General features: G+C 54.6%; 1 protein-coding gene and 1 long non-coding RNA gene across 2 annotated transcripts; both read right to left on the bottom strand.

Annotated features, from left to right (window-relative positions):
* Window positions 1-35,984: 35,984 nt before the first annotated feature.
* On the bottom strand, window positions 35,985-109,729 carry LOC133347454 (uncharacterized). The gene is made up of 2 exons (XR_009755721.1): window positions 109,597-109,729; window positions 35,985-39,232 (listed from the first exon to the last, which is right to left on the bottom strand). It is a non-coding gene; the product is annotated as an uncharacterized LOC133347454 (long non-coding RNA).
* Window positions 109,730-121,290: 11,561 nt separating this feature from the next.
* Window positions 121,291-124,556, bottom strand: LOC133347452 (transcription factor SOX-4-like). The gene has a single exon (XM_061559706.1). The coding sequence runs from the start codon at window positions 124,208-124,210 to the stop codon at window positions 123,008-123,010; it is 1,203 nt and encodes a 400-aa protein (XP_061415690.1). The 5' UTR covers window positions 124,211-124,556; the 3' UTR covers window positions 121,291-123,007.
* Between the last annotated feature and the right edge of the window lie 19,623 nt (window positions 124,557-144,179).

Genomic DNA, 144,179 nt, shown 5'->3' with positions numbered 1-144,179 from the left:
GACGAGATGTGAGAGTAAGACAGACAGAACACAACACACTCGAAGAAGGTTATCAGACAGAGCAATGGCTATTTATTCAGAGGCCAATGAAGACCACACGAGAGAGAGAGAGACAGATCTATTTCATAAAAAAAATAACAGCACAAGAAACAGAAGATCATCGGCATTGGCGCGATGCAAAACTACAACACGCGATTTGAATTTTAAACGCATCAGTACGGAGAGTACGCACACACGCAGAGCAGCACGGTTGTGGCATTAACGAGGCACGGAGTGACGCTGGGCGCTAATGAGCTGAACAGCTGTGCCACGCACAGCGCACGGACCTCGGCGGTAGGACGAGTGAGACAGGAGCCAGGCGGCAAGTCATCACTCGTTCTACGGCATCGCAGGCATCCCGTTAAGCTCACGATGACCAAGGAAAGAGGGACATCATATATATCTATTAGAGCTATGGCGCCAGACCACGGTGAGTGGAGGTACTGGGTTGCCCGATGTGTCATTGACATGAGATTGACTCGGTGCTACAGTGAGACAATTGTTCACAATTGTGTACGCTGAGTAAATGTCTGTGTGTGTGTGTGTGGTGGCCGGGCGTGGTGCTGGTCACCCACTCCGTCGTGTGCCGTCCCGGCCTTCATGGGAGCTGCTACTCGCTAACAGCACTTACCCCAAGTCTGTCAAGGCTACACGGGGGATATTTGTCTTTATTCATTGGTTGACGCAGAACGTCACAATCCCATCGCCGACCTCGATTCTAATTCCTGACATCAAGTGCAAGTTGCATCTGAACTTGTGCTGGACGTACCCTAGGTCAACTCAACATTAAATACAAGCACCCGATTTGGTGTGTATACTTCAGCACTGGGAAGACAAAGGCAGCCGGGCGTGGTGATGGTCACTCCACCGCTTTCGTGGGCCACGACGGCCTCAATGAGGGCTCAATAGGTTCACCAGCTCACACGATGTCTGCAGATTCTACACCAGGATTCTATACCATGATTCTACACCATGATTCTACACCATGATTCTACACCAGGCATCATTCATGATGGAATTGGTGGTGAGAGGGGGAGCTGGAGGGCGGCTGGGAGGGTATTTTTAATATACATTTATATCAGATGGTGAAAGAGAATTTGCCCTGGGGAAATCCGTAGTTTTTTAAAGTGGGTATTAGTGCAACAATATCAAACCTTCCCCCAAGTTTGTGTCTCTCGTGAGCTTTTAATGAAAGCGATGCTGGAGACGAGGGGGGGTCGGCGGGGGTCACGCTGCGTGGAGGGAGGGGGACGACTCCCCGGCTCCCATCCCGCCCGGTGCCAGACTTCATATTAAAGAAGAAACACACCGCCACCCCCAAGAGACGCTTCAATTATGCACGTGGCCGTCACAGGCCCGGCTACGGCGGACCCCCCGTGTCTGTGGCGCTCCGAGCGGGGAGAGCGCTTCGCAGGATTACCCCACCGCCTCCTCCTCCTCACTCCTCCTCATCCTCACTCATCCTCACTCCTCCTCACTCCTCCTCACCCTCACTCCTCCTCACCCTCACTCCTCCACTCTCAGCTGCTGCTGCTGTGCTTGTTTTGGTGTTGTTGTGAAGGAAGCCGCTTGGCTACTTATTTCCCGCGATCTATGATGAAGTCTGTCCCTCCACTCGTCTGAGGACATTGCACGTGAAAACTACAAATTCCCCCCCCCCCCCAAATCCTTGGCAGCGCAACCCATACTACGCATCTCGCCCTAACCCTTAACCCCAACCCCATCTCGAGACAACTCGGCACAGCTCACCAGCACCAATGCCCTTCACCCGCTGTGGCTTCCGTGCAAGATTTGCAACGGCCTCCATACAGTGCCTTAACACGCGTACGCGCGCTTAGCGTGTTGCCACGTCTGACTTGATGTCCACGTTCAGTCACAAAACTGGAGGCTTCATGAGCAGAGCGGCTTACCAGCTTGTTTGTCATGATCATGATGGTTGTTGTTGTTGTTGTCGTGCAGCAGAGTTCACTAACACACACACGAGGCGCAGAGGCCGGCGACAATGCCAGGGTGTTCCGTCTTCGTGGGTCGCCGGCCTTCAACGCCAACCTCCACCGCGCACCACATTGTGTTCCGAAAAGGGCGTTCCTGTCTATTCGTGGCTATTTGTATTTTGCTCCTTTTTTCTTGCACGAAAACATGTTGACGTCTTCATATAAATTCTAGGAATAAAATCGCCGCGCGTGAACCCCGATTTAGCCCCGCGGAGTGGACTCGTGGGATTTTCGGCGGGGGACCCGTAGATTAGCGGTGCCTTGCTCGACGCATTGCCATCATCATCATCATCAGGAGCTTTTGTCTATCCACTGCTAGATGGAGCCCCCGATTCCTCTTCCCCCCTCCCTCCCTCCCTCCCTCACATCGTCGCCATCCAAGCCACTCCTGCACACGAACTCCTCTCATCGCTCCATCTCCACTGCGGTCGCCCTCTAGGGCCCGTTGAATTTGTTGTAGAAATAAAATAAATGATCGTGAAAGCCGATGCGCGTTTTGTTCGTTCACGCAATGCTCGAGATTTGCAACGACAGAACGCACAAGCGACGATACCGCAAGCAACCGAGGACGTGAAACATAATGAAGGGGACTGCATCGGCAGCAGGGCGCGAGCACAGCGACTCACCCCATTCTATAAGAACACCACCTTAGTCAAGAACGCTGTTTAATAGATTACGAACGGTACCAAATATCTAGAGATTAGACTATGGTGATGATAAGCCCAAAAACGTTGATTATGAATATGGTGATGAACCTCGTCACAAGAGAAACATCAGCGCAGGCTCCAAGACAAAAATACAAACACACTTTCTCCATTACTTGATGGTGTTGGTAGACAAAATGACCGCAGTGCAGTTCTTCTGAACTGGTGGTTTGGAAAAACGTGTAAAGGCTCAGAGCGATTGAACATTCACAGCACCTCTTTGCGCGTATCGCTCAATATAATCTCTGCAGAGACGTAAGAGAGATCGGCCTGTTATTCTCGGTGTGTTGGAGAAACAAGTCGTACAGTCCAAACTTCATACCGTGACCGGACCTGCTTGAATGGTGACACTTCGCCTGGGCGAGCACACGCGATTCGATTTCAGCCGACGTAGCACACAGAGCGATGGCGATCACCGAGCCCGTGGTGCGCATTGAAGTTCAACCCCCGGGGTAGCGCCACTGAGCTTGGCCGATAGTGAGCGCCGGATCTGGCTGCCTTCCCGCTCCCCCGTCACGGGTCCATCGCCTCTGAAGCCATAGGCGACTGCGCGGTTCGTGACTCGTTTGCAACTTCTTTACGAAGAGTAGAGAGAGTAGAGAGAGAGAGAGTAGAACGATTAGAGAGAGTAGAGAGAGTAGAGAGAGAGGAGGGCACCAGAATATGTGACTCAGTGGAACAATGTGACCCCGTGGGATTGCCGACTGACGCCCTCGTGTTTAAGTGAACGATTCACGGCGACGATTCGAGAGTTGGTGTGGTGGTGTTGGTGTGGTGGTGTTGGTGTGGTGGTGTTGTGGTGGTGTTGGTGTGGTAGTGTTGGTGTGGTGGTGTTGGTGTGGTGGTGTTGGTGGTGTTGGTGTGGTGGTGTTTGTGTTGTTGTAGTGGTGTTGTGGTGTTGTTGTGGTGGTGTGTGGTGTTGTTGTGGTGTTGTTGTGGTGTTGTTGTGGTGTTGTTGTGGTGGTGGTGTTGGTGTGGTGGTGTTGGTGTGGTGGTGTTGTTGTGGTGGTGTTGCTGTGGTGTTGTTGTGGTGGTGTTGTGGTGTTGTTGTGGTGGTGTTGTTGTGGTGTTGTTGTGGTGGTGTTGTTGTGTTGGTGTGGTGGTGTTGGTGTTGTGGTGTTGTTCTGGTGGTGTTGGTGTGGTGGTGGTGTTGGTGTGGTGGTGTTGGTGTTGTTGTGGTGGTGTTGTTGTGGTGTTGTGGTGGTGGTGTTGGTGTGGTGAATCGACTCTTGAGTAGCTGCGAGGGTTCACGTGGACGGATCACAAACACTAGCGTCGTTCGTTCCCTTGAATGTCTGGAGGTCATTAACGACCTTTAAGCGATTCTCCTGCCAGATTTTTTTCCGGTTCACAAGACGGTCCCCAAATCATAAATAATCCATTCTCGCGAGCACGATTTGGTGCGCGCGTCATGAGCGTGAGAATTAATTTCGTGTCGCTGAATTGATTCATCGTTACGAGCCGAATAAATGAGCCATCATTCCACCCCATCCCGTGCTGCCACGGAGAGCTCTAACCCTGAAGTCGTTAATTCAGATTTTTAATTCAGGTCAGTTTATGTGTTTGGATGTGGCCGTCAGTCAGTGCCAAATCCTTGTGAATACACAAATTATTTGGCGATGCTGCGCTGGCAGTGATGCACAAGCACAGATAACAACATCACCAACAAACAAACAACTCAACGCATTCATCAATAACACTGTGGCCTTAAAAGGGGCAAAGTATATCATATGTGACGTTTTCGCTAATGGCCCTTATTCACAGCACACAGAGAGGCTGGTGATGTATCGAGTACACTTGTCAATAAACTGGAATCATGGGGTTGCCCTCAATTCCAGGAGCGCGCGTTTGGCACCTTCCCCTGGAGGGTGGGCAACGTCTCTTTCGGGGCTGTGCTTGACGCTTCAGTGCGGAAGAGACTTTCAACTGACTTTCAGGAGCGCGCCTAGTGAAGTAACTGCATTGGCTGGCATCGCATGGAAAGGAGCGTAAATCACCACACTGGTGTGGCATCACCGGAGCTAACAAAATTCACCTGGGCAGTAAACCCCAACAAGGTTTTTTCGAAACAGGAGGACTTCTCCACAAATCTGGCTGTTGCCTGATGAAGCTAGTTGTAATTAGTGGCGAAACGTCGTACTCAGTTTGTAAATGTTGTGGCTTGGCACTCCAACACACCGGTTAGTGCTGTACTAGTGACGAATTGGCCACGTTCTGTTTACGTGGCAAACCCTTACTAGCTGGCCGTGTCGGGTGGTGGCGGGTTTTAACGACACATTTATATATTTACGCGATCTAACCCCCAAAAAAACTTTATTATGGATGATAATGGTCGCGAAAGCCTGCCACGTGTTAAACAACCCCCCAGGAAGCTGGCGCGTTGACTTTCAGGAAAAAAAAGGTCTAATGATTGGCCGTTGAAAAGTCCGGAGATAACCTTACTGCCGTTGTAGTAGCATCTTCTGTCTGACATTTTTCATTACCTACGATTGCTTAGAGAGTACTTTACTTGTATCGTGGCTTGGGCTTGAAGCATGACCGCATGAGCTCTATCGATGTGTCCATCTGCCCGTCTGTTTGGGAGGGAACGGTGGTGCAGCGGTTAGCGCACTGTGCCATGAACCCAACGCGCCGAGTTCGATTACCGCTTACGACCAATAAAAGTGTCAAATATTTGAACTGGTCCTGGGGCTCCCCGAGGTGGTGCTGGCCACTACCCCCTTGTGTGCTGTTCCGGCCTTAACAGATGCTCACTAACAGCAATGTCCCCAACCGTCTGTTCAAGGCTATAGAGGGGATCTTTGTAATTATCTTTAAGTGGTGCTCTCGATAACGCTTGGGACGTTGATCCAGGAGCAACAATTTCTCCATGGAGGATGCTGATGGTTTGTGTCCTACAGCTCCGGACACACAGCCCCGCCAGGCGAGTATCATCTCTGGGAGGGGGGGTGGGGTTTACGCCTACCCTCGACTAAGTTCCACTCACTCTTTCTTGCATAGCAGTTTGGGCACGAACACACGCGCACACATAGAAACTAGAATAAACATAGTTTTATTTAAACCAGTTTTATTCTAGCAGGTAAAACCCACGGAGCTACATAGCTCTTATTCAGAAGTGACCTGCCCACAAAGGGTAGCTCATCAAAGTAGCTTATCACGTGGATATGTGTCGCAGACAAATACTCCGAACGCGTGATGTTGATTCCAAATGTGGAGGGAAAAACCGGAGGGCCTGGAGAAAAAAAAAAAACCACGCGACCACGTGGAGAGAGACACGCAAACTCCACAGATACAGGCATCAGTGTCGGGGTCGAACCCACGACCTCCTGCGCACTAGGCGAGGGAGTTAACATCTCGCCACCGCGGCGCCCCACACAGAGACGTTCACTCCGGCGCATCTCTCGCGTCAGCCTCCTCCGTCGCCACAAGCGAAGCGAGGGCACGGGGCGCACGTGGAGAGAGCGAGACGCGGGCGCAGAGAGCCCCGATGCAGGCGACTCGCTGGCAATCGGCTTCACAGGAGCGTCTGCGGCTTGGTCGAATCTCGGGGTGGGGGGAGCACCAGGCAGGGCGGTGAGGTCACGTCTCGAGACCAAACCCAGAAAACGAAGGAGGCGCTTTCGTGTTTTGGTAAACAATCCGGTCTCAAAGAGAGAGAGAGCGCGCTTAAAAATTAGGTCAGTCGACCTCGCTTTGTTCCCACCGTTGTATTTATGCGAGTATTTATTTATTTATACCCCTCCCCCCTCGCCGAAAACCCACACCAAATACAACGTAATTAATAAATACATTTAAACACGCGACTATTATTTTAAACGGCCGGCCGGCCTCCGTCGAGTCGGCGTGCCTGCACACACAAACACACAACAACAACACAACAACACACACAACAACAACAACACTGCGCAGGGAGGAAGATATAATGACAGGAAGATGCAATGGCAGGAAAGAGGAAAGAGGTGGCACCCGGGAGAAGATTTCGCTGCCGTGATGGAAAAGGCCCCCCTTGGTGCCTCGGTGCACAGAGAAGTGCTCTCGTGAAAAAAGCAAAAATCGGGCAGCCGCTCCCTGAAAGCGCCCTCATTATGAGGCCTGACCGGGGTCCGGCGGTTCTTCCAGCGCCGCCTCGCTTTAAAAATAACAACAACAATACTACCACTGTATACTCTTAGTTCTTTCGGTAAAGTCACGTAGGTAAAAAATGAAATTAAAATTATTTTATTTTTTATTAATTTTTATTTCATTTTTTACCTACGTGACTTCACCAAAAGAACCAAGAGTATGAATCCTTGCAGTCACGAAAGCTTCAAATCTAATACTACCACTACTAGTAACAATACCACTACTACCTATGGCGCGCAGCTCGGCGTAAGCAATACTCTCCGCGGAGGGGATTAGGGCTCCTTGCAGCTGGCGAAACTCTCAACGTCCCTAACACCCCCCCCCCCTGCACACCCAAACACACACACCAAATACAAAGATCCCCCATGTAGCTTCAACAGACTGTTTGGGACAAGTGCTGTTAGTGCGCACCCATGGAGGTGTGGGTGGTGTGGTTAACACTACGCCCGCCCGCCGTTGTCTGCTAAAAGGTGCTCATTTATTTCGGGCTGAGTCGACCTAGGGGGGAGGCCCATGATAGGGTTCAGATATTTGCCACTGTCATTGGCCACACCAGCACACTCAAGGACACGTCACCAGACCGTGTGCCGTGAGATAGGTTCACTGCTGTGATGTTCACTGTTGTGATATTCAATGTTGTGATATTCAATGTTGTGATGTTCAATGTTGTGATGTTCAATGTTGTGATATTCACTGTTGTGATGTTCAATGTTGTGTTGTTCAATGTTGTGATATTCAATGTTGTGATGTTCAATGTTGTGATGTTCAATGTTGTGATATTCACTGTTGTGATGTTCAATGTTGTGATGTTCAATGTTGTGATATTCAATGTTGTGATGTTCAATGTTGTGATATTCAATGTTGTGATGTTCAATGTTGTGTTGTTCAATGTTGTGATGTTCAATGTTGTGATATTCAATGTTGTGATGTTCAATGTTGTGATGTTCAATGTTGTGATATTCACTGTTGTGATGTTCAATGTTGTGATGTTCAATGTTGTGATGTTCAATGTTGTGATGTTCAATGTTGTGATGTTCAATGTTGTGATATTCAATGTTGTGTTGTTCAATGTTGTGATATTCAATGTTGTGTTGTTCACTGTTGTGATGTTCAATGTTGTGATGTTCAATGTTGTGATGTTCAATGTTGTGATATTCAATGTTGTGATGTTCAATGTTGTGATGTTCAATGTTGTGATATTCAATGTTGTGATATTCAATGTTGTGATGTTCAATGTTGTGATGTTCAATGTTGTGTTGTTCACTGTTGTGATGTTCACTGTTGTGATGTTCAATGTTGTGATGTTCACTGTTGTGATATTCAATGTTGTGATGTTCAATGTTGTGTTGTTCAATGTTGTGATATTCAATGTTGTGATGTTCAATGTTGTGATGTTCAATGTTGTGATATTCACTGTTGTGATATTCAATGTTGTGATGTTCAATGTTGTGTTGTTCACTGCTGTGCTGTTCAATGTTGTGATGTTCAATGTTGTGATATTCAATGTTGTGATGTTCAATGTTGTGTTGTTCAATGTTGTGTTGTTCACTGCTGTGCTGTTCAATGTTGTGATGTTCACTGTTGTGATGTTCAATGTTGTGATGTTCACTGTTGTGATGTTCAATGTTGTGATGTTCACTGTTGTGATGTTCAATGTTGTGATGTTCACTGCTGTGCTGTTCACTTTTGTGATGTTCACTGCTGTGTTGTTCTGAACATCAACTTATTCGCGAGGTGAACAGCTTTCTTCGCCTTCGCACCTAATCTCCGGTAATAGCCCCGATCGTTGCCATCATCAACCGGCTGCAGACAAACATCACGACAAACAGTATACTTCAGTTTCATGGACTCCCCAATACAATGTCAACGATTCGTATCTCAGTTCCTGCTTGGGGAGTTCACTCTGCCCGTAATCTATCCGTCACTTGTCAACAATGGGCTGTCCTATGGAAATACTTGGCCCCGCCATTTGAACGCGGAATATCCAAAACATGTTCAGGGACCGTGAACAGATGAGTACCACCTCAACATACAAAAAAAACTAATTTGAGTATGGAAATAAGTGACTCTTGCCTGGAATGTCTTTACCGATTGATTCACCCAAGCACCGCAACATCTGCTTGCGGGCTGTGTGCCACGGACATGAGCGAACACGTGCCCGTGAGCCCGCACGGTGACCACATTGCAATGTCGCGTGCACGCGGCTCACTCACGGCCAGACGTCCCACCGAGCGAGAAGCAGCTGCCTGCCTCTCTCTGCTGCAGGGACGCCACCGCCTGCTCCGCTCCCTCCACTCCGCCGTGGTGCGAGGGTGACCCCGGTGACATCAAACGCTGCACAGGGTTTTTCCAAATGCCTTGTGAGCAAGCGTTTTCAAAAAAAAGTTTTACTTAATATAAAATTATTTAAATGAAAGGTTTTTTTTTAATTCAAAACACAAGTGGACATGCAAAGGGGAAGCAAATGTTCGGGGTCAATGAATTGGGGGTCACGAGACATCTGGAAGCACCCCGTACGGCACTTGGTGGCGCCGCTGCTGCTGCTGCTGCTGTGTTGGCAGTGATGCAACAAGAACGATCCACACACCCATCAGCACCACTGTAGCCTTGAGGAGAAATAAAATCAGTAGCAACGTTCAGCGCAAATGTCCTCCTTCATAGCACGCAAGCAGAGGACGGATAGAAGAGAGTTACTAAGGGGTGGAGACAGCGCTTAGCACCATGGGGCCTGGTGAGAATAAAAATAAAACATCTTTGAATGACCAGTTTTAAATAGTCCCATGAATAGTTGCCTAAGATTAACTTTTGAGTGACAGACAAACCCGTTAATAATCAAAAGTACTGCTCCTAAATAAATACAAATATTTATTATTAAAAGTCGAATTAGAATGTTGCTCGGCGCAGTGCATTGTGGGAATGTTTGTTTGGGTCACATTGTTCGGGTCACTGGGCACGTGACCATCGAGGCGCTGAATCGATGATTTCGCGTTGAGCTTTGGCCGCCTCATTCCAACAGTCCGACGTAACACGCGCAGGCAGGGAAATGTCACGGATAACCTTTTGCAGAGGAGTCTTGGGTAAAAAATACAAACACTTGGCGAAAGCAGACGTAAAACAGCTCTCGGATCGATGAAGTTGAATACAATTGGCACACTGTGCAAACGCATTTCACATGAAAACAAAATGTGTGCAGTTTCGGGTAAATACAGACATGAATGAGCAAACACAGCAATAAATACTCTTTGGATATATGCTGTAATAAAATATGAATAAATCTGTGTACTATATATGCAAAATATAAATATAGTATAATAAAATAGATGTGTGCATACAATTTGCATACGTTGCGAACCGTAGATTCTCACACGCGTGATGCAACGCACGCATCACGAGCACAACAATTAATTGGAATCAATCATCGCGTCGTTTACATGACAACGACGAAGACTACGACACGATTCATGGAGGGTCGCCAAACCTCCGACGAGAGAATGAGCCGCTTAAACAGCCGCACATGGCCTCTGTGTCTCCCACTTGAACAGGGCCGCGTTACGCGGGACGCATGTCGCAAGCGTGGCGACATCGTCTCTTGAACGAGCGTTGTCCAAGCCGGCAATCGGCCCCGGCAACATGGGAGGCCCTTGGCTCTGCTGACAACGGCGATCGTACCGGACATGCATTCCGCTTGTGACGGTGGTGGTGGTGACCGCTCTGTGTGTGCTCTGCGATTGACCTCGACCACGACAAATAAGGCTGTGAGTTTACCTAAAAAAACCTAACCGCGAAGGGGCTCAGGGCGAGCGTTGTTCGCTCTTGGTGTTGCGGCGGGCATGTTGACCACAACACCAAAGCGGGAATCCGTCTGCCCACATTGGCTCAATTAATGAGAGGCTCACGTGCACTATGCAACCGGTCGATGACTACAAGACAATACAAACTAGAAACACACGGCGTAATTGTGGAGAGATGACGCGTCAAGTTGTTTCAGAGTTTGGCTCTGTCTGGCGACACGGGAGATTGGTGAGAGTGCGAGTGATGGACCAAAGTCTGCACAAACCTCTTCACAAAATCGATTTGAGTGGAGCGATAATTTTCCTTGAAATGTATTCCCAACCGCAAAAGTTTCACAAGCGGGGTGAATGAAAGGGGCTTAACTGTTGCGAGTGTGCCGTTTAGTGTAAACTCAACCATTTGTGTAGAAGCAAGGCGGCACAGCTAACCCACAATTAGGGCCCAATTCACGTCCTGGCAAAATGGCCGAAACACATCGCCTTGACGATTTAGCTCATTAACCTTTTACACGTTAAGGGAAAATAAACCAATTTAGTGGAACCTATTTGGATAAACCATTCACGTACAACTTAAATAAAATATTAAATTTCCAATTAAATTCCAACACAGGAAGGTAGTTTGTCATTTAAAAAAAATATATATATATTGGTCAAAATGTATGAGCTAACCGATTTATTTTCTTGTCTTTGTGAGTGAGTCACATTTTCACCAAAAAAAAAAACCACAAGCAATAGTTGCCGGCATGGGAATTGGTCTCTAAACTTGTGTGAATGTCACAAACATCCACAGACACACGCAGCACCGCACACACGAGTTTCTCGTCAATTATAATATTGTTGACAAAGATAGCCATTCCGAAGCCTTGGGGTACTTAGTGCCCATTTTAATTTTATTCTTATGATTGTTCGGTATCTTCGTTTAAGGTGTTAGGGGGTTGGTTAGCAGCCCCTCCTGACAGAATTGAGCCCCCCATTTGCCACCTCCGGTTGATGTGAGCGCACCGAGAGGGGAGCCGACTGACCACTGCGACACAACACGCCACAGCTGTTACTCTCGAGCGCCATGGGTTGTTTTGTCAGACACAATCAAACACGAAGACACGAGCAATCACACAAGCACGACATTACGCGAGTGGCTTTACATTATATAATACACAGCGCGATTATGCTGAACGTGTGCCATTGACGAGAAATCGTGTCTGCTTGCAGCGAGCACTCTTGCTCTCTTTACAATTGTGCTCTTCACAATGCTCCCCGGAGTTTGCATCGTCGCCTGTGCCTAACCTCGTGCTCGTTTTAATTTAATTAAGACGCACATCCTCACACCGTCAACCCCGGGACCGCAGCCCCGGGAAGTGAGTGCGGACCCACCCTGCACCCCCCCCACCCCCCGGCTCGCTCTGCAGCAGCTCGTGTCAAGGTCGGGAGCTTGAACCTCGGCACGCTGGCGCGCAGCCAAACCGCACCCCACACACACACTCACACAGCCACATACACACACAGCCACACACACACACACCATGCACACACACACACAACCACACACACACACCATGCACACACACACAACCACACACACAGACACACACACACACCATGCACACACACACACACACAACCACACACACACACCATGCACACACACACACAGACATAGCCACATACACAGACAGCCACACACACACACCATGCACACACACAGCCACACACACACACACACAGCCACACACACACACCATGCACACACACAGCCACACACACACACACCATGCACACACAGCCACACACACACACCATGCACACACACACAGCCACACACACACACCATGCACACACACAACCACACACACAGACACACACACACACTATGCACACACACAGCCACACACACCATGCACACACACACACACCATGCACACAGCCACACACACACCATGCACACACACACACCATGCACACAGCCACACACACACCATGCACACACACACACCATGAACACAGCCACACACACACCACACACACACACACCATGCACACAGCCACACACACACACACACCACACACACACACCATGAACACAGCCACAGCCACACACACCACACACCATGCACACACACACCATGAACACAGCCACACACACACCACACACACCCCATGCACACACACACCATGAACACAGCCACACACACACCATGCATACACACACACCATGAACACAGCCACACACACACACACCATGCACACAGCCACACACACACACACACCACACACACACACCATGAACACAGCCACAGCCACACACACCACACACCACACACACACCATGCACACACACACACCATGAACACAGCCACACACACACACCACACACACCCCATGCACACACACACCATGAACACAGCCACACACACACACACCACACACACCCCATGCACACACACACCATGAACACAGCCACACACACACACCATGCACACGTGTGTGAGTACTGTACCCGCAACCACACACGCACAGAGATTTCGTGACCACCTCTTACAAAGACAAAGATCCCCCGTTTAGCCTTAAGTAGACAGTAGGGGCAAGTGCTGTTATCGAGTAGCACCTATGAAGGCCGGCACGGCACACGAGGGGGTGGGTGGCCAGCACCACGCACGACCGCCTTTGTCTCCCCAGTGGCGATGTTTACACACCGCACCAGGTACTCATTTGAGGCCCAGGACCGGTTCAGATAACCGTCGCTGGTGTTAGCTGTGGGCGGGAATTGAAGTCGGGTGACCAGGTTCGTTGCCCCCACACATACACACACACACATGCGCACACCCAACCACACACAGATTCACATGCCAACACACCCGCACAAAAGGACATAGCCACACACACAGACAGACTCACAAGCACAGGCATGCGTTCAAACAACCTCAAGTACACACATGCACACATACACACGTACACAACCCCACGCACACATACAAACCAAATGCACACTTGGATGCACATAAAACACAACAAACAAACGCACACACGTGCCCCACACATGCCTACACACGTGCACACGCATACACACATCCATACGCGCGGATGTATCATCATCACACACGTGCAAAGCGTCTCTCTCACGCACACGGGCAGGCACACAAAACCACGTGCACACAGGGACACACAACCACGTGCACACAGACACACACAGACACGCGCACACAGGCACACACAGACACGCGCACACAGGCACACACAGACACGCGCACACAGGCACACACAGACACGTGCACACAGGCACACACAGACACGCGCACATAGGCACACACAGACACGCGCACACAGGCACACACAGACACGTGCACACAGGCACACACAGACACGTGCACACAGGCACACACAACCACGCGCACACAGGCACACACAGACACGTGCACACAGGCACACACAACCACGTGCACACAGGCACACACAGACACGTGCACACAGACACACACAACCACATGCACACAGGCACACACAGACATGCGCACACAGGCACACACAGACACGTGCACACAGACACACACAACCACATGCACACAGGCACATACAACCACGTGCACACAGGCACACACAGACACGTGCACACAGGCACACACAACCACGCGCACACAGGCACACACAGACACGTGCACACAGGCACACACAGACACGTGCACACAGGGACACACAGACACGTGCACACAGGCACACACAGACACGTGCACACAGGCACACACAACCACATGCACACAGGCACATACAACCACGTGCACACAGGCACACACAGACACGTGCACACAGGCACACACAACCACGCGCACACAGGCACACACAGACACGTGCACACAGGCACATGCCCGTATAAGACCACTGGCACCACAACAGCACCCTCTCACTCGCACGAAGTGATCGACTGTGAGTTAAATATACTGGAGTGGTAACTGGAGACGTGAAGCGGCATTGCGAATTATATAATAGGATCCGTGACAGCAGCATTCCTGGGTTCATGAGGCAGGGATATCAATGCAGCGCATCTCGTAGGTAACGCTCATCTCCACGTGCCGAAAAGTATTTGTCCCAACAAAGATGTAGTCAAAGAGTCCCCGTGTAGCCCACTGAATGTGTTGGGGCAAGTGCGGTTTATCGCGCCCCTGTGAGGCCCGGCTCGGCACACCAAGGTGTGGTGTGGCCAGACCGCGCACGGCCGCGTGCATCTCTCCCCACGTCTGATCTTCGCACGGCGCACCAGCGGCAGTGCTCGTTTGAGGACATCGACTGACAACAGCCCCCCCCCCCCCACCTACGCCTGCCGCAATCATCTGGCGCAGCAACCGGCTCAGCTCAAAACGCCGACAGTCTTCGCTCGCCGCCAACATTGCGCCGTACGAACAAGAAGGGAACGAAGAAGTTTAGGGAGGTCCTGGGCAGTCGCGGTCGGCGTAACCCGAGCGAGGTCACCGGGTTCGTAGCGCAGTCGCATCAACCCCGGCGCGCGCGCGAGATCACGACGCGTGCGGAGTCTGCTGGCTCCCTCCCTCCCTCCCGCCCGGCTCCCTCCCTCCCTCCTGCCGCCCGGCTCCCTCCCTCCCACCCGGCTCCCTCCCTCCCTCCTGCCGCCCGGCTCCCTCCCTCCCACCCGGCTCCCTCCTGCCACCCGGCTCACTCCCTCCCACCCGGCTCCCTCCCGCCGCCCGGCTCCCTCCCGCCCGGCTCCCTCCCTCCTGCCGCCCGGCTCCCTCCCGCCGCCCGGCTCCCTCCCTCCCACCCGGCTCCCTCCCTTCCTCCTGCCGCCCGGCTCCCTCTCTCCCACCCGGCTCCCTCCTGCCACCCGGCTCACTCCCTCCCACCCGGCTCCCTCCCGCCGCCCGGCTCCCTCCCGCCCGGCTCCCTCCCTCCTGCCGCCCGGCTCCCTCCCGCCGCCCGGCTCACTCCCTCCTGCCCGGCTCCCTCCTGCCGCCCGGCTCACTCCTGCCCGGCTCCCTCCCTCCCTCCCTCCCTCCCTCCTGCCCGGCTCCCTCCCGCCCCCCGGCTCCCTCCCTCCCACCCGGCTCCCTCCCGCCGCCCGGCAGCTTCGCGCGGGAAGAGCGCGGAACGACGCCGGTGGAAGGCGCGTCGCGCAGACACGCGACACGCGGATTCCGCCCGTGCGGCACCCACCGCACTCCTGGACCGCTGCCAGGTTGCCGTGGCAACCAGACGCAGACACAACTACCCCCAATCCTCCAGCACCCCCCCTCCACCCCAAACTCCCTCCGCAACAGCCGCCAGCTCTAAACCCCCACTGCTCAGCATGATGGGACAACTCCCAGCAAGCTTTGCGACAGCCACATCCATCCCCGTGCTGCACTTGATGCCTGCTGCCCGGCGTGGCGCGCGCGTGGTGTGGGTGAGACACGTGGTGTGTGGGTGAGACACGTGGTGTGTGGGTGAGACACGTGGTGTGTGGGTGAGGTGGGTGGTGAGGGTGAGGTGGGTGGTGAGGGTGAGGTGGGTGGTGAGGGTGAGGTGGGTGGTGAGGGTGAGGTGGTGAGGGTGAGGTGGTGAGGGTGAGGTGGGTGGTGTGGGGTGAGGTGGGTGGTGAGGGTGAGGTGGGTGGTTTGGGTGAGGTGGGTGGTGTGGGGTGAGGTGGTGAGGGTGAGGTGGTGAGGGTGAGGTGGGTGGTGTGGGTGAGGTGGGTGGTGTGGGTGAGGTGGGTGGTGAGGGTGAGGTGGGTGGTGTGGGTGAGGTGGGTGGTGTGGGGTGAGGCGGGTGGTGAGGGTGAGGCCGGTGGTGAGGGTGAGGTGGGTGGTGTGGGTGAGGTGGGTGGTGAGGGTGAGGTGGTGAGGGTGAGTCGGGTGGTGAGGGTGAGGTGGGTGGTGTGGGTGAGGTGGGTGGTGAGGGTGAGGTGGGTGGTGTGGGTGAGGTGGGTGGTGTGGGGTGAGGTGGTGAGGGTGAGGTGGTGAGAGTGAGATGGGTGGTGTGGGTGAGGTGGGTGGTGTGGGTGAGGTAGGTGGTGAGGGTGAGGTGGGTGGTGTGGGTGAGGTGGGTGGTGTGGGGTGAGGTGGGTGTTGAGGGTGAGGCTGGTGGTCAGGGTGAGGCGGGTGGTGTGGGTGAGGTGGGTGGTGTGGGTGAGGTGGGTGGTGAGGGTGAGGTGGTGAGGGTGAGGTGGGTGGTGTGGGTGAGGTGGGTGGTGAGGGTGAGGTGGGTGGTGTGGGTGAGGTGGGTGGTGAGGGTGAGGTGGGTGGTGTGGGTGAGGTGGGTGGTGAGGGTGAGGTGGGTGGGGAGGGTGAGGTGGGTGGTGTGGGGTGAGGTGGTGAGGGTGAGGTGGTGAGGGTGAGGTGGGTGGTGTGGGTGAGGTGGGTGGTGTGGGTGAGGTGGGTGGTGAGGGTGAGGTGGGTGGTGTGGGGTGAGGTGGGTGGGGAGGGTGAGGCCGGTGGTGAGGGTGAGGCGGGTGGTGTGGGTGAGGCGGGTGGTGTGGGTGAGGTGGGTGGTGTGGGTGAGGTGGGTGGTGAGGGTGAGGTGGTGAGGGTGAGGTGGGTGGTGAGGGTGAGGTGGGTGGTGTGGGTGAGGTGGGTGGTGAGGGTGAGGTGGGTGGTGTGGGTGAGGTGGGTGGTGAGGGTGAGGTGGTGAGGGTGAGGTGGGTGGTGAGGGTGAGGTGGGTGGTGTGGGTGAGGTGGGTCGTGAGGGTGAGGTGGGTGGTGAGGGTGAGGTGGGTGGTGTGGGGTGAGGTGGTGAGGGTGAGGTGGTGAGGGTGAGGTGGGTGGTGTGGGTGAGGTGGGTGGTGTGGGTGAGGTGGGTGGTGAGGGTGAGGTCGGTGGTGTGGGTGAGGTGGGTGGTGAGGGTGAGGCCGGTGGTGAGGGTGAGGCGGGTGGTGTGGGTGAGGCGGGTGGTGTGGGTGAGGTGGGTGGTGTGGGTGAGGTGGGTGGTGAGGGTGAGTCGCGTGGTGAGGGTGAGTCGCGTGGTGAGGGTGAGGTGGGTGGTGAGGGTGAGGTGGGTGGTGAGGGTGAGGTGGGTGGTGAGGGTGAGGTGGGTGGTGAGGGTGAGGTGGGTGGTGAGGGTGAGGTGGGGAGGGTGAGGTGGGTGGTGAGGGTGAGGTGGGTGGTGAGGGTGAGGTGGGTGGTGTGGGTGAGGTGGGTGGTGAGGGTGAGGTGGTGAGGGTGAGGTGGGTGGTGAGGGTGAGGTGGGTGGTGAGGGTGAGGTGGGTGGTGAGGGTGAGGTGGGTGGTGAGGGTGAGGTGGGTGGTGAGGGTGAGGTGGGTGGTGGTGGGTGAGGTGGGTGGTGAGGGTGAGGTGGTGAGGGTGAGGGTGGTGAGGGTGAGGTGGGTGGTGAGGGTGAGGTGGGTGGTGAGGGTGAGGTGGGTGGTGAGGGTGAGGTGGGTGGTGAGGGTGAGGTGGGTGGTGAGGGTGAGGTGGGTGGTGTGGGTGAGGTGGGTGGTGAGGGTGAGGTGGGTGGTGAGGGTGAGGTGGGTGGTGAGGGTGAGGTGGGTGGTGAGGGTGAGGTGGGTGGTGAGGGTGAGGTGGGTGGTGAGGGTGAGGTGGGTGGTGAGGGTGAGGTGGGTGGTGAGGGTCAGGTGGGTGGTGAGGGTGAAGTGGGTGGTGATGGCACGTCCGAGGCAAGTGTAATGCGCCGTGTTGACTTCTTTAGCCATTGCCGGGGGGCCGGGGGGGCGTGGTAGGCGACGGCTGCTGGAAAGGCGCAAATCATCTCTGGCGGACTTCCCAAGCAAAACCCAGCGGCATTTATACAAACACTGTCAAGGATTATGGCAGCAAAATCCACTTTTCTGCGAAAGTCTGAAACTTTACACGAACGATTCCGCGTAAATCCTTTTTTGTCAATCCACCGCTGGATGAAGGATTCCACAAGTGGTGGTGGTGTTGGTCATGGGAGATGTTCGACCATACTTCACCACGCTGATCAGCGCAGGTTGGTGAAGTTGGCTCCGGGGAGATCGGGTCACTGGCCACTGATGTTGGCCCTGGCCGGGTACCGAACTCAGGCCTCTGAGTTCATTGTGCAGTGCGCTAACCACGATACCAGAAATCTAATATGCCTTCGATAGTAATTTATTATTATGCAATTTTGTTTTGTGTGGAAATTGCTTTTATATTTCTTGTGATTTAGTCTAGTAACAATGTTTTTTTTCTGTACAGCGCTTTGAATGGCACCATTTGCACGAAAAAGTGCTATCGAAATAAAAATGTGATTGATTCATTGATATCCATATTCTGTATATATACATAATTCAGTTTAGCTATACTATAAGGGTGTATATGTATACAAGCAACAGCATAACCAGCACAAGTAGAAATAGGTCAGCGAACATCAGGCGACGTTCCTTGAGAATGTCTAGAAGAGGCTAAACACGGCACATTGCACATTCGAGCACAGGTGCTGCAGGGAACTCTCCTGAGGGCACAGTAAACCAGAAGCATCATCCTGCACACGTGCATGACGTGCACCTCAGGAACCATACTTCCCCTCTGGGCGAAGTTTGAAAGGCGGCTCGCGAATCGGCCAATCACACGGCTCCATTGACTGTATTTGGCCACGCCCTCTTTGATGGAGAGGCCGTGGATGCTGATGATCCCATACAAGTCTGAAACCATGACGCGTTCTGTCACTGCCAGAGCTATTTGAATAGTTACACCTGCGGCTCTTTATAGATCGGGCAATTGTGTGTAGCCTGGTGGTCAAGGTCAAGAGGTCATCTTTGGCCGATACCGCCGGTGTCCCTGCACCTCCCCATCGCTCAATCACTTCCCCTGAGGCTTGCGAGCTATTGCCGATTTAATTCTGCATGGTGCCTGTGCGGTGTACATATATGTAACCTCAGATGATATATTATGAAACACGAGGACTGCTATGTCGTTCTCTTCTGTTTCCGTGCTGAACCGAGAGCTCTTCGGCTCGACGTCCGACGTTTCACTCCACGCGCTGAGAGCTTCTTCCTCGTTAATTTCCCGAAGAAGCCCCCAGCGCGTGGAGCGAAACGTCAGACACCGTGCCGCCGAACAGCACATAGGTACAGCCCGAATAAATACGACGGAGCTTTCGCGTCATAAAAAAAAAACTATCCTGGTTTTTTGTTTTACTCTCAACTCTCAGCCTGCGCACATTTTTTCCTCTCTCTCTTTCTCCAGCTGAAGGGGATTCTCATCAGCTGCAGAGGATGTTGGCTGCCTGAATAGCGATGGAATCGACTTCGCTGGCAGCTGCCGGAAAGGCGGTTCCACCGCACAAAGCGGGCTCTGTTGCGATCGGCACGGCGCTAAGGGATTGGCCGAGGGCACACCTGTACGATAATCCTCAGGTGTCTCGGCTTACCATCGTCGGCCACTCGCTCTTGGTATTCACAGGTGCCGCTGCGACCGAACATAACACAACATATAAATATAAAAGCTCGAGTGAAAAGGGACGCGGAGCCGAGTGGAGAGCGCAGAGCCAGCGCCAGCCGTGGCCAGGGAACCACAGTCAGGAATCCCCAGCCCCTCGTGCTCGGCGCGTCACTCTAAGCCGCGGCCTCCAGGGCCACTGGCTAGCGGCCTAGCTGGATCGCGGCCTCAGTGGCCCCGGGATTGGCCACTGAGGCCGCTAGCCAGTGGCCCTGGGCTGTTTCCAACACGGCCTCGGGTCTCGGCCTCGGGTCTCGGGCTCCAACAATCGGTGGGCTTGGCTCTCATGCTCTGCCACTCCCCCCCCTCCCCCCTTGCTGCTACTGTCCTCAGCTGCAGTGAATCAAATTACAATAACCTGCAGCTTTGACTTGTTTTGTACTTGTGGATCCAGGAAAGCCACACTGAGTCTTTCATGAGGGCCCTGCATTGAGTTGTTGTTTTTTAAAGATGTTTTCAGGCAATTAATAATGAGTTGTGTTTATACCACAAGTGGAAATGAAACCGCCGCACCCAGACAAAACCCATGCTTTGCGCGAGGGGGCAACACTCTATTCCCATACAGATTGAAACAGATTACGAATCATCCACTTGCTGTACCGCCTTCTCCTGGCCAGCCCGGGTACGGCACCCATTCGACGCCGAAATGAAGTTTCCCAACATCTGTGCGTGGTCCGCAGGACAAATCTACACGTGAACCACCCACACTGCAGACCTCCTTCGGCGCTCAAGCTCCGGCTGAAGACTGTCATCGTCTCCTGCGCCGCCTGTGACCACATCCACCCACTGCCTGGCGCCCTCAGTCCCATCGTCAGGGTGTGCAACTCCATGCAGTCATCTTAACCTCCCCCCCCCATTCCCTTCCCCCATGACCTCAGCCTTCACCTTCGTAAACAGAAACCCTATTATGCAATGTCGCGTAAAACGCACGTCCTTCTCATACACAGCGTCTTGAGGTCCGCTTGCATTTGGATACTTTATCAACACAAACTGCGTTCTACTGGAATGTTTTGCGATCGGAAAATGTAGTCCGCTGTTTCGGGCAATGGCCATTCTTCAGGGCAGTCTGTTACTTGTTTTAGTGGTTTGCAGGAGTTTTATATTCTCGCCTGAGCGAAGTATTCAAGAATGAAATACAACTCCTGCGTCGGGTGGCGCGGGTTCGTGCTGCACGGCTCCCCGATGAGTTGTCGTGTTGTGCCGCGCGTTGCTCGGCACCATGTCCGACGTTTCGCTCCCCGTGCCAGGAGCTTCGTAAGCAAGTGGACATCATTTCATTGAAGCAGGAACTGAATTTTTGCCGAGGGGCTTCTTCAGAGCAACACGGCAACGTCCGGTGCCAGCGATGGAATAATGAGATGCGTGTTTTTCCCGCTATCGCACGCCGAAACTAATTTCTCATCATCATCACGACCACCACCATCGTCGCCGTCACGGTTTGCCCAACCACCTCTGAGCTCAACCAGTACACGTGCCGGGGAAGATTATGCGGGCCAAGTTCTCACGTGGGAACCAAAACCCTTCCACCACTTCCCTCGCTTCAGCAACGAATTGCAAACTGCGGCTCAGGCAGTGAATCAATCAAATCACATGTGTTTATATCCAGGTGGAGAGTCAATGAGAGAGGGGGTGGTCTTGTTTGCGAGAGGTTCACGTGATAACCGCAGCCACTAGAGGCCGCTACATCAACAACAACGTGGAATAGTCAATTCCTGAATTGCGACCCCCGAATTTGTCGGATCACGAGGGGGTGAAACTATTGCACGCCGAGCAGATGGATGACCTTATGCAGCCTCATGGACCTGTATTGAACCTTTATTTCAACCCACGTGAGCGTCCCGTCCCTGGAAACTTGAGTGCCTATTTTCCAAGGGGGTGGGGGGGGGGGGTCACTAAAGCAAGGTAGGCGGCATCCACACGTTGCACATCATCGAAGCAAATTAAGCGTAGCCATGCAAAAAAAGAAATAAACGCAATTTTTACAATTTGAAAACCGGTACGTTTTCTGTTATATATATATTTAGTACAATCAACGGGACGCGTTGTTTATTTATTTACGTGTTCACCCAAATGACGCATGGGGCTAAATCAAGTGAAGTGGACGCGTGCGTGGTGCGTGGTGCGGCGTGCGGAGTGCGACACTCCGGCGGTCGCGCAAGATGCCTCGAGCCGAGCCAAGGGAGGAGACAGCTCGCAGGCAGCAGCAGCAGCAGCCACCGCCACAATCACTCCGCTTCATTATCGGGCCTCCTCCAGACTCGGGAAGGGCGCGGTGGGGTGGGCGGCAGGGGCGCTGGAGGGGGTAGGGAGAGCAACCCGGTCAAGGCTCAACTGTCAAAAGGTCAATTCGTCAGCCTTAACCCCCTTTCTCCTCCACAAATCGGCCCAACACAATGGCTGCCACAGCCGTGACCCTCTCGGGCTCGGGTCAAACGGAATTATCAACGTGGGAAAAAAATAAATATACGCCCCGGCAGTCTCTTTTTCTTTCTCCCTTTCTCTTCTTCTGCCGTCTCGCCTCTTTAGGAACTAATTCTCCGCCGGGAGGCGAGGAGGGCCGTGCTGTAATGGGTGCCTCTCTTTTTTTTACGATCAGTGGAAACAAGAAGATGCTCGGTGTAGTCGGCACTTTGCTTCGTTCATCATTTAGTAATTTTTTTTTTAATAACTTTGCTTTATGTAAACCCCCACCTCTCGCTCACTCTCTCGCTCTCTCTCGTTCTGCACGCAGCCCCTCTCGCAGTCCGACGGCCTCCGACGGGTAGCTCATAACTGCATGCAGAGCTCCCCGTCATCTGCCACCGAGCACACGGCCTCCTCCATCGCCCACTGCTCCTTGAAGGCCGGCACGGCGTGGGTCAGCCGCGCATGGCGGAACTCCAGCCACGCCTCTCTCTCTCTCCCTCTCTCCCATTTGTTTAGAAAAGAAACCGCTGCCCTAATATCCGGAATGGGGAAGTGTTGTGTGTGTGTGCAGTTATGGTGTGGAACACTTTCCAGTATGCGAGCGTTAAGAGCGATCGATGCTGGAACTGTTCAAATTTGGGGGGAGGGGGGGGACAGGTCGCAGGGTTCATCGTCTTCGCGAGCGCTGCTCAATGAGCGCTCGACGGAGCTGCGATCGCTCGCAATGAGCTCGTCGCAATGAGCTCGGCTGTCGCGTGCAAAATAACGAATCGGTTTCATTGCCTCATTATGTAACCCGATGGCCGGTCTGCAGATTACCGCTTTTTTTTGTCAACTCAAACCCCAGTTTTGCGATTTCGCAAGACCCAGCCTCCCACAACTCATTACCTATCGGGGCACATGCCTCTCTACCATTGCCGGAGTGGGGCTCTCCTGCCGCAGCGAGGGCGCGCGGCTAACAACCTCCTCAACAATCATCGCCACTCCTCGGCCCCACAACGGCAACGCGACCGCGTCCCCGCGGCCTTCGTCAGTCAAATCCACTCTGGTCAACAACAACAACAACACCGCTCCACTTACACGCAGCCGGAGCGCCGGCACACGCGCACGGCCGATCGCGCGACCGTGACACGGTCAGAGCAGAGCCGGCAAAGGGAAGACGACGGGAGGGAGACGGGGAGGGAGGGAGACGGGGAGGGAGGGGAGGGCGGGGAAGGAGGACTGGGAGGGAGACGGGGAAGGAGGACGGTGGAGGGAGACGGGGAGGGAGGCGGGAAGGGAGACGGGAGGAGAAGGGGAGGGAGACGGGGAGGGAGACGGGGAGGGAGGCGGGGAAGGAAGACGGGGGAGACGGGGAGGGAGACGGGGAGGAGGAGGGGAAGGAGACGGGGAGGGAGGGCGGGGAAGGAGACGGGAGGGAGACGGGGAGGGAGAGGGGAGGAGAAGGGGAGGGAAGACGGGGAAGGGAGTGTACGGGGAGGGAGGCGGGGAAGGAGACGGGGGAGGAAGGGCGGGGAGGGGAAGGAGACGGGGAGGGAGACGGGGACGGGGAGGGAGAGGGGAGGGAGACGGGGAGGGAGGCGGGGAAGGAGACGGGAGGGAGCGGGGCGGGAGAGGGGAGGGAGGACGGGGAGGGGAGGGAGACGGGGAGGGAGACGGGGAGGGAGACGGGGAGGGAGACGGGGAGGGAGGCGGGGAAGGAGACGGGGAGGGAGGCGGGGAAGGAGACGGGGAGGGAGGCGGGGAAGGAGACGGGGAGGGAGACGGGGAGGGAGACGGGGAGGGAGACGGGGAGGGAGGCGGGGAAGGAGACGGGGAGGGAGGCGGGGAAGAGGACGGGGAGGGAGACGGGGGGGAGACGGGGAGGGAGGACGGGGAGGGAGACGGGGAGGGAGCGGGGAAGGAGGACGGGGAGGAGACGGGGAGGGAGGACGGGGAGGGAGACGGGGAGGGAGGGAGACGGGGAGGGAGACGGGGAGGGAGAGGGAGGGAGGAGGGGGAAGGAGACGGGGGAGGGAGACGGGGAGGGAGGCGGGGAAGGAGACGGGGAGGGAGACGGGGGAGGAGACGGGGAGGGAGAGACGGGGAGGGAGACGGGGAGGGAGACGGGGAGGGAGACGGGGGGGAGGCGGGGAAGGAGGGGAGGGAGACGGGGAGGGAGACGGGGAAGGAGACGGGGAGGGAGACGGGGAAGGAGAGGGGAGGGAGGGGAGGGAGACGGGGAGGGAGACGGGGAGGGAGGCGGGGGAAGGAGACGGGGAGGGGAGAGGGGAGGGAGACGGGGAAGGAGACGGGGAGGGAGGCGGGGAAGGAGACGGGGAGGGAGAACGGGGAGGGAGACGGGGAGGGAGACGGGGAGGGAGACGGGGAGGGAGGCGGGGGGGAGACGGGGAGGGAGACGGGGAGGGAGAAGGGGAGGGAGACGGGGAGGGAGACGGGGAGGGAGACGGGGAGGGGACGGGGAGGGAGACGGGGAGGGAGACGGGGAGGGAGACGGGGAAGGAGACGGGGAGGGAGACGGGGAGGGAGACGGGAAGGAGACGGGGAGGGAGACGGGGAGGGAGACGGGGAGGGAGACGGGGAGGGAGACGGGGAGGGAGACGGGAGGAGCGGGGGAGGGAGACGGGGAGGGAGACGGGGAGGGAGACGGGGAGGGAGACGGGGAGGGAGACGGGGAAGGAGACGGGGAGGGAGACGGGGAGGGAGACGGGGAAGGAGACGGGGAGGGAGACGGGGAGGGAGACGGGGAGGGAGACGGGGAGGGAGGCGGGGAAGGAGACGGGGAGGGAGACGGGGAGGGAGACGGGGAGGGAGGCGGGGAGGGAGACGGGGAGGGAGACGGGGAGGGAGACGGGGAGGGAGACGGGGAGGGAGACGGGGAGGGAGGCGGGGAGGGAGGCGGGGAGGGAGACGGGGAGGGAGACGGGGAGGGAGACGGGGAGGGAGACGGGGAGGGAGACGGGGAGGGAGGCGGGGGAGGGGAGACGGGGAGGGAGACGGGGAGGGAGACGGGGAAGGAGACGGGGAGGGAGACGGGGAGGGAGGCGGGGAGGGAGACGGGGAGGGGGGCGGGGAGGGAGACGGGGAGGGAGACGGGGAGGGAGACGGGAGGAGGCGGGGAGGGAGACGGGGAGGGAGACGGGGAGGGAGACGGGGAGGGAGGCGGGGAGGGAGACGGGGAGGGAGGGAGGCGGGGAGGGAGACGGGGAGGGAGACGGGGAGGGAGGGAGACGGGGAGGGGGACGGGGAGGGGGACGGGGAGGGAGGGAGGCGGGGAAGGAGACGGGGAGGGAGGCGGGGAAGGAGACGGGGAGGGAGACGGGGAGGGAGGCGGGGAGGGAGACGGGGAGGGAGGGAGACGGGGAGGGAGACGGGGAGGGAGACGGGGAGGGGGACGGGGAGGGAGGGAGACGGGGAGGGAGACGGGGAGGGAGACGGGGAGGGAGACGGGGAGGGAGGGAGACGGGGAGGGAGACGGGGAGGGAGACGGGGAGGGAGGCGGGGAGGAGGCGGGGAGGGAGACGGGGAGGGAGACGGGGAGGGAGACGGGGAGGGAGACGGGGAGGGGGACGGGGAGGGAGGGAGACGGGGAAGGAGACGGGGAGGGAGACGGGGAGGGAGACGGGGAGGGAGGGAGACGGGGAGGGAGACGGGGAGGGAGACGGGGAGGGGGACGGGGAGGGAGGCGGGGAGGGGGACGGGGAGGGAGGGAGGCGGGGAAGGAGACGGGGAGGGAGGCGGGGAGGGAGGCGGGGAAGGAGACGGGGAGGGAGACGGGGAGGGAGGGAGACGGGGAGGGAGACGGGGAGGGAGACGGGGAGGGGGACGGGGAGGGAGGGAGGCGGGGAAGGAGACGGGGAGGGAGGCGGGGAGGGAGGCGGGGAAGGAGACGGGGAGGGAGACGGGGAGGGAGGGAGACGGGGAGGGAGACGGGGAGGGAGACGGGGAGGGGGACGGGGAGGGAGGGAGACGGGGAGGGAGGGAGGCGGGGAGGGAGACGGGGAGGGAGGGAGGCGGGGAGGGAGGGAGACGGGGAGGGGGTCGGGGAGGGAGGGAGACGGGGAGGGAGACGGGGAGGGGGACGGGGAGGGAGGGAGACGGGGAGGGAGGGAGGCGGGGAGGGAGACGGGGAGGGAGGCGGGGAGGGAGGGAGACGGGGAGGGAGGGAGGCGGGGAGGGAGGGAGGCGGGGAGGGAGACGGGGAGGGAGGCGGGGAGGGAGGGAGACGGGGAGGGAGGGAGGCGGGGAGGGAGGGAGGCGGGGAGGGAGACGGGGAGGGAGGCGGGGAGGGAGGGAGACGGGGAGGGAGGGAGACGGGGAGGGAGGGAGACGGGGAGGGAGGGAGGCCGGGAGGGAGGGAGACGGGGAGGGAGGGAGACGGGGAGGGAGGGAGACGGGGAGGGAGGGAGACGGGGAGGGAGGGAGGCGGGGAGGGAGACGGGGAGGGAGGGAGACGGGGAGGGAGACGGGGAGGGAGGGAGACGGGGAGGGAGGCGGGGCGGGAGGGAGACGGGGAGGGAGACGGGGAGGGAGGGAGCGGGGAGGGAGGGAGGCGGGGAGGGAGGGAGACGGGGAGGGAGGGAGACGGGGAGGGAGGGAGACGGGGAGGGAGGGAGACGGGGAGGGAGGGAGGCCGGGAGGGAGGGAGACGGGGAGGGAGGGAGACGGGGAGGGAGGGAGACGGGGAGGGAAGGAGACGGGGAGGGGAGGGAGGCGGGGAGGGAGGGAGACGGGGAGGGAGGGAGACGGGGAGGGAGGGAGGCCGGGAGGGAGGGAGACGGGGAGGGAGGCGGGGAGGGAGGGAGACGGGGAGGGAGGGAGACGGGGAGGGAGGCGGGGAGGGAGGCGGGGAGGGAGGGAGACGGGGAGGGAGGCGGGGAGGGAGACGGGGAGGGAGGGAGGCGGGGAGGGAGGGAGACGGGGAGGGAGGCGGGGAGGGAAGACGGGGAGGGAGGGAGACGGGGAGGGAGGGAGACGGGGAGGGAGACGGGGAGGGAGGGAGGCGGGGAGGGAGACGGGGAGGGAGGGAGACGGGGAGGGAGGGAGACGGGGAGGGAGGGAGACGGGGAGGGAGGCGGGAGGGAGGGAGACGGGGAGGGAGGCGGGGAGGGAGGGAGACGGGGAGGGAGGGAGGCGGGGAGGGAGACGGGGAGGGAGGGAGACGGGGAGGGAGGGAGGCGGGGAGGGAGGGAGACGGGGAGGGAGACGGGGAGGGAGGGAGACGGGGAGGGAGGGAGACGGGGAGAGAAACGAGGAGGGAGGCGGGGAGGGAGACGGGGAGGGAGGCGGGGAGGGAGACGGGGCTGACTGCTGATGAGAGTTGTCTTCATACCATTGGTCTTGAAGACTCGACACGTTGATGGCCTATCACAAATGACACACATGGAGTCGGCATACTCTATATCAGCCACGATGTAACCACGACTGGATGAAGGCAACTCGAGTCAGCGACGTCTCTCAACGATCCTGTGACGTGACAATCCATCTAGCAACGACAAGTGAGCGTCCTTTATCACTCCATTTCCCCAATGGACATCCTCTACACTTCTGCAGCACTTCTCCCCTTTGGCTGCCACTCCATCGTTGGCCTTGCCCAGACGTAATCCCTTTCAACGAAGTGTCCTGCCCAAGCCCACTTATTTCGACTGGTCATACATATATATACACAACACACGACAAGGCCACTATGAAGACACATTCGGAGCGAGGCCAGCTGTACTCATATTCACAATAGTGTGCTTATATCAGAAGTTGCCCTTTGCCCCAGCCCCTCCCCGCCAGTGCAATGTCGACATGTGTTTGCTTGAATCAGGACAATGCTTTTATGAGGTGTGCTTCTATCCCGCAACTTACAACCAATGTACTTTTTTCATTTCAAAGCCAGACAATGACTTTTTTTGTCAATTTCTCTCGGTGGGTGGGTGGGGGTTGTGATGCTGCGTGTACCCACGGCAGTGGTGAAAGGCGTCGTGGCCTCTGCGATGAGTCAACAATGCGGGCGGCAGCGGCTAGGGCGCAGGACGCCGCAAAGTCGCCGCGTTCGTGCGCGCGGCGATGCGGCTCGACGGCCTTGGGGTTCTTCAAATGTCGCCCCTCACTTTGATTTTCACTTCTTCTTCCTCTTTGGCTCCCACAAAGCCAGAGTCGAGGTCTAAAATAGATCGGCGGTTTTTTGTTTGTTTGTTTTGTTATACCTGGAAATAAACGTTTCCTGGAACTGTAACCTTCTCAATCGCGCGACACGACTTATATTTGCCGCGCCAGACGTTTCACAGCATTTGTGTTCTCTTCGTGATCAGCGGTCTTGTTGAAACGGAGAGACGGGCACTTTCCATGGGAATGTGGAATTGACGGAAACGGCTCGGGATGATCGATGGCGACGAGCACCGCCATATTTGCTCGTTTGCACGGACACTTTGCCCCGCTGATTGTTTCAAGAACGCGTCGTGAGTGTGTTTAGTCCGGTGTTATACAGAGCGATCCCGCACGTGCAATTGTAATACTGCTTTCGGCTCATCAACTGAGGTGTCCAGAATAAAGCCGTTGAGCAGTGGATTATTGAATCGATCTGTGCGGAGCTTTGGCTTGTTATTCCCTCGCACCCTCACATGCACGGCTCATTCTCTAGGCAATCCAGTCGACTCCCACGTAAAGCCAATCGCTCATTCACAGTGTCTTGACAAACGCCGCAACGCAGGACCCTCGGTCTCAGAAAAAATAATTTGTCGATAGACTCGGTGAGTATTTTTCTGAATAATGAAATTGATCTGTTATTAAAACGTTTTTAAAAGGATCGGGACAGCAGCGATAATTTTTTCCACTAAATGATGACAATTCCCACCCGCGCCGCCGCTACATTCTCTACGTCTCTCGTTCCTTTAGTTTCATTAAGCTGCGCGATTTAACATCTCGTGCTGGCTAATCGCTGTTGGCACCTCCACGTGTAGAAGACAGCGCGGTGGAAGAGACGATAAATGGGGGAGGGGTGGGGGGGGTGAACGGGGGGGGGGGTCGGCGAATTGCGACTTTTCCGATCGGCTCCGTGCGAGCGGAACGGCGGGGCGCGGCGACCCGCGCGGACACTCGCTCCGCTCTCTACTCCGACAGCCTCACGGGAGCGAGGTGAGAGGAAGAGAGAGAGAGAGAGAGGGAGGGAGAGAGAGAGAGGGACAGCGAGAGAGCGATGACATCACCGGCTAGGCAGGCGTTGATGCGTCGAGCGGATGATGTCATCGCGGTGGTGTCGATTCTGCGGCGAGCGCTCCGCGGGGCGGACTGCGAGCAAAGCGGCCAAGCGATTTCGCCCCCTTCACTCGCGCCGCTGTTTCGTGGTGCGTTCTTATTTTTTGTTTCGCCAAAAAACAATTGTTACTGGGGTAAAAAAATAATAGCATTGAAAACAAATATTTATTTTGTGCGTAGTAGTGGTGTATATATATACATCTGATGTTATCTTTATCACCCAAGGAAAATTGTCATACGTTTTTTTTTCTGACAGAGAGATATGATTTTCACACAAAGAATTGCGTGTGGAGGTCTGTGAGCAATGGTCTGGATGAATGCACGTGGTCGGGCAGCTGGGATCGCGCGCATCTCACAAGTTTGAGCACACCCGCTCCCCATAGCCCCTTTTTGGGCTCTGGGCCTACTTAAGCCTTTGTGACAAGTGGGGACATTCAGACTACAATCTCCTTAGTGCGGTCCAAATATCTCACTGGTATAAATGAAAGATGTATCTGTTCTTGCTTTTTTCCATAGAGAATTCTTGTTAATTATTGAACTGATTATACGCGCGCTTTATCCTGCGATTACACTTTCATTGTCCTGTCATCAGCGCGTCACGAGATGACGAAGCTTCCATTCACAACTTCGCAGCTCGCAGTGCAACACCACGTGCCAACGACTTCAGAAGTTGATGTTACTGAACTGCTGCTTCCTTCTTTTCGAATCACTTATCTACACTTTTATTATGCCCCCAAAAGAATGTTCATTGCACATCAAAGCAACATGTTTAGGCCTCAAGGCTGCAGTGAATAAAATTAAGTGAAACAATCGAATGTAATGTGCACTCAGTAGGGATCAGGCCGAGAACATGAACTCGCTTCACTTCAGAACACAGTTGACTCACCGATCGCTGTGACCCAGATTTAAACCCAAGATCTCAGCGCTGTCGACTCAGAGCTCTGACCCAGGCCACCCAAGCCGGCTCGTTGTCGTGAGCTTTCTGAAATTGTCGCCAGAAAAAAAATAACAAAGCCCGAAAACGCAGATTGCGGAATTTTAGGTGGTCGCTGAATGGGGACTCGTCGTGAAGAACGTTCCGCTCACTTGGACCGCCACGGCAACTCTCGTGTCCCACACAGCAGCAGCAGCAGGAGCAGGAGCAGCAGGAGCAGCAGCAGCAGCAGCAGGAGCAGCAGCAGCAGGAGCAACAGCAGGAGCAGGAGCAGCAGCAGGAGCAGCAGCCGCAGGAGCAGCAGCAGGAGCAGCAGCAGGAGCAGCAGGAGCAGCAGCAGCAGCAGGAGCAGCAGCAGGAGCAGCAGCAGCAGCAGCAGGAGCAGCAGCAGCAGGAGCAGCAGGGGCAGCAGCAGCAGGAGCAGCAGCAGGAGCAGGAGCAGCAGCAGGAGCTGCAGCAGGAGCAGGAGCAGCAGCAGCAGCAGAACACCGCACGTCGGCACTCGTCGCCGCGTGTTGGGGGGCAGCCATGGAGGCGCAGTCCTGCAACTCCGTGCTCGGTGAGAGAGGGGTGAGGAGGAGGCGTGGATGGGTCAAGTGAATTTAACCCGTGGGTCCTCGCCGTAACCAACGACCCCAACCCAACGCTGCTGCTGGTGGTGGTGGCTAAGGTAAAGGCGCAGCCCTGCAATTGCTCGCTCGCGCCACTGCTAGTGGAAGGGAGTTCCCGCCAACCACGAGGGGAGCTATCGAGACCAACCCTCTCTCGGGGCTCGAGTCTCGCCCACTCTTCCACGATGGCCAGGACGTCTTGGAAGAGTCAAGAGTACTCACAACTTTACCCTACCACGCGCAACTGGCCGTACCGATTTCTACTGCTGGGTGGACAGAGGCGGGCGGTGTGGGGGGATGGGGAGGTTAGTTTAAGAAACTCGCTCCGTTGTTTCAACTGCTGCGCCGAGACACGGATTAAAACCGGCGACCTCTGGATCGGAAGTCCAGTGCGCTGCGAACCATTACACCGCACCTCCTAATGGGCACGATTGGCTCCGCGCGGTGCGAAAGAAGTTCACCGTGCCCACAGCTCCCGTGGCAGCTTCCTCGCTGCGCTTCTCCCACGCAGTGAAGATCCCACGCGCGCAGTGCAAGAACGCCGCGCGGCCTCGCGAGAACGAGGCCGCCGGCGTGCCGGGAGTTGCGTGCCGAACACGATCGAGACCAGCGCACTGCCAACCATCGCTCCGACAAAGTGGCAACAACGCCGTAGGGCGAGGACGCGGGCGAGAAATGCATTATAACCGCCGCAATAATAGTGCGTGGGTCGTTATTAATGAGAGTGCAATTACAGCCGAGAAGAGATGCAAATGCTGCACACGCAGCTGTAGTCGGGGCCCAGCACCCCGTGGGGACTGGGGGGGGGGGGGTCACCTCGGCTGGCCCCAAACACCCCAAATTGGCCAATGATAAATGGGGGAGCCCTGAAGTCTGCAGAGAGCTGTGGGATAAATGCGAGCCTAAATGTGTAACCATTCAAAATATATTAGTGCCATTACACTGTGCCTGAAATTATCAACCTGTGTACAATGTGCTGAGTGTACCTTGGGTGCTTTTCTTTATCCGTCGCGCATTTGTCAACGTGTCTGTGTTGTATACGTGTGTGTGTGTGCGTGAGTGCGTGTGTTAATTAATCATCTGTACAATCTGTATATCTGATTAATCGCATGTCAGGTTTTGACTCGTGGCACTTTTGTCAAGGTGATGCCCTCTAAATTAACAAATGAGGGCTTCCTACGCCACCAAACGCACGAAGAGGTGTTCTCATTATACGCCGCTCTTGTTACCGACTAATTCCTGCCCGGTTGGTAATATCGTGCAGAATGTTCAAGCAATTTATGTCTCATGGCCGTGAAAAACTTCACCGTGTCGTCCGAGACTCTACGGCGGCTTGTGCACTTTCGAGAACGACCGGGCAAAGTGCGACCCGAGGAGACGAATCGATCGACGCTCTCACCGAGACGTCACTGCAGCTCGTGGTCGCCAGACGGATGCCCATCGCATCGTCGTCGTCAACGGTGAAGTGACCCCGAGCGTGCGCGACGTGGCGTGCGATCTCTCGTGTCCACGTCAGTGAACACGGACACGTTTGCCTGATTGAGATGTAGAAGTTGAGATTGTGGATTCTGGGTTTTTTCTCCCCCCCCCCCCCACCGCTCAAAGCGAAACTGTCGCCCTGCTGCGAGAAGCAGTTGCACTCCTCCTCCTCCTCACCTCCACGCGCAGTCCTCGGTCGGGCGGTGGAAATTCCACATTCCTCTATCAAGGGAGCCAGGATCTCCACGTTGATAAGCGCGGTTGACTTCACGCAAAGCGGCGCTCAAGTTACTGCGCGGGCTCTCGCGCTCGTGACGCGGAGTTGTCCGCCGTGGGCTCGGGCGTCACGCCGAACGACACGCGAGGCGGGTGGGGGTGGAGGAGGAGGGGGGGGGGAGATGAACTTGCGACCTCGCGACACGCGAGTCGTGCGTGCCACACAGCCTCGACCTCGCTCCGTCCGCATATCTCGAGTTCGCATTTGTTAATTTCGGTAGTTTAGATTGCTGTTCAGCTCCTTTATCCCTGCATCCTTCCTCTCATTTTCTCTTTAGCGCGCTGTAACGGCACCAATGGGGGGCGGGGGGTGCTCGACAAAGGGGGCCTTTCTTTCCCCGGGGGGCCCTCCACTCGAGGTGGGGGCACCGGCGGCGCTTCCTCGCGGGTGGTCCAAATCAGCGCGAACGACATCCCGCCCCCCCCCCCCCCTCTCTGCGCGCCGGAGAATCTAAACAGCGGCGTCGGCACCTTTGCAGTGGGGAGGGGGGAGACGGGACCGCTGTCTGGTAGCCAGGGGGGGGGGGCTGTAGGTAGCCAGGGGGGGGGGCCTGTAGGTAGCCAGGGGGTGGGCCTGTAGGTAGCCAGGGGGGGGCCCTGTAGGTAGCAAGGGGGGGGCCTGTAGGTAGCCAGGGGGGGGCCCTGTAGGTAGCCAGGGGGGGGGCCCTGTAGGTAGCCAGGGGGGGCCCTGTAGGTAGCCAGGGGGGGGGCCCTGTAGGTAGCCAGGGGGGGGGACCCTGTAGGTAGCCAGGGGGGGGGCCCTGTAGGTAGCCAGGGGGGGGGCCCTGTAGGTAGCCAGGGGGGGGCCCTGTAGGTAGCCAAGGAGGGGGGCCCTGTAGGTAGCCAGGGGGGGGCCCTGTAGGTAGCCAGGGGGGGGGGCCCTGTAGGTAGCCAGGGGGGGGGGCCCTGTAGGTAGCCAGGGGGGGGCCTGTAGGTAGCCAGGGGGGGGGGGGGCCCTGTAGGTAGCCAGGTTCGCTTGACGCGCAACGCCGGTCCGTGGCCACAGCCGCGAGAGAAGAGGAAACGACTCATCGGCCTTGTGTTGTGGAGCTGTAGGAAAAACAGGCACTGCAGTTGCGTGTTGTTTTTCTCTCTCCTCCTCCTCCCACCACACCACCCCCTCCCACCCTCCATGTTAAATGTGGTTTGAAAAATAAACCAGCTGTGAACCACGAAATGCTAAATGAAGGGGGCAGGATGGGGCAGGCGAGGCACATGCTGAGTCGGCGGCCTTCCAGAACAGCGATTTCTCTCTGGAGGGGCTCCTATTTAGTTCGCACTCACAAAGGGGGGGGGGGCACTCCCAGCGAGAGAAAATACATATATTAGTGCACGAGCGAGCGAACGAGTGGGGGGGGGGGAGAATAAGTATATAAGTAATAAATAAATAAATCGGGCCGGAGCGTCCGAGGGGGGCCCCCTCGATTGTCGCCGAGGTGCGCGGCTGGCCGTGAACAGCTCTGCCTGGGACGCGCGGCGCCCTCCAGCATCCACCCCACAACCCCCTTGACGCCGCGCGTGCGTCGTTTCCGAGAGCCTCCGACGCCGCCGCCTCCGCGTCTCTCGCCTCGGAGGGCCCACGGCAGAGGTCGTTAACAAGTTCGCGATTGCAGGGCTAAAGCACGCACGCTGACACACGCACACACGCACGCACGCTGACACACGCACACACGCACGCACGCTGACACACGCACACACGCACGCACGCTGACACACGCACACACGCACGCACGCTGACACACGCACGCACGCTGACACACGCACACACGCACGCACGCTGACACACGCACGCACGCTGACACACGCACACACGCACGCACGCTGACACACGCTGACACACGCGCGCGCGGGCGCAAATGAGCACAATACCCAGAGGTTCTTTAGCTAAATAGGAAATGCAATTCCTTTTGTACAAGATGGATGGGGGCACCTTGCCGCTGAGGCTGGACACAAGACCGGCCGGCGGAGCGGAAACGGCGCTGCCCAAAATAAACCCAAGGAACGTTCGCCCCCCACCCCCACGCACCCACCACCACACAGCTCCCCGCCCCGACGCCACGGCCGTGTGCCACTCTGCGACCTCCCGCAGTCTGCTGGCACAACCCTCGTCCACACAGCGCTGGGTGCGGCGGCGGCGGCGGTGGTGGCGGTGCGCCTATACTCCACAGCTGTGGCAAGCGCTGTTAGCGAGCACCTATTTTACACGGCTGGCACGAGACCACGTAGAGGTGATGTGGCCAGCACCATGGCTGGCTGGCCGACCGTGTCTTCCCACTGCTCGTTTTGTCAACGGCATCCAGCGAGGAGAGGGCTCACCTCACCGATATCCGTATGGCATACAATGGAACTCAGATCGCTGATTTTGCAACGCATTGCGTAAGCTGCAGGGATACACACCACTCCCCCGCAAGTGTGCGCACCGCTGCCAGCGTATAGACAAACAGGGGCAGTTGAACAATGCGGGCTGACACCGGAGAACAACTCTGAGTGATTGTTGAGACAGCTTGCGCTGGGCCGCTGTTTTGGCCGTCACTCGTTAATTTCCTCTGACACGCATCGATACACGATGGGGCAAGTAACGGTCTCAGCGTCTGGGATTCGAGAGAAACGAGGGACAGCAGAGTTTGTTCGGCGACAGAAATAACAAAAAAAAGGTGTTTTGTTGTTTCTAAACAAACGTTCTCTTACGCAACAAGTGAATCTGTGAGGATTTCAGGGATCAATGCACGAAATACTACAAATATGTGGCGTGAGACTGCCTTGTGTTGTTTTTTTGGATGCTGCTAACTTTGGGGATGCAATTTTTTTTTAATTTGGGCTGCACATTGGCCATGCAAATGAAGGTTTCCACATATTCAGACGAGGACATCGTATTCGGCAATCCGATTAACGGACTTACCATCAAACCAGCAACTGCGGCTTTGCTATTAAAAACATTCTCAGAACATTCCAACCCGAGAAACAACAACAATACACATTCCTCGCGCGTGAATTTAGACACAGAAGTCGGAGAAATGTTGCGTCCTTTTTGGAGAGAACGAAATTTTATTTTGTCCGACAGGTGGACACACTAAGAGCAGGGCTGAGCAGGTATGAGCCGCTTTACAGAGTGAAACGCAAGGCCATCATCCATAATCCAGCATCGAGTCCTCCCCCACCCCGCACGGCACTTGATAACAAACACAGACTTCACAAAAGCGGAAGAATTCCCGAAGTCTCTGTGGCTGACAAGGCCACACGCGAGCATAAAGGCATGAAGGCCAAGCATGACTGGGTCTCCAAGACAGCCGTTCACAAAGCGCACTTTCCGTACGGCGCGCTCACGTGTCCTCGCTTTTAATACCCGCGGTGACACATTCTCCCGCGCGGTGTGCTTAGAAGCCCAGAAAAGGGGCAGAGGAATTGCTCCGGGCGTTTGAACGGGAGGCTTCTGGCTACGCTAAGCCCTCGCGCAGTAAGACGTTGGCTTTTGTTTTGCTTTCTTAGATGACCTCTCAATCGCCGCTGCGGAGAAGCTGTACGCAGCTGTGAGCCGCGGGAAGGGACGCGCGTTGAAGCCGAGCTGCCGAGCACACGGCTCGCAAAGAGACCTCGCAGCTGAGGTGGACAGGTGGCTTGGAGGTCAGAGTGCCGATCCGGCACCACTGAGTTCCTGGTTTTGAATCTGGGGTTTCCATCGCCCGTTATTAAACTGGGTTCTCAAGGGTACAGTGAGGTCACCGGGTCAGCGCGGTCACCGGCACTGACATTTTTTAAAATGTAAGGTAGTTAAAAATCTCATGGTGGAGTGTACGAGATGGTGTGACCCCTACTGGATAAAAGATGATTTGGCCACCTGATCGATTTTTTTTCTGGGAGTAGTCCGATGGAACGTCTCGAACGCAGCGTCACACGGCCCTGGAATATTTATGAAAAGCTTCTTCATCCCACGACACGATGCTGAATGCCACGACACGATGCTGAATGCGCAAATTGAAACAAATTTGCAACATGCCATGCCCACAATGAATGTATCGAATCATAATGAAATAATTGATTATTGTCGATGTGTATTGGGTGAAAGTATTTCATTCACCTGAACACCGCAGCCACAGGAGGCGCTAAATGCATCACAGTGGCAAAAACATAATCAGTTCTCGAGAATTATGAATTTAAAAAAATTGCATATTCACCACAAGTATATGTGGTTAATGCAGACATGATTCATGATTCCCTGCAAAGGTTTCAGTTTGGTGTTTCAACATCTTAACACACCTGTTTTATTGCCAGAAATGGGAAAACCCTACCATCATAATTGAATACTGGCAAAGGAGGTCTCATGATAGAATGAATCAAATTCGTGGCAATTCATCGAACGGTTAGATGTTCAGTTGCATTGCAGCCCGTCAAACATCACGATTCACCACGAATAACGCCAAAGCGTCTCACCACCAGCAGCGCGAGTGGCTGCGGGCCCCACTGACACGGCACGCGGCTCTCTCGGGCAAGAGGCAATCAAATACATTGGCCTCAGCGACTTTAAACGTTCGACGCATCTCCTCCGAACCCTGCGCACTCGGCGGGCCCTCCGTTCGGACGCCCGGCTGAGCGTAGAGACAAACCTGTGGCTTATTCCACCTTTTTCCCCAAGAAGTTTTTTTTTTGGGTCCTCGCTTATGCTCGCTCCGCGGCGTCCGCACCACTCCGCGGAACGCCCCGGCCACCTGCTACGCCGCCGCCGCTGACGCCGCACGCCTTCAGGATATTCCACCTGACCTCGCCCCGACCCAGCCAACGTTGCCGCCCTTGTTCCATAACGCCGGCGAGAATTTAATCTCGGGGCTAAAAGGGCACTCTGTTCTACGCGCCCAAGTCGGTCACGTTGACTTCTTCCGCACACCAACACTGTCGCAGTGTTTTATACCCGCGCGCGCGCGCACGTGTGTTACGCCCTGCACGTGGCTACCGACCGAGCCCATGTCGTGCAGTATGTATGTTGAACTTCCTTCGCGCCGTACGTAGCCAACCGTGCTAACCGGAGGTGCGGGGGAAGGACAACAAACTAAACACAAAAATAACTTCTAAGGAAGTGAATTTTCAATGTCATTCTGAGCGCTGGTGGTATGTACCCCTGCGGTGGTAATCGCAGGGGTTGCGCTGCGTGGGTCTCCGATAGGCTTTTGGGGTTGTGCCGCTATTGTGCTGTTTCGGCACGACGTCCAACGTTTCGCGCCATGCGCTGGGAGCTTCTTATTCGGCTCCCGAAGAAGCTGCCGGAGTGTGGAGCGAAACTTTGGGGCATAAATTATGAACGGCACGCGGCGCGGACCAAAAACTGCAGATGTTACATGTTTAATGCACAAAAAAACGAATGGAAGCATTTGTAAAAAGTAGAAACAACAACAACAAGACGTGTTCAACTCCACGAGGGTGTCCTGGCTCCCCCTGACAAACTACGACTTGGGCACGATGTCACGTGTGCTTCTGGCAGCGTCTTTGCTGCTGGTTATTGGGGAAAAACTCCCCCCGAGTCGGTGAGTGCGTCTGTTAGGACTTCACCTCTCCAGGACAAGATGTGTCTCTCAGCTCGCAGCGGCAGTGGGGCGACACCCACCCGGGTGAGCAGGCCAACAGCCAGTGGTGTCAATTCCACATTCCCATTGCAGGGAGTCAGTCTCTTCACATGGCAACCACCTGCTACAACAAAGCACTCATTTATCCGTAATAAAGGTTTTTTGGGTTATAATTTGTACTCAAATTGTTAATGTTGTGGCTTTACTCTCCAACACACTGGTTTCGTGATAGACCTTGCTTACTAGCTGTGTTGGGTGGTGGCGGGTTAAGGACACATTTATATTGAAGTGATCGAAACCCAAAAAAACCTCTATTATGGATAATAATGCAAGGATGATGGGGCCGAGTTTACCCCTGACCACGATCCGAACTCAGAAACCTTCGGATAGCCATTCACGCGCTTTAAACCTCCTGAACAACCACGCAGATGCACAATCATACGAGGGCAACTCCAATTGTGTCACGGAGTTTGCTTTTCTTCACATTGAGATCGTTGATTGATGATTGATGTTGTTTGAAGATCATTGTGGTGACGAGTGGTGGTGTAGGATGATGATGATCCGTGACTTTGGGTAATTTTGGCGATGATCGCGATCGTGGTAAGATGACGTTCATTTCAGTGTCGTCACCAAAGCGACTCCCAGCACCTGAGCGTTTTCCAAACTCCGTGACGATTCTTCGGGCACACCTGTGCTGTCTCCGTGTCTCTGCAACGTCAGCAGCAGCAATACAACTCTCAAAACACAGCACCTGCAACACATTCATCTCACAAAGCCACAGCGGACATTTACTGCACCCTCAATATTTTACCATCATCATTATTAGTAAATTACGGATATTATTACGATCGTATTACTCATCCTAACTTATAGATAAATTATGTGTAACACCACACATTCATCAACTCTGAATAAATTAAACCCAATTTATGCACCGCATATCATGCTGGATTTAGGCCACTGGTCCTATCGCTGTAATTTATACGCCCGTTAGATTGTACTTTCATCCAATTACCATTATGTATGAAATCTTGCCGGACAAGTTTTGATTCATGACATTTTTATATCATCGTTGCGGTAAGCAAATCTTCTCAATATTCAACAAAATCCCCGCGATTTGAGACGACTTCCAAATTGCGCTGCCAGATTATAACGGTCGGCGTGCAGCTTTGATCCCACGCGTTTCGTGAACATCGCCATGGTGGCGTCGAATGAAATTGCCTCCACAAATCACCAACAGCGCTCACTCCTCCCCGTTCCTACCCCAAGTTGCTCTGCATTTGGTGGCGAGCTCCACTGTGCCTTGAACCGCTCACGGAGGGGATGGATAAATGCATTCACGCCCGCAAGCGTGTGTGAGTGTGCGTCAATTTAGCCCCAGGTTGCGCCCAGTCTTGCCAGACCTAAGCAGATTTTAGCCGTGATAACGCCTTGGATGGGTGCTCAAAAGGCTGCTGTAATAGGCTGTGTTGTGGGTCGCAGAGGGCACTGCAGAAAAAAAGCATTTGTTGTTCTGCCACCTTCACTCAACCCGCAATGACCAGCGTGGTGAAGTATGGTCAATTATACCTCATGGCACGCAGGACATGGGGAGGCCCTCATCCAGCAGTGCATCGGCAGAACGGAGCGGCACGCGTTCCCGTACATGGTCGGAAACTTGAGTTGGCAATCTTAGCGTATGAGTAAGTGAAGGTCAATAGGTCGTCATTGCCGATAAGTGATTCCAACACACCCATCCCATCGCAACTCGAAACAAGCTGGAAAGCCAGTCTCTTCAAGCAGCCTCCGTTTGGTGAATGCAAGAGATAATGAAATGGACTTTGCTCGTACTGAACGAATGCTGCTGAAATTATGCATTCCCACAAGACGGTGAAGCCAGTGGGTTGGGTACAACAACAACAACAATTGCGTGGAAACGTATATGAATGAGGCATATTATCGGCGTATCTATTTTAGTATTTATAGTTTCGACGACGACGCTCATCATCGTTTGGCGTTTCCATTTTTTTGTCTGGAGATTTAACCAGGCGTAGAAATGTGCACGCGGAACAACGCAAATGACAACGAACGCACGCGTTCCGCGCTGGGCACGTGCGCACACCCACACGCACACAACTGATGCTCACGCCGCGATCGCACACGTACACAATGCACCGTTATCACAACAACAACATTCTAGGAAATATGTCATTGCCAAGTTTTGCTAAAGATTGGCAATGCCCAAAGTCTATGCAAGACGGTTGCTGCATCATTTTCTCATTTGAAGGATTTAGCTGTCACATCTGGAACAAGTCTGATTGCCGCTTCGCCGCGTGGACAGCAACTGGGAGGGATGACAGCCAATCAGATCACAGACAGAGATCACATGAATACCAGAGGTTACGTGCTCTGTGAACCAATCATTGGTCATAAAAAAATTATAATTGTCTCCAAAGTCGGGTTTTTTGGGCCAGACGGAACTGTGCCACTGTTGTGCTAAGTTGTTACAATTGCCGATGGGTCAATGCGTTGCCTGTAGAGATTGCCTGCAATAATTGCCCTAAGGGCGTGTATCAAGACGTAAGATTGCGTCGCTGTGAGTCGAAGGAGTGTGCCGCAAGGCGCACCTGTTCTCGGACAGGGCCACTCAGTGCCGTTGCCATACCAAGTTGCCATAGCTGCTAATGGAACATGCGTTGCCAGTGATGTCTGCAGGCAACAATTGCACTAAAATTGCCCGCAGTGTGTTATGGCATTAACTGCCAGAAGGGAAAGCATCAGCAGTGGCCATTCAGTGCAGAGCAGCACCATCTGACCTCGCTTGTACCTTCATGGGGTGTCTGCGCACGAAGCCACGAGGTGTCTAGAGCAAATCGAGCTCTGGCTCTGACTTGACAACGCAGTAGCGTATCCCGCCCCCACCCCGTCTCTCCCTCCGCTCAACCATCCCTGATTCCTCCCCACAATAAATCCAGCTTAAGGCTGGAATATTTAGACGTTGCACAAGCAGATTCTTTTTTTTATTGGTGGCAAAACTGTCACGTGAAGTTCACCGAGGCCAATACAGGTGAACTCCTGGTAACAGACATGGTGTTTAAATCGAGCAGCTGCACACGATGATTCTGTGATTGTGTATTCTCTCTCGCTCTCGCTCAAGCTTAAGCTCGCATTAAAAAAAAAGCAAACTTGCAAATGTGCGACCTGCCAAGGTTAGATAGGGAAGGTTAGTAAGAGACGGGCGCGAGGGGGGCGGTTATTAAACATCCTTTTGAATGATTGCGCTTTGCTTTGGGAGGTGCCGGTAAGGAAATGTCAGAAGGGACGATCAAGGCGCAGCCATTCCCACACCGCTCGCCGGCATCAGATTACACGGCTGGTGCCGCGACTAAGAAAGTCGAAGACGAAGAAAATGTTTTAACTTCAAAAAGGAAACAGACTAAAAAGGGGAGAACACACAAGCAGCGCTCAGCTGGCCAGCAAATTCATTCTCTTCATTTTTTTTTACCATTATGCAAATTTTTTTTAAAAGCTTTTTTTTCCGACACCGTTTTAACTTTCATGTTTGTGTAAATAAATCGGCCCGTAATCTCAGCGTGAGATGCGATGGAGGGTACATCCAGAGTCAAGGTCATTGGCAGCTTTGAGCAGAGTACACGTGCGTGTCGTGAGTGCGTGTTGTGTGTACGCGTGGTGAGTGTGTACGCGTGGTGAGTGTGTACGTGTTGTGTGTACGCGTTGTGTGTACGTGTTGTGTGTACGTGTTGTGTGTACGCGTTGTGTGTACGTGTTGTGTGTACGTGTTGTGTGTACGCGTGGTGCGTGTGTACGTGTTGTGTGTACGTGTTGTGTGTACGCGTGGTGAGTGTGTACGTGTTGTGTGTACGCGTTGTGTGTACGCGTGGTGCGTGTGTACGTGTTGTGTGTACGCGTGGTGTGTACGTGTTGTGTGTACGCGTGGTGCGTGTGTACGTGTTGTGTGTACGCGTTGTGTGTACGCGTGGTGAGTGTGTACGTGGTGAGTGTGTGTACGTGTTGTGTGTACGCGTTGTGTGTACGTGTTGTGTGTACGTGTTGTGTGTACGCGTGGTGAGTGTGTACGTGGTGAGTGTGTACGTGGTGAGTGTGTGTACGTGTTGTGTGTACGTGTTGTGTGTACGCGTGGTGAGTGTGTCGCTGGGAGGAGCGAGACGAGACGGCGCGTCTCACACAATCCGAGGGCGACCAGGGGAGGGAGGCGACGCGCTGGGTGGGTCATCATTGTCACCAGGAGGGACGGCTCCCTTCTCCGGCGCGGGGGGCGCCTCTCAACCTCGGCAGTCCCCGAGCAAACGCGCGGATGTAACTGAATTACACCTTCTCTTGCTTGCGATCTTTGCTTATTAAAAAACACGCTCTCCCGATTCGAGCGTATAATTCTTGGCGGTCGTGACAGCCAACAGCCCTGAGGTGTTTCTAAATTAAAGTATTACTGTATGATGAATGAACGGATGTATCCAATATCCATCAAAACAGCCCATTCCACCAAGACGCGAGCGTGCCACGTCGCCGACCATTCACATCGCCATTCATTGCGCCGCAACTGCGCTGCGCCGTTGACCAGAGACGCGACCCCATCCCCCCCCCAACCCCCATCCACGGCGACGTGAGACACGGGCAGCGACGGCGCAGACTCGGCCCCATCACCCCGCAGGAGCCTCCCGCAGGGCACGGGCCTCGCGTCCCGTGGCTGCCACGGCCAAGAACGACGACAACAAAAACATGCGCCGTCTATTCGAGGGGGGGGGGGGGAGTCGAGAGGCATCCGCAGGGGGAGGGGAGTGGGGCAGCCCAGGGGCCCAGCCCCCCCCCAGCCCCCCCCCCCCCTTCACACACGGGGAATATCTTGCAGAGAAATCCGCCAACGACTTCTTTGCGGCCCGTGTCGGCTCCCTCAACAAGGGGGGGGGGGGTTCGTTGTGTAGACTCTGCAAAGGGGGGGTGGGGGGGGCCCACAGAGTGGACGCCACCGGAGCTCCAGAAACAGAATCGCGGCTGCACGATGCCAGCGTCGTTATTATTATTGTTTTTTTTTTAAAGCACCGCATAAACGGGACAGCCCTTTCTCTAGCCACTGCTCGATGAAAGCCTCCCCGTGCCGCGTTAGTCACGGGGGATTGTTGGAGCATACTTCACCACGCCGGTCAGTGCGGCTTGCTGACGGGGTGGCAGCCCCAGAACTTGTCAGGATGTCACTCCTCGTCGACATCCGCCGTGGCCGGGAATCAGACGGAGGCGGCGCGGGGTTTTCAGCGCAGTCCGCTCGGCGCCCCTCGGCCACCGCACCGCCACGCGGCGTCGTGAGAGGCGGGCGTGCTGGACAGACCGCCCCAGGGAGTTCTCTCCCAGCTCTGCCCTTGCTTGAAACGCTCGCCGAGAATCACAGGTGCCCGTTCTAGGGCGGCATTAATAACGATGACGTGCTGGTGGGGGACACACACAATCTCGACTCCACCCTCCCCCCATCCATTACCCCTCCCCCCCCCAAAATTTTTTTAAAAAAACACAATCAGTCATCCCCCTGTGGGTTCTTTAAACAGCAGCGCCGATTTCAGGTGCAGTGTGTGTGTGTGTTTTACTGCTCGAGAACGCGTCCGCTACCTCCCATCGCCACCTCGATTACGAAAATGGCAACCCCCCCCCCCTCTTGCCTCCCCCCCCCCCTCCTTGGCTTTGCGACTGCCGGCAAAGAAGACCATTAGCGGGCCCGGCAGCCGCTGTCTGGCGTGCGACGCGAGCGCTGACAGCCGTCTGCGGTGCACGAGAGAACTAGCCGCCTCGTCAGCCCCTCGTCAGCGTCGTCAGCCTTGTCACCGCCTCGTCACCGCCTCGTCAGCCCAACAAGAATCACGCCGCCTGCGACCAGATCGGGCACGAACGCGCCCGATCTAGCCAGATCGCGGAGGCTGAGCGCGGCTCAGCCCCGGGGTAGCGCTCGGATGAGCCGAACACCACCAGCAACGTCGCCACCGCCGCGCGTGTAGGACCATGAGCACTGGACAAGCACGGTAAAGTATGGAGAAGCATGGTGAAGTGTGGTGAAGCATGGTGAAATATGGCCAACTATGGCTGACAGCCTGGCAAGGTGTGCGGACGCCCTCATCCTGCGGCGGGTTGACGGCAAGCGCGGGCGGTAGACGCGGATCGCGAGACGAGCGGCTGCCTCAGGAGACCCGCTGTTGTCGGCTTGGGCTGGGCGGCAGAGGGCAGTGGTAGCAACACCCCTTGTCGTGCCGTACTTCTATGCTCCCACATCCACGCTCTCCGCCTGCGCCATCCCGCACTGACCGGCAAGGCTGCGGTGACAAAAAAAGAAAACGCGCCACGACCTCCAACGCTGCCGAGAGGCCCTCACCCAGCAGTGGATCGAGCAAGGGAGGCTCGTGTGTGGACGGTGTCGGTCATGCACGCCGCCCGCGCTGTGCGGAGTCTTGGAGGTGCCCTTGGCGTCTGCGTTACTCGGCAGTCTATTTTGGATCTCCCTCCTCATCATGCGGCATTAAATCGTGAATGTTATCCCTGACGCCGCAGACGCTTTATACCACGGAGCACGGTGAACCCCCCCCCCCCCCCCACCATCTATTGTACTTTACTAATCCACTGGCGATTACACTGATACTTATTGCAAATTAACTCTCGCTCAAGTATCGTACAAAGCAATCGGCTGGCAATTAGGCTCGCAGCTAAGGAGTGGAAAGGGAAGGGAGAAGTGGCCAGAGGTCAGAGGTTGGACGGGAAAAAACGTGGACAGGGTTCTGTTAACTTAGATCTCAGCTTAAACGGCTTGGGCTAAAATTAATATTTCAACTTTATTCGGCTCGTGACCTCATCACAGGCCTTTGCTCAAGTCACCCTCCGTCAACGCAGTCTATTTTCCCAGCTCGTAATGATCACCAAGCCCCCCATTAGGCCTATACGTATGTATGTTGCACTTCTTTCGCACCGTACGTAGCCAACCGCGCTAATCTAAACACAGCAACAAGCAGTTCTAAAGAAATTCGTTTTCAATCGAGATTATTCAAAAGTGCATCGCTCCAGTGGCTTCCTAATATCGGAGGCAAGAGCGTTCCAGACGGCCCTGAGGACGCCTGAACGCAAATCAAAGGAATCTGAGGCCAGACGAGGCTCGTGATGGCAGGCTGTCGCTGTCATGGTGCGTGCTGTTGTTGATGCTGCTGCTGCTGTGCTGTTGTTACAGAAACTATGGGGACCACAGCAAGCCGCTTGCACAGTCGCAATCGGCGAGTGGCAACAGCTGCACTCGCGGTGACATTTAACAGCCGTCGTGTTGTCACGTTTCTTTGTTCCCTGCGAATTCGCGGTTTTGTCGTCGTGCTCTACGGAGGAGGATGACGGTGACCTAAGCAGCGACTGGTGACGAATCCACGCAGAGCCATCGCACCCGAATGAAGTTGACCTGCGGAGGTGCTGTCGTCCGATGTCGTGGCACGAGGCCTGACACCACGCGCCGCTGACGTTAGCCATGGCCACGGTTTGAAAATGGAATGCGCAAACGACTGCGAAGACAAAGATCCCCCGGATAGCCTTCAACAGACTGTTGGGGCAAGTGCTGCTCGCGAGCACATATTAATGGCGGCGCGGCACACGAGGGGGTGGGTAGCCAGCAACACGTCCGGCCGCCTTTGTCTCCCCAGTCCTGATGTTTACACATCGAACGAGGTACTCATTTATGGCCCAGTCAACCTAGGGGAGACCCAGGACAAGTTTAAATATTCGTCACCAATATTGGCTGTGAGTGGGAGTCGAACTCGTGTTGCAGGGCTTGTCAGTACGATACGCTCACCACTACGCCACCACTCCCCCCCACACACACACAATAATAACACATACGCCAACGCCATATACTCATTCTCACAGCCACACCCACACGATGCAAATTAGATTAGTTGTAAGTAACCTTTTATGTAAAGTACGTTGCCTGAACATAAAATGTGAAAATTAGAAATGTTGAAAAATGGAAGGAAAGTGCAAGACTGCGCGCTCGGTATCGTCACTGCACAGTTGGCACGAGTTTGTGCACTACCTGCTCATTTATTTAAAACATTTCACAGCTAATGAGAATTTAAGTGACAGTTTCTTGAATGCATACGAATTAATTTCCCTAGTCCGGCGCGCCCGCATTAACATGGGTGGCACGTATGATGAGCAGAGGCCCCTAAACACACACACACGCACACACACACGCACACACACACGAACAAATGCACAAGGTAAACGAGCCTGTAATAAAAAATCCATTTCGGCGAATTACCACTGTGCTAAACAGAGGGCCGCTTATGAGAAGGCAGCTGAAAGAGGCGATTGTGTTACAACAAATTCTTGGAAAAAGGCAGGCGGTATGTAGCTAATGTTAATTAATTGTGTTTGTGACTCCCCCATGCGCCTACTCACGCATGTTGGGCCTGGGATAAATAACTTTTTTTGGAAGGTACGCTGCGCCACTTATAAAAGACAAATTATACAGATGGTACAGTGAACAATTAGGTTAGCTTTAGAATGCTGGCATAAAGGGGGGGGGGGGGTGTGGAAGGACTTTGTAAAGGAGGAGGAGGCGGGTGGGAGGGGGGGGGTCTGGGCTCAGGTCAACATTCTTTTTGTCAAGCGCGGCCTTCTGCTCAAAGAAGGGGGATCAGTGGACAGGTCACGTGGGTGTCTGGCTGGCTCACCAGATTCGCACCATTTGTTGTGGATGAAACAGCCACGCGCAAACGCGGCACCGAGTTGATGCAGCTGGCCCCAATTTCCAAAAGCAGCTCCACGAACGGGAGTTTTAAAGTCGTAAAGAGAGGGCTCTTTTGCGTAGTGCAAAGAGAAGAAGAAAAAACAACTTCAGCTAATTTTCAAGTGAAGATTGCTCGGTGCATAAAGCTCGGCGGGTTGTCGAGTCTGTTTTTATATTCACAGGAGCGGAGTCTCATTCAGAGACGGCCAGAAAAAAGAAGTGACCCCGCTGAGGCCCACACCAAGTGCATGTCGCCATCCGTGCCCGCGGCAGGGCGGCCCACTGCAGAGGCCATCATTAACACGTGGAGTCGAAAGATGTGGGGTCACTCGCCCGATTAGGAATCCATCTAGCTATCTGTGCGAGGCTTTTAGTGCGACCCCATCGTGCGAACGTGTAGTGGGGTTTCCTCCGGGCACTTTGGTTTCCTCCGACAAGCAAAACATTCACCACAGGAACTGGGCGAATATCCCAAAGCAGGACCATCGTGAAAACGAGTTGAGACTCAGCGAGGTTTTTGCACCGACCGAATATGCACTGCCTATATATCGCCAACGGTGTTTTATGATCACGTATTGTATCATCAGGGGTGCCACGGTGGCGAGATGATAACTACCTCGCCTGGTATGCAGGAGTTCGTGGGTTCGATCCCGACCCTGAGGATGCTGTATATTTGGACTTTGCATCTTCTCCCCGTGGTCGCGTGGATTTTTCTCCGGGTCCTCCGGTTTTTCCCCTCCACATTGAGAAGCATGCGCATTAGAGGATTTGGCTGCGATACATTTTCACACGATGATAAGTCACTTCGTTGAGCTATCATTTGTGGCCTGGTCGCGTCTGAAAAATAGCTATATAGCTCAGTGGGCCTGGGCTCGTAAAATATAAAAATAGTTTAGCCGTTTATAGTTATCCACCGCTGGATGAAGGACTCACCAAGCCACAGTTACCTCTCAAATACAGTATACCGTATAGCATGTCAAGTGTACGTGCAATTACGTTTTAAAGTTGCCCCTGCAAACACTCGCCGTTTATTTTTCCATCAGCCGCAACTAGAAAATATAATTTGCATCATCGCCCCCTCCAACCACCCGCGCGCCTCTGGAAGCAAGTCGGGGCACGCGCGCGCTGCCAGCGTGCAATCACGGACGAGAGAACGCGCGTCCGAGTTGTTAATTCCAGCCACATCTGAATTTCGCACATAAACCCCAATCCGTGGCACCGCCACCATCGCTCCTCCTCCTCCCCCACCGCCACCGCCACCACCACTGCCATCACCGCCACCACCACCATCACCGCTACCACCATCACCACCACCACCAACATCACCGCCACCATCACCGCCACCATCACCACCACCGCCACCATCACTACCATCACCGCTACCACCACCGCCACCATCACCACCACCGCCAACATCACCACCACCAACATCACCGCCACCATCACCATCACCGCCACCATCACCATCACCGCCAGCCACCATCACCGCCACCACAAACATAACCGCCACGATCACCGCCACCCATCACCACCACCACCAACATCACCGCCACCATCACCGCCACCATCACCACCACCATCACCATCACCGCCAGCCACCATCACCGCCACCACAAACATCACCGCCACCATCACCGCCACCCATCACCACCACCATCACCGCCACCACCAACATCACCATCACCACCACCATCACCGCCACCTTCACCACCACCATCACCGCCACCATCACCGCCACCATCACCATCACCGCCAGCCACCATCACCGCCACCACAAACATCACCATCACCGCCGCCACCGCCCTCGCGAGCCGGCGAGCGCGGCGCAGAACTGGTCTCCGACACCGCGCAATCCCCACCCACTCCCGCGCTGCCACTCCGGCGTGTTCACGCCACTTTCATTTGCAGTGTCTCTCCGCTCCCAGCAGCAGCAGCAGCAGCGACGACGACAAAACCCCCTTCACTGAAAATAGCCGTGCCAAGGAAGCGTCGCGTGCGAGAAAAACGCGGTCACGGCGCTGGGCAAAGCCCCAATCCCCAGGCAGCCACGCCAGATGTCCCCCTGCCTTGTCAGGAAAATAAATTACCACGTTCTTATTATTGTTGTTGTTGTTGTCGTTGTTGTTATCGTTTTTGGCCTGCGAACAGATCTCCCTGGAACGCGCCCCAATCGTGTCCGAATCTCGGGGAGCGAAGCTAAGCGAGGTTGAACTCTGGTGAGTGAGCTGGATGGGTGAGAGAGTGAGTGAGTGCCCACTCGGCTCTCCAGGAGTTGTGGGCGTGCGGCTGCGAGGTTGAACTCTGGTGAGTGAGCTGGATGGGTGAGCGAGCGAGTGAGTGCCAACTCGTCTCTCCAGTTGTGGGCGTGCGTCTGCGAGGTTGAACTCTGGTGAGTGAGCTGGATGGGTGAGCGAGCGAGTGAGTGAGTGACAACTCGGCTGGCCACGAGTTGTGGGCGTGCGGCTGCGAGGTTGCGCCAGTGGATGGCGGCGCTGACCGTTAACCCCCCCCCACCCCCAGTGCCGGATTAAGCGAGTGCGGGGCCTGTAGCAAATGTTGTTCTAATGGGGCCCTAATAAAAAAAAAACGTAAATATTAAAACACGAAAATTTTACTTGCATAGTAAAGTAATTGTATATTTTCATTTGCTATACAGCCAGATAATATGACAAATCGCTAACCTTAAACACCCAGTCGTTCATAAAAGTTGAAGGCGGTCTAGTACTATAGTAATAGAGCAAGTGCAGAATCACTGAACCGGAATTGATAGCGTGAAAGCAAATAGTGCGGTGCCCTTGAAATTGCGGGGCCCGTAGCTACTACATATGTAGCGACTATATGTGTAGTAGCTACACATGTGTAGTAGCTACTACTACATGTGTAACTACACGTGTAGCTACTTTTGCTACTGGGGTCATCCGGCACTGCCCCCGCCCCCGCCCCACGCGCGGGTTTCTCTGCGTCCTTGGGTCTCCTCCCACACGCAACATGTGACGTCGTTGTTATTATTTACACATACCCGCTACACTGTTTACACAGACAACATCCTCTTGAAGGGGCTGTTTAAACTGTCGGGTTTCCTGTCACGAGCGGAGCACCTATGAGGTTTGCTTACGCGCGCAAAGTCCTCGTGTGACCTGCACATTCCCAGGGCAGGCAGGTGCTGTTAGCGAGCACCTGTTCAGGCCCGGATGGCACACGTGAGAAAGGGGTAAACCGACAACTGATGAGGCCACACCGTCCCTCCACGTGTTCGCCCCATCCACACACAGAAACAAGTATATCTGAGTATGTATTACACCATCGGCGACACTGCCTTCATGGAATGCGCGATTTGAACAGCGTTGGTTCAACACAAGCTGGTTTGACATTCAGCGTTTCATGGGCAGAGTCAGGCTTGCTGGTGGGCTACCACTATACACAAGATCGCTCTCTGTGAGACGTGATCGGCACCACACGCAGCGGGCATGTTCTCCCCAGAACGGGTGTGTTGGTAGAGTGCGACAAGGCGCTCATCTTCTCGGTTCAGTTGATCCAGTCTGTGGAGAACAATTGCCACCTCTGATTGGGCGGCATGGGTAGTGCAGTCGGTTAGACTCGTGCCTCGCAGCAAGAAGGGCCTGGGTTCTACTCCTGACTCGGGCGCCTCTCTGTGTGTGAAGTTTGTGTGTGAAGTTTGCGTGTGAAGTTTGTGTGTGAAGTTTGTGTGTGAAGTTTGCGTGTTTTTTGTGTGTCTCCCCCTGCTCTGCGTCGATTTCCTCCGGGTTCTGCAGTTCCCTCCCGCAGCAAGTAAAAAAAAAACACAAAAGTGACTGGTGCTGGTCAAACACCCACAACGCAGAAACACACAGACAGTACCTGCAAATAACTCCATTGGGTTGACTCAGCAGTGGCAACGTCGCCACCTGCCCCCACGACTACAAACAAGTTGGCAGGACCCTCCTGAACAAGAGTCCTGAGACTCAGTAAGGCGAACGAGCATCGGTGTAATAATATTAACACATGCAATGCCGTCTAGTTATAGATTGCGCCGTGGCAACTGGGACTGCAACGCTTCTCATATTATACACAAACATATGTACACACACACAAACATCAATTATTCACTGTACACGCCACACACACGCACAGTAAAGACAAAGATCCCCCGTATATCCTTAACAGACAGTTGGGGCAAGTGCTGTTAGCGAGTAGGACCTATGAAGGTGATATGGGTGGTCAGCACCACGCCCGGCCGCCTTTGTGTCCCTAGTGGCGATGTTTATACACACCGCACCAGGTACTCCTCTGAGGCCGAGTCGACCTAGGAGAGGCACAGGACTGATTCAGATAATAGTCACGAGTCTTCACTGTGAACTGGAATTGAACTCGGGTCGCTGAATGTGGAGCGTTGCACACTAACCACACCTCCTGGTGCGTCGTGCCGTTCTTCACAGGCGCTCGCTAACGGCACTTGCCCCAAAAGCCTGTGACAGGCTATACGGGGGACCTTTGTCTCTGTGTGTCTCTGTGCCTGCATATGTTACGGAAATGGTCAAAGTGTCTCCATGCTGCAACGATCAATAGGCTGCAAGCATCCCCTCATTTCCATTGCTGTCACTGCGCCTGTGTAAACTCCACGTTAACACGGCAGGGCAAAGTTTATCCTCAATTCCAGTCGATATATAATCTTCAGCCCTTTGAATCCACCGCCGGATGAAGGCCTCCCCGTGCGGGTCGAGGGGTTTGTTTGACCATACTTCACCACGCTGGTCAGTGCAGGTTTGGTGAAAGGGGGTGTCACACAGGACCCGTTCAGACATCACGGTGGCCGGGAATAGATCTGTGATCGCCGGCAGCACGCTGCGCTAACCGCGGCGCCACCGCCCAACTGCCCCAACTAGCCTGGCCCCTGGAGAGAGCCCGTACATTTCGTACTCCAGAGTCCAGCCACAAGCCTAACACGCACGCTTAATTGGTCACTTAACGGTCACTTAATTGGTCACGGCCGACGCGTTGCGGCCTCATGGCCGTGAGCAGCGGCAGCGGCAGCCGATCAGAAGATTGCGCCCCTGGGGAGGAGTGGATCCCCCAGCGCCACGCCACCATCGCTTGCTGTTCCCATCAACGCGAAAAAGGAGTGATCACTATAAATCAAATTTCGCATGACATAATAAATGATGACATCAATTACACATTCTTTCATTGCTGCTGCTGCTGCTGCGTTATTTACCAAAGCAACAATTCCCACGGCAGAGGTCACCACGTGTGTGTGTGTCTCTCTCTCTCTTGGGCGAGGCGGTGTTAACGCTCACCAGACAAACTCTGGGCCGCGTTGGGGCAGTGGGGACACATTGTTGCTTGGAGGCTGAGTGACAAACACGATTGACACTGAGCGGGTTTCATCGTCGTCATCATCATCATCATGTTCATCACGAATCAGGGTCTATCCGCTGCCGGTAACTCCGACGCCGCAATCCCTCGCGCTCCCGCACGCGAGGCAATCTCATCGCTCTCTCTCTCTCTATCCAGGTGTCACCGGAACCAACACTCAAGCCCGCTTGCCTTCCAGGATCTGATGAGATCGGGGTGCATTCGCAGCGATTATGATTTGGAACAAAGCGATGCATTTAGCAAACTTAGCCTACGAGAGGTATGCAACTGATGAAGTCCCCTCGGTCTGTGCGTTCGCCCAGGTGTATCTCGCCCAGGTGTATCTCACCCAGGTGTATCTCGCGCTCTCTCTCTCGCTTGCTAGAGAGCTCTGCGACGCATCTCCATGCCCCCCCCCCCCCTCCGCGTTAAATGAAGGAAAACGATGTGGACGGAGCGGTTTGCCCCGCTGCACCTGGTCCTGTGCGGTTATTGATCAGTGTTCATAAGCAATTGTGTGCAGTTTGCCCGACACGATTCATTCCACTCAACACCTTTCACCGTTCACTGTCATTCTGGGCGGGTGTGCACGCAGGGACGCCGACGATGATGCGGGCGACCAAAGAAAGGGCCACGTGCACAGGGGAAGGGGGCACGTGCACAGGTGAAGGGGAACACGTGCACAGGTGAAGGGGGCAGTGCACAGGTTAAGCGGACAGTGCACAGGTGAAGGGGACAGTGCACAGGTGAAGGGGAACACGTGCACAGGTGAAGGGGGGACAGTGCACAGGTGAAGGGACAGTGCACAGGTGAAGGGGACAGTGCACAGGTGAAGGGGACAGTGCACAGGTGAAGGGAACAGTGCACAAGTGAAGGGTAACACGTGCACAGGTGAAGGGGGGACAGTGCACAGGTGAAGGGGACAGTGCACAGGTGAAGGAGGCACGTGCACAGGTGCTTGGTGGGTCGTCACGTTGCAGGACTGCGAGAGACTTCGACGGCGTTGGAAGGCCTTCATCCAGCAGTGGATTGATCATGGTGGCTGAAGATGCGAGTTCACACACCAGCAAGCGGCTACGTCGTCACGCCGCTCGTGCCAGGCTATGTGCACGGTGAGGTGACTGCCAAAAACAAACGAAAACAATTCCATAGGATAAAAGAATAGGGTTTCCCCTTTTTTCAGGTAGCAAAACAGGTGTGTTAAGATGTTCAAACACCAAACTGAAACCTTTTGCAAGGAATCATGTTACTGCATTAACCACAGAGAGTTGTGGTGAAAATACAAACAAAAATCATGCTCTGAAAGTATATAAAGCATTGTCTTTGAAACTGATCGGTCCATACCAGAGACAGCTTTCTTTTGAGCCTCGCCTCAAACGGTGTTAGACCAGAGGACGCCAAAAGGCGAACAACCCAAAGACAACGCCACTATCAGGACAATGCGAGCTCGGGGTGAGCAGCGACATCATTTGTCTTTGCAGATCGTCCCCTGACGTGTTACTCGCACGTGCGAGCGTTAAGAAAACCGAACGTCTAAAAGTCAGCAGATTAGAGAGCCGTGAGTACACGTGACACCGTGCTGCTGCTGCTGCGATGCAATGACGAGCAGCGCACTGGACTTGCATTCCAGAGGCCGCCAGTTCGATCCCAGCCTCCTCCACCACCGCCTCTGACCACCCAGCAGCGTGTCCACCGCAATTAAGTCGATCGGCAGGCCTCCAGTGTGGAAGAGAAGGCCAAAGTACCCTTTGGAGAGGCTCCCTCTTATCGTCTTGTCCTGTCTCTTGGTGTCGCTAGTGGTGACGCGCGGTCGGCATGGGCCCTGTGGTGGAGTGATATCTGCCAGCAGTGCTGTGAGCGGGCAAGTGCAGGGCTGCACCTTTACCTGGCCACAGTATGGCATTGTGGTGCGATGCCTCCTATGGAATTTAGATTCTCCGTATGGGCTGAAGAAACTGTTGTGGAAAGTGCTGCTTGCGAGCCACCTATGAAGGCCGGCACTGCAGAGTGGCGATGTTGACACATCGTCACTGCTGTTGTCCCTGAGCGGGAATCGAACGCGACTCGCCGGGCTCGTAGCGCAGCGCACTAACCTCTACACTACCGCTCCGCGTACACACACACACAAGGACGGATCCCCCCCCCCCACACACAAACACCCTGCAGCAGCCGAACCCAGTTCAACTGCTTGTTCACGCGCGCGTCCGTAATGCGAGGGGAAACACGAGCGCACAAACAGCCCGCTTGATGCCGGTGCCAAACTCTTAATTCCGTTACGGAGGCAGTTGGCCGGCAACTGCTGACACACTTTCCATCCATCGCAGCAAAATTTTTTTTTAAAGAAAATTCCTTGGAGCCTGCCAGCGAGCGAGCGGAGTTGCAGCACTGATGGACGCGTGCCAGCCCGGTCCCTCCCAGCAGTCAGCCAGCAACCCGCCCCCCCCACCCACGTAACTCCAGAGAAATACATGGCACGCGGAGTCAGCCCATGCGATGGATTTGTGGCGTGGAGTTTTTCTTTAATCCGGCACCTCAGTCGGTGGCTACCTCGCTCTCAGTCGCACGTCTCTTGCTAACCGCGAAGTCCCTCCCTTATGCGTGAAGATACGGTGGGGGGGGGGGGGGGGGAGACTCCATTGATGATATCTGCAAAACTGCCTCCCACCATGGGAATGTTGAATTGCCGGCACCGATTCAGCCGTGGAGGCGAGCACGACCACACTGCTCGTTCGCCGAGGGAGAGGCTGCGACTTTGATGTTTGTGGGGGGCAGCGATGACCACACCGACGCCCCCTTTCTCCACCCCGCGCTCCCCTCCTCCGTATGAGTCAACGAATTCTCAAAATTCAGTCACGGTTTGAATCAACGACACGTTGTTTTCTTTTTGCGTCCTCTGTATCGTCTCGACTATCTTGTCAGCCTGATATGCCCAGTCCCGTTCATTCTGTCTCATTCGTTCCGTCAGTCTTAAGCTAGAATATCATTTGCACAATTCATAGTTGTTTTTTTACACTCGGAAGTCACAGCACGTAGCATGAGCATAATAATATAATTTGTATCGATTAATCGGTGCATGCCTTTTGTCGTTACAATGGTGCATGCTCTACCCATGCACGGATCGATGCCCCTATAGGAACGACACTGCTCTGCGTGTGTATCCACCTGTCGATTAAAAATTGATGCTTGGGTTGGGCCACGTAAATCCACGTACGAATCGGGCCAAATGTATGTCGTGATACCCTCCGCCACCCGATAAAGCCAAATTAAATTGTCACGTGATGTACAGGCGTTAACAATGCGCCCGTTATGATTGTTTCAGCTCAGCGGTCCGGCGAAAGGCGCATTTGGCAACCGCACAGAGCAATGGGACCACACTGAGCGACATTTATCTTGAAACTGCACCAAGCATCATCCACACGAAGCCCAATAAGACAGGACAAAGTGTGCAGGAAGTCGGAATATCGTTAGATCTTTGGCACCGCTCCCTTTACGCGGCTTACGCACGGCCGATCGAGCCGTTCACCGGAGCATCGATCAGCTAACCTATCTGATGAGTCCATCGATACATCATCCACCGACTGGATCGATAAATACCGACGGCCTCTCCATTACCGTGTCCGGCTCCCGCTCCGGGACTGCCGTCTGCGGCTCGCCAATATTCCTTCCGCAGGTGAACCGTTTTCTTCCCAACCTCCGCACGGCTATTGCGTGAGCCCTGGGTGTTTACGTATCGATAGGCCTCGCGCGGGATCCATGGCCACAGAAGAAGAAAAAAAACCCGTCAATAGCCTTCGATCGCGTTTGGCATTTTAAGGGAAATGAACGCAAAAGGCAAATATCGGAACGCTCCCTCCAAGAGTCCGCTTCAACTGTGCGACTCAATCGTCCGAAGGTCTGGCGGCGGGGGGGCGGGGGGGGGTCATCCGCGTGTGGGTTTATTTAGAACTTTCGTGTTGCCGTGCAATTATATAGGGGATGCCCCCGTGGTGTAACGCTTATCTCACTGGACGTTCGATCCAGAACTCGCCTGTTCTATTCAATCTTCCGGCACGGCAGTTACAAAACAGGGACAATGGGTAGTTTTTCTGTTGTTAATCCACCCACTCCGCCGCACCCTCCACCCGCCTCTGTTCACCCAGTAGTGCAACACGTGTTCAACACAGTCGGTGTGTTGGGGTAAAGTGTGGGTGCTCACACCGCTCCCAAGACACCTGGACAGTGTGGAAGAGAAGGCCAAAGTACCCTTTTGGGAGGGGCTCCCAAGAGCTCTCTCGTATTGCCTTGCCCGGTCTCTCGGTCTTCTTCTCGACACCCCCCCCCAACCCACAGGACGCGCTTTACAACCGCTGGCCCTCACTGCACCTCGCGTGACCACGACACTCGTCTTGCCAGTTGCGTCGTGCGGTCCACCATAGTGGGGCCCTGGTGGGGCCCTGGTGGGGCCCTGGTGGGGCCCTGGTGGGGCCCTGGTGCAAGCGATGAAATGTGGGCCCCTCTGCTCGCCTGCCTCTCTTGCAGCCCGGCGTCTGGGCCTCTCCGGCCCTTGGGCCCCGATGCAGTTGCACTGCCTGCGCTCCCCAGTCCACTCCCCCACTTCCTCCACCTCCTCCTCCTCGTCCCCGTTGCGCTCACTCCTCACCCTCTTCAGTCGCCTTCTCCTCACCCTTGCTTCTAGGAACTAGCGAAATAAAAAACATATTTCTAGAAAACGCTTCCAGGCGGTTTATGTATTTATTTATTTTAAAAAGCCTGATTGTAAAGCAGAAAACACGCACGCCGTGAAGGAAATTGAACAATTGTGATGCTACATGAAAAAGGAAACCTCACAGCCCCACTTCTAAACAGCGTTCACTCAGGAGGCTGGGAGCGCTCCCGTCACAGAGGGGCCGCCCGCTCAGCCTGGGCCGCAGCGTTTCCTGGACGCGCCGTCGCAAACAAAACCCCACGGCGGCATAGACACTCGTCCGGTAGGAACGGTGTCTGTGCCGCCGAAAAGCACCAGACGCATCAAGTTAAATAACGTCAATAGCGATCGGGATGGCATTTATGTACCTACGATGATAACAATCACCCTGGCCGCTGTGGAGGGCAATGTTGGTGCGGGGCGAGAGAGGGGTGTAATGTTTAACTGAAAACCCAACCGCTACTCGCTCGTGGGTGGTCCTGGGTAATGAAAAAGAAAAGTCCCCATGTTGTCCAGACGCAGCAATAACAACGCCTCGGTCATTTATTAACCCAGGTTTTATTGAAGAACACTACACGGCGTGTTATACTTCACCCCGCTCTCCCCCCTCCCCCTCTCTACCAATGGGATGAATTATCAGGATTCATACGATGACCGCATAGGTTTTGCGGATTGTGCGGTCCAGCTGTAGCCCGGCCTCCCATGATGAGCCACGATGACACGCGAAGTCATGACCTCAGGCACTCCATTGACACGTAATCTGTCTCCTATAATCTGACAGGTGGCTTGGCCGACTCTGACCGGCAGTGCTGTTGGCACAGACTGTAGAACGTCTCTATGCGTCGTATTATTGCTCCCACAGTGAGACATCTGTTCACGCTAACTGCACGTAGCAAGGAGTCATCGACGGCAAAGTATAAAGAAGACACCGAGCGTGCGTTTCATGTCAAGACGACGTTCAGATTCTTGCACACAGCCTTGCCCAGAGTCACCAACTCGACATTACCGACGTCATCGTGACAGGCAAAGCATTTTGGGATCCCTGTTCATATTGTTCGTGAGCTGCCGTGGTGCATTGCGTAGCGCAGTGAACTGGGGGTCACCGGTTCAATTCCATCTCGCGATGCGGCAGTTCAAGCAACGAGCAGGTTTCTCACATCCATGCCTCTGTCCACCCAGCTCTATCAATCGGTATTACACCACCGTTAGTCGATAACCGTGACCACAATGATTTTAATCCGTCAATTGTTTGTGGCCTGCACCACACCCGATTGTTTTTTGGCTATAGAATTGCCTTGAGAGAGAAAATGTTCGAATTTGGTTGTATTTGTGTTGTTATTGCTCGATATTTTTATTATTATTCATAATCTGAGTCATTATTGCCATGCTGTCCCCGTTTTTTTCTCATTGTGTCTACCCCGCATGCAGGGTGGATACAATGAGAGCAGGGCAGTGCGTAGGGCGGGACTAGGCTAAGTCCTTCCCCAGGTATAACTCGGTCTGTATAGGATTACACCACAGACTTTAATGCCTTGAGCCTATCCCGGGATTATGAACAGATGGAGTTTCATCGCAGACTTTTACAAACACCACTTATCCACCCGCCGCTGCCTCGACCCGCTTTGCGGTGAAATGGGTGCACACAGTCGGGACGTGACGATGCGATGAATCGCTGATTCAGATATTAGTTTTTCGAGTTCACTATGTGCCATGCGCCGAATCGCGTGTGCAACGAGTGTGTGTGTGTGCGATCTGCGCATCTGTAATGGAACATCTTCGCCGGTTAGAAACATTTATGCTGGCCTGCCTACGATCCATTCTGGGTTTAAACAGGCTGAATTGTGTGAAGAGCTCACAAATCCTTGAAAGATCTGGACAAGTCCCATCGGTAAGCTCCTCCGGCAGGCAAGGCTGCGTCGGCTGGGCCATGTAGCCCGCATGCCCAGCCACCGCATGCGTAAACAGCTTTTGTTCGGCCGGATCGAGGGGGATAAACGGGCGCAGCACGGGCTAGAGAAGATATGGAGTGATGTGGTACAGGAGGACGTGGAGCTGAGTGGACTTGCCGATGACTGGCACCACCGGTGGCAAGATCGGCCTCTGTGGAGGAGGCTCGTGAAGGACGCTACTGGGCAGTTAGAGGCAGTCGCCATCCAACAACAACGGAGGGCGGAGGAGCGACGCTCACAACAACGAGCGGAGCACCAGGTGGCTAAAGCACAGCAAGTTGGCACAGTAGGGGGCACAGGTGGTGCATCAGCCAGTCATCTCAGTCAGTTGACCCGTGGCACCTGGGTCTGCCCCGTGACCTCCTGCCAGCGGGGGTTCGACACTTCACGTGGCCTCAAGGTGCACATAGCCTGGCACAAGCGTCGTGGTGACGTCACCGCCACTTAGTGGCGAATGGCGGTTGTTGATCTGTGCATAAGTGTCCCGTTGGGTGGCTCAACGGATGGGCGAGGCAGCTCGCAACTGGAAGTTCACGAATTCAAACCTTGGTTGGGGATTGACTCAGCCCAACATCCGTCTGGGTTGGATAAAATAAGTATCACTCTGTAGGGAAGCCACTATTGGCTGGTTGTCCTACAGATAGCCTCGCCTCCGCTATAGGATTGAGGAATTTCCACCGCTGCCTCGGGGCTGTAATGGGAGGTGAGTGCTGCCTCGATGCTCATTTGAGCAGAAAATTACTCAGATTTTTTTTAAATGGGATCACGTGACCTCTCCAGCCACTAGAGGCAACTATATTCACATCAACGGAACGATACAGAGCTGGCTCTTAACTCGGATCATGGCCCTGAATTGTGACAATTAATATAATCGCGAGGAGACGAAATGTTAAACCCACAATGCAGTTACCCAGCTGTTGGTCACCGGTGTCAGACAATTAATCATAACCTCCCAATGCTCCCTTGCATCGGGGCCCATTCCAGTCACCAGGGCCCATACCCCCCCCGCCCCGCCTCGTGGCCCCACACCTGGGCTCTCCGGCCCGTACGCAGACTCCGGGGAATCACACTCGTCAGCTACACCTCTGGCGGCGCGTGTGCGCAGGTTATTCGTGCTGAGCGCCTCTCACGCAGGCAACGTGAAGAGCATCACGGGGTGGGCTTTAGGGAGAGGAGGGGGGTTCTTTGTGAAGCGTCTCGGGACATCTCTGGGCCCTGCGTAGCCGCAGGGCTGCTGCTGGATGCGGGCTACACGGCACGATCATTCGGCTGTAATCTAAGCCACCACCCCCCTCGGGGCACACCACATACAGTGGGATGAGATGCTCAGCTAAAGTGACTCTCAGCCAGTGGCCTCAGCTATCGAGTGTGTCGGCGGTGCAACTGCATCGGGGCCCACGGGACGGAAGGGCCTCAGGTGTGGACTTGGAAGAGGAGGGGGTGGGGGGCAGACGGGGGGTGGGGGAGCTATTTAATTCCCCTACCGACCGTCACCACCGAGTGTGACTCCGGACTGACCTCTGTAGCGTGCTACCTTGAGGAAGTTGATTGGACACCAGTCTTTTTTTCTGGTTTGTTTCCAAATCGTTCACGCAAAGCACCGAGCCATGTGCCAATTCCACATTTCTATGGCGGGGTGGCGCGTCTCTCCACAGGACGACCACCGCTGACTTCCCCACGCTGGTCACTCATCGGACCACCCCCCCAACCCCAGACCCGGGTGTGAACTCGCAACCTTCCCACTGCAAGACACTTTCTCACCGGCAGAGCCACCACGACCGTGTAATCATTAACCACGCGACGACGCTGTTACGCGACATCGACCGCGTGGTTTAAAAAAAAAATGACGTCGTTTGTTGCAAAAAAAAAATTGTTGGCCGTGTTTGTGAAAGGAGATTATTTACGAGACAGATTAGGAGAATCAGACGTCTGTTAAACTGTAATCTGCTCGCAGAGTTCGGGTCTGGAAATGGCTTCGCAAAGCACGGGAGTCGCCGCCGTGCCCGCGGTGGGACTGACAGGCCGCGCGAGTGCGGTAAACACCGGGGGTGCACGTGGAGTGACCCCCAGGCTGCGCGTGGCCGCTCACGTCACAATAGCCGCCCCCCTCCCCGCCACCCCCAGGTGCTGTGTTGGCTCCATCGCTGTACATTTCACCAATCTGGTGTTGAGTTTTTTTAAATCGACCGTGGATAATTCCGAGTTCGATTCTCGCTCACGGCCAACACCGATGACCATCATCTGAACCGGTCCTGGGGCTTCCTCTAGGACGACTCAGCCCCAAATAAGTATCTGGTGCGGTGTGTAAACATCGTCACGAGGGAGACAAAGGCGGCCGGGCGTGGTTTTTGGCCACCCACCCCCTCGTGGCGTCGTTCCGGCCTTCATAGGTGCTTCTCGCTGACAGCACTTACCCCAACAGCCTCTTAAGGCTATACGGGAGATCTTTGTCTTTCTATTCGTAGGGGAGGGGAGGTGGGGGTGGGAACAAAAGCTAATTGGTCAAAAGTGCGAGGAGGATGAGCGGCAACTTGCGGGGGGCATCCAGTGGTCACCCAGTGACAGTGGTCACTCAGTGGCGTGGTCACCCAGTGGTCACCCAGTGGTCACCCAGTGGTGGTGGTCACCCAGTGGTCACCCAGTGGTCACCCAGTGGTGGTGGTCACCCAGTGGTCACCCAGTGGCAGTGGTCACCCAGTGGTCACCCAGTGGTCACCCAGTGGTTACTCAGTGGTCACCCAGTGGCAGTGGTCACCCAGTGGTCACCCAGTGGTGGTGGTCACCCAGTGGTCACCCAGTGGTGGTGGTCACCCAGTGGTCACCCAGTGGTCACTCAGTGGCAGTGGTCACCCAGTGGTCACCCAGTGGTCACCCAGTGGCAGTGGTCACCCAGTGGTCACCCAGTGGCAGTGGTCACCCAGTGGTCACCCAGTGGTCACTCAGTGGCAGTGGTCACCCAGTGGTCACCCAGTGGCAGTGGTCACCCAGTGGTCACCCAGTGGTGGTGGTCACTCAGTGGTCACCCAGTGGCAGTGGTCACCCAGTGGTCACCCAGTGGTGGTGGTCACTCAGTGGTCACCCAGTGGTCACCCAGTGGTGGTGGTCACCCAGTGGTCACCCAGTGGTCACCCAGTGGTGGTGGTCACTCAGTGGTCACCCAGTGGTCACCCAGTGGTCACCCAGTGGTGGTGGTCACTCAGTGGTCACCCAGTGGTCACCCAGTGGTGGTGGTCACCCAGTGGTCACCCAGTGGTCACCCAGTGGTGGTGGTCACCCAGTGATCACTCAGTGGCAGTAGTCACCCATCAGTAACGCACAGAGCAGAGGCGCGCGCCGTGACCTTCAGCGCCAGCGCGCGTTCCCACGGGGGTCGGAGCGACGCGTGGATTACCGCGCAGTCATCGTTGCGATTCTCGCACGAAAGCTTCGCCGAGTCTCAGGGCCTCGTTTTCGGGAGGGTTCTGCCAGCTGTTTACATCACGGGGGGGTGGAGGGTGACGATGCCGCCGCCGCCGCTACTTCTGTGTGATCCCAATCGAGTCATTTTGCAGGTAATTTCAGTACGGGGCTGTTTGGGCCAATGCCGGTTACACTGTGTGGTTTATTTTAGCTATGGAAGGAAACTGGAAAAAAAAAACCATTGTAGAACAGGGGGGGGGGGGGGGGTCATAAGAACTCCACAAAGGCGTCCGGGCCTGGGAATCTAACCCAGGTGCCTCTTGTTGTGAGTGAGGCGTGTTTCACCACTGCACCAACTCACGCATTGACGATTCGTCCCACGTGGTATGTAAATGGCATCACGACCGCCTCTTCAGCCACGAGCTATAACCAGGAACATGTAAAAACAAGCCGATTGATCCTTGCGTCGAATCGTGACCGCGACTCGTGGCAATCCCCACACATCCCCACTCGGCTGCACAAGCGGCCGACTGCGGAGATCCCCCCCCCCCCCCAGGACGCAAGCAGCAACACACAACCGGCTCAGACCATCAACACGATCACAGGGAGCTTGGGAGGCGAGGGGAAGAAAGAGACACACAAAGACAAAGATCCCCCGTATAGCCTTAACAGACTATAGGGGCAAGTGCTGTTAGCGAGCACCTATGAAGGTCGGAACGGTACACGAGGGGGTGGGTGGCCAGCACCACGCCCGACCGCCTTTGTCTCCCCAGTGGCGATGTTTACACACCGCAACCAGGTACTCATTTGAGGCTGAGTCGACCTAGGGGAGGCCCGGGACCGGTTCAGATAATCGTCACTGGTGTTGGCCGTGAGCGGGTATCGAACCCGGGTCGCCAGGTTCATAGCGCAGCGCGCTAACCGCTACACTACCGCTCCCCACACACACAGACACACACACACGCACACAGACACACAGACACGCACACAGACACACACAGACACACCCACAGAAACGTACACAGACAGACACACAGACACGCACGCGCGCAACAGTTACGGTGACGAGAAAGAGCAGGGAGAGAGATGAGACTCCAACAATGGATATCTTCTCATCCAAAGAACCAAAAGTTTGCAAGGGCCGCCGCATTCGTTGCAGCCTCATCTTCCCGCGGCTCTTTCGTCGAAATGGTTCGCGCCTCTCCGTCGCGGCAGGAGCGGTGGTGGTGGTGACAGCGGTTGTGGTGGTGGTTGTGGTGGTGGTGCTGGTTGTGGTGGTTGTGGTTGTTGTGGTGGTGCTGGTTGTGGTTGTGGTGCTGGTTGTTGTGGTGGTTGTGGTGCTGGTTGTGGTGGTGGTTGTGGTTGTGGTGCTGGTTGTGGTTGTGGTGGTGGTTGTGGTGGTGGTGCTGGTTGTGGTGCTGGTTGTGGTGCTGGTTCTGGTTGTGGTGCTGGTTGTGGTGGTGGTTGTTGTGGTGGTGCTGATTGTGGTGGTGCTGGTTGTGGTTGTGCTGGTTGTGGTTGTGCTGGTTGTGGTTGTGTTGGTTGTGGTTGTGCTGGTTGTGGTGGTTGTGCTGGTTGTGGTTGTGCTGGTTGTGGTTGTGCTGGTTGTGGTGGTGGTTGTTGTGGTGGTGGTGCTGGTTGTGGTTGTGCTGGTTGTGGTTGTGCTGGTTGTGGTTGTGCTGGTTGTGGTTGTGCTGGTTGTGGTTGTGCTGGTTGTGGTGCTGGTTGTGGTGCTGGTTCTGGTTGTGGTGCTGGTTATGGTGGTGGTTGTTGTGGTGGTGGTGCTGGTTGTGGTGGTGCTGGTTGTGGTTGTGCTGGTTGTGGTTGTGCTGGTTGTGGTGGTGGTACTGGTTGTGGTTGTGCTGGTTGTGGTGGTGGTGCTGGTGGTGGTTGTGGTGGTGGTGCTGGTTGTGGTTGTGCTGGTTGTGGTGGTGGTGCTGGTGGTGGTGGCAGCGCCGCTCGTGCCTCGCTCGAGGGCGGGCGAGCGGCGCAGACAGCGGCGCTCTCGTCTCGAGCCGGCGGCGGCGGCGGCGTGCGAGACAGCCAGGTAAACAAAGCGGCGAGCGAGAGAGAGAGAGATCTCAGCACAGCATGTCACCATAAATCCAAATCTATTTTGTTTGGGTCATTTTTCCTAGAAATGCGGTGCGCGCGTGTACACACGCACGCGCGCGCGGCCGTCAGCCGACTTACGAAATCCTTCACAAAACACGGTGATTTCCTTGTCCAAAGAATCTAAAGTTGTTGTTTTTCTCTCGCGCTCTCTTTTCTCCTGCAAGGCTTGTCGCCAAAGTGCCACTGGGATGGAAGGCAGGAGGCGCAGCGCAGCATGATCTGGCCACTTTAAAAGACACGGGGGCAAAGCCAGCAAAGCAGCAAATGCCACCTCAATGTCGTGCGAGCCAGCCGCCCACACAGAGCCGAGAGAGAGAGAAGAGAGAGGCAGCAGAGAAGCCCTGAGCGCAGTACCCGGCACCAGAATCAGAACGTCTATTTTAGACGGCAGGAGGAATCCGATGAGCCATGAAGCTCTTTGTTGCACAGACGTCCGGTATGGGCAGGTCAGCAAGGGGAGTGGGTGGGAAGTAACTGTAGGGAGAACAAAAAAAACCTGTACCGAGCGTGGAACGAGCGCGGAACAACAGCAAGCGTCTCGCCGTGGCGAGCCGGCCCCCAGCCCACGGAGGCAGCGGCAGTCAAAACATCGCGGCAGCTGCCGCCGGGGGAGGGGTGGGGGGGCCCTGCGAGGAGGGGTCATGGGCAGGCATTGTTGCTTGCAACGGAGGAACCGGGGCGATGGGCCGGGAGGGTTGAGAGAGGGGGGTGAGGGGGAGGGGGTATAGAGGGTGGGGGGTGCAGGCGAGACGGTTGCGGAACGCAGCGAAAGGTTAAATGGTAACCGCATTTAGAACCCCCCCGCCCGCCCCCCCCCCCCGAGTTTTTTTTCTTCTTCTCAAGCCTCGAAAGCAGACGCGGTAGAAGAGGGCTGCGGTGCCACGCCACGCAAAATGTCTGTCTCGAAATCCAACCCGAGGACGCGTTTCGCGGCTGCGTGCGTGCACGTGTGCCTACCACCTCCCCCGCCCGCCCGCCCGCCGCCTTCTTCCATTTAAAATGGGGCAAAGCTCCACAGAACGAGTCTCGGGATGAATGCGCAGGGGCCACCAGCCCGAGATGTCTGCCCGAGATGGTGGCGGTGGGCGGCGGTGGTCGTCGTGACAAAGGCGCGTGTCGCGCTCACGCCCGCGCCGGCGCGCAGCGGCTCGGGACGCACGGAGTCCGTGGCGGGTAGAGGGGGGGGGGCTCGGTGCTGGGGAAGGGCACGGAGTTGGGGTGGGGGGGAGGGTGCTCAGTGATGGGGGCAGCTCGTGCTGGTGCTGGTGGTGGGGGTCTCGTTGCCAGTCGGGCTGCAGGAGAAGCAGCCGCGGCAGCTGTCCGCGCCGCTCTCGGCTGGAAACAGTGCAGCCAATGAGATCGCTGCCAGCCCGGGGCCCAGCGACCAATGGGTGGCGAGTTGTGAAGGGGGCTTCTGTAACTCCACGGGCGCCCGCACCGCCCCCCTCCACCCCCACCACCACCGCCCCCCCTCCCCCAACCTCCCGCAATCTCCACGGTCTCAGACTCGTCCCCTCAATCCTCGTTCTCTTCCCACTTACATCCCCCCCCCCCTCCTCCTACTCCCGCCCCTCGCTTTCAGCTCCCCCCTCTCCCCCTCCCCTCGCTCGCTGGCAGACCGACAAGGGGACACAACACGGGGGGGTGAATGGGGGGGGGGGGGCTTTGCAGTGGTTGTGAATAATAATAATAATGATGATAAGCCATAGAGGCTTATGCACTTTCGCGTTTTTTTACGTGCAAATTACGGGGCTATGCTGCATTACCCAAGCCTGTAATCATCGCGTTTGTGGAAAAGCCAGTGTGCAGGGTGAAAATGCAGTTCTCTCCCCTACGTCCCCCCCCCCCGCGTCCCATCTTGTCCACAAACCCCCTTAACTTGTGAAATGGTAAAATTAACACGCTCGCAGAGCCGTCCACCCCACTTGCACGTTGTGTCTGTGTGCGTGTGTACAGCGTGCACACGCACACAGACACAACGCACGTGCGACTATTGACACAATAGATAAAGAGTAGCACCCATGAAGGCCAGTACGCAACACGAGGGGGGTGGGTGGGTGCCCAGCACCACGCCCGGCCGCCTTTGTCTCCCCAGCGGCGATGTATGCACATCGCAGCAGGTAGTACTCATTTGAGGCTGAGTCGACTTAGGAGGAGCCCATGCCCGATTCAAGTATTCGCCTCCGTTATTGGTCGCGAACGGGAATCGAACTCTGGGCTCGCCGAATTCGCAGTTGAGTGCGCGCACACACACACACACCTCGATTAACACACACACATGTACAACACGCAACTCGATTAACACACACACACACATGTACAACACGCAACTCGATTAACACACACGCACACACAAAACACACAACTCGATTAACACACACACACGTACAACACGCAACTCGATTAACACACACACGCACACACACACACAAAACACGCAACTCGATTAACACACACACATGTACAGCACGCAACTCGATTAACACACACACGCACACACACACACGTACAACACGCAACTCGATTAACACACACACATATACAACACGCAACTCGATTAACACACACACACACATGTACAACACGCAACTCGATTAACACACACTAATGTACAACACGCAACTCGATTAACACACACACACATATACAACACGCAACTCGATTAACACACACACACACATGTACACCACGCAACTCGATTAACACACACACATGTATAACACACAACTCGATTAACACACACACATGTATAACACACAACTCGATTAACACACGCACACACACACAAAACACGCAACTCGATTAACACACACACACATGTACACCACGCAACTCGATTAACACACACAGGCACACACATATACAACACGCAACTCGATTAACACACACACGCACACACATATACAACACGCAACTCGATTAACACACACACACATATACAACACGCAACTCGATTAACACACACACACATATACAACACGCAACTCGATTAACACACACATGTACACCACGCAACTGGATTAACACACACACACATATACAACACGCAACTCGATTAACACACACACACACATATACAACACGCAACTCGATTAACACACACATGTACACCACGCAACTCGATTAACGCACACGCACACACACACACAAAACACACAACTCTATTAACACACACACATGTACACCACGCAACTCGATTAACACACACAGGCACACACATATACAACACGCAACTCTATTAACACACACATATACAACACGCAACTCGATTAACACACACACGCACACACACACAACACGCAACTCGATTAACACACACACACAACACGCAACTCGATTAACACACACACACACAACACGCAACTCGATTAACACACACACACGTACAACACGCAACTCGATTAACACACACGCACGCAACCTTGTGTACACACGCGCGCACACAGAGGAGGAGGGCTTCTTGAAAGAACTTTCACGACTCGCCTCGCGGACTTTTAACGGCGCACAAAAAAGCAAACACAAAGGGCAGGAGATTAACCCCCCAAACTCCCCCCCAGCCCACCCCCCATGTGATGCCTTGTTCCATGGCAGCGGTGTCACAGTGGAATGTCAGCTGAGGACCCTCGCCACGCCAACCAACCACCACGCGGCACGACCTCCCGGCGCGCCACCTGGAGACAATGGGGGCGGACGTTCCTCAATCCCAAACCCCCCCCCGCCTCTCTCCACTCGGCTGGGGAAACACACGGCACTGTACACCACCCGTGGCGTGCGGCGGATGGTGAAGAGTTTGTACTGCCCCTTCGTTTCAAGACGCCTTGGCCAACGTGCATAGGAAGAAGAGCGTTGGCTCTCGATAGCTACCCCACGTGGTTGGCGTGGGGCTCCGTTCCGCCAGCAGTGACGCGAGCGAGCAGTTGCAGCGTTGCGCCTTCACCTTAGCCACCAGCAGCAGCAGCAGGAGCAGCGTTGGGTTGGGGGTCGTTGGTTAGGGCCAGGACCCACGGGTTCCATTCACTTCACCCACCCACGCCTCCTCCTCCTCCTCACCCCTCTCTCACCAACGGTCTCACCGCAGCGCACAGTCTGCAGCTGCTGCTGCTGCTGCAGCAGTAGCAGCAGCAGCATTTAGAACGGCTCATTATGCGCACGTCAATTAATACCACGGGACCGTGGGAATGTGAATGAGGCGCAGTACTTTGTAAATGATTCAGCGCATTGTCCGGTTAATTTTGCATCGTTAATGCGGGCGGAGCGACATCTCGCCCGTCCGGGCGGCGAACCCCCACCACCACCTGGGCACTCGTCAATAACACCGTGGCCTTAACATGAGACGGACATAGCAGGCGACGTTCCGGGCAATGGCCCTTCATACTACGACTACGAGGCTATCGTGTGCCACTGAGATCAAAGACCATGAGTGGACGCTCACAGAGCTGCCCGTCCGGGTCCGGCTCCACGGCGAGCGGCGGGGGTCACGATTCCCGTGTCCATCGGCGGCTCCGATGCCGTGGCGGAGATCCCTCATTGGAGGGGGACCACTCAGGCTGACCACAACGTGTTACCTAATTTAACCCTCTGAAGTATGATGGGCCTTATGATTGGGAGTTAAGCGCCCTCGAATGCAGCAACCACGTGATCAGATAATCTTTATTTCCCTGTCTTGGAATAATCATTGTGATAGCAACCTTTATTCGGAGTCTCAAGATGCCTTTCCAAGAGGGTCCTGCCTTGGGACGATTGGCCACTTCTATTATTCTGTTTGTGGTGGGGGCAGAAAACCTACACGCATGAGCGCGAAACACCCAAAGCCCGCCACAGATGGATTCAAGAATCCGTTACTGGACTGCCTTTCTGGTCACGCCGCATCCACAACCCACCGCACCTTTCATTCCCAGACGGGCTGTAGTCCAAATGCTTACAGCAGGCTCATGGCTGCTTAGCTTCTGAGGTTTTACACGTTCAGGGCGATTTGGTAATAGGCTGTGTAACACTTGCGATGGTGTTCGCGGTGCCCAGGAGGTGCGAGACACTGAACATCTCACACCGAGCAAGCGACGTCCTTCATAAGCACCCTCTCACAGAGTGAGCACTCGCTCCCAATTACATCTGCCAGGTTAAGTAAAGGGCACCAACGTGAATTCATTAATTTATCTATAAAAAGTGAAGCCCTTTCTTAATGCACGGGCTTATCGGCTTGTATTCGATGAAGACGTCAGACGAGTATTTCACCAAATGGGTTCACCTTCGTAAATTCCCAGTGCCAGCGATGGAATGGGAACAAGTGAGGCGCACTTCTGGGTGTCGGGTTAATGCCTCGTCCGGCCTGTCTACAGAGTAACGTGTCGCTTGATACAAATCACGCCCGAGGTAGGTTAATTAATCGGCTGTTTACCAGACACAAGTCTTCACCTCATCAATCAACCTTGATTCACTCGTAATTAAGTCGGGCCCCGTGTGCTGTTTATTGTTTAGCGATGCTTAGCAGATCATTCCCCCGCTCGGCACGTGTTGTTGTTGTTGTTGTTCGGAGGAGCGAGCGAGCCGAGCGGAGCGGAGCGGATCCGAGATCGCTCGCTCGCTCGCTCTCTCTCGTGCCACGCTGCCAGACATCCGCCGCTTCGCTCCGTGACGAATTCTGCTTTGGAACTCGGGGTCCTTGGATAAACACGCGACGCGGCACCCACAGACAGAACCTGCTCGGCCACATTCAACTTGCAGTGTAACGTCGCGTCACATCACACACACACACGTGTGTTGGTGTCCCTGCAATCACACACACACACGTGTGTATATCCCTGCATTCGACATATATCCTTGTCTGTTTACACATTAGTACAATAGTCACCCCCCTATACCTGTTTAATGTTTCAGTAGGTTAATCGTAATTGTATACGATGGTCAGTCTAAAAATAAAATGCCCCAGCCGGCTGAGGCTACAGGGAATGTATTGATCCGTGTTTGGGTTGGGCTACGTGGTGGGAGTTTTATGCCAAAATTCACGTCATTAACCCTCCACTACCCCGACAAGATCGTTACGCTTACGAATGCGTGATTTAAATTGTATTGTTCAAAATTGTATTAATGATATGATATATCATGTTTGTAAGCGTGATCATCTTGTCGGAGTGGTGGAGGGTTAACGTCAAACATTTTTTGCATAAAACTCCCACCACGTGGCCAGACCCAAACACAAACATGGACTGTCACAATGGGTGTTACCCGCTCTGGCAATAATAACACAGTCGTGTTAAGATGTTAAAACACCAAACAGAAACCTTTTGCAAGGAATCATGCCTGCATCAACCACATATACGTGCCCGTAGTATGTGTTAGACCAACACTGTTTGAGACGAGGCTCTAAAGAAAGCCGTCTCTGGTGTGGACCAATTCGTTTCAAATACAAGGCATCATATATTACACGAGCATGTTTTTGTTTGCATGTTCACCACAAGTATATGTGGTTGATGCAGACATTATTCCTTGCAAAAGGTTTGTGTTTGGTGTTTTAACAGCTTAACACAACTGTTTTATTGCCAGAAACGATAACCCCTTATTCTAAGATTTTGATACTGGCAAGGGAGGTCCCCATGATGTAGTTACTCACACGTATGGACCATCGCGTTGTCTAGACAACCCGCGTTTTAAAGGCATGTATTATTTAACATCGATTTATGTTCCTGAAATATTTACATGTCCCACGTTCACACGGTTGTTTTTACTCGAATTTATACCCGCTTCTTTTTCTTTGCCGTGCTTTAGTTAAATGTACAGCACTGCTTTGGTCGTTTTGGTGAGGCCCGGTCACTCTTGCAAATGAGACTCACCCTGGTCTCTTGAGTTCTCCTCCCACTCACCCCGGCTAAACAAATAAACTTGAACTTCACCCGCACTGCGCTCAGCTCCCACGGCGCAACACCAAACACTTCGCTTGCTTCGTCCGTCCTTCCTTCCTCTCACCGCTTTGACGTTGCAGCTTCCTCCCATCGTCGTTTCTTCCCGAGTTCCTGTAACCTTTCTCAATTCAGAGCCTCGTCTGCGTGTTCTGCCTTCCGTGTCCTCACTTGCCGCCTTCGGAACTCCCTCCCATCCTCTGCTTTCATTCCCGACTTCATCTAACTTCGCTCCATTCAAGGCACGTGGTGGTGATCACCCGAGACCACCACCATCGCTGCTCTACGTTGCTGGCCACTTTGCGTCATGGCGAGATGTTAACTACCTCGCCTGGTATACAGGAGGTCGTGGGTTTGATCTCGACCCTGACGCGTGTATAATTGGAGTTTGCATCTCTCTCTCTCTCTCCGTGGTGGCGTGAATTTTTCTCCGGGTCCTCCGGGTTTCCCCTCCACATTTCGAAACATGCGTTTCGAAACTTTGGCTGCTATACATGTCCACACGAAAAGCCACTTGGGTAAGCTAACATTTGTGGCCAGGTCGTTCATGAAAAAGATCTGGACAGCTCAGTGGGCCTTACCTGGTAAAATAAAAAAAATGGTAAATAATAATTCTAGATTTGAAGTTTTCGTGACTGCAAGGGTCCATACTCTTTGGGTATTTTCGGTAAAGTCACGTAGGTAAAAAAAAATTAAATCACGACGTTTCGGAGGCAACACAAGCTTCCGTCTTCAGATGGAACCATCACAGCAAAATTGCTTCACTTGATACAGCAAATTTGCTGTGACAATTCCACCTGAAGACGGAAGCTTGTGTTGCCTCCGAAACGTCGTGATTTAATTTATTGCCCTTTTTTTACCTACGTGACTTTACCGAAAAAAACAAAGAGTATGGTAAATAATAGTTTCGTCGTAGGCCTTTGGGCCTGTGGCTCAACAACCGCAATACAACAAAACGATGTTCATCTTGGATCTAAAACCCCACTTGGTCGATGTTATTATTCAGTGTGTGTATGCGTACGCGCCTGTTAGCCGGACTGTCAACCGGCAGTCCGCTTCCGACACATTCACACATTCTGCGATGATGTTAAAAACCGCCGCTGTTTAAATTAAAACAAAAAATAATTCCACACCAGCTGACAAATTAAAACGCTGAAAAATGATTGCAAATTTCAGCGCAGAGATATACGAGTTTAATTTAAACCCGGTCACACACACGGAAAATCAAAACAAATATATATTTTGCGTTCGCATTGTTGATTGCAAGCGCAGCTTGTGTCTGACAATTCTCATTTTTAAATTAAAACAGTTGTGGCTTGGGAAGCATAATTAAGGAGAAATGTCATTCCAAAAGAAAATTCATATTTAAGATGTTGCCGAGTTCAATCCTATCAAACCGTCAGCCGCTCCTTCATCAGTCTACGCCTCTCAGTAAAAAAAGAGATGACGCTTCGTTCTTCATAAACATAGACCTCGCTTCTCAAAAGCCGCGTTGGCTGCTCCGTCACGAGCTTCGCTTACGAGCTGTAGGTAAACAGAGCTGCCAGCTCAAGTTGAAATTCAACTCGCCCTCAAGTTATTTTATCGCTTCCGCCCACCTCAAAGCGCGAGGCTACCAGGCGAAGTTAATTCGCTCACAGCCACAGTATAATCCGAAACTCCCGTGGGTGGCACAGCTACTGATGAACAGGCAATCGAGTGTGTCGGGACACAACCCCTGACTGCTAAAAAAGTGAGCTTTAGAGAGTTCTCTAGGCACGGTCATATTGTGTAGGTGTAACGTACACCGCAAGGGTGGAGACCTCACGAGACAGACGAGTGGCGACACACGCACATGACACCCACCACAGCCGAACAACAAACATATTTAGTTGAATGGGCCCTGAAATTCGAAAACGTCTCGAGAATTAAGTTTCGGTTGGGAGTGGCATTCCTGCTCAACCCTCATTGTCCCAGGAGCGCACCTGGCTACCTGGTCACACAGATTACCCACCAGGCCACATCGATTACCTACCAGGCCACATCGATTACCTACCAGGCCACATAGATTAACTACCAGGCCACATCGATTACCTACCAGGCCACATCGATTACCTACCAGGCCACATCGATTACCTACCAGGCCACATCGATTACCTACCAGGCCACATCAATTAACTATCAGGCCACATCGATTACCTACCAGGCCACATCGATTACCTACCAGGCTACACCTGGCTTTCGAAGCCACCCCAATTACCTACCATCATCCTTCTGGGGTCAGTCAAATGAGCATCACTTTGCGTTAAATTAAGTGCTCGTTGTACGAATATACTCTGCCCTGCCACAGGAATGCGGAATTCCCACCGCTCGCAGAGGACCACCAGAGGAGACGAGCACCGCCCGGTCGCCGACTCTGGCTCGGACCTTTGTCGGTTGTTGTCTTTGCTCGGCTGGCCACGCGCTCTTGCGTGAGCAATCTCAAGCGGCGTTCCTGGCAGCAGCAACAACAACAACAACAACAGCTACAGCGCACGGCTGCTGAAATAATAAAACTCCAAACGAGCGGACACCACGAACACCGCACAGCACCGAGTCAACCTTGGCATTAGCGTTTTTGCGCTAAATTATGAAACACAGGCTGCCAACACGCGCGCAACACGCACACTCGAGGGGTCAAACAACGGACGGTGTTGTCCTACCGGTCTCCCTCAGAAGTGTTTGTGATGTAAAGTGCTGCTCGTTTGTCAAATCGACTACGGGATGATATAGCATCCCCCATGCCGTGCGAGTCGCGTCGGTTCTTTTGACCATACTTCACCACTGCGGGTTGGTGAAGGCCATGGCAACCCTGGACCAGGCTGGGGATGCGACTCCCCACCAAGTTGCGATTTTAGAGCCCAGGCCGGGGATTGAACTCGGGTAATTGGGTTCACGGGCGCGGTGACCGCGGTAACCACCGTGTCACCGCTGCCCCTTCTTCAGAAGTGTTGAAATGCTCGTCAAGTTTAGTTTTCGTGTGTTTGTTGTTGTTGTTGCAAATCGATGTAACAAAAATATATTCGGGTGCAACATTTTATAAAAACGGGGATTCCTGGATGCACAACCTGAAGGAGTCATTGGTAATAAGCATCCTGCAGAAGCGAAATGAGGACAACTTACAGGCCAAGCTCAACAAGAGTTGAACAAACTCATGTTAGACGTTTCCCCTCCCCCAACCACCCACGTCGTTGCTTAACGACAGCTTCGCGTGCTCGGAGCGAGCTCACAACAATTTATCGCGGCGACTCACGCCGAAAATGGGAAATCTCAAAAGTTGTGAAGTCTTCCACCTCGCCCGGCACCTCCAAGGCGCTCGCACGCAATCAGCCCTCAGGCGGCGAGCGGCCTGATAATGGGGGTCCCGTGACACTCAAAGGGGGCGGCTGGGCCACGGACCCCACCGACCTCACAGATCTCACCTCCTTCACCTACGTCACCGTCTTCACAGTCATCACCGACCTCACCTTCCTCTCCTCACCAACCCCAACGACCCCACCCGTCGCTTCCAGCATCTCTCCATGGCCAAGCCTCGAAGTCAATTTCCCAAACCGTGCTCGTTCCACCACGGCGCCTCCACCGTGACCCGGCTCTGGGTGTGCAGCACGGAAGCGCAAAGGAGGTTTGCGATGGGGAAAATGGGTAAAGGCGCAGCCCTGCAACTGCCGTTGCACTCCTCTGCTGGTCTACTCGTCCACGTTGACCAGACGTGTTGCGAGAGGTGGGCCTGCTGATCGACTAACTGTGGTGTAGAAGACGTTTGTACTGCTGCTGGGTGGACAGTGGCGGGGCGGCCGTGGGAGTGAGCGGTTTGAGAAACTTGCACCATTTGTTTACAGCTGGCGCGCCCCCGGGGGGGGGGCATTGAATCAGTGCCCTCTTGGATTGAACATCCAGCAGCGCCGAGCAATGTATGTATGCTGAACCTCTTTCGCACCGTACATAGCCAACCGTCCTTAAATCGGAGGTGCGGGGGAGGGGGAAGGCCACCAAACTAAAACTCCTCGCAGCACGGGCGCAGCAACTCGCACGCCACCATCGTCTCGACGCCGGGGCCATTTAGACTGCGAGTCCCGGTGCTGAGGAAGAGCCGCCAACTCACTCTGCACGGTGCCGCGCGCTCCTCCTCCTCCTGCTGCTGTTACTGCTGCTCCTGCTGCTCATCCTACTGCTGCTGCTGTTGTTGCTCCTACTGCTCCTGCTGCTGTTGTTGCTGCTGCTGCTACTGCTCCTCCTGCTGCTGCTGCTGTTGTTGCTGCTGCTGCTGTTGCTGCTGCTGCTCCTCCTCCTGCTGCTGCTGCTCCTGCTGCTCCTCCTGCTGCTGTTGCTTCTACTGCTGCTCCTCCTGCTGCTCCTCCTGCTGCTCCTCCTGCTGCTCCTCCTCCTGCTGCTCCCCCTGCTGCTCGTCCTCCTGCTGCTGCTCCTGCTGCTCCTCCTGCTGCTGTTGCTTCTACTGCTGCTCCTCCTGCTGCTCCTCCTGCTGCTCCTCCTGCTGCTCCTCCTCCTGCTGCTCCCCCTGCTGCTCGTCCTCCTGCTGCTGCTCCTGCTGCTGCTGTTGCTGCTGCTGTTACTGCTGCTGTTGCTGCTGCTGTTCCTCCTCCTGCTGCTCCTGCTGCTGCTGCTGCTGCTGCTGCGCTCGCGAGCCGCAGCCTGCAGGGAGCAGCACCGCTCACCGCGCGCGACGCGTGGGGGTGCCCCCCCCGCCCCTTCTACGGGGGGCTGTGGGGGGGGGGCAGCAGCCTGAGCAGGAGGAGCAGGGGGATGGGGCCGTGCCATTGGCAGGAACCCTGCTCCCCTCCGACCCTCCGACCCGCGAGTGGCTGCTGACTCTCCACAGGGATGATGCCGACGACGACGAACCAGACCGAGGTGGTGGTGGTGGTGACGACTCGTCGCGTCGCGGTGTTGATGAGAACAATTGATTTCAAAGTCGCCGTGGAAGTTTCGAATGGAAACCGATCATCCTGCTCGAAGGCTGTTTTTTTGTTGCAACCGTTATAAAATAAACAAACGAAACGGTACGGGGTGGGGGGTAAGACAAATCTACATTTTGACCGCTTAGGAAGCAAAGTGTCTGCTTGAAAACTCCATGGGTGGCGGTGGTCGAGTGGGAAAGACGCCGGCGAACCGGGTTCTCAAGTCCAGCGAGTTGATGATGGTCGGCCCATCACCGCACACAACACCCGTAAAATTAGATAAAATGTTGTTGCTTGAATTCCATCCACGAGGATTAAAATCGTCAGATTGACCGAGAAGCGACGAACGACTCGTGGGTGAAGGGGAGAGCGAGGCGAGCGAGGCCGACTGAAGCAACCCCCACGCATGGGGGAGGGGGGGGGGGGGTGCGTTACGTCGCCCTCCGTGAGAGTTACCAACGGAAACGTCCCCCCACCTCCCCGCCACATGACAAATAGCGGTCACAACACATCGATGAAATTATTAAACTGAATCATGTATGGCCCTTTGTCAATCCGCTGCCGGATGAAGGCATGCCACACCACGTGGCGGGCTGGGGATGAGTTCGACCGTGCGTCACCAAGCCAGGCGGCGCGTGTCTCGGTGCAGGGGCCACCGAGAACGGGCGCGGACATCACTCTCCACTGACGGTCGCCACGTCCGCGAATCAATGAGGTCGGCTGGCTCGCGCGACAAGCCACCCACCACCGTGGCACACACACACACACAGCCGGGATGTCATCGGCAACACGTGCACAGAGAGAGGCCCCGAGGCAGAGAGAGAGGAGCACGCGGTTGGGTCCGACACGGGCAGCAGCGCACGACCCTGCGCCAGAGCGGCGTGTCGCGGCGACCTGGTGTAGTAGCGGCGTGCACGGCAGCGTGCGCCAGGCGAGGTAAACCCGGACTCGCCACCCGTGAAGGCCTCGCCACGCGGCGGAGAGTCTCGCCAAATGTTACTCTCAGGGCGTCATCCTCCAGCCGCTGCCGCCACCACCACCACCGCCGCCTCCGCATACCTGGGCGAGCAAGGACAGCTGATGGGCGCCGGCGCGGCGTCGCTAATAACGGGACGCGATGGCGCGCTGCGAGAATTGCTCATTGCTCACCGTGACCGCGATCCCCTGGTCCCGCGGTCACAGCGCAACAAGTAGCGTGACGACAGCGGTTTGGCAGCGCGTTCACGTGTTTTTGTATGGAACATGTTTGTCCCGTGAACTGTATAACGCTCGCACCGCGTTGGATAGCGTGGCCTGCAATTACCGTGATAAATGGAGCGGGAATCCTGGCACGGATGATTCACCAACGCAGATGGCCGAACTGGACGCCACGTGTATGGGACCGTCTCTATCGCTCTCGCTCGCTCTCTCCTCAAGTCTTCTCCTCAATGGAAGGTCCATGGCTCAAGTTCCCCGCCGAGTCCTCCAAAGCTCCCAGAGTCCCACCCCGTCAGCAGGCCCCACACTCGGGTTCTTGAGCTGTGAATAGTGAAGGACGGTTCATGTGGCTTCCTCTCGCCTTCCCCGGGCGTGTGATTATCAGTGACACCATCGCACAGTTGCAGTTTGACATCACGCCCACAAAAGAATCCCTGCCCCGAACCTCTCTGCGGCTCCTTGCCGTGCTACACCACGACACCGCGGCACTTGCTACGTGCCACGTGGTTAAGAGAATATAAACAAAACCAAGCCCGGGCGAGTTTCATATGAAACGGGTTTAACAAACCGATCGCTTCACGCGAAAATGCATCCGCCGCAACGAGGGGACAGCCAATTCACCGACGGCTCTGCCACTTTCTCACAGCGGAGTCACGAAGCCACTTGCGCTCCAGGCCTCGGCGGCGCTTCAATACAACAAAGGTCCCCCGTATAGCCCGTAACAGACCGTTGGGGCAAGTGCTGTTAGCGAGCACCTATGAAGGCCGGAACTCAACACGAATGGGGTGGGTGGCCAGCACCACGCCCGGCCGCCTTTGCCTCCCCGAGTGTCGATATATTACACATCGCACCAGGTACTCGTTTGAGGCAGAGTTGACCTAGGGGAGGCCCAGACTAGATTTTAATATTCTCCACTTAAAGGAATAAACTGAGGTCGGCGGGTTAGCAGCGCAGTGCGGTAACCACTGCGCCACCGCTCCCACATTACCCACGGTACCCTGGCATTATGCTAATCAACGAATGTTCAAAGCGGCAGCGATCCGCGCGTTATTTGATATTTTTCTCCAGCGTAGAGGACGGGGCCAACCCCCGCCTCCACAGCCACCCCCTCCCCCCTCCACTTCTCGAGCCAACTCTCCCCGCAAGCCGAGCCGAGCCAAACCGCCCCACAGACCTCAGGCGTCACGGGGGGCGTGGGGCCACGGGGCGGTGCGCTGCAGAGGCGGCCGCGCCGCTGTCGCACGCGAACGCCACGGGTGCCTTTTTGTTTGCAGAACACGCGGACACTAGGACGCTCCAGTGGCCTCTCTCCTCACTCGCTCGCGCTCTCGGTCTCTCTCCGGCAAACACCAGCGCCCGAGACTCTCCAACAACGAGCGAGCACTCGCAAGAAATTCGAGATGAACGTCTAAAAAAAGGGGGTCCACAGCAGGAGAGGCCGTGGGTAGACAGCGATGCCCCGGGGCCATCGTTTGTATGGCCACTGAGAACTACTGTGGCCCAATTCTGGTCCAGGCACAGCGCCAGGGCCCGGGTCTGCGTGCCTCACGACCCACGCGGCTCCGTCGGTTCAGCCCCTTCCACTCCTCTTCCTCTCTACCGCCCGTGTCTGGAGTCGAGAAATTAAACGCGGGCACGGGTTAAGAAAACATTGTTCCCAAACTCCCTTCCTTGTTGACCACCCCTTGGTGCAGATTTACACGATTACCGATATTTTTCCATGTATAACGCGAATCAGGCTGCCACACCGCACGCACCTGATAGGCTGTTAACCACGCACAGCTGCGCAGAGGGTAAACACGAGGACTTTGAGAGCCCGGTTTAGAGGCCCTTAAATTAGAATCCGTCGCTTTAGTCATTTCCCACCGTGTTGTTTGTGACGCAAGTAGCGGCGCGGACGTTTGGCGACCGCGTGACCTCTCGGCGTGCGCTTCGCACTTCCACGCCCGTCGTGACCGGTCCAGGGTCGGCCCCGCGCTCGAGGGGCATGGCACGGGTGGCTGGAGTCGCGCAAACCGCACGGCAAAGATGTGGACCGCAGCAACACCGCTGCTCGCTGCCATCGTTCGCCGGCAGCGTTTCGGATATTCGTCGGATGTGTTGCCCGCTAGCAGCACTTGCCCCAACAGTCTGTCAAGGCTATATGGGGGGTGATGGTGTCTTTGTCTATGTGGGGAGCAGCAGACTTGCGGTTAGCGCGCTGTGCTGTGAATCCACCGACCCGAGTTGGATTCCCGCTCACGACCAGCAACAAATGATTATCTGAACTGGTCCTGGGCTTCCCCTAGGTCGACTCAGCCTCAAATTAGTATCTGGTGTGGTGTGCAAACATCGCCACTAAGGAAACAAAGGCGACTGGGCGTAGTGGTGGCCACCGACCTCCTCGTGTGCCGTGCCGGCCTTCATTAGGTGTTTACCAACGGCACTTGCCCAGAAAATATTCCCAGGCTATATGGGTGATCTTTGTCTATGCTAGTCTATGGTCTATATCCACGATGTGGTTCGTGGTTCCATCAGTCACCGACGGCGTCTTGGACATTCACCAGGCTACTCCTGACCCTATCCACTGGCTCGCTCACCAATCTCGACATGAACGCGCACACACACACACACGCACACTGCTTGCCAACGACTCCCCCACATCACTAAAGAAGAATGCGAATCAACGAATCTTCAAAGTAAACGCCGGGTGCCGAGCTCACTCGGGACCAGTTCAGCCGAGGATCGGTGTCACAGAAACATCGACTCCAGGTCAGTGGGACCTGTTCGCCAGCCCATCTCTCGGTGGACTGGTGGGTTTCGTGGCTCCACGGAGACGGCCCCGCGAGAGCCACACGGGAGGTTTGGAAGGAGGAGGCTCGAGTTAGCACCGCAAGGGAGGTCGGACCGACCGAGGGGGGCACACACAACAACCACAAAGCCGTCGCCGCTTTATTCGCGAGCTCAGTCCGATGGTCCCTCTGGACCTGTTTGTACCACCACGGTTGACAATGATGGAGAGGTCCCTCTTAAGCGGTGCCAGGGTGTGTGCACCCCACACACGGTCACGTTTCATTGATGCCCAAGTAGCAGCCCCTCCGCCTCCACCACCCACGACGCCCACACAGACAAAGATCACCCGTGTAGTCTTTAACAGACTACTGGGACAAGTGTTCTTTGCGAGAACCTGTGAAGGCCGCCACGGCACACGAGGGATTGAGTGACCGGCACCACGCCCGGCCGCCTGTGTCTCCCTTCTGGCAATATTTACACACTGCACCAGGTACTCATTTAAGACCGAGTCGGCCTAGAGGAAGCCCACGACCGGTTCAGATAATCGTCACTGGTATTGGCCATGAGCAGGAATCGAACTCAGGCGCTCACCACTACACCACCACGCACACACACACGAACACATCACAACCCCCGTATCTCCCACTTCTTCCATTCAAATCGTGGCAATGCCTCCTCCTTCGCAGCCCTGACAAGATGCGCAATGTTGATTCATCTGTAACAAAACAAAATCTGCAACCAATTTGCATCGTTTAGCAGATATTTTTTTTTCCGTGAGCACTCTCACTTCAGTGCTTCGAGCATTCATAATTATAGCAATTAACCCGCTGTGTTGTCCAAGCCAGTCCATTGCGGGAAGCACGAAAATTTGGTTTAGAATTTTACACGGATACACTGACTATAACGTAATCGCAGTTTTTTAAAATAAATATATCTTTTTTTTACAATTTCACGGACTCTTTTTGGAATGGAATGCCGGGAGTAACCCTATGAAGCAAAACCATCCACACTGTCAAGGCTTGGCAACATCATTTCCATATCACTTGGGTGGACCCTTTACTCGAGAGAGAGAGAGAGAAAAACCCCACACACAATTCCCTTGGCGCTGCGAGAAGACAGCGGCGGTCCCTCCGTAGCTGCGGCCCCTCGCGCCAGGCGCCGCTCGCAGCGACCCGTCTGTGCTGCTCAGCGGGGGTCAAAGGTGAAGCGAAACTCCTGCCTTGCTCGTCGGTTCACAGCCCGTGTGCGCATTCCAACCACCTCGTCGCCACGAGCCATGCGCCCGATAAACCGCGTGCGACTTGGGGGGCAGTCTACAGTCGTCAGCCTGGCGGGGGGAGCATGGCCACTGCGGGGTTGGGAATGTGGAATTCCCACCACTGGCTCATTGCCACCGTTAGCGCAATTGAGCGACACCCCGACGTTCAGAATCACAATATGTACTTATACTGGGAGGAATCAAAGCTCATTTTTCACACATATCCAGTAGTTTTTGTTGAAGGAACCCGATTCAAGAGCTTCTTAGCTCACAGGGTACTTCAAAATAAACTGAACTGAAGAGTTTCGCAGATGTCCAGTTCGGTTCAGCGAAGCGTGACGACGCTCTCCTGTTCTCCGCCTCTCGACAGTCCGCGTTGCAGACGACCTCGTCGTCCACCTCGTCGTCCACCTCGTCGTCCACTCGTCGTCTGATCAAGTCTCTCTGTGCCGAAAGCCTTTTAGCCCGAGCACAGCGCAGGGTAAAGGTGCAGCCCTGCAAATCGCTGACGCGCGCCACTGCTGCCAGAAGAGATTGAACCGATGCTGTCGTGTTTCACGCTTCCCCCGCCCCCCCCCCTTTTGCTGGAAGCACGGGCAGCAGCAGCACAGCGGTGGATGGCCGGAGGGGCAAAAGATGCCGGGTTCGAGTGGAGGTATCGACTCCCCACTTGGAATACTGGGGCCGGGGTGGAGGGGGCGGGGGGGCAACGAGACTTTAATTCTGCCTTACTACAAACTCCAACTTTTCATTGTGAAAAATCTATCGCACTTTGAAGCTGTAATGACTTATAGAGAGCACGTGGGTGAAATCCAGTCGCTCGGTCGAGAGCCACCGTAGGCGAGGAGGGGGGGGGGGTTAAACAAAGCGCTCTCTTACGTAGCCCGAGACGGGGATTCAATGGCGTGTCCGCCGTGTTAAAGGACGGAGCCGCCACGCGCTGAGCCGAGGCACGTGAGACCTTTGGGAGGCACGGCCACTGCTGCCACGATTGCCACATCTCCTCTTCCTCCTCCTCTTCCTCCTTCTTCTGCCAGAGCAGATGGGAGTCCCAGTCCCATCGCCTCTCCGCGCACATCACCACCAGCGCAGGACAATCTCCCACGGGAGTATCAGTACCAATTGCGGTGGCAAATATATCGCCGATACGGGTCCACGTATGTCTTAGCTTCTTCTGTCGTGTGGCTGATGATGTCCATGCAGAGCAACAGCTACAATTTGACAGTCACGTGGTCAAGCCAGACAGCCGCGTCAGAAGCCGCGGAGTGCATCGCTGGCACGTCTCCTTCGTATTTGAGGATCGGACATCGCGTCGGTACGTGCCGTATGGTCTGTTGCGGATGACCAGTCGCACACATGGCTAAAGTGGATTACGTGATCTCCTCCTCCCGTACGGCGGGTGGCAGACGTAAGCCTCTGGCTGCGAGAGCGGCGACGCGCGCTTTGCAAATGGATGTCTGGGCTCTTGGGCCATTCGCCCACGCTGGCTGCGAGCTGGTGAATGGCTCCGTCGCTGCCGTTCGATTCTCTTGAAGGGCGAGGCCGCGGCTGGCCCTGTCCGCTCCACTGTCCCGCTCCGCAGGTGGAACTGTCGTCACGTGATCCAAGCCATCAACGGAAAACAAATCCACGACGATCTTTGCCTTTTAGTGGCGACCCAGAGGGGTTGGCACAACTCAGGTGTTGCCGTCTCAGGGTGGGGGCTACCAAAGAGAGGGCATCCGTGGTCTGGGTCCTGCCGACTTCGTGTAGGAGGGGAGCGGCGGCGGCGCACCGCCTCTCCCGCGGCGGTGGAACGCGTCGGCAGCCCCATCGATTGCGGCGGGAAGAAAAAATGACGGAATGAAAAGTCTGAGCTGGTACAGAGAAAGCGAGGTCCGTACGGCATTTGGCGCCGGCGTCCGTGGAGGATTGCGCGGGCCTCGAGCGAAAATGAGAGCTCACCGTGCGCGGGGCTTTGCCGGCGACGCGGCGGCGAGGTGACATCGGAAATACCGCGGCGTTCCTAATAAAATCGCGGAGATTTTTCCCAACACGAGTTTGTCGGGAGAACAAAGACGGCGTCGTTTACATAAATTTACACCTTCCCGGAAATTCACCGGGGTTGGGCGCATTTCTGCGGCACTTTAGACGGACGGAGGTGGCAATTCTACGCGACGGAAGGCAGCCTAACAATTAGGGCACAGTTGACGCTTAGCGGTTGTACAGAGAGTGACGTCGCAGGATCGTGAAGAGGTGGTGGGGGCGACTAGGGAAGGCCTTCGTCCAGCAGTGGATCGACCACGGCCAACGACAATTATGAACGTTGTGCCCACGGGTACCCACGTGTCGATTTCGGGTCAGAACGAAGATTTTTATTTTTTACGGCTTGGGATTCAGCTGCGGGTGGGGTCAATGTCACCGCGGTCCACTCGCGGGTCACGCGCTCGGAAACCACCACCAAACTAAATGTGTCCGTTAATTGGCCATGTACGACACTTAGAGAGACAAAAATCAACCACAGCATCATCCAAGCAAAGACCGATGTTACTGGAAAAGTATCTGTAGGGTCAGATTGGATCGGTTCGGGTCACGGGGTCGGGTCGGCCCGTGGGTTAGAAAGCTGGACCCGTGTTCGACTCTCCTGGGCGCCCCTAGACAGTGGAAGGGATCTAAGCACACGGAGAGCGTGTGTGTTCGGAGGGGGTGCGAACCGAGCGCCAGCGATCGCCTGTCGCCTACAGGTCCGGTTCGAACCGTGCCCGCGTCTGTGCGTGTCGCTCACCGACCCCGTCTCTCTCTCTCTGCGCGTAACTTCTCCCAACGATCTGCGCATTCTAAAATTGTTGTTCCCATCGACGTTGCTGACCCAGGAGCAGACGCGCAAATGCCGTTCATTCAATTGAGGGCAGCCAGTCCCCTGCGATCGCGTTCACTTTTTCCAAAGCCGAGTATAAAGGACGCTTACATGCTTATCCGACACCATGGGGGGGGACATCAGTGGCTCCCGACGCGACGGTCCCGGTCCGTCAGCGGCTCCTCTGATTAAGCACCGTGGGGCCGAGCGCCGCGCCGCCCGCGAATCGCGAACGCGCAAAACCCATCGCTCGCTTTTGAATCCCGCTGTTTACAAACATTCTTCATTTTCACACGCATTCAAATCCCGAGAACGCCACGAGAATACATTACGAAATCCTGAACCGTCAGCCAAAAAAACCGATATTTCTTTTTTTTTTAAACATCAGAAATTTGTTGAATTTTCTCCTTCATCGGCACAATTTGCACATTCCCATTCAGGAAATTAATCGAGATGAAATTTTCTTTTTCCACGTCGACACGAGGCTAGTAAAAATCAGAAGAGTTCAGAGGTTCAAAACGGCCGATTCAGGCAACTGGAGGCCACTGGCAAAGTGCCAGCCTCGCCAGCCAATCTACGGCCGTGGCATCTGAAAGACGCAATCAGGCCTAGAAACCAGCAGCAGCAGGAGCAGCAGACGCAACGCACATTTAGCGGAAGCAATATCGCGGCGTAAACAAAACAACTAAATCCGAGTGCATCTCGCAAACGACAGAAATGCTTTTCGCGATATAAAAAACCCGTTGATTATTCTGCGCAGCTTGTCCAGCGATGCCGCTCCACCGTCGGTCGCGGTTGCTGCGCCACCGCCCAGAGCGTCTCTCCCCCTGGCCCGCCTGGTCACTTCAGCCGCCTTGGAGCAACCGCTGCATAAAAAAAAAACCACGCCAGCTCTATTCGCGAAATATTTGTCATTTTCAATACTTTTTAATTGTGCCATATTTTAGCCGGATCGGATTTTTTTTTTAATAACCGCTGTTTAAATTTTCATAAACCTCTCCCACCGCATTGGCGTCCTGCGTGCCACCCCTCTCGTGTAATTACACGGATTAAGCAGCTGTCGGGTTCCTACCGATGTCTGTCGCCGCGCTACAATAACGCACGCGGCCGCTTCGAGCAAATTACGGCAAAGTCCCGGCTCTGACGAGGAGTCTCTTCTATGCGCGCCATCCTCGCAGCTGTCATCGCCACCCACGAAATCAATCTGCGCTCGAACTCTGATCAGTTTCGATTATTTCCTACGCGTGTTCGGCGATTCATTGGACGCTGCAAAACAAGTGGCGGTGGTGTAACGGTCAGCGCATCGAGAAGTTGCGATCCAGAGCCCACCGGTTCGATTCCGCCTCCAGGTCGCGGCAGCTGAAACAACGAGGGCGGATTCCTTAAACCGGCAATGCTCTCCGCCTTGCAGTATACGATGGGGTCACCACAGTTAGTCGATCGGCAAGTCCACGTGGGTCGGGGGTAAAGTGTGGACACTCCAAACTCTTCCATCCCACCTGGTTAGCATGGAATAGTTAGGCCCATCTTCCACTGGATGGGGCTCACTCACGTGGAGGCGCTTCCTCCAGCAGCGGCGTGAGCGAGCATTTGCAGGGCTGCGCCTTTAACTTCGTTTATTCAGCTATTAACGCCGTGTGCTGTGCCATGGTGTACATATTCTACACATCCCTACACCGTAGCCCGGGTCTCCTTCGACAGAGAGACCCCGCTGGTGCTAGGGAGAGACCCGCTATGCTAAAGGTTACAAACAAATGCGTCAAGTTTTTTTTCTTCGCAGCACGCTATTTTTCCTCTGGCGTCATTTTACGCAACATACACAATGCGTATCACGAGCAGCATCTGACTCGGCACGTCTTTCCAAGAAATGCTCTCCCTCCCTCTCGCTCTCTGTCCACAAAGCGGCATTCTCACCGCAACACAATGCAGCGAACAGCCGACAAATAAAAACATTCATAGCAGATGGGTTTTTTGCAATGCGCACCTACAGATAACAAAATCAATATGGAGTTTCCATTCAAGAGAGCGAGTGGGGGTGGTGCCCGTCTCTCGCCTATAGCCCTGAGCCATTGGTGGAAATTCCACATTCCCGTGGCGGGGTTGGAGTCCATCCGCAGGACAATTACTTGACTTTCCACCAAATGGGTGCTGATAATTTACTCTCAAAGGAGCGTGCTCACAAGAGTGCACCCTCTCTGCATGGAAGCCTCGCCGAGTCTCACATCTCTTAGTTGTGTGCGGGTTCTGGCATGGAGAAGCTCGGCCAATCCCATCGATGAGTGCCACATGGGGGCATGTGGGAAGAATCAAAGAGATCCCGGAGAAAACACACACACACACGGGGGGGGGGGGGGGGGGGTGACACTCTAAGCTCCGATGAATTTCAGGATGAGTGAACCCCACCAACCAGGGGTTCAACTCGCGCGAGTTAAATTGCAATGCACGTGTCTCCAACTCCTGCATGGCATTGCGCATCCGACCATGGACGACGTTTGCAGCGGCAGCCTTAAGAACAACAGTGATTATTTGGAATTGCTCCGCAAGTCAAAGGAGCGTTGGGCAATGCTCACAGCAATTATTGGGCCCAAGGCAAAAAAAAAACAATTCCACATTACTGTGGCAGGCAACAGTTTATCCACGATGACCACTGTGGGCCTCTCACGAGGTGGTACACGATACTTATCTTATTGACGTCAATAAAAGAATGTCCCCGACCGACGTATGCCACTCGACATTTACGACTTGGTGATTTCTGTTTGCGCGATATTTTAGATTTCCCACGTGACGCAGTTGTGTTTGCTCCCATTTCTATTTGCCTCATTGCTGTATTCCATTTTATTCGCTTTGCCTTTGTGTCCTCTTAGCTAGCCAGGGCCACACTCTTGAAAAGGACAGCCCCCTATCCTGGCTTGTGCAGACTGTTTGGCAAATACTATTATAGGTTGGACAGGAGACACGCAGAAGACGAGAAGACTCGGTTAAACGAAATATACTCGCACACTTGAAAGTGCAACGAAGGACTGATTTCAACACTCCACGCGGCCACGACCCAAACGCCACAAAGCAACGCCTCACAAACCAGGGAGCAATTTCTGCCACCGCCTAATTTGAAATCTCCGCAACATCGATGGCGTATTCAGGGGCGTCCACACACAGCGCGGACTCCCATCGTCAAACGGGAACAGTGCTTTTCACCCAACGCGCCCAATTTAAAAAGTGCTCGAGCAAGTCGCGGAGGAGTGGTGACGGTGGTTTCGGGGAACCGCTTGGCAATGCAGCGGACCCCCACCCCGCAATCCGCGATCCGCGGACGCCGTCTGAACGACGCTCGCGAGCGGCTCTCCGCCGTGTGTCGGCGTCGGCGCTCGGTCCTCCGTTAGCGCTAATAGTTCCAGTTGCGTGAATACGCTCCGCGCAGTCCTCGGGCGGTTAAATCAATGTATTATTAACTGGCCGCGAAATAATACAAAATGTATTAATAAAGCTTCAGTGGAATACCAAAACAGTAACGCGGCTGAATAATTAATGCGACCCTAAAATAAGTGCGGCTCGCTCCATTGTGAATATTCACAGCTGCCCGTCGCGCATTCATATGCAAATATCCCGTATATATTACTAGCGTGTGTATATATATACACGGCACGCTACATACAAAGACGAGCATCATCCATATAGCCTCAACAGACTGTTGGGGCGAGTGCTGTTAGCGAGCAACTATGAAGCCCGGCATGGCGCGCGAGGTGGCCAGAACCACGCACGACCACCTTTGTTTCCTCAATACCGATGTGGACACACCGCGCTAGGTACACGTTTTAGGCAGAGACGACCTAGGGGAGGCCCAGGACCTGTTCAGATATTTGTCACCCATGTGAGCTGGGTGGCTAGGTGGCTGGTTAATTGGCTCGGCTCGTTGTGTTGCTCAATGGTCAAGCGGATGGCTGTTTGGCTCTTCAGCTGGGCGTCCGAGTGGATGGCTATTCTGCGTGGCTTGTGTGCGCCTGGCTGGCCGGCTGGCTATTGCGTGGCTGAGTGAATTATTAACCGTGTGGCTGGGTGGATCGGTGCGTGGCTGGTGAGATGGCTGGTTTGCGCGCTGAGCACTTGAGTAGCAGGTTTGGTTGGGTGACTGTCGGGCGGGTGTCTGCTTTGCCAAGAGTCTATGTGGCTGGGTGGTTGGCTGCCTGAAGTGTGGGCGGCAGAGTAAGATGGCTAGCCAGTTAGATATCTGATTGATTGGTTGCCTAGCTGACTGGATAACTAAGTGACTGGTTGGTTGGGTAGCTGTCTGTATGACTGAGTAAGCGGCTGTCTGACTGGTTAGGTGTCTCGCAGGGTAGCTGGCCGAATAGATAGCTGGCTGGGTAGATGTCTATCGGGCTGGCTGGCTGCATGGGTAATTGAGTGGCTTTGTTAGTCGGGAATGTTTATGGCTGCTACGGGCAAACTGCCAAACCCAGCAGGGAAGTGGGCCAGGTTTCACCCACAACCACAAACGACCATCCGCTCCAAGCGCGCCGCACGCAGCAACACGGGAGCCCAGGGCACTGGGTTAACCCTTCGAGTACAACGCCTCGTGGTCCCTGGCACAAGGAACGCGGCACCCCGAGATGCGCAACTTCACGTGGACACAAAATGAGAGTTCGTCAGCGTTTGTTCGTAGACACGCGCGACGATTCGAACAAGCATGCCACGTGATGTGATGTGGCCAGTACCACGGCAGGCTCGCTCGTGCCGATGTTTACACACTCCTTGAGGCTCGGTGGACTTAAGAGAGGGCCCATAACCCATGCAGCTATCCCTTGCAGCTGGTTGCTGAACTTGCTGGGTTTGTTACACAGCGCGCTAACCACTGCACCACTACTCTACATACATCACGAAACTCGTGCGATCCAGCACCACGGTCCGATGAGCAGCCAGGAGATTCCGACACCCACAGTGCCACCCACCCTCCACGAAGATTACCTCCTGCACACAGCAACCGCAGCAACTGAGGAGCAAACCCATCAACCCTCCAGTGCCACGTCCATCTTCCTCCTCGCTACCTCTCTCCACCGCGACGTCCCAGCAGCTCCCTCCTCCACTCGACGGTCTCTGACCTCCTCCATTCTCCAAGGACCCACCGCTCCACCATTGGTGGGCTCTCCTTTAGCCCCCCCCATCCTATGGAACTCTCGCCCCAGGCAACTCCGCCTGCCCCCCCCCCTCTCTCTCAAGTCTCTCATCAGCGGCTTCCCGTTCACCCCGTTGCCGTCGCCCCTCCCGCACCGCTCGCTTTCTCTCCCTCCCTCCCTCGCTCTGTAACTCCACACTCCGAGACATGCGTTACGTTAATGGCGCGGTGAATGAAAGCAGCTGCTGCTGCTGCTGCCGCTGCTGTTGTTGTTGTTGTTGAACTCCTCTGAGACAGGACTCGAACCCAGACATGCCAGGAGGTGTCGCGAGTGAAGTAACGAGCGGCCTCGCGCGGAGGGCGAGGAGGGCGAGGATGAACCTCGAGGAGGAGGAGGAGTTGGAGGAGTAAAAATCTGTTGCTTAACCCGAGCGATAAGGAGCAGGAGGCTTTCGCGAGGTCACGCCCGAAAAACACCAAGAAAAAAAACCCAACAGATAAAAACAAACGCAGGATAACAGCGGCGGCGCAGCGTGAGTGGGTGGAGGGGCCCCGGTGGAGCCAGGGAAGTCGTCTCGGTGCTGCCCTCGTTTAACGCGACAACGAAAACACTGAAACTAGTTTTTTTATTTTGCCAGGTAAGGCGCACTGAGCTATGTAGCTCTTCTTTCAGAAGCGACGTGGCCATCGCAAATGGTAGCTCAACAAAGTGGCTTATCATCACGAGGAGATGTATAGCAGCCAAATACTCGGAATGCACCTCGAGTCTTTACTGTACGAGGGAACAAGCGGAGGACCCGGAGCAAAATCCACGCGACCACGGGGAGAGCGAGAGATGCAAACTGCAACTACGCAACAGGCGTCAGGGCTTGGGATAGAACCCACGACCTCCTGCACACCCGGCGAGGTAGTCAACATCTCCTGAGAGAGCACGGAGCCAGCGCTGCCGGCATCCAGAGCGCGGCTCTCCGGCGCCCGTGGTCGCTTCTGCGTTTGCGAGTGGAGTGAGTTGAAGATGGTCTCAGCCCGGTCACCAGCGACCCTTCGAGATGAACAAACAGTTATTTATTTCTATTTGCCGAGTAACATAATATCGCTCAATTCTAGCTCTGCGACTTTAAAGTTCCAGCATTGCCGACACTCGACACGCGCACCCTTTGGCGTTCGTGTCCGTGCCGTGCAGCTGACAGGCAGTGCCAGGTAGTAAAGGTAAAGGCGGAGCCCTGCAATGTCTCGCTCGCACCGCTGCTGTTGGAAGGCCCTCCGCTCAAGGGGACCCAGCGGGTTGGAAGAGTTGGGAGTACCCACTCACTTCACCCTAGCGCACGTGAACTGACCATCAACCAAACCGCCGTGAACCCATTCACATCGCTGCACGGTGGAGAGACGCGATGGAGTGCGTGTTTAAGAAACTCGCACCATCGTTTCAAATGCCGCGCCGGAAAATGGAATCGAACCGTCGTGGCTCTCAGTGGGCAGCGAGCGGGCGGTCGTGCGTTTGCTTGATCAGAATCAGAGTCTTTACGGAGACCGGAGCGTGAATCCGATGATCCGTGAAGCTCTTTAACACAGATGTCCAGTAAGCGGCGGGTCAGAAAGTTCCAACAAGAAACAAAACAAAAACCTAACTTCGCCGCAACGAGCGTCAAACACGCGCCCACAAGCAGCGGCGTGCTACACTCCACGCGGCACCCAGCACAGAGATATGATTACACAAAGCTCACATTCCAGGCGTCTTTAGTTATCATCGCACAGCAACTCCACCCCCCCGCCCCCAGGTGATTCTTTTTCGCACTCTCTTTCTCTCGCAGGGTAGTTCAATCCGAATAATCAACAAGCACGTGTCGGCTTTAGGACTAATGTGTCCAGAGAGAGAGAGCGCGAGAGATGTTACAAAGCAGGGAAGGGATGCGGGTAAAGTTGCCGCAGCCTTGAGTGTCAAGATTTACGAACACATCCGTGCTGAGCTTGGGTCTCCAGTGGGCGGTGGTCGACCCTGGGGTCAGAAAAGGCACCGCGCCTGCGAGTGGGCTTTGGCGATGGGCGCAGCAGCCGTGCCACTGCCACGGTGCGTCAGAGGAAATCCAACCTCCCCTTTGATGGCGATCGTTTTGAAACAAAACAAAAAGACGGGGAGGGGGGGGAGCCTCCGAAAGATGAAAACTCCTCGGCGAGTAACGCCGCGCCGACAGCGACGGAGAGGCGAGACGCGAAGAAAAAATATCGCGCGATTCAATATCGAGAGGATTTCCAGAGAGCGGATCGGGCAAGGCCTTGGCCCGTGCGACACGCGACTCCTCGAGCTCGGCGCAGAGAGACAGAGAGAGACACAAAGAGACAGAGAGAGAGACACAGAGAGACAGAGCGAGACAGAGAGACAGAGAGAGAGACACAGAGAGACAGAGAGAGACACAGAGAGACAGAGAGAGAGACACAGAGAGACAGAGAGAGACACAGAGAGACAGAGAGAGAGACACAGAGAGACAGAGCGAGACAGAGAGACAGAGAGAGACACAAAGAGACAGAGAGAGAGACACAGAGAGACAGAGAGAGACACAGAGAGACAGAGAGAGAGACACAGAGAGACAGAGCGAGACAGAGAGACAGAGAGAGACACAAAGAGACAGAGAGAGAGACACAGAGAGACAGAGCGAGACAGAGAGACAGAGAGAGAGACACAGAGAGACAGAGAGAGACACAGAGAGACAGAGAGAGAGACACAGAGAGACAGAGAGAGACACAGAGAGACAGAGAGAGAGACACAGAGAGACAGAGCGAGACAGAGAGACAGAGAGAGACACAAAGAGACAGAGAGAGAGACACAGAGAGACAGAGCGAGACAGAGAGAGACAGAGAGAGACACAAAGAGACAGAGAGAGAGACACAGAGAGACAGAGAGAGACACAGAGAGACAGAGAGAGAGACACAGAGAGACAGAGCGAGACAGAGAGACAGAGAGAGACACAAAGAGACAGAGAGAGAGACACAGAGAGACAGAGCGAGACAGAGAGACAGAGAGAGAGACACAGAGAGACAGAGAGAGACACAGAGAGACAGAGAGATACACAGAGAGACAGCCAGAGAGACAGAGAGAGACACAGAGAGACAGAGAGAGACACAGAGAGAGACGAGAGACCGAGACAGAGAGACAGAGAGAGACACAAGAGACAGAGAGAGAGACACAGAGAGACAGAGCGAGACAGAGAGACAGAGAGAGACACAAAGAGACAGAGAGAGAGACACAGAGAGACAGAGCGAGACAGAGAGACAGAGAGAGACACAAAGAGACAGAGAGAGAGACACAGAGAGACAGAGCGAGACAGAGAGACAGAGAGAGACAGAGAGAGACAGAGAGACAGAGAGAGACAGACAGAGAGACAGAGACATAGAGAGAGAGACAGAGAGAGAGACAGACAGAGAGACAGAGACAGACAGACAGACAGAGAGACACAGGCAGAGAGACAGACAGAGAAAGACAGACAGAGACAGACAGACAGAGACAGACAAACAGACACAGAGAGAGACAGAGGGAGACAGACAGGCAGAGAGACAGCGACGGCGCATGTTGCTCGGCTCTCGTTACTCCTCGTGGACAACTTCTGCCGAATTGCATGAGACTTTTGGAAAGATTTGGGAATTTAATGTATGAAGCCTCGAGGAAACTGATTTTTCGTTACATATAAAAGTTGTTTAAATTCCCCATCACACCCCCCACCCACGACCCCAATTACGTTGCAATTGCGATACCGCTGGTCACGTTACGCGATGACGACTTTCACAAACCTCCAGCTCGCAGTGCGTCACGCTTGTGTCTGCGGAAGACCCCGGAAGGTGCCGTTGCACAACTACTTCTGAATGTGTCTCAACAGGCCTCTTCAGCCACATTGAGGGCACGCAATTTAATGCCCTGCAAAGTGGTTGCAAACTGAAATGCTTCCGTCTCAGGGTTAGAATGTAACCGAAGTATGTGAATAACCACCTTGAAATTATTTGCTTTGTATCGTCCGTCGTGGTTGCGCCGAGACCAGCCAGACTCCTCACGTGCCAAGCGCACCACTGCTTCTCCTCAATGGACGTTCCTCCATTCATTATTTCTCTCGACCATCAACCATCCCCTCCGTTGCAAGTGCCGTCTCTTGCCCAAGCCCTCTTACTTCTCAACAGCTCCTAAGTCAGTGGACAACAGCCACCGTTGAGAACTATCGCATCATCCCATGTATGATGATCTCGCCAGAATACACATTTTGTCATCACCATCATCACCACGATGTTAAATGTCCACTAACAATCACCATCATCGTTATCGTTGTCATCTTCACCATCTTCGTGCATAACGCAGAAACCATAGTGCAGCACGGCACAAAAGCACGCGGCTCCCTCCCTCCCTCCCCACCATTAACCTCGTTCAGAAAAAACACCCTCAAAAATGTGTTTAATATCAGAATTTTATGAAATTATAATTGCGGTCCATTACCACGAGGTCCTTTCATGCGGTGCTCATACATTTTTCTCAATAGATACATTTACATTTCTCAATAGATACATCTCAATAGATACATTTACCAGTCCAAGCAATTCATTAGACCGATTCTGATTCTCATTCATTAGACACTTTATCTCCATATCTATGACCCTGCAGTTCTAGGAAAGTGGGGGCGGGTGGGGGGGGAATGCAGGAAATTGAAAACACAAGTGGAGCGATTACATAAGCGTGTAATCGCTCGCTAAACAATCACCTTCTCTACAATCGCGTCGCTAAATCATACTTTTTTTACCTTATAATTTGTTCAAGAACGCAAAGCACGCTTGACGACGTGGCAAGGGTGGAGTGAAGAGGAATTTGGGAGGCTGGGTAGTGCAGAGGGATCATGTCGTGTCGCAGCACCGAGCGTGCACTGCCCACGAGGGCCTGGGTTCGAGTCTGGGTTTCTGCCGGCAGTGATTGAACCGGGCTGTGTCCAGTGCAGCGAGTTCTCAGCCCGGTCACCAATGGCTGGACCAAACTCACCCCCTCACCCGCCCATTACATATACATTTGGATTTTCAACTTAAAATAGCACCACATTCCACCTCTGACATTTAAATATTCCGTTTGACATGACCACACTTTGAAGGCTGCAACCCCAAGGCCTGCCTCGAGTGCGGCTAAAGAGGCCCGTGACCTGGGACGTCGTTCCGGGACATGATTTCCCGGCGCTCTTCTCTGGACACATGGTGGTGCACTGCTCGCTGCGAGAGTTCCGAGGAAAAACCTCGTCGACACGTGTGCCAATTGTCAACCGCCTGCCTGCCAGTTCACGTCTGAACCAGCAGTGAGTAGAGCGAGCCGCTCCCATAGCTGGGTAACCCAGGTTAACACTTTGTGAGATGCTGCCAAGTGAATTTAATTGCACGCGACACCTGGACGGGAAGTCTGCGTTGGATGAAGCACAATCCGATCAAGCCAATCCATCAATTGTGTGGGGGGGGTGAATGACGCAGACACGTGTGCACATAACACACGATGGTACGCACGCATTAGGCTCACACGTAAACCCGCGCACTTGCAGTATCGTGTGAGTGCACTAATTATCACCACCAGCCATGCTCAATCCACTGCTGGACGAAGCCCCCCCCCCCCTACCCCAAAGCGCTATCCTGCGATAGAACGATCAGCACAACACAATTTTGTACAGAAATATTTTTTGCTACGAACTGCGTTGTCGCAATTCAAACAATGCAATCGGAGGGCGCCGTGGCGAGTCGAGCTCACGACGTTTTGCTTCAAGAAGTCGTCTCGCTTTGCCCCCCCCCATCCCCCTTGACGGACGCACGCAAAGCTTTGCCGGGCAAGGCAGTAGGGGCCTGTAGCGCCCATGCGGTCGTTTAAAAACAACAACAGAATCAGGGCATGAGTGCTTCCGCGTGTTCGGTTTGGCCGTTGTTAGCGCCAGGGACGATCATGGGAGTGGGTGCAGACCCGGCCTCGTTGTCGCGTTTACGTCGTAGCGGATGATGGAGGAGGGCTGCGACGCTGCCCAGCATTAAAACTCACACGCTCCTAATAAAACACATTGCGCAAACCATAAATGAGACTGTCAGAATTAATAATAAAGGCGCACTAAATTATTTACCAGTGTTGCCCGCACAAGAATTGCGTTTGGTTTTGCTGTTCGCCGTCATCCGCAGATTGAATAATTTCGTCTCGCTGGCAACTCACGCGATGGCGCGCGACGACTCACGGCCGCGTAGGAATCCTTCTGAACATCAAAACGCTCATTTAAAAAAGGGCTGCTAGCTTAATAGAATACACGTGTTACAATTCCTCCAATGCATCCGTTACGCTATTTACCGGGTACTGATATCAGATCGCGTTTGCACGGGGACTCACACGCGCTCCCGAATGTGTGAACGCGACGTGTGAACGTTACCGACGCGCAACTCGGCACGATGGCTCGCAGTATTGCCGCCAGCTGACACCAGCAGCGGCTGGGCAAGTCTGGCGCACGCCATCGTACAACCATCTTCACTATCACACACCCCAACACCCCAACACCCACACTCCAACACACCCACAGCTCCAACACCTCCATAAGCCAACACGCCCCGTCACCAACAACCCTCCCATTGCCCCAAGATCCCCCCAACACCCCCATTGCCCCAACACTCCCTAACAACCCTCCCATAGCCCCAACACTCCCTAACAACCCTCCCATAGCCCCAACAACACCCCACAGCCCCCTAACAGCATCCAAAGACACCTCCCACAACCCCCCGATGTCGTATTGGCGACCCAGATCCCCCTTGCAAACGAGACTCCTCGTGCTCTCTGGAGCTCTCAGCTGGTGAAACAGAACAACTTCGACTGGACGAGAGACCACGCGACTCCTCTAAACGCCGTGCGCCGTGACCCCGACCCCCACCGCTCCCCTCGCGTTCACGCAACACCGAGATGCTTCCTCGCCGCCGCACGAACAGCACCCAGTGGCGTGGCTGTCGGGGAGTGTGCAGGGGGCCCAACCGCACCGCGCCAGAGGGGTGCAGGCCGGCCCGGGCATCCCCCAAGCCCATTGGATTCCCTGGCACCGGTGGGGGGGGGGGGGGGGGGTGGGGGTGCCAGCCACCACGCCACGCGCCAACCCCACCCGACATCGACACCGAGCCGGGCTCAAGCGCAGAGAGCCACCCTCCGGGGGGGGGGGGGGGGGGTAACGAGCCATCGCCGCCGGCTGTGGGTCTGTGGCGCCGTCTCCTCCACGCCGGAGGCACGCGGCAGGGGCTGAGTGGCGAGCGGGCCGAGCTCACGGTTCAATCGCGCTCCTCCAGCGTGGTCACCACCGCACGGGAAGGGGCAGCGGCTACAACAGCCATCGGCACCTCGATCCAGGGGATCGACGATCGAGAAGGGCGACCGATCGTGGTGGGGGGGGGGGGGGGGGTGCGGACGATCGGGGCCGCCCGATACAAGGGCGTTTGAACTTCCCCGTCGCTGTCGACCCAATTTCACCATCTCGCTCCGCGGACGCCGCTCCCGTTTTCTTCCCCGAGACGACGACAATTCACGACGCCGACGCCGCGGAATGAATGGAAGCAGCAGCAGAAGCAGCAGCAGCAGCCGCCTCATCACGCCGAGCAGGGGACACACAAGGAGCGTGCGGGACGCCGCTCGCTTCGAACGCGCTGCGCCTGCAAACCGGCGGGCACGGAATTGGCGAAGGCAGCGCCACGCTTTGTATATAGTTGTATATATATGTACTGTATATAAATACAAGTCCGTCAGCGTGGGGGTTGCCGGGGTTCAGCGCGGCAGAAGCCGAGCCCTGACACAATTCCAACCCCCCCACCCCACCCCCACCACCCGTGCCCGACAGCAGCCCCGTCGAATGCGCGCAGGCCGCGTCTGAGCGAGCGAGCAGCGAGCGCTCAACTCAGAGCCACGTGAGAGCCACGTGGGAGCCGCACGCGCCCAGCGGCTGCGTGGAGACCCCGCACGGCGCGCGGGGCCCCCTCCTCCGAGCCGGGGCTCGCGTGAGCCCGTCAATTACCGAGGCCCCCCCCCCCATCAACCGCGTGCCCGTCAGAGGAGGGCGCGCGGAACGACACACGCTCAATTGGCGGGTAGTGGGGGGTGGCGGGCTTCACTCAACAAGTGGGAAACGAAACTTAAACAACAAGTATGAAAGTGCGATGCGCTGTCGTCTGCCCTGCAATTGTGCCCCGGCTCTCGCCCAGTGCGTACGAGAAGAGGCTGCGGCGCCCCATTGTTTAATTGTCGATATTTAAAAAACGATCGACAATTTATTGCCTCTAAGATTTAGCAGAGGGTGGTCGAGTCTTGAGCAGCGGGGGCTCGCGCCCCCCCCCCCCCATTCCCCCCGTGGTTGCCCGCCCGTGTTGTGTCGCGCGCTGGAGCGTCGTGGTGGTGCCAACTGCGCCACTGGATTGTTACGGACATCGGCCGTGCCACGTGCGGCGTGTTTTCATTGGCAAGCCCGCCGCTTACCTGTTAATGCGACTCCTTATCTCTTCTCACTACCCACATCCAAGGCGATTGAGCCAGCCCTGCTCGCTCCGGTCCCAGACGGCCCAAGCAGGTTTGCGTCACGTTGGCACGACTCGCGGAGGGAGAGGTGATCATCTCTGTGGAGCCCACACTACCAAGGCACGCCGAGTCCTCCGTGGTGGGACACCGTGTGAATGTGCGACTCTGTGGAGGAGGCTCCACGCGCGCTCGGTGGGTGGCAGGGGCACGGCTCGACGGGCCGGTTCTGGGCCCGCGCATCACCACAAAAAGGCCACTCAGCATTGCCAACACTCAGCACCGCGCTCAACGAATCTTGCAGAAGATAATGATCGTGGGCAATACAATAATTCACAAAGTAATGATGTTAGTGGTCACCATCATCATCAGCCATGATCGATCCACTGCTGGATGAACCCCCGCCCCCTCAAATCCGTAGCCATCTCCGATGGTCACGACATGGAGTGACATATTAAAATTCACTGTTATTGGGCCCACGAGGTCATACGCAAAACAAACAAAAAATCTGGATGAACTGGAATTGGCAAAAAACCCGTGGCCAACTCTTCCCAACTGCCGCCCGTCTCGAGCGTGACTGGAAACAGCGCCCGTGACACTAAACAGAATGTGAACGGCTTCAACCCAGGTCACCCGCAACGCACCCAGGCGAGACCTTTCAAGCAGAGTCGCATTGCGCTCGGGTAGGTACGTGGACCGGGCCGCACGCCCGCGCCCACAAAGTGCCCCCCCCCACCCCCCCGCACTCTTCTATCCCCCCCCCTCCGTATTCCTCGGAGGCGAGTGCCTCCGCGCGCCGATTTGAGCAGCTGGAGGCGGCGGATTTGCGATGGACGCGCCCGCACAGGGGGAGTGCCGCTGAGAGAAGGGCACGGCGCGATTTGATCGTCAGTGGGGGAGCTCCTCAATCTACACGAGAATCGACGCGAAGCAGGAGGGGGGGGGGGGCGGCCGTGTGGTCCGGGCTTTGTCTCTGACAAAGACTGCACACCCGAGACGGGGGCGTCCCGCCTTCTCCGTCATTTACGTGCCCATTCATCCATCGATGGAAAGCCCAGCCGGGTCTCGATAATGTCCTGGGAGGTTCCTGAATTTGGCAGGTGTTTTGACCAGTCCCTTTAAAAAGAAGAAACTCCTTTGCACCGAGTGAATACATTGAAAAGGCGTATGCCATCGCAGGAACGTGAGAGGTGGTGGTGGTGGTGGTGGCTTGCGCAGGCTTTCATCTCGCGGTGGATTGACCGTGACTGACGATCGCGATGAAGGTGCGCGTCGATGCCGTCTCAACGCTTCCCGGGAAAGTGACGTTCAGACGCGGAACTTTACTGAACAAAAAAAATCGGGATTTTACAAGCGCCATGCAGCGTTGCGAAATGCCCCACGCCATCGTCGCACAACGGTGATGGGCGTAGGGGACAGCGAATGACGGGGGCCAACACACATGAGCGATAACACCACACAGAGAAAATAATCCTCGCCGAAAAATCACCACGGCGATGCTGCTGCTGCTGCCACGTGCTTGAGTCCAGAGATCGCGTACTCTTAGAATGAAGTTTGCGTTCGTGACAGAAAAACCCTACACGGGAATAAAAAAATAAAACAACCTCACAACATTTCGGAAATGATTTATCAATATTATCAATCGATGGTTTATCAATATTATTCATCAATGATGTGATTACGGCGCAAGCAGTGCGTGCTCTCCTGGGTAAATATCTGACGTTATTGGTATTTATGTATTATGGGTAAACAAAGGTATCTAATGAAAATGTTTTATGTCTCATCGATATATGCTGAGGCTTATGCACAATTAACCCAGAATGCAGCGTAATACAAGACCGAGACCGACAACATCGTAATTACTAGAAAGTTAATTTAACGTATACCCATTAGGAGGGATAAAAACTGATCAATGCGGCCGTTTAGAAGGACAGCCACGCACCGGAGACGCAGACGTCCGATTTCTTCGCTTGAAGTCTGAAATTAAATACACATCTGAGCTGAATAATGGTACCTTGAATTGTTTTTAATTTCCCCAAGACGAGCGAGCCCTACACGATTTAAGCAATTCAATCACATCGGAGTGGACGGTGATCTTAGAGCAGTACTAACACTGGGTCTCAGGACCTGGAAGTGGGCGTGTGGTTCCTGATCACGGCTAACAGCGGCGGTGAGTGGGCACCCCCCCCCTCCCCCTTCAGCCAACCAGCACGGACCGGTGTGGTGAAGTATGGTCAAACGACCCCCATGGCTGAGGCCTCGGTCCATTCATATAAAAAAAAATGCCGAACATTTGTATTCAAATGAACATATCAATCCACAATATCGCATTAAAATATGTTTTGGCTGCTGATGAACCTCATCACTGCTAACAATGAACGTGTCCCAGGAATAAATGCGGCATTTAATATATCAAGTTATCGCGGCTAATGAGTGCAGTTGCGACGTGGTGACTTGACGACCAGAGTTCGATTCCCGGCCACGTGGGACGCACCAGCGGCAACTCCCCCCCACCACCACTTCATTCAGACAGTAATAACCAGCATGGTGAAGTATGGTTACAAAAAAAACGTGACTGACAGGGGGTGGGGGGGGGAGGGCTTCATCCAACAGCCGATAGACAAAGGGGTCTAAGTAATCTATCATCGTGATTAATGGGAGGTGTATAATACGGACTTTAATATATGTCCACCACGCGCAGTGCCAAGCAACCCACGACATTGTGCATGGGTATACTTCTGGTTTCACCTCTTCCATTAGCCACCAATATTGAGTTGTGCTGTCACATGCTATGAGAAATGGTAGTCCTGGTGTGCAGCAATCCATAGCAAGTCATGTTGAGAAATGGCACAATTGGTTGACCAATCCACAAAGTTGGTGGAACAGATTGAATTGCTGTTCGCCCGGTGTTTCAGTCTCCAAAACGCGGAGAGAGGGGGAAGAAAAAAAAACCCAAACCCACAAACCTCCAACAACGCCTTCGCTCCGTTCGAATGTTGAGCATCGGCGAGACGGGAGGCGGCACACACGTGGTCCGTGGAAGCGTGCTGGGCTTTCTAACGCGGGAAGCCAAGGGAAACACGGGGGCAGCCTAACATTCATTATGAAAATCTCCGCACGCGATCGGCTTTTTAAAATGAAACGTTAAAACCAAAAACGGAAGAAAGTTCTCGGGGCTGCTCCACGAGGGCACGCGGGGACAGGGAGGCACCGACTCACCCGGAGCCTTCTCTCCAGAATGGGGGAATTGAAAGGCACCGCGGTGGCTACGAGATGTTAACTACCTCGCCCGGTATACAGGAGGTCGTAGGTTCGATCCAGACCCCTGCCGCCTGTATATTTGGAGTTTGCACGTTCTCCCCGTCGTCGTGTAGATTTTTCTCCAAGTCCTCCGGTTTTTTTTCCATCCACATTTAGAATCAACGTGCATTTAGAGCATTTGGCTGCTTTACATGTCCTCACGATGAGCCACTTCGTTGAGCTATCAATTATGGCCAGGTCGCTTCTGAAAAAGAACTATAGCTCAGCGAGCTTTACCTGCTACCTTCCGATCGCACTCCATTGCCGATTAAAGGGTGGTGTACAACAATGCATAAGATTCAAATCGCACCAAATTGCTAACCACCGCGCGCTGCCGCCACCCGGGTTTGATTCCCTGCCACGGTGCTGCATCGAGAGGTTCGGCCAATTCCATTGACGATTCGTTTGGCTTCGTCGGGAAAGAAAACCGTTGAGCCTGGAGAAAACTCAGGCGGCATACACACACACGGGAGTGGCAGCACCCAGCACGACCGTCTCGTGCACACCACGCCCCCACCCGAACACACATCACATCTGCACATGTGGGAAGCCAAGCAGGTTGGAGCCTGGTGAGCGTGAGATGCGAGACTGTCTGGCTTTGCCGCGAGCTCGTCAGGAGAGGGCAGTACAGCAGCCAATTCTTAAATCTATCCGTGACGAGCATCATTCATCAAATCGTGCCAGCAATAAACCAAACACTCGGTAATGGAATTGGCCAAACATTCCAATGCAGGATCCTCCTCAAGAACATAGTCTCGAGATTCTTAAATAACTATAAAAGGCTTCACTCAGTATAGTTCTAGAAGCCGCGATTGGTAGAGAACTGGTCGTAGGTTATTCGAGTTCGTAGCTGCCAGCAAGTGTTTGGGGCCCATCCTGCAGAAAAAATGAGCGATTCTTAAAAGAGGCGTCCGTCTCTTCAACCCTGTGTTTGTCTCTCGCGAGTATAGGGGGGGAAAAAATCCAATCCCCCCCCCCACGATCCTCTGGACCACGTTTAAACGAAGAGAACAAACACTGCAAGTCCATCCAGAATTCGCAGAAATTTGCTCCGACGCGAAATCTTTCCCTCAACGAAGACCCCCCATCGCGCGCGAGCTAAAGATTCAGAGAAAGATTTCAGTGTCCGGCTATTTTTTTTAATGATTTAAAACCACCCACCCCCTCCCTTCTCCACCATCCCCCAAAAAACACCGACACGCACTTCAAATGAAAAGGATTGCATGCAGGAATTTAAATGCGACGGGTTTAGAGAAAGAGACTGCAGAAAAGTAACGCAAACATAGCCTTCTTCAAACGCGCCTAATCCCTGCCCCAGCGAGAGCGAGCGAGCGCGCGCGCGTGGGAAGAGAGGGATGGGGAATAGACATCTACCGCAGCGCTCTTCAAACGGATCCCACCTGGGGGGCAGCACGTAGGAGCGGCCCTCTTTGATTTGGAACCGATTTCTGAAAATGTCGGTCCCCGCGTAGCAGCAACCTCCGAGCGTACGGCAGGGAGCCGCGAGGGCTTTGAGACGTGGGAATTTTTTTTCGGGGTTCCAGCAAAAAAAAACCTCAGCCCCCATGGTCAAATTTACAAACTCGTTGCATCCGTGCGTAAAACTGGGACCAATTAGGTGAGAGGGAGCGCTCTTGGCAACACACCCATCTGCTAATCCAGCAGTATACACACAAACCTGATTCTGCCGATGAAACACGAAGTGCTAAAACCGGACAAGGATTGATCTATTAAGCCAATGCTGCTGAAAATGTGCACTTCCAGAATACCGTGCAGCTGATGGGATGTGTAAACAAAACAAAAAAACGCCACGTGTCTTTTTTTTCTCCGTCGAGAGATGAATGTGAGAAGGAGGCGTTACACGTCTGCCGATTTGTTTCGTTAAAAACATTTTCTCCAGCGACGCTCAGTGGTTATGGTGTCATTTTGTCGGGAGCTGCGAGGCGTTTATGACAATTTGACCAAAGAAATAAACCGCGTCCCACAATTGCACTGTGAAGGTTGGGCAGGAACGCCGCCAAACGAAGACGCAGCCATGTCTGGGTACCAATAACATTGGTCGAGTGGGTCTGAAAATTAACCTCACCGCCAACTCAAAGGCAAACTCAAACTAATTCCGAGCTCGTGTTAACCCTTCGAAGGTTTTAGCTGTCAATCCACCGCTGGATGACGTTTGCCCACTCCAACGTGAAGCATGGGAGTGGTTTGACCATACTTCACCACAAATTAGTAGAGAAGGGCACAGGACTGGTTCAGAGATTGCACACCACTCGTGCTCGCCATGCCTGGGAGTCAAACTGAGGTGGCCAGGTTCATCGCACAGTGCCCGAGTCACTGCACCTCCACTCCCATCTCCAGCAGCACCCAACATCAAATCATTCACTGGTGGTCGCCGAACTCCTTCGTGCTCGACACCTGGGAGCTGCCGTGGAGAATAAAGCCCCGAACATGTGGCCTCATCGATCATCACGTGGACCCAGCGGTGGATGATGGACCTCGCAGCGCACCCGCGGGGAGCACGAGATGGGAAATCTGGTGGTTTCATCGACAGCTGGAGAGCACCGACGACGCTGAATGATTAGGAGACGTAACGATTCACCACCCTCCCCCCCCCGCGCACGAGAGAGAGAGAGAGAGGAGTCTGTGGAATTCTCACGGCTCGCAATCGGTGCTTCGCGGACTCGCCATTTTCCTTCTCGCGTCGCTACTTTCGGGTGCGTTCTAACCCGATGGCGTCACGTGTGTAGAATCCGTAGCGGCGTAATCAGAAATAGAATGGTGAATTGTCGCTTGTGTTCTGTTGTTGTTGTTACCCCATCACGACTCTGGGCGCGTATCGCATTGCGGAGCGTGAGAATCGATTCAACCGACGAAGCTCACGTGGCTCACCGAGCCGGTACCGTCACTGTAACTGCTACCTCCCCTCTCCAGCCTCCATCACCCCCCCCCCCGCCACTCACTCTAAACTACGCGGTACAAACACATGAACGAAGAAGCGAATGAATCGGTCACCCATCTGCGCCCGAGCGGACGTCATCCAGCCCTTTGCGACGTCAACTTCACGGGGCATGCAGCAGCCTCTGCGCACAGCCGCGCCTCGGTGCACACGAGGCTCTTCCAGCACGCTCTGCCACGCTCCCGCGACTTGTGTGCATGTCACACGTGCGGATTGCATGCCCGCAGTGCCAAAGCAACCGCGGACTGGCATCTCCACGAACGTGGATTGATGGACTTTTACAATCGCCATCTGTTCCCTCTCAATGGGTCTGCTGTGATAAACTGCAGTCGGAGGCGAGGAAATTTGAGTGCAAATGATTTTGATCGCCGTTATAAATCATCTCGTCCGAAACGTTGCATTTGTTTCACGTTACGTCATTTTTTTTTGCACCACCGTCAATAGTTGTGATTTGTGACAATTTGAAGAGTTATGGCAATCATTGGGGTGGAGAGGCGTTCATCCGGCGGCGGATTGACACAAGTGGTTTGCATTCGTTATTATCATTGTCAAATTTATTAATTTTTTTTTCCACTTAATTGTCTTGCTGTACAATCGCTTGGCATCCTTGAGTTTGCGTCGGTAGCCCAGGTGTCTCCCTTGAGAGAGACAGAGAGGTGTCATTTCAATGAGCTCTCGCACGGATTAAAATAAAGGATGTGACCGACTCGGTAGCAGTTGCTATCCACCGCCCCCCTCCCTCCAAAATTCATATTATATGCCTCCTAAATTAAATATCCATCACGGACCCCCCATGGATAGTTGCTTCTACCACTCTCAATTCAAAATCGATCCCACACACCTGCTCACAGCCATTGCGAATTAGCGCTTGACGAGCGCTTTAATTTCATTCACGTAAAGTGAGCGCAGTGCAAGCCTCCTCGCTCACTGCCGCCATGGTGAGAGAGCAGCAGCACATCAGCCACATCATTAAATACCTCCACTGGCCCCAGATCCAGTCCCGGCTCAACGGCGAGATTGACCCAATCATCGTCAAGCTCCCCAATGGACTGCTCACCCTGCATACCTCCCCTCTAACCTCACGACTCCCCTCCACGCACTCCGCTACCTCTCCCCACTCATCTCCCTACTCCTCCTCACCTGCACGGTCCCTCCTCTCCCAAATCCCCGTACGACCGTGGCTTGTTCGCTGGGAGCTCACCCCCTTCCCCAGCAGTCCGTGCTGTCGACTCATTTTCCCGAGTTCAAGTTAAAACCCGAGACGTTTCCGTCTTCCTTTGTTCCCGTGACGATCGCCCATCTATCTGCGCCAGTGGTAGTTATTAACCTTCACTGCAGCCTTGCACCCATTGGGTTCTCAATAATAAAAGCATGTACACTGTTAATACATACTCAGAGTTTGATGAAACAGAGTAGTTGTAACTTAAATGCCCGTGCTTAACTTGTCTTCCGATGATTTATCTTTGAAAAATCTGCCCACGTCTCGCACCCGCAGAAAGGGCATCTCGCACCCAAGGGGGTGCGGGTGCGCGCGTGCTCCCCGAGTCAAGAATCATCGATCTACTGGGATGCCTCAAGTCGGCGTCGAGTTGTACAACTCCTTGCTGCTTGTCGCCGGTTCCATGCGACACCCATGTTGCGCTTTTGGCAGCGCGACTCGAGGACGCAGTTACATTTAGACAGCCACATTAGCACACGCGGTGTCGTACTGCATCGGCCGTTTTGCGTCATTAGCCAGCAATTATGCTTCGTGTCGAGTCTGTTATCCTTCTCCCCGCGCCTCCAAACCAGCACGGTTGCCTGCGCACGGTAGGCGAAGAGAAGTTCGCCATCACACGCGACCGCCTCCAAGCGGGACCTGGCGTCACCGCCGTCACTCGGCAAGCCTCTTCGTCAAGTCGAGAGGACGTCTCCTTGTCACTGCCACACGTCGTTGTCGCGAACGTTGCACGCGCACGCGAGGCACGGCAGCGATGGCGGAGTAACAACCAAGAAACAAAACGCGCGTTCGAGAAAAAAATCAACCATCCGACGAGGGGATGGCACGCACAGAATGAGTTCCGTGTGCAGGTGCTAGAAGCATCATCATCATCATCATACTTTTTGGTTCTTTCGGTAAAGTCACGTAGGTAGAAGAATAATAGATCACGACGTTTCGATCGCAACACAAGCAATCGTCATCAGGTGGGACAACCACAGCAAGAAAAAAACTGCCGAAGCATAGATTCCTGCAGTCACGAAAGCTTCAAATCAACATCATCATCATCATCATGATTAGACTTTGCATGATCCTGAGAGATTGTGACAAGTTTGGGGATGCCCCTCATCCAGCAGTGGATTTACCAGGGCCGATTATGTGGCTACGAACCTCGACCCGAGTTGGTATACACGGGACACGGTGTTCGTCAAGCAGAGGAAAGCACGTGTTGGCCGAAGAAAACCGATCCGTCGATTAATAATCGAGCGTCGCGCGTGTACAGAATCATTGGTTTCGAATCGTTCAGTTTGTACCTCATCAGCCACTAGTGGCCGCTAAATTCAGTCGAACGCAAACCACAAACAGAGACATTGATTCTTGTAGTTTCAACAACACGCCAACCACGTGTACTCCGCGTACGAACAGCTCAGCGCTAAGCATTTTTATGCAAAACCAGTAGTTCCTGTAGCACTGAATTGTCGTGATCTCGTGTTAAGTCTCCATCGAAACAATAGGAGCAATTGTGGCTGACGGGCAGCAGGGAGACGAGCCGACTGTGGACAGAGTCGTCGTCATTAGGACTCATCACCACAGTCACGAGTTTCTGTTGTGATGGGGTTTCTTGTTGTTTACGAACAACAATAACTTCACAAAGTATTTTATTTTCATGCCGGAACTCAAGGTGGGTAGTTCACGGGCTCACACGTCGGTTCCCTCTGTTCGACAAAGCGTTGTCGTTTGGATATTCGATCATTCACGTACACATTGTACAGATGTCCTTCCACACAAACAGCTCCTGCTCGCGACCATTGTTGAAATGTACGCGTCCTGTCTGTTTATCGAGTTAAAGTCTTATCTATCGAGTTAAAGTCCTCTCTATCGAGTTAAAGTCATGTCCATCGAGTTAAAGTTCTGTCCATCGAGTTAAAGTCAAATCTATCGAGTTAAAGTCCTGTATATCGAGTTAAAGTCAAATCCATCGAGTTAAAGTCCTGTCTATCGAGTTAAAGTTCCGTCTATTGAGTTAAAGTCTTGTCCATCGAGTTAAAGTCCTGTATATCGAGTTAAAGTTCTGTCTATCGAGTTATACAGTTCTGTCTATTGAGTTAAACGCAAATCCTGTCTATTGTGTCGAGTTAACACGTTTACGATACAGTAGAGGAGTATTCGGTCAAATTAAGCCACAGGTGACAGATTGTCCAATCAGAGACGGCTACAAGAATCACGACACGACAACAAACAACACGACGCGTTAGCTGCAGGCCACGACCGCGGTAGCATTGCGACTTCGTGAAGTGAACGAAAAGGCGCCCATAGAACTCACCAGTGGTTGGTGAGACGATGGTAGCGATGATGCACATGGACGGTATAAACACACACACACAGGCTGGCTACAGGGTAGGAATAACGGGGAAAAGCACGCACACACACACCGTGAACCTCATTAAATCTCAACTTCGTTATAAAACCGGTACACGTGGTCAAACAAAGCGCTACGCGTACGTGACAATCTTATTGTTCGAAAGGAATATGCAGCATCACGGCGGCTGACTCGACGTTGAGAAAAGCTAGGAGGCATCATCATCATTATTACTACACGTGTCGGATATTGTGAATAAGCGAGTTTTATATTGGACACCCGACCAGAGCTCACGGGAGATCTGGGTGAGACGGCGAGAGCAGGCAGGTGATGTAGGTGAGCACTCGTTACAGGTTCGTGAAGCTGATCGCGCCATACGCAATAACACCACAATAAGTAGTACTTGTCATCCGTTTACGATTTCAAAACAACAAGCATGTAATTGATCACTTATTTGAGATTTAAAACGCCGCTGCCACGCAGTATGTCGCAACTCACACTCGTCACTGTCCTCACCGACAGTATACACACACACACAGTGATGGGCGACGTTTCGTGCGATCACCCTTCTCCATGGCGCACAAATTACGGATTTACTCTGCATCATATGCACGTTTTGCTTCAATGGTGTCACAACAAGCAGCAGCAGCAGTGCCATCGTCACAGCTCGGGGTATGTACAGCGCCCTGCTAGGCTGTGTGAGGAGCTGTGCCTCGGATAATAGCATCTACTCAAAAGACCGCGAACCCGTTCCACAATAGGATATCAGCAGCAGCATAATCATCATCATCAGCAGCAGGATTTCATCAACATCACACCGAACATCGCACATCACGACCCTCTCTCGGAAAACGAACGCCTCCCGTCCTTATCTTGTCGTACCAATTGATCAATAAGGGCGACATTCGAAGTTACGGCTCGTGAACAGCGAGCGAAGACGCCCTCTCATTGTGACGCATCTCAATAACCCCGAACAAGTACGCGTACTCCTCCTCCACCACCTCCTCCTCCTCCACCACCACCGCCTCCACCTCGTCGTCTTCTCAAATTAGCCATCATCCATTCGACGGTAACGCAAATCAAACTCCCGCATTGCGCGTACGCACCCCGACGTCGTCGTTGCCCGCCTCTGCAGAACAATAACCCCTCGCGCGGAGCGCAACTCGGCGGGAAAGGCGGGAGGAGGGATCGTTGGCCGCAAACTTCCCGTCGCCGCGACTTCCACGGCGGAGAGGCACCGTCGCCCACAGCCGCTAAACTTGAACTTTCCGCCGTCTCTCAACAGTTGCCGAACTCTCTCGAAGCGCACCACACACAACAGGGCCACACGAACTCGACTCATCCGGCGAAGCAAAAGGGGCATGACGAAGACGACGACGACGACGATGCAAACACTCGCAACAAAACCACCACCATTATCATCAACAACAACAACATCAACAACATCAACAACAACAACATCACAGCGCTGGACTGCTACTCACCGACACCCGCGCGCAGAACAAAGAGAGGGAGCGGCCGAAAGCGCCGCGCGTCACTCGCGCACGCCTCGCCAAATCGTTACGCGATCTTGTGCCGAGCCCCGCACGGACAACCCCAAGTTCACTCGAAGAAAGCCACAAAGGGAGGGGAGGGTGGGGGAGGGTTGGGGGAGGAGGGGGGAGGAGGGGGGAGATTGCTCACTCGGCCCTGCGGATCGCCCGCACGCGACACGCACGGCGATCGCAGCAACATCGCTCACACTCACTCACTCTCACACTCACTCACTCTCTCACACTCTCACTAACTCTCACTCACTCACTCTCACTTACTCACTCTCTCACTCACTCTCACTCACTAACTCTCACTCACTCACTCTCACTCACTCTCTCACTCTCTCACTCACTCACTCTCACTCACTCTCTCACTCACTCACTCACTCTCTCTCTCACACTCACACTCTCACTCACTCTCTCACACTCTCACTCACTCTCACTCTCTCACTCTCACACTCTCACTAACTCTCACTCACTCACTCTCACTCACTCACTCTCTCACTCACTCTCAGTCACTCACTCACTCTCACTCACTCTCTCAGTCACTCACTCAGTCACTCACTCACTCTCTCACTCACTCACTCTCTCACTCACTCACTCTCACACTCTCTCATTCTCTCACTCACTAACTCTCTCACTCACTCTCTCACTCTCTCACACTCTCTCACTCACTCACGCTCTCACTAACTCACTCTCTCACTCACTCACTCACTCTCTAACTCACTCTCTCACTCATTGACCCTCTCACTCACTCACTCTCACTATCTCTCACTCTCTCACTCACTCACTCACTCTCTCACTCACTCACTCTCACACTCACTCACTTTCTCACTCACTCTCTCACTCTCTCACACTCTCTCACTCACTCACTCTCTCACTCACTCACTCACCCTCACTCACTCACTCTCTAACTCACTCTCTCACTCACTGACTCTCTCACTCACTCACTCTCACTATCTCTTACTCACTCTCTCACTCACTCTCACACTCTCTCACTCACTCACACTCTCACTCACTCACTCACTCACTCTCTCACTCTCTCATTCTTACGCTCTCTCACTCACTCACGCACTCACGCAGGCTCACACTCTCCCACTATCTCACACTCACTCTCTCACTCACTCTCTAACTCACTCTCTCACTCACTCACACTCTCACTCACTCACTCACTCTCTCACTCACTCACTCGCTCACTCACTCACCCTCACTCACTCACTCTCTAACTCACTCTCTCACTCACTGACTCTCTCACTCACTCACTCTCACTATCTCTTACTCACTCTCTCACTCACTCTCACACTCTCTCACTCACTCACACTCTCACTCACTCACTCACTCTCTCACTCACTCACTCACTCTCTCACTCTCTCATTCTTACGCTCTCTCACTCACTCACGCACTCACGCAGGCTCACACTCTCCCACTATCTCACACTCACTCTCTCACTCACTCTCTAACTCACTCTCTCACTCACTCACACTCTCACTCACTCACTCAATCACTCTCACACTCTCTCACTCACTCTCTCACTCTCACTCACTCTCTCACTCACTCACTCTCACACTCTCACACACTCTCACTCTCTCACTCGCTCGCCCCCCACCCCTCACCACCCCCGTCATACCGAATCTCCAGAGAGAACAACACCAGTGGGATGGAGCTGGGGGGTGAGGTGGAGGGGGTGGGGGAAGGAAGGGAGAAATGGGGGAAGTAAGAAAACGCAACCGCGAAAGGAGTCGAACCGATTGGCGGTGGTCGCCGCGACGCTTAATTACGGAGCGTGCGGGGGGGGGCGGGGGGTGGAGGGGGGGTGGACGGGGGGAGTGGACGGGGGGGGGGGGCGGACGGGGGGGGCGGACGGGGGGGGGGCGGATGGGGGGGGGGGCGGACAGGGGGGGTGAACGGGGGGTGAGTGGACGGGGGGACAGGGGGGGAGTGAAGGGGCAGTGGACGGGGGAGAGTGGAAGGGGAGTGGAGAGAGGGTGGACGGGAGGGGGGAGTGGAGGGGGAATGGAGAGGGGGTAGAAGGGGGGGAGTTTCCTGGGGGAGGGGGGGGTGGACAGGGGGGGGGGTGGACAGGGGGGGGGGGTGTTCGTGGGGTGAGGCGCGGCCGCGTGAACGCGCGGCCCCCACCGCGTGCAGCAGCGCGGCGCGCACCGACATCCGGAACTCGGTCCGGAATGACTTTGGCACCCCCATTTCCACCTGCCCTAATTGTGTTCTCGTTGTAGCCGATATTCCTATCACCCTGTTCATAGGATTTCAACAACATGTGGTGCAATAAAACAGGAATATTATTGATCGATAGGCGTTCGTGTGTACTCTCGTGGTAGTTCCTTACGCCGAAGATGCCAACTCCAAGCCCGTGTTAGCAGCGTTCTGGAACTTGACGAGTGCGAAAGTGAGTCTGGATGTGGATTCCACGAATTGCGAATGAGCTGCCTGCGTGGCTTGTCGCTTTGTGTTCCTTCATGCAGGAGTTACACAAACTTGTTTAGAATCGTCGCTCTCCTCTCTTGCGGCACGCGGAACAGGCCCACACACGGTGCATGTCTTTAACTGCATGACAATCAGCGCTCGCTGTGTCGCGTGACAGTTGTTTACCAAATGTGTGTGTTGAGAAGATGTGATTGATGCTGCAGCTGCGTTGGCAGTGGTGCACCAATAACAACGAAAACAACTCAACGCATACAACAACCTTCTCCTTCATAGGGAAACTATATACAGTAATAAGCGACATTTCAAACAATGGCCCTTCATGCACTGCGAAGGTCCATTGCCCGAAACGTCGCATATGATGTGTGTTGCCTTTTTGTTTGTACACGTACGTGTGTGTGCTTGGATAACGCCACCCAACAGGGATGTCCACGACTCCACTCCTCGCACGCCCATGCTCCTCACCAGGTATCACTCCGTTTGAAGAAAGTCGGTGCTCGCCGCACGCGCCTGATGATTGTTAGACGCGTCTCACGTGTGTGTACGTGTGCGGGTAGCGGCAGCTGCAGTGGTTAGCGCACTGGTCGAGCAATATCGGTGACGAATATCTGAACCCGTCCTGGGCCTCTCCTAGGTCGACTCAGCCTTAAATTAGTACCTTGTGCGATGTGTAAACATCGCCACTAGCGAGACGCAGGCGACCGGGCGTGGTGCTGGCCACCCAACAGCAACGCGTGTGCCTTGCCGGCCTTCATAGGTGCTCGCGAACAGCACTTGCCCCCAAAGTCTGTTCAGGCTATTCGGGGATCTTTGTCTTTGTGTATGTTCAGTGTTGCACCCAAGCGACTCTCGCGAGGTTGTTCTGTGCTGCGTACCGGGTATTCAATTCGCTTTGCCGAACTTTGCTGATTATAAGACGCACTTGATTCCTGTGCGCTTTACATAAACAAGTTGCAGGTGCGTCTTATCACCCGGGAGGTGTACGTGTGCGTGCGTGTGACCGAGGTTTGTATTACCGTATTGACACGGGGAACACCTTCGGGGTGCGTCTTTCTTTCCGGAGCGCCTTATTGTAATCCGGAGAATACAGTAAAATAAATAAAAATGGCGTGTGCACTTGAAACCTGCAGTCTTAATTATTCAGGTTAATTAGCAACGCAACGCCGACTAGCACGCGTCGCTTGTTGCGCGACTCTGTTAGACTGCTCCCTTGGCACGTGTGCCGTGCCCTCGCCTGCGTGTCAGCAATAAGGACAAACTCGCAACCTCGACAGGCGAGACAGCCCCCCGCGCGCACTCTCACGCGCACGCGCACGGGGACACGCGCACGGGGACACGTGCACGCGCGCACAGGGACACGCGCACGGGGACACGTGCACGCGCGCACGGGGACACGCGCACGGGGACACGTGCACGCGCGCACGGGGACACGCGCACGGGGACACGTGCACGCGCACGGGGACACGCGCACGGGGACACGTGCACGCGCGCACGGGGACACGCGCCGCGCGATTCAACTCCAACAACCCGCGCAGCGCAGGTCGCGCGATAACTTCGCTTTGCGAAAGCAGTTCACGTCCAGCTCTGTGGTGTGTGTGTGCTTGTGTGTGTGTTTGTGTGGTGTGTGTGTGTGCTTGTGTGTGTGTGTTAGTGTGTGTGTGTTTGTGTGTGTGTGCGTGTGTGTGTGGTGTGTGTGTGCGTGCGTGTGTGTGTGTTTGTGTGTGTGTTTGTGTGTGTGCGTGTGTGTGTGTGGTGTGTGTGTGGTGTGTGTGTGTGTGGTGTGTGTGTGTGTGGTGTGTGTGTGTTTGTGTGTGGTTTGTGTGTTTGTGTGTGTGTGTGCGTGTGTGTGGTGTGTGTGTGTGTGGTGTCTGTGTGTGGTGTGTGTGGTGTGTGTGTTTTGTGTGTGTGTGGTGTGTGTGTGTGTTTTGTGTGTGTGTGCGTGTGTGTGTGTGTGGTGTGTGTGTGTGTGGTGTGTGTGGTGTGTGTGTGCGTGTGTGTGTGTGGTGTGTGTGTGGTGTGTGTGTGCGTGTGTGTGTGTTTGTGTGTGTGTGTTTGTGTGTGCGTGTGTGTGTGTGGTGTGTGTGTGGTGTGTGTGTGTGTGGTGTGTGTGTGGTGTGTGTGTGTGGTGTGTGTGTTTGTGTGTGTGTGTTTGTGTGGTGTGTGTGTGTGGTGTGTGTGTGTGTGGTGTGTGTGTGTGCGTGTGGTGTGTGTGTGTGGTGTGTGTGCGTGTGTGTGTGTGTGTGCGTGCGTGTGTGTGTTTGTGTGTGTGTGTGTTTGAGGGTTGTTCGTTAGGCACGATGTCCGCAGCACGTGCAGCGGAACGTCGGACATCGTGCTGTGCGGCGAGTTTGGTATACCGGTGTTTGGTGATCTGTGTGGCGAGTTGGTCTACTGATGGTTGGTGATCTGTGCGGCGAGTTTGGTATACCGGTGTTTGGTGATCTGTGTGGCGAGTTGGTCTACTGATGGTTGGTGATCTGTGTGGCGAGTTTGGTATACCGGTGTTTGGTGATCTGTGTGGCGAGTTGGTCTACTGATGGTTGGTGATCTGTGTGTGGCGAGTTGGGTAGTGATTGGTGTGAGGGTTCTGTGTGTTTTTTCGTGAAAACATAGGAATTGTCTTTGAACATTCGCTTGGCATAGCATTTCATGTACCGTTCAATCTGAGACATCCCATTCGTGTCGTCCCTTCATCTGAGTTGTGGGGCTTCAGTTTCCTTCCACGTGAAGCCAAACACTCGTCAATGGAAATGGCCAAACGTTCAAATACAGAACCCCCCCGCCCCCTCTCCCCCGAAACACGGTGTCTCGAGATCCACCGACGCTCTTCTGCAAAGGAACACGTCAGCATTGTGAGTCGTTACGGTCACGAACACTGTGATATTACTCGCGCTGAGGGACGATGGCCGATGGTCAGTAATAGCGATGGGGTGGATGGCAGATTAATGGAACGCGTCCTGGAGCCCACCCGATGATTAGAAGGCGCGGAGCGATCAGATCGGGAGACGCAAGTGGTGACAATGAGCCGGTGGTGCAGGTGCATTGGGGATTACTCCATCGCAGATTCTCGGCGGCTTGGCGGAGGCCTTCATCCAGCAGTGGATTGATCGTGGCTGATGACGACGACGACGATGCGGAGGACGGGGAGGTTGTTGGATCAGGCTCGTGAGCCCGCGAGGAGTGTCAGGGCACGCGGGAGGGCCTGGGGGGGGGGAGTCGGGGCGAGGCAGAGTGCGACGAGGCTGACCGCAGAGCGACCGCGTGGCACTGCGTAGGGCGGCAGCAGCAGCAGCAGGCGCGTCTCCTGCCACGGAGTCGAATTGACGAGGGTGGCTGTGTCAGTTCTCTCGTTCACACTACAATTACATCGAACATGTCGTCCAATCGAGGGAGATTATCTTACGTATCAGTCTTTCCGGAACCACCGTCCTGGCGACCCACCCGCGACGCACAATTGCACGTTCGCCAATCTTATCGTTCAACAGTGATGTAATGTGTTCGGTACACGCTGCCAGCGCCTGATGATTGGTAAACAGGAGCCCCGCCGGGCATAGCAATTGCTGATTCAAATTACGATCGAGGTCTTGTGTGCATGCGTGCGTGCGCGTGTAGACGCTTGCGACCACAGCACTCGTCTCAAAACGCCTGTCAAGGCTATACGGGGGATCTTTGTCTTGTGTGTCCGTGTGTGTCCTTTGTGACGTAGGGAGTGCTGATTCAAATTAAGATAAAGACGTTGTGTGAGTGTGCGTGCGCGTGTTTGTGTGTACACACGTGTGTGTGTGTTGCAGTGGTTAGCGCGCTGTGCTACGAACCTGGCGACCCGAGTTCGATTCCCGCTCAGGGCAAACACCGGTGACGATTATCTGAACCGGTCCTGGGCATCCTCTAGGTCGACTCGGCCTAAAAAAAGTACCGGGTGCGGTGCGTCAACATCGCCACTCGGGAGACAAAGGCGGCCGGGCGTGGTGCTAGCCACCCACCCCCTCGTGTACCGTCCCGGCCTTCGTATGTGCTCAATCGCCTGTTGAAGGCTATACGGGGGCTCTTTATCTGCAGCACGTGACGTACAGAGCGCTCCGAATTCCACTCTGCGGTGCCCACGTCACGTGGGACGTGTTCGGCAATTATGAATGTCATTTGTTGTTGATGGAGATTGGTGGACGTGTTGGCGGAGAGCCACCGAGGGCTGTGGCCCCTCTCCACGCACGCGCCCGAGTGGGGCTCGGGGCGCAGCATGAAGAGCGTTGTCTGCACCACGTGTCTGTGTGTCTGTGCAAGATGAGCATCGCGCATCAAATCACGCTTCTCTCCACAGTGGGCAGATGTCTTGTGTAACGCTCTCTCTCAAGAGTGGAATTGGCCAAACATCCCAATGCAAGACGATCGTCAAAATAAAGCCTTGAGACTCCCGTGAGGATTTCCCGGATAGTAATATCAGTGTTATCGTCACTGCCATTATGACATGTGGACAATGTAAAAATCGCATCGATTAAAATGTGTTTAACCGCACTATCGTGGCTACGACATTGATCAGCAGAAAGGAGCGCAGCAAAGTTCATTGTTGCACTAAACAAAGCTCAAATGTCCATGCTGCCCGCCTTCTCCAAATATCAGTGTCCAGACGCGGCGAGGCATGGCCACATATAACACACACCCCGCAGTATCAGATTGAAAGAAATGAACGAGCTGTGCATGCACCCTGCCCCCAGCTGCCACACAAACCGTGATGTTGAACAGCCTGCGCGGAGCGAGCGGAGAGCTGGGTTGGTGTGTGGATAACGTTGGCTCAAGGCAGATAGTCCCTTGGATGTGGCTTTGTCAGACCTGACTCCCACATGGGGTGGAGGCTCGTGCCCGTGCAGGATTGGCCTCTCCCAGGAAGACTCTGGCTGGCTTTGCCCGGGTCCTGTGCAATGTCTGCACAATCCACACTGCCGCTCTCAGACGAGTGGCGTGCAACCGCAGAGTGCATCGTCAGCGGATATTTGCATTCATTATCTCGCGTTTCAAGGGATGCTGCTGTTGCCGTGGTGCAACGGTCCAGAGGTTGTCAGATCGTTTGATCTCCTGCTGCGGAAGTTCAAACAATGGTGCCCAGTATCTTTACTTCCAGCGGGCTGCCTTTGTCCACCCAGGAGTGGGAATGGTCGTAGCACAGTTAGTCCACTGGTAGGGCACGCGTATGGTGGGGGTGACGGGTGGGGGACTCCCATCTCTTCCCAGATGTCCAGCCAGCGTGGTAGAGTAGGCCAAAGTACACTCTAAAGGGGCTGCTCGCTTGAGCTCTCGAGACCAAAAGTGGTGTGAGCAGGTCCAAGACTCGATTTAGGTGGCCCTTTTCTGCGTGAAGCAAACAGCTCCGTGCGTTTAAAGCCTTTATTTGTCCACACTTTAGGCAAAATTACCAAGCATGTATTCCCCTTAAATCCTTAATGAGCCAGCACTCTTGCCATTCGCGGTCATCAATCAATCAAGCCCCTTAGTTAAAGCCTTGCGAGGTCCCGTTGAGATGCATTAGCTCTTCCTCAAGCGTGGCTCTGGCTTGGCCACGTGGGACCAAGCCTTGGCTATTTTGACAGGTCATCTCATTGTTATTTTGCAAGTGTTATTTTGACCGCTGCCGCGAACGCATCACACAAGCGCCGCCATCGTTAACACGATCTCGCCAAGGTGAAATTATGCAATTCTGATAACGGTCCGCGCAACGAGCGTTCTCTACAGCAAACTAAGTGGCTTCTACGACAAATAAAAGCGAAATGAACTGCATTGGCAGTGATGCATACGCACAAATCATAGAAAAAGACTCACCACGAATACTCTCTTAGAAACATACACACGGGACCCAGGTGTCAGGAAATCGGCATTAAAGAGCAGTGTTAATGATGAATGTATTCAGTTAATGCATCGGTGCATTTGCGTCCGAGATTACGTATACCTAGGAGATGGAGCAATGTGCAGGTGCTGGGTGGATTATTGCATTGATGAACGGTAAGAGATGGCAACTGCTTGGGGAGAGGTCTCCATCCAGCAGTGGATTTATCGTGGCTGATGATAATTGTCATCACCACCACCACCATCAGTGCACTTGACTCACACGCAGTAAGAGGCGTGCATCTAAAGGGTTGAAATGTGTCGGTGCCTGTGGTGATGTTTTACACCCTACGGTCCAAATAAAATCCGCATTGCATCATTACAGTAATAGAAATGTCTGATTTATAGCGCTCACAATTCGTGCAGCGAGTTGCTAAGACGAGTTGGGTCACAGCGTTCTATCGATGGTGGGCATGGTTATCTCAGGTGGACCTCTCAATCGGTTTATTCCCACTCAGCTTGCCTTGTCCATCTTCTTTTCTCGGTTGCAGATCTGCCAGAGATTCGCCATAGTGGCTCCGGCCAATCAGTAGCTGCGAGCCGCGTGACGTTGGCATCGTGACGTCATCACTTTTCCTTTTGCAAAACTCCACGGAGGGGGGGGGGGCATGGCAGAGCTAAAGTTGTGGTGGGCATCACAATGGCTCAGAAATTACAAACTCCTGAAGACGAGTGGTACATTACTCCGCTTCTACGAGACCTTAAAGGGCCACACATCATCGTTGATGTTATAATGATCATAGTTGCAAGTTGTATTCTTACCATTCTCTTCTCCGCTTTGCTCCATCTCTCGATGTCTATCTGCTCGAACTATGTCCCTCTCTCCTCTGTGTAAGCTTTCCTATATCCCATTCCCACTGCTCTCATCATCTTTCACAATAGTCTAATTGCCACTCTGCTACTCCACAGCACCATAATTCTCTTCCTATTTAGGCCAGCATGCATGCCAGAACCCTGGCACCCTGCACAAGCGATCGCTGGCTACAACCTGGCACATGTAAGCCCAGGTCATGTCATGACATTTGTTTTCGTCTTCATTGCGCAAAAGCGGGCACGCGGCCTAGTTTAAATGGACCTGTGCCAACATGTGAATGGCTCCCAAGGGCTCTCGTTTGGTTATAAATAAAAAGTTGGTGTGTTTGTGAAATTACGTATGCATTTATGTATTCATCCATCACGTGGGGTTTCAGGCTGATCGAGAGCAAGGTGGTGCACAGCTTACTGGGAGTCCTGAATGAAAAAAAATGTCTTAATTTTTAGAGCTGATAGCACAACTAGATTAGCATTTCGACAAACAAGTATAAAAACACATTTTTAAGGTTTGAGATAGTTACAGTTTCAGGAGAATGCCATTGTAGTGACCTTGGTATAATTTATGATTATTTACATAATTTACACCCCTTTACATATCCTTGACTGGATGAAGGTCTCTTCATAGTTTGTTGACACAGTGGTTGTTTGACAATACTTCATCACCCCGGTCAGTTGGGGTTGGTGCAGGAGGGGGGGGCCCAGGACGAGTCAAGGCATCACTCACCACTGATGTCAGCGAGGGCTGGAATTCAAACTCGGGTCGCAGGGTTCATGGTACAATGCGTGAGCCAGTCACTGCTCCCACTCGCAATGATTACTAAGTTACCTTAAGGTGCTGGGATTCATAACGTTTCTTTAAACAAATAAAACATTATAACTGCTGCATGTACATGTGTAATGCAATCTAAATGCCATAGCCCTATTTCTGTACATTCAGGCCAAGGAGGCGCTGGCTATTTTCGAGCTGGAAATGATGACGAAACTCCACCGTCATCACCCACCACTGACGATGACGCCACTCCATTTGGCAGAGCAGGTCGCTTTCCTTACATCTGGCATGTCAAGCGTACGATGAAAAGTGTGACCCAGAAACCTCCTTTTCCAAATGGCCGAATGTGATATCCCAGTTCCCAAGTACGTCATATTTCATGAACAGCGACTCTGGGTGCTAACATTCGTTGAAACCAAAGGTCACACTGTCCACTTAAAGGACAATGTAGCAGCACTCGTCTCCAATGGTGGCAACGAGATGGTGGAAATTCCACATTGCCATGGTGGGAGCCAGACCATCTCAATGCCAACCAGTTAAAATGTACTCATTTAATAAATCGCAGATGGCTGATAGGCCAAGTTGATTTAAACTCGCAACATTTCCCAATTGCCAGACAAATGCATTTACCACACCAGAAGGCAACAGATCTCTGGAACCGACACAAAGGCACTTACACAAGTAGCTTGAACAGACTTCATTATTTATTCCAATATTTATTCACTTTACACAAAAAACGAGCGTACAGGCATGTCCAGAATATAGCACAACATAGGACTAATATTTAGGACACCCTTGCAGGGGGTAGAGACAAACATTATGCTTCAACCTTTTAACAAGGGGTGGGCAAACCTTGAGTTTTCGACCAGAGGTAGGGGGCTCCACTGTTTGAGGCCACAGACAGTACATTGATATTTTTTTTTGTTAAAGTTAGGCAACTGCTTCCAGAACCATGAGACCACTTTACTTTCTGAATACAACTCCCGAAAAAGGCGATTTAGGTGCAAGGACACTCACTCTCCCGTGTGGCCACGCAAGCACGTGCCACCAACGTGATCATGGCCTGCTGGATGTGTGCTGCGTGCGCGCACGTGCCGTCACACGTAAGGCTGTAACCAGGTTGTGGGGACATCACAGCATATCGGCACGTGCACATGTGAGTGCTGCTCAACAAAGGCGACGCGTCGCTAGAACTTGCCACGGACGGCATACATAATATTCAAAGTAAGCTTCGGCACAACTTAGGCAACCGAGGCCTGAGACGCAAGAGAGAGAGAGAGATAGACAGAGACACCCGAATATAAATTCGCATGCAAAGGGTTGTTTTTTTGTTTGTTAGAACCTACATCACACCACTGCCTATTGTAATTATTAAACTTGCGTCGTTACAAAATAAATCCATCCATCGCAACCAGAGGCGTGCATTCGCCTTTGAGGACCGGATACAATCTACCACATTCAAAAAGTGGGTGGCAGGGCGAGTTGAGGCAAAACGTGGATCTCGAACTTGCCTGCCCAGGACTCTGACCCAGTGTGACGGGGGAGGCGAGGCGGCCAAGGCGACGGGAATTTTTTTTTATAATTGCATAGCGCCCTGTATTCAATGGTGAGAGAGGGGGGTAAAAAAAAGCCCCACTTTTGGACCAACCTAAAGCAGAACTCGTAACGTCATCTCGCCAAGCTAAGGGGCGCTCATATGCAAACATGCAGTTAAGAAAAAATAATGAACCCTCATAGACATGCGAGCAAAGTGAGGTCCAGCCGTTTTTTTTATTCGCTCAGAAATAAATTATCTACAAACGGAGCAGTCAGCCGACTGCGCATTTGCGCATCGCAGGAACACGCGCACACACAACGAAAACCGAAATTGAATTTTTTTTCGTAAAAAAAATGTTTGTACAAGAGTGCTCGTCTAAGAAAGTACAATACAGTGTTAACATATTGCACAAAGTTGCGACTATAATGGTGAAAGCGAGGAGCGCGCACACACACACACGGGGTACACTGGACTGCGCATTAAATACAGCGACACACGAACGGGGGGACACCGATCATACAAAGCCGCGTTCTGTACAGTGGCGTTAAATCGTCATATTACAGTCCTTTACAAAAACAAAACGACAAGTAATATAAAAACATAAATCAGTACACGTTAAATAATCATTTCAGTAGGCAAAAATAGGAATACACATACGTCTGCTGTGAGCGACTCCGTCCATTGATGGGGGAGGCGACTTGAAATGTGCCATTTGATTCAGGGCATTTGACGGTTTTCCGTAACACGCAATTACAAATCGCACACGCGGAGTAAGAAAACGATTTGTATCGATTAAAAACAAACCAAGTGACTACCACGGTCAGGAATGGCCAAAGTACTCGACTGTTGAGTTGTAAAGGCATCGTGTCTAGCCCTTACAGAGTATGAAATACCAGAGTTATAGATTGTTTTTGTTTTAGAGCATGGATTTTTGTAAAACTACCAGTCACAAACGGCCAATGGTATAACAAACATCCTTACAAAAAAGCCTACCACCCACCACTCCACCAGCTTCTAACACGGTTATTTATACCTAGCCCAAAGACGACTACAAAAAAGCTAGTTTAGTCGATGGGACAATCATCGACCTCTAAAAACAGTCCGCGATTTCTCAAAAGGTCCTGTTCATACGGCGAATGTGGTTGAGGTTTGGTCCTGAAATAGTTTAACTATAATAGACGGCGCCTTGCTGGGATCTTGACTTATTATTATTCACTTGTAAAAACTGTCCCAGCGTTGGCTCCATCTAATGGCTCCTGAGAGTTTAATGTTTCGGGGAAGAGGGGGGAAGAGAAAGGGGGGGGGGGGGAAGAAAGGGGGATGGGAATAAAAGGGGGGTACACTCATCAAGGGTCTGGGAATGATGGGGTGCTGAGCGGGGATGGATGGGAGGCTGGTGTATGCTTTGGGGGGGGGGGGGGTGACAGTCCCTTCTCTGGAGGAGGAGGGCGAGTGGAGGAGGGGGGGTAAGAAGACCTGGAGGGTGTGGGGGGGTAAGGGGTGACCCTGGAGAAGCTGCCGGCTCCTGGGAGAACCCACTGCCGCAACTCCCCATCAGGCGGGACCCTGGCTGGCCAGCAGTAAGGCGAGAACACAGTTCTAGCGAGAGACGGCATCGCTGCGAGGGCATGGGCACAGAGCGCCTCTCCTCCACGCCGCACTCGAGTGAGTCCACGTGCAGTGCACCAGCCTCATCCTCCTGCTCCAACCTCGCGCGCTCTGCTCCTCAGACTTATCCTCTTATACTCCGCTATGCCGCCACCACCACCACCCTCCTCCTCTGCTGCGCGCCTTGCTCGCTAGGTGTATGTTCACACAGCTACCTTGCTCGCAGCTTGGCTCTCCATAGCTTCTGCTGCTGTTGCTGGTGCTGCTGGTACTGCTGGTGATGACAGAGCTGCTGCTGCTGCTGATCCTTCCCCCACCACCTTTCAGCAGGTGAACACGAGGTTGGCGATGCTCGACTCCATCCACTCCCCGGAGATCATCTCGCTCACCTCGGGCGTGCAGTAGTCTGGGAACTCGAAGTGGGAGCCCGCGCCCGAGCTGCCCGTGCTCAGCGCGTCCGCCTCGCGGTCGAGCGCGCCGAGGCTGCCCAGGATGAGGTCCACGCTGGACGGGGAGGCGGGCGACGAGCCCAGCTCCAGCTCCAGGTCGAACATGTCGTCCTCGTCGCTGGAGCAAGACGAAGACGACACCGTGGAGGTGGACAGGGACCTCGACGAGGACGACGACGTGGTGGATAAAGGCGGAGAGGTGACCCTCTTGATGGCTGAACTCAAGTTGCTGACGCTGCTGCTGCTGCCGCTGCTGCTGCTGCTGGCGGCACCCTCTGGGACTCCACACTCCTCGTAGAAGCTGAGGCGATCCACAGCCTCGCCGGGGATGCTGAGGGTCGGGCTCGAGGGCACGGAGGCGCCTGCGGCTGCGGCATGAGACGAGGAGCAGGAGGCGGCTGAGGAGGAGGCGGCGGCGGCCGCCTTGCCCCGCTCGCCCGCCGCGCCCTTGGAGCTCCGCTTGGCCGCCCTCGCCCTGCTGCTGCTGCTGCCGCCCCCAGCCGCCTCCTTCAGCAGCAGCAGCGAGGAGCCCATCTTTGGCTGCTGCTGCTGCTGCAGCTGCAGCGCCTTCACCTTGCCGCTGCTCTTCTTGCTGCTGGAGCTCCTGCCCGCGGCGGTGCCGCCCTTGGGGCTGCCTTGCTGCTGCTGCTGCTGGGCGAGCTTGGCTTTCTTGCGCGGCCGGTACTTGTAGTCGGGGTAGTCGGCCATGTGCTTGAGGCGCAGGCGCTCCGCCTCCCGGATGAAGGGCACCTTCTCGCTCTCCTTGAGCTGCTTCCAGCGGCGGCCCAGCCGCTTGGAGATCTCCGCGTTGTGCATGTCGGGCGACTGCTCCATGATCTTGCGCCGCTCGATCTGCGACCACACCATGAAGGCGTTCATCGGCCGCTTGATGTGCCCGCTCGCCGTCTTGCACCACCCGGGGCCCGGCGCCCCGCTCTCCGTCCCGAGGACCCCCACCAGCGGCCCCGGGGCCACGGAGCCGGGGTCCGAGCCCTCGGCTTCGGAGTCGGAGCGCGAAGCCGCCGCATGCTGCTCGGGGCGATCCACGATGCTCCGGCCGCCCGCCTGCTGCACCATGGCCGTCCTGCGCGAGTTCCACGCGCCTCTCGCTCGCCCCGCCGTCGCCCCTGCGTTTGACTCGGCGAGTTGTCTCCCCCCACCCCCTGCGTGGGTCGTGGCTGCCCGAGCGAGTTGCTGGCGATATTCTAGTTGTGGGGGGTGGGGCCGGGCCGGTGTGGCCGGAGGGGGCTGCTCTCGCGCGGGGGCCGCCGCTCGGGCAGTGCGGGGTGCGAGGCCGCGCTCCGCGGTTTGAATCCGCCTCCCTCCGGCCGCTCCCTTATATAGCGGCGGGCGCCTCTCGACGGCGCGGCCACAGCCAATGGCAGAGAGCGGAGCGCGCGTGGACACGCCCCGCGCGGGCTCTGATTGGTTGTTGCTAAGGGAGCGCGCGCCACGCCCACTTTGTTTTTTGAGGGGGGGGGGCGGCGCGGTTAAAAAGGAGGGGGGGGGGGGGAAGTGGCCGGCCCAGAGACATCCAGCAGTGGAGTGACCGTGGCTGATCATGTCCATCATACACACAACATATACATCATACACACATCATACACACATCATACACACATCATATACATCATACACACAACATATACACACACCATACACACATATACACACCATACACACATCATATACTTCATACACATCATACACACAATATATGCACATCATATACTTCATACACACACCATACACACATCATACACACCCCATACACACATCATACACACATCATAGGCGCGCGTGTGTGTAGACGAACACAACCGCCACTCGCCACGAATTAATGATGCCGTCACCATTAAGACTGTGCCAGGCTAGGTGCACTTTGTGTGTACGTGCACGCTTAGACAACAACACACGCACACACTATGCATGCAAGACCATTACGTAGCACAACCGTGAGAGATGACGACACCGGGGATGCCTTCATCCAGCAGTGGATTGATCATGGTTTTGCTGATGATGCTGACACTATGCATGGACACAGTACAAATAAATATAGGCACACACACACACGCGTAGCTCATGCACACCCCACTTACCAACACAAACCTCGACACACTACACACACACACACACCGTACACTCAACTACACACACACACATCTCGTCCACGAGACACACACTGCACATATCACACCAGACGAGACGCTCCATACATCTCACTCACTACATACACAATCCACACACACACACGCACTAAACATCCCACACACCGCTTGTGCACGTGTAGCCGAGACACCCACACACCCACACCAAACCTCTCGCCTACAGCCCACATGCCCCTACAACAACCCTGTAGAACACAGCCTACACATCACACACATATCCACACCATAGTCCTACTAAGCACCCTATACACATGTACATGCCCCCCTTTCTCTCTCGCACACACACACCAAGAAAACCATTCCACACACTGCCACACACACACTTCACACCCACCGCAAATATACCCCGTACCCACTCACGAACACCCCCCCCCCCATCACGCCACGCTTCACAACAACCACCCTCATCACAATTCACACCCCACACCCCCCTCCAGCCCCTCTCTTCTCTCCTTCGCATCGGCCGCATGCGGCAGCCCCTAAGCTCCAGTAAACTAATACTCGAATCGCTGACAGAGAACGAGCGGGCTGATAAGAGCGCGGCGGCGGTGGTGGTTGTTGTTGCTGCTTCTTCTGCTGTGCGTACCGACTTGCTCACAGCACCTGCGGAACACGCCCGGTTACGAAGCACCGCACACAATTAATGATTGCTGCTCTGAATTCTGCAGAACGAGCGCCCGCCATCTCCCGCTTTAATAGCGATTAGCTTAATTGGCATTTAAATGAAGACTCGTTATCTACAGCACACCTTAATAACGCGCTGTAATCCACCTAAGTAACAGCACTTTAAACCATTACACCCGTGGCGTTAATTTTCAACAACCCACAGCCGCGTACGCCAACGCACGCGTGTGTGCTCGCTAACAGCACTTGCCCCTACAGTCTGTTAAGGCTATACGGGGGATCTTTGTCTTTGTGTGAGTAACGCCGTCTGAATAATCGCGCAGCAGAGGCTTTGGCCAAGCGAGCACTCGAGCCACCGATTGGTCCGGCATCCAAATGTGGCGGTCGTGGGGACGCGGCACCGCGAGCTCCGAGTGACACAGGCTGCTGCTGCTGCTGCCGGGCACGGATGTCGAAAGGGGGTGGGGGGTGGGGGGTGGGGGACCCTGGCGTGGGTTTCATCAGCGGGTGGGACCCCAGAGCCCGTCCGGCTCCCCCACCCACCCCCCACTCCTTTACCCCCCACTCCCTTACCCCCCCCCTCTTTACCCCCCCCACCCCCCCACTCCCTTACCCCTCCCCCCACTCTCTTACCCCCCCCCCCCACTCTCTTACCCTCCCACTCCCTTACCCCCCCACTCCCTTACCCCCCACCCCCACTCCCTTACCCCCCACACCCACTCCCTTATCCCACCACCCCCCACTCCTTTACCCCCCACTCCCTTACCCCCCCACTCCCTTACCCCCCACTCCCTTACCCCCCACTCCCTTACCCCCCCACTCCCTTACCCCCCACTCCCTTACCCCCCCCACTCCCTTACCCTCCCCCACTCCCTTACCCTCCCCACTCCCTTACCCCCCCCACTCCCTTACCCCCCCCCACTCCCTTACCCCCCCCCCCACTCCCTTACCCCCCCCCCCACTCCCTTACCCCCCCCACTCCCTTACCCCCCCCACTCCTTACCCCCCCCACTCCTTACCCCCCCCCACTCCCTTACCCCCCCCCACTCCCTTACCCCCCCCCCACTCCCTTACCCCCCCCACTCCCTTACCCCCCCACTCCCTTACCCCCCCCACTCCCTTACCCCCCCACTCCCTTACCCCCCCACTCCCCCCACTCCCTACCCTCCCCACTCCCTTACCGCCCCCCCCCACTCCCTTACCCCCCACTCCTTACCCCCCCACTCCCTTACCCCCCCACTCCCTTACCCCCCCACTCCCTTACCCCCCCACTCCCTTACCCCCCCCCACTCCCTTACCCCCCCCACTCCCTTACCCCCCCCCACTCCCTTACCCCCCCCACTCCCTTACCCCCCCCCCACTCCCTTACCCCCCCCACTCCCTTACCCCCCCCACTCCCTTACCCCCCCCCCCCACTCCCTTACCCCCCCACTCCCTTACCCCCCCCCACTCCCTTACCCCCCCCACTCCCTTACCCCCCCCCCCCACTCCCTTACCCCCCCCCACTCCTTTACCCCCCCCACTCCCTTACCCCCCCCACTCCCTTACCCCACCCACTCCCTTACCCCCCCCCCCACTGCCCTTACCCCCCCCCCTCCCTTACCCCCCCCCACTCCCTTACCCCCCCCACTCCCTTACCCCCCCACTCCCTTACCCCCCCCCACTCCCTTACCCCCCCACTCCTTTACCCCCACTCCTTACCCCCCCACTCCCTTACCCCCCACTCCCTTACCCCCCCACTCCCTTACCCCCCCCACCCCTTACCCCCCCCCACTCCCTTACCCCCCCCCACCTCCTTACCCCCCCCCACTCCCTTACCCCCCCCCACTCCCTTACCCCCCCCCACTCCCTTACCCCCCCCCTCCCTTACCCCCCCCCCTCCCTTACCCCCCCCACTCCCTACCCCCCCCCCCCCCTCCCTTACCCCCCCCACTCCCTTACCCCCCCCCCCCCACTCCCTACCCCCCCCCACTCCCTTACCCCCCCCCACTCCCTTACCCCCCCCCCACTCCCTTACCCCCCCCCCTCCCTCCCTTACCCCCCCCTCCTCCCTTACCCCCCCCCCCCCCCCCCTCCTTACCCCCCCCCACTCCCTTACCCCCCCCCACTCCCTTACCCCCCCCACTCCCTTACCCCCCCCACACTCCCTTACCCCCCCCCACTCCCTTACCCCCCCCAACTACCCCCCACTACCTACCCCCCCCACTCCCTTACCCCCCCCACTCCCTTACCCCCCCACTCCCTACCCCCCCCACTCCCTTACCCCCCCCACTCCCTTACCCCCCCCCACTCCCTTACCCCCCCCACTCCCTTACCCCCCCCACTCCCTTACCCCCCCCACTCCCTTACCCCCCCCACTCCCTTACCCCCCCCCACACTCCCTTACCCCCCCCACTACCCTTACCCCCCCCCCACTCCCTTACCCCCCCCCACTCCCTTACCCCCCCCCCACTCCCTACCCCCCCCCACTCCTTACCCCCCCCACTCCCTTACCCCCCCCACTCCCTTACCCCCCCCCACTCCCTTACCCCCCCCACTCCCTTACCCCCCCCACTCCCTTACCCCCCCCCACTCCCTTACCCCCCCCACTCCCTTACCCCCCCCCACTCCCTTACCCCCCACTCCCTTACCCCCCCACTCCCTTACCCCCCCACTCCCTTACCCCCCCACTCCCTACCCCCCCACTCCCTTACCCCCCCCACTCCCTTACCCCCCCCACTCCTTACCCCCCCACTCCATTACCCCCCCCACTCCCTTACCCCCCCCACTCCCTTACTCCCTTACCCCCCCCCACCCCCTACCCCCCCCCACCCCCTTACCCCCCCACTCCCTTACCCCCCACCCCCCACTCCCTGACCCCCCACCCCCACTCCCTTACCCCCCCACCCCCTTACCCCCCACTCCCTTACCCCCCACCCCCACTCCCTTACCCCCCACTACCCTTACCCCCCCCCACCCCCCACTCCCACCCCCCACCCCACCCCCGCCGCCACCACCGCTGGGCTCGTCCCCCGTCAACCTCGTCGCTCACCGCGCGATGCGTGGGAGGCTCCCGAGGCGGCGCCGTGGACTGTGCACGCAGCCCTGGTGCTGGTGGTGCTGGTGGTGCTGGTGGTGTAGCTGGTGGTGCTGGTGTTGGTGGTGGTGCTGGTGGTCGTGGTGCTGGTGGTGCTGGTGGTGGTGGTGCTGGTGGTCGTGGTGCTGGTGGTGGTGGTGCTGGTGGTGCTGGTGGTGGTGCTGGTGGTGCTGGTGGTGGTGCTGGTGGTGGTGGTGCTGGTGGTGCTGGTGGTGCTGGTGTTGGTGGTGGTGCTGGTGGTGGTGCTGGTGGTCGTGGTGCTGGTGGTGGTGGTGCTGGTGGTGGTGCTGGTGGTGGTGCTGGTGTTGGTGGTGGTGCTGGTGGTGGTGCTGGTGGTCGTGGTGCTGGTGGTGGTGGTGCTGGTGGTGGTGCTGGTGGTGCTGGTGCTGCTGGTGGTGCTGGTGGTGCTGGTGGTGGTGCTGGTGGTGCTGGTGGTGGTGCTGGTGGTAGTGCTGGTGGTGGTGCTGGTGGTAGTGGTGCTGGTGGTGCTGGTGGTGCTGGTGGTGGTGGTGCTGGTGGTGGTGCTGGTGGTGGTGGTGCTGGTAGTGGTGGTGCTGGTGGTGGTGCTGGTAGTAGTGGTGCTGGTGGTGCTGGTGCTGGTGGTGCTGGTGGTGGTGGCGGCGGCCTCTGTGCGATTCTGGAAAGCGTCTGGTTCAGAGAGAGCGGGAGAGCTCTGTCGCCTATAAATAGAAATCGCTCGCCCAGACTGCGGCTGCCTCGGTTCTATCAATAACAACAACAAAACCACGACACTAAAAAAAGGCCAGTGTCTGCGATTCGCTATATATAAAATTATTTTTCTTTAATTAGACTCAACGACAGACTCACGAGCCTGGGATTGAATACATATGCCGTGTATACACATATATCAAAGGCCGCAAAAAAACTATCGGATGGAACTAGTGCAGCGTTTGTACAGGTCCAAATGAACATCATACTGCATGGGAGTCATTTCATATTTCATTGACACTGGATTCAATACTGTTTTATGGAATGTAATATAATGACTATTTTATCCGAATGCACGCGAAGGCTAAAAAACGCCCGGAGTGAGGGTTCGGCATGCATTATGAAATGTACTCATCGTTCACGTGAAGTCTAAACACACACACAAATCGCTGTCGTTAAGAAGCCTATAAAAGTAACTCATTGACACTTGGATGATGAGGGTCCTCTGGTAAGCGCATGCATGTGGAGGGTTCAGACACAATGACACATTGCCGATGTCTGGAGTCTGGATATTTGAGACTGTCATAGTGGAAAACAATAACATCGGTCTTGACCGCTGACTTTGAGTCAAGCGCCATGAGTCAAGCTTCAGTTCCGCTGAGTTTACAGGGGGCCCACTTAGCGTGGAGTGTCAAGTTCGTCCGTGGCAGAAGCGCAGGACCGCATTATCAACATCCTGTTTAGTTAGACATGGCCACGACTGAGGTTGCAGTAATCCATCGACGATTGAAATCAAATCTTCACACTCAGGATTAGGCACGTAGCAAAGCAACCCCCTGGAGGTTTGATGAAATGGACTGTTTCTCAGTTTGTGTTGGCTCATTTGTAATTGCTTTTCGTTCCATCAGCGTATATGGAAACTTGGCATATAATTTACTGAAATAGTAGATTCATATGTTCAGTTTGCAGCATGAATCGTGAGTGCAACAACCGATTTTAATTCAATTGCATCACGATATGCTTACTCATGATATACGCATCACATTGTTTCCGTAAGAATCGATTATTTTCAGCTCGTATATGTCCCACGTGACTGCTTCATGAAACCCGGCAGCAACTAGACATTCCGCAAGCACTACAATGTCAAATAAATTATTGAATTGAATTGTAAACACACATCTGGACAATTCATCATATGCTCAGAGGGGGAGAATCATTATCACACCAGCTATGGCCATGAGCAAGTCTCCGAGACCCCGAGACTCCGATGTCAGTGACTGTGTTGTATTAAACAGCTTAAGCAAACCGATTTCCCCATGGTTCTCTTATAAATGACAAATTCAACTGCAATTCCACTGAGAGTGTTTTATGTAACCAACGACAAGGACTCGAGCAGTGACTGCATTTAGTTTATGGGGTAAAGGTGCAGCTCTGCAGTTGCTCGCTCACGCCACTGCTGACGGAAGGCCCTCCGCTAGAGGGAGCTTTAGAGAGCCCCTCTACAGGGTATTTGGCCTACGCTTCCACTCTAGTTTGACCAATTGGAAGAAGCGGGAGGACCCACGCGTTTCGCCAACCCACGTGACCAGTGCCGGATTATCCTAGTCGCAAAAGTAGCTACACATGTTGCTATGGGCCGCACACTTTCAAGGGCCCCGCGCTAAATGCTTCCAAGCTATCAATTCTGGTTCAGTGATTCTGCACTTGCTCTATTACTACAGTACTATACTGCCTTCAACTTTTATGAACGACTGGGTGTTTAAGGTTAGCGATTTGTCGTATTATCTGGCGAAATAGCAAATTAAAAAATACAATTACTTTACTATGCAAGTAAAACATGTATGTGTTTTAAGATGCTTTTTTTAAATCATTATTTAGGGCCCCTTTATAACATATGCGACAGGCTAACTGTGGTGCATCTATTTATCCTCCTCGGTGGACAGAGCCGGGAAACTTGCCATTGTGAACAACTGGCGTGCCGGGAGGTCGAATCGGCGACCTCTGGGGTTGCGAGTCCAGTGTGCTGGCCGCAGCATCCCCGAGCTCAAGGGTCGGCAACCACAATAACGAGAGACATTTGTTTTAGAATTCGGTAACAAAAAAAGAATCGATATTTCAAGAGCCGCAATGCACGTGAATACGAGACGACGGTGCTGAGTAAGCGACGTCAGCAAGCAGTCCTTAAAGAGCCGCGTGCGGCTCCCCAGCCGCAAGTCGCCTACACCTGCCCGAGCAGCTTATATGACGGCCTTTCAGTCAGTGGACAGACTTAAAATGCATCTCACTCCGGTCAGTGAGATCTCAGTAGCACTGCAGAGTGGATGGGACGTGACCGTGGTAGTCATGTCCAGATTTTGCTTTGCTCAACATCTGATTGCAGCCATTGAATTCATTGGTAAATGTTGCGATGAACCCACACGGCTGTCACCACGCATCAGTGTCCATTTCACCTGACTTCACACCCACAGGGAACAAGACAACATTGGGGCACCGCTCGCTGCTCTTGCAATGTGCACCTGTGCAAGGATAGTCACATGAAACTGATCCTCTGCCAGAGACAGCTATAAAATGTGTTGGGGGGAGGGGGGGATTGCACGCAAGTACCAGGTTCATATTCCAATCACTATGCCATAAAACATTTTTTTTACAGTATTTACAAAAAATAACTTTATTGATCAAGTGTGGGTACTCCGACCACCTAGCAAGCGTGGAAGAGGAGGCCAAAAATCGTTCAAAGGGGCTATGTAGAGCTTCCTCTAGCGGGGGCCCTTCCGCCAGCAGTGGCGTGACCAAGGAATTGCAGGGCTGCGCCTTCACCCTCTACACGTGACTGTACTTATCGAAACACCCTCGCATACGCACAGCAAATGTATCCCGCGTGCGTTCACCGGCGACTTTGCGCGAAAGCGTTCGGGTTTTTTTTGGGGTGTCCGTCGTGTTGCCCCTTCCACGTTGACGCAGCACGCTCTACGGGTGCGGAGCTCTGGGATACGAGGGGGCACCCAGATGCCAGGGGGCACCCAGACGCCCCCTCGCATCTGGGTGCTTGGCCGAGTGCGGCGAGGCGCGCGCGCGCGTGGACGCAGCTTGTCGGCGTGACGTCACCGGTCACGCACCCTGAAACACGAGCGGCGTCAAGGATACAATGGTCCCACGCTAAATCTTGACTTAAAGCTTTCGTGACTGCAGGAATTCATATTCTTTGGGTCTTTCGGTCAAGTCACGTACATCACGTACGATCATATTCTTTGGGTCTTTCGGTAAAGTGACGTACGTCGGTAAAGTGACGTACGTGAAAGACCTAAAGAATGAGTCCCACGATATTTCGACGTCGCTTTAATTATGACTTGTTTACTTTCGCCCAATGCTTTCCATGTGCACGTCTGCCACGTCAGTAAAAGCGCCGATTGTTGTTAAATCAACATCGCCCGCCTGCATCTACATCAAATCGCACGTATTTGTACGCACAGCTTGTTTTTACTTGGGTGTATTCTCACGTCTCGATATTATTTGTTTCTGTGCATCTGCCTATCCGTCTGCGCCTGTTTGGTAATGAGGTGCTAAGGGCAGGGCATGCTTGTTGTTCGAGGATTATGCATCAGGCGTAAAGATTTTAAGGCCCTAAAGAGTTGCAAGTGAAATATTGCAAACGAACAATCCCGATCGCATAACTGGCCGCGCGCATCACATCTCCCAAGGGGCCTTCACAATGGCAGGGTCTACGCGAAGGATTTCCTGAGATGTGGCAACACCCCCCACTTAGCTTGGCAAGTTCCTCACAAGGTTTGCCAGACAAACAGGGTTTACATTAAAAATGTTGGTCAAAACAGTTTTAACATTTCTATTTATATTCTTACGATTGCGTATCCAGGAAAGCCTCACCGAGTCTCATGACGCTTTTTCAGGAGGGTTCCTGCCAAGCTATCGCAACAACCGTTATGTAGATTCTAATAAAATAATTTTGCGGGTATGTTTTTATATTTGGCAAAGTGTGGACCTTGACGCCGGCACACAATGGCCTCCGCTTGTAAATGGCGTCACGGGGTCATTAACGGTCCACTCTGAAGCAGACGGCGCGTAGTATTTATTGTCTCGTTAATTAACACACTGCAGTATTAACCAGGGCGGCCACCGCATGCGAGCCGTGAACCTTTTCAACAAGTACCACCAGGCGGGTCAGTGTGACCGCCGAAATCTGAGCGCAATGTCCCTGCTTTGTTCAGAGAACGTCGTGGGGGTCTACGGAAAAAAAAACGTTCACAAGCAGATCGGGAGGGCAGCGTTGGCGACATCACCGCGCCCCGTCTTGCCCCAAACACTTCGATGCCCTCCCGCGTCACCGGGTGTTCCACTCTGGTCCATGGTTCTCTGCGCTTCGGGTTGTTACCCACGACAGTAAGGTGGTGTTTACCAGACCCGTGAGCTTCGCTTATCTTGTTTCCTCGTTTGATAAGTTTCTCTTTGAAGGTATTTACCCTGTACTGTTTATGAGGATTAAGACGTTCAAAGGTCCAGATACAATTTAGTAATTAAACGCCAAATGGTCCCACCGATGGTATCATCTTTCCAGTCTCTTGTTAATATTGAACTTTATTTCCAAATGAATGGCTGCATTGTAAACTTTATTTGAACTGGAGAAACAAATGCAATGCATATACACGGCCAAACTATTACCAACCTCCGATTTGCTCATGACACGGTCATTGCAAAATATGTACCAAACAGCACTACATTTCAGTTATCAGAAAGAAAAAAGTTCCTCTGGTACAGACATGAATGTCGCAGTTAAAGCAGCTTGTAAATCCAGCCCGCCGAATCTGGCCCAGTCATTTTCAGAGCCACTGTATTATGTTGAGCGAAGCATGGATTTTTGTCAATCAGGGAATCTGCCCGAAAGATAGTACCGTCCCCATCGGTCCATAATCAATGCCCCGAGCTGCACACCGACTCGCGCCAGCACTCCCTGTTAAGTCGGGCACATGTCGCTAATTAGCTATGGATTTACCATGTTGTGCAGAGGGGTGTTTTCTCATTGATCCCATCCAATTTACTGCGAGCAGCCACATAGACGTGCCACTCTAGTTTGGGGTTACAATGCAGGACATCCGCATACGAGATGAGGACTTGTCCATGCCTAGTCAGCTATAGATTGGTTGATGTTGCATGATGTGCAGCTCTAATGACACAGCAAATATTCCATGTCCTGTACGCAATGGGCAGGAACTGCGAGATCTAAAGCCACTTCTGGGATTACAATTTTAAAATACACAACTAATGCCTGTAAACAAATCATCCCGAATGTGCCCATCTCATCAGAGCTCGCAAGCGAAGCAGGCTTTTGCCTGGTTAACACTCATACGGGAGGCTGCTTGGGAATAACAGCTGTTGTAGGCTTGGGCTGCGAGGTGGGTAGCAGCTGGCGATGCAGCGATGGGTTGAATCTCACCACGTGGCGCTTTGAGGGTAAGCCCCTGATGTGAATTTTGACCAGGTGGTTGCTCCGTTTCTTTTTCTCTCACGTGCCACATGTTCACACACAGAGTAGGTCAAACATCTCAATGCAGGACACCCCTGAAAATATCTCGAGACTCATTGCGGCGCCTCTCCTTGGTAAATCAAGGGCATTGTTATCATTACTACTACAGTAATTGAATTATTGCAATGCCTGCATGAGTTGGCTCTAGGCAAGCGGCTTATAAGGCCAGATAATCATAATGACTACCATCATAATCACCATCAGTGGTGTTTGGCAGAGGAGCATCGTTTGGCGAATTCGGTGCTGATTACATTACCTTGCCTTTAAAGTAAATAAAACAAGTTCTGAGTACATTGGAATGACTACAGGATATGGACGCGCTAGTTATTAACGAGGTACCATTCACCTGCCTCACGATTCAATGAATTGTCACAATTTATGGTGAGATTGCGATCCAAGAACGGCTGCCAGTTTGTCTCATTGCTTTCGTCTCGTCCGTGCGGTCTGCCTTGTCCGTCTCGTTTTGCCTAATTTTATCCATTTTCATTAACCTTACATTTTCACATGACTTGTATTTCGTAAGCATGCATTGTAAATATCAGATTCTTACCAGCCCAAATTGTGAATGTAAAAATTGATTTTAAATGATGAATCAATCGTTCCGTGTCTCGTACTTAAGCCCAAAATGCAGAGCTACGTTGACACAATTTGTGTATGGATTTGACACCCTGCGATTGTGCCTCAGCGTCGCTGTATGAACCGAACGTGCCATCTCTGCTTCAGAGCGTCCAATTCTCCCACAGAATATTAACCGCGTCGTTTAAGTGCGCTGCGTGCACACAATCACGCACACAAGTCCGCGTGTCGGGATGCGTGGCGCGCGCGCGCGTGTGTGTGCAAGGCTCAGGAGCTGTCTGTCCACGTGCGAATGTATTATTGCAGTCTCTGAATATGAAAGAGCTTTTTGTCTTACGAGGGATCTACTTTACAAATAACACCGTAATTACACGCACGCTTCTCGTAGCTGCCGGGGACTCGTGACGACGCGCGGAGGCACAACGGGAGTCGCGTGTTGCCCGGAGTCTTGCGGCGGTGGCGGAGGCGGCGACGCGGGGAGGGACGCCGGGACACGGAGAGTCCCGCGTGTTTGCAGGGCTCCTGCATTAAGTGGAATCGTGCAGTCACCATGGCACTCAGGCCCAAGGCCTCATCGCACACAATCCACGTGGATGTAAGAATAAGATTGCGCCACACAGTCACGCAGGGAGTGGGGGGGGGGGCGAGGTGAGCAGTCATGCTGGGGGTCATGACATTTATTTGAAAGTGACTAGCTATAGATGTATTGCAGAGCAGCGAGCACTCACAAACTAGGAGTTTTCGCAAAATGGAATTGTTGAATGAGGCTGGTGGTGGTGATGGCGAGTGGTGTAACCGCATGCAGAGAGAGAACGCGATCTGCAGGAGATTAACTCACTCTTAGTAGGTTCTATTCTGGCACAGGTAAAACCCATTTGACAATAAGTGCTCATTTTCGATGGGGACTTGGCTACGCCATAGACACAAAGTTACGTCATAGACACCTGCTTATGTCATAGACACCTGGTTAATACAGACAAACAAGAACACCGAGAACAGCGGTGTGCTGTACATGGAGCCGTTTGGCATGTTGCAATACAACAAACGCATCACTTACAAAAAATGCACGAATAATAATTATAATAACATCGATATTCCATTTGACATTCCACGTGTCTTTATTTTTAGTTGTGAACTCTGATGTAAATGTTGTAATTTCCACGCTCTCAATGCGGCTGTATGTGCGCGTGGCGTGAGCGCTGCCATGCATGCGTATGGTTTTTCTTCCTGGTGTCAACTTCATAATCCACTGCCAAAGGAGCTCCGTTGGGCCGAGCGTATGGTTACCCAGCTTGTGGAGCACATCCCCATTGACCTGTTGGCTTAGTCCAAACCTCGGTTTGAATATCGCAGAAGTGTTTATAGAAGCAGAATAGTTGAGTGCTAGAGTGGTTTACATCTAAGAAGATATTAGACGATGTCGTATAACTCATTGATTGGATGTAGAGAGATAATATCAGGTATTCGTGTGAGCTCGTTTCTGATGAATAGACATGTGACATTTACAAGGTATTTGAAACCAGAGGTCTGCTATTGAAAGGTGACCCAAAACAGTGTGGATATAACAATGATGGTGATTGTGATATTGTTAGTGGTGATGATGATAAGAATGATAATGGTTAAGATAGTGATAATTGTGATATTGGTAGTAGTGATGACGATGGTGGTGGTAATGATGGTGGTGGCAGTGTTGTTAACGCTCATTAATGGTGATCGTGATGATGATTATGGTGGTGACAGCAATGATGAAAGCGGTGGAGGAGATGTATATGACGGCGTTAATGAAACTGCCGATGTTGGCAGTGTTGATAACGAAGGTAACATTCATGCTGGGCTGGTGGTGAAGACCGAGACGACAGCCGTGGTGGTGGCGATTATGACGATGATCACGGTGGACACAATGATGGCAGCAATCGCGCTGATGGCGACAACAATGACGATGATTGCCGTGGTGTTGACGAGTCTAGATAACGCTCATCGTCTACACGTGGCGCAGTGTGCTCGGCAATTAAAGTTGACCGCTTTGGCGCCAGCCCAGGTGCTGTTGGCCATGCCAAAGAGGGGCCCGGCTGGCTGGCAACTGCAGCCACCACTTTCCTGCACCTGCCCCTGCTGGGAATGAAGATTCATTTCATTTCACTTTCATTGAAACACATGAGCGGCTTCGTTTCCGCGAGGCCCCTTTCTCTCCGCTCTCCTCTCTCTCTGCCCACCGCACCTGTCGGCAGAGCGGTCTGGGAGGGCGCCGTGAATCACGCGGACACACCTGTGGGCATTGACGCGTCGCGTGCGCCGCGTTATTTTATGTTGCACAAAGAACCGGGGCGAGCACAATAAATTCACGATTACCGTTCTACCCAAAACACCTTGTAATTCTACACGAGGGCGGCTGAAAAGAAAAGTGAGCCGAGCAACGGCGCTGGCTTCAGGCTGGAAGCTGCCTCCCCACCCAGCCGCCCGCTGCGAGGCACTAACGATGCCGCACGGCAGTGATTAGCGCTGCGGGTGCCTAGTACGGTGAGTGGTGGTGGTGGGGGGGGACACGCGCGGACACTTCTGGGAGTTGGGAACGCGCCGGGCGCGTCTCTCTCTGTCGCTGCTGCTGCTGCCCGCTGGCTGGGACGAGTCGCGTGGCTCTTAACGCTTCGCGGCGCTTTGGCTCGGCAACGAAATGGCCACGCGCGCAGTTCTTGTTGAGATGGTGGTTTGGATAAGGCCGAGGCGAGGGGTATTGTACACGCAATGCTGGCACATCCTTTTGTGTCTTTTTTTAAATAAAAAAACATATATATGTATGCTCCTTGTTGTTCTTCTCGTCGTTGTTAAAATAGCCCGGTGTGGTCACTGATATTTTCATCTGTGGATTAATGTGATTAATTACTGTTGTTGCTTGTGCGGTGAGAGTAAGGTGAGTGGCTGGTGTGGTGAGAGTAAGGGGGTGGGTGGCCAGCACCACGCCCGGCCGCCTTTGTCTCCCCAGTGGCGATGTTTATACACCTTACCATGCTGGCTCGACCTAGGGTAGCCGCCAGGACCGATTCAGATCATCTTCACCGCTACTGCACTACCGCAGCCAACCCCCCCCCCCCACCACCGTTCTTCCTGCAGCCCCACGGGGAGCCGTCGCGCTGAGCGTCGCCTGCTGGATGGGAGCCATTCGCCCGGGCGGAGGGGCTGGCGGTGCTCGTGCCAAGCGACGCGGGCCCCTGTGGGGCTGGGTGGGTCGGGTCACAGGTGACACCCGGGGGAAGTTCCCATCCCGACTTCGTCGCGGGCAAGCGGACTTCTACTCTGCACTCGAGTTGGACCCCAGGCAGCTGCGACTGCTTCTGACTCGGCACCGAGACGACTTCGCGCGCAGCACAAGGTCCCAATCAACGTTCGTGTCAACGCGCGCGTGGGGAAATGAAACGGTGGCACCGGACTTCCTTCAACAACATTCGCGCGAGTTTTCCAGTAAACACGCCTCATTGTTACGCGTCAAGAGATCTGCGTCAGTCATCGTGGCTGCAGCGTAAACAGCGATCCCGTGGCTGCGAGACTCGGCGAGGGCCCTGGGGAACTGAGCGCCTCCGGCCCTGTAGGATATCGTTGCCCGTGGCCACGTCAAACTGCACAGGCCCAGGCAGAGAGCGATCAAGCCTCGAAGTGACAAACCAACCGGAACGCTTTATGCGATTCTGGACTTTAAATACAGGGGCATGCACGAGGTCGTCGTTCACTCCATGGCAAGTTGAGGTAAACTTCCTTGTTGGGAACAGCATGCACAGAGAACGTGTCATAGAAGTAAGCAGGAAAGGGAGGTTTGTTGATTCATGCAGGACGGAAGGTTTTGAGACTGCCATTGGAGTGGTCATCAAGATGTGGGAAGACCTAAAGCCAGTTGACGACGATGCGATAGCAGTGGTCCTGGGAAGACATGTCGATTGCGCAACAAGGAAGAGACACAGAAGCCAGACGGTGCTGCGGAAGAGACTCGAGCGGGGTGACCTTGGAGATCGCACGTCACATCCGTGCAACACTTGCGGGGCCTGGCCCAAGGAAGGAAGCCGCGGGCGAGGGTGACACGCGCAAGCATCAGCAGCGTTGGCCGCGACGCTGACCTCTTGACCTCGACTTCGAGCGACCAATAAAAGAGTGACGAGCGGGAGCCAAAGAAACATCGCGCGCACGGGAGCAGCAGCAGCAGCGGCGCTCGAACCGTGGACCAAGCGGAGGCAGGCGCCGGGGCCACACGCGGGCACTGTATTGGCGTTCGCCAGGGACGCGCCCGCCACGAACGGAGCGCGTAGCAACGCAAGACGGCGTCATCCGTCGCGTGAAGTTTTAGTCCGTTGCGGGGTGTATTCAATGGCTTGGAAGGCCGCAAACGCTCATGAATAAATCCGACTGCCCGGGCGCCCCCCGCAGAGAGAGATCGTCGCGGTTTGCCGTCGGCGGTGAGAGAAACGGGAGAACGCGGACGGACCCGTAGCCCGCGCCCCTGCAAAGATCCGTGATGGGCTGCGCGGGCGTGAGGAGGTAGGAGGTAGGTAGGAGGGGAGGGGTACAAGTTGCCACTTATGCTCGGGATGATTTTTTAAAGTAATGAGCCATCAAATGTGTGGCGCCGTGAAGCATCGTTAGGGTGATGTACGATCGGCACGCTCCTTCGGGAACCGGCGTCGCGGTGAGCAGCGCGGCGTGAGCCACCCTCTCGCAGGAGAGCGTGCGTGCCAAGCGGAGTCGACGTAACCTTGTTACGGAATTGGAGGAGGGTAAGCTTATCGTTCAACGTGAACGATTTCCAATCCGCGCAATTCTTCTCGTGTATGCAAATGAGCGGGCAAGGTACGGCTACTCCTAAAACGTTTTTCATTGGTGCCATAACTGCAGAGCGGACCGAGTGTGATATAAATATTGGATTGCACGTGATGTGTGTAATGGGATTGAAAAAATAGGACCCTTCAATTACCTCTCCTGATGGAGGGCAATTTTGACTTTTCTCCCAATTTTCTACGCCGAGGTACGATCGATGCCATTTCGAAGCGTCCCTTGCAACTCTCTCGCATCACGCCGGGTTAGACAATGGACCGTGGAGCTGATATCGTGGAAAGAATTCTGACATCCCCTTCAAAGTGACCTCTGGACCAATGCAAGTTTCATTACAAGTTTGCTCGTACCGACTCAATGATGCTGATATTCCGCACTCCCAGAAGGCCATGGGGCCAGGCCAGGTTGTGTAAAATCACTTTTTTACATGGCTAAACAAATATATGAAAGGCATATATTGTTTATCTATGTTGTTTCTTTCCACAACGACGCCAATGATTATTTCATGTGTTATCCACACACCGGGTGTGCTGCACTCCTCTGCATGCCCTGATGTCGATTTGACGTGATTACATTGTGAAGCTAGGGGCCGAGGGGTGGAATTAAAGTATATAATGTTTGCGTCTGAGCGATCATTTTTTCTGCTATCAACGGACGGGCTTAATGAAGTGTTGGGAGAAACGATCACGGCTCTTCAGCTGGTGAAGAGTCATCGCCGTGAGACGGCCACGTGACCCCTGGCCTCTGGACGAGACCCCAGGCCAGTGTGGAGGGGACAGGGGAGTGCTTTGATGAAAATAAATATCCTGGCAAAGTGTGCCTGCAATCCTCAGCTGCCAGCGAGTGCCATCATTCCCGAGAACCTCCTCGCGCCTCCGAAGGAAAATTGTGGTCCAGCTTTAGGAAATAAAAATGAAATGAAAACAAATCTTTATTTCGCTAGCACGGGGCTACTGTGGGCGGATTTAAATAACTGTACATCAGTTAACCACTCACCGCGGAGCTGTTGTTTTGATTGAAAATGTGCCTCCAGGCTAACTGTGTATCTGGCGCACGCGCGGTGCTAAAAAAACAATACAATCTGAGAAGTTTGACCATCACCTTTAAACACACGTGGTGATGTATGCTCGGGTAAGAACACAACAACAAAGACCCCTGCAGTGGTCTGAATATAATTTCGAGATAAACGCGTGCGGGCACGCCACGTAAGAGCAAAACAACAATGACGGTAATTATTATAAACCCATGCGTGCCGCAGCAGAGGAATAGGTTACGCCACAAACGCTATTGTTTTACCTTTGTGTTTGCAGCCACGGGCACGCGCGCAGTGCCGCGCGCGCTCTTCTATAATCAACGCCGACTGTGAAAACAACGGCTGATTGGCGACCCAGCGCCTCTCGCACAAGGGCCGCTGAATATATGCACGGGAACGAGGTGGGACAGGGGGACATTTGATTGGGAAAATGCAGCCGATGTTGCGGCGGACTAACCGCGCATTAGAGCGAGCCCACCTTGATTTCTGCGTGATTGTCAGAACTGGGCACCGTTAATCTAGAAAACTATTTGACAAAAACTAAAAAAACACAGAATGGTACCGGCGGCTCTCGCACGCACATTGCATGCAAAGTTGAACTCGGAGCGCGATATGCTTCATTAAATGGCTATTGTCTTCACATCACTGTAAATAATGTGCATCCCGTCTTAATGAGACACTAACAGTCGCGTGAGAAACCACAGTGCAGTCACACACACCCACACAGACACACACAGACACACGCACACAGTCACACACACCCACACAAACACAAGACACACAGTCACACACACCCACACAAACACACACGTACACACACAGCACCCCCCGTGGGGGGGGGGCAGCTTCTCCCGCTCAGCTCCGGGGCGACGATTCGTCGATGACGACCCGACCTCGTGCTCACGACGCGGGCGCGGAATTGCGCGATTGCTCCGTCGTGATGTTCACGCGCCACTCTGCGAAACACGGAGCTTATCTTGACACGTACGGCAGGAACACAACCAATGAGGTGACGCGAAGGGTGAGAGAAGAATGAGACGTTGTTGAATCTGACCGCGATCCTCACTCAGTGAAGGGATACATTGAAACGTGCCTGATACAAAGCACGTTTATAGCAACTACAGCGCAAGCTTCTTCTTTAAAATACCCCCTCCTGCACCTCTGCCCGATCAGCAGTACACGTGCTCACCACAGGTAGTCCATCGGCTGGTCACGTGTGGTGAGATAAAGTGTGATTAGCCCCCCCGCCCCCCCCCCCCCCCAATGTCGTACTATACATTTAGTCCGCGTGGAAGAGGAGGCCAAAAACACCCTCTAAAGAGCTCCCTCGTCGTGGAGGCCATTCTCAACACCACCAGCAGCAGCAAGCGGCAACAGCAAGCAGCAGCCGCAGCAGCAACAGGAGCAGCAGTAGCAAGCAGCAGCAGGAGCAGCAGTAGCAACAGCAGCAGCAGTAGCAAGCAGCAGCAGTAGCAGCAACAGCAGTAGCAGCAGTAGCAACAGCAGTAGTAGCAGCAACAGCAGTAGCAGCAACAGCAGTAGTAGCAGTAGCAGCAACAGCAGTAGTAGCAGTAGCAGCAGCAACAGCAGTAGTAGCAGCAGCAGTAGCAGCAGTAGCAGCAACAGCAGTAGTAGCAGTAGCAGCAGCAAGCAGCAGCAAGCAGCAGCAAGCAGCAGCAGCAAGCAGCAGCAGCAAGCAGCAGCAGTAGCAGCAGTAGCAGCAACAGCAGTAGCAGCAACAGCAGCAGCAGCAACAGCAGTAGTAGCAGTAGCAGCAACAGCAGTAGCAGCAACAGCAGCAGTAGCAGCAGCAGCAAGCAGCAGCAGCAGCAGCAGCAAGCAGCAGGCACGCCCTGAGACTGGGGTTGTATTTCCAGATGGCAGCGTGCGGCTCCTCTAAGTTTGCAGCCCATGGCGCCAACCGGACTGCAACACAATGAGAACGAATGGCCGATGTCATCTCTCTTATTACCCAAACGTACTTGGGAGGAGAACAAAAAATATATTGTTAACTGTTTTTGGGGATTGTCCAACGTAAAACGTGAAATATTTATTTCGTAAGTTGTCCATACACTTACGATGGATTCTCATCTTGGCGAATCATCCTCTCCATCCAGTGCTTCGTGAAATGCGCGAAATTAAATTTCCATCAGCAGCAATGGCCAAAATGTACTCTCTTACTGATGACTGTTTATTAGCGGTGCAATTCATGAGAGCACTGCCCTCTGAAATCACCGATCTCAGTTCGCCTCCCAGCCGTGGTCATCATCGGCGGCGAGCGATGTCTGATGCGGCCATGGCCACCCCCTTCATGAATCGGCATGCAGGAGCAGCAGCGTGATTGAAGTACGACTGACACAGAGCGGGCAGGCCGTCGCCCAGCAGCAGCAGCAGCAGCGATTGGCGAAGGGGCTGTAACTGCCACGAGTAGATCTCACGTGGCACCGCTCTCGCTCTGCCCCGCTGGGGAAACGGGCGACGCGTGCCCACAGCGCGCATCACGACTCCGTGACTCGACGTGACTTATTTTTGCTCGCATCATTTGCCCGCTA

This window comes from Lethenteron reissneri, chromosome 26 (genome assembly GCF_015708825.2).
Source record: "Lethenteron reissneri isolate LAM-NWPU_2019-01 chromosome 26, ASM1570882v1, whole genome shotgun sequence".
Lineage (NCBI taxonomy): Eukaryota > Metazoa > Chordata > Hyperoartia > Petromyzontiformes > Petromyzontidae > Lethenteron > Lethenteron reissneri.
Note: the sequence above shows the minus strand (reverse complement) of the source record. Positions and strands in the feature narration are given on the sequence as shown.

Bases quoted from the DNA above. Each gene is read 5' to 3' on its own strand.
- LOC133347452 (XM_061559706.1), bottom strand. From the start codon at position 124,210: ATGGTGCAGCAGGCGGGCGGCCGGAGCATCGTGGATCGCCCCGAGCAG.